The following is a 144,179-nucleotide window of genomic DNA, read 5'->3' as shown; positions in this document are numbered from 1 at the left end:
AACCAGGAGCCTCTTTGTTTAAAATGAGGCCGAGGCCATGCAGAAATAAGAATTTTTGTTCAGCTTGGGACAGATGCAATTTTCTCATTTTTGAGCAGAAACTGCATGAGGGCATTTTCCATTGTGCATTGTCCCAGTACAGTTTTAATGCAAGACCAGCATTTATTCCCCAAAAGAAGCTGATGAGTTGCTGTAGTCCTTCTGATGAATAAGCTCCCACAGTGCTATTAGATAGGGAATGTCAAGATTTGGATGTAACAATGGGTTACATTGGGATACGACTCAATTTGTTTTTCTTCTTGATGCTCATTAACATCTGTTAATGAGCATTGTAGTTCAGTTAGGTTCTCGAATGGATAAAAGATTTGCGATCTGGAGTTGAACAGGCCTGGTGAAACCCAACAAAGACACAGTGAGCAGATTGTAAGCACTATTGGCAACAGCTTCCATGACTTTGATTTAGAATAAACTAATAGAAATTAATTAGATTGATTGAATATGTTGCCTTTTTGTGATCAAGACATGTCATGCTAATTTACCAGATTATTGAGTAGATGATTGTATAGTAACTACTGGAACAACTCATTTAATCACACAAGAAATTCTAGGGCAGTTCAGTACTACATTCATGGTGTAATTTGGTTTTGTGTTCACTCTATTTCTTGAAATGTGGATTGAGTAAAATTGCCTTATAATTTGTGTTGAAGAGCTTGTGAAGTAGCCAAGGATTATCCCCCTCAGAATTTATAGCTAAAATAGTTTTGTTTAATCCTGGTCTTTGTCATTTTTGAAGATGAAGTTGTTCTTGGGACCACCACTCCTGTTAGCATTTTAATTGTCCACCATCGCAGCTAGTTAAATAAGGCAAGACTACGGGACTTTTATTTGATAGTTATGTAGGTGATTGGATACGTGTAACACGAAAATTTGCAGATGCTGTGATTGTAGTGCAATGTACAAAACTGCTGGAGAAACGAGGCAGGTCGTGCAGCATCTGTAGCAAGGGTGGGCAACCTACGGCCCAAATTTAGGCAGCCTGCAACACAAGGCAAACATACCAAGTGCACACTGCCTGTCAGCTAGATTGTAAGGTTAGAGTGGAAAATGTGCTTGGGCATGAGGCTTGACTCTGGTGGTGAACACTGCTGCTGCACAGATTGTACCTCTTTAATCCATTGACATTGGGACCTGACCATTGCCTGACCACAGAAAATGCCATAAAACAGAAATTGACTCCCAAGAGAACCCTCAATGTTAACAAAAGCAAAGGTAGAACAAAGCTTAAAACAGGAAATAATATTTTACGACGGCACAGTTAGTGTAGCTGTTAGCACGATGCCATTACAACGCCAGTGATTGGGACTGGGGGTTGAGTCCCGTGCTGTCTGAAAGTATGTGCTGTTTAAAGTCCATGATACGCTCTGTGAAATTGGGCGTTATGATGTGGACATTGTGCAAACACCATATTATATACTTAGCAAAGCTATGTAGGATACTGTGGTATACCTGTAAACTTGTTATTTATAAGTAGGGATCAGTGTGTGGACTGACACAGACTGTAAGCAGAGAGCGGGGCAGTGGGATCAGTGTGGGGATTGATACGGGGCTATGGGGAGAGAGCATGGCAGTCAGATCTGTTTGGGTATACAGACAGACCTTACAGTGGAGTTCAATTCCGTGAATTGCATCGCAAGCTGAAATTATTTTAAGTCAGGGTCTCTCTGTACAGGCTGTTTTCTTAGATGTTCCTGCTGGGAGCCTTTAGCCTCCCAGTGAAAGTGGGAGGCTGACATCCTAGCTCCTGCTGGGAGCCCAAGAATGGCACCTGGCAATTAGGGGCAGCAGCGTCACTTTGCAACCTACGTTATGATTTGGATCATGTGCAGATTGCCATCTTCAATCTCCCTGCCCAGCGCACAAGTTTGAATCCCCTTTTGCTAAATAAAACTGCAATGGGTCCAACAAAGTACGATTGGGAAGCGACTGGACACGAGCATTTCCTTCAGAAAAGGAAAAGCAACCACATTGATACAGGTTGACTTTGATGTACCTTTATTCAAAAAGGATTCTGATCATCTTAACTTTGAAATATCATAAGTTGGACTGTTGTAAGTCAGGATTTATCTGTACAGAATGCAACTTTCTATAGTTAATGATCGGTTTTTCTAAATTGCTGCAGACTTGTGGTATTTGAATAATGTAATTATGGGGCCACGGATATATAAGCAGTTGAATGTTGCCCAAACAGATGTTAAGTGGCCACACCTAAACATGCCATATCATGAGAATTGCCAGACCACGCAGTGCTGGATAAGAAAAGTACAACCTTTTAATGGGCTACTTGGCTCTCAAACCCACAAAAAAATTCAAGATGATTGTGGATGACCTTTTTTCCCTCATATGTCAGCTGTATACGATATCAATCGAATGTATTGATACTTTTTGTCTGGAAATCGATCTCCTTTAAATATATTCAACAGCTTGCCTCCATTGTCATTTTTGTACAGATTTCTATAGGTTCACCACCCTTTTTTTAAAAAAAAATATCTTGTATTGATCCTAAATCCTTTGTTTTGGTATCTTGAGACTAACCCATTGAGCTTCCAGGCAGGAGAAGCATCCTCCCCATATCCAGTCTGTCTAGACCTGCCATTTCACTATCCACGTAGTTTTGCTCTTACAAACGTTATAGAATTATTGGGATCAAATCTGCCCTGTGACTTGCATCGCTATTTTCCCTTCTCTATCAATGAATCAATGTTTTACCTTTTGGATGGCCATACTGTATATTAAAATATTCTATATTAAAGTCAAATGTTGCTGCTTTTATATCAGATTTGTAGCATTTCTTATTAGTTATTTAGAGTCAATGCATGTAAAATAATCCCATTTGCCTTTGAGCACTTTGTCTTTTTTCCCTACAGAACTTCAAAATTCGTTTGTGTATTTTCACCCTTTTCATTTCCCGTTCTATAACTGTAGGAATAATGTGTAGAAGAACTAGGGTCCATTTGAATTGGGTGGATTTGATAGTTGAAACCACTTTCAAATGAGAATTAGTCGAATAATACTCCCTTCCATACATATTTTATTCAAGAGGCTTTATGTGCATTCTTCTACATTAGGTGAGATGAGTGTTTCAATTTTACAGTAAAAGTCCAGAAATCTGGACCATGCGAGAATCTGAACTTCTCAAACTTGTTAAATTTAGTGAGCTTTTGTGTGCGTCATGCGTCATTGGGGAGGAAGAAAATCTCACTTGTTATTATTTGAGTACAGCTGGCTTGCTTTTCCAAAGTAGCCTATGCTGTGCCGGCTGAAGACAAATTATTCGGCTGATTCTTTTTAAATAAAATTTAATTTGGAGATTCAGATTGGCAACAGACCCTTCTAGCCCATGAGCCCATGCCACCCAAATGCACCAATATGAACAAACCCCGTCCATTTTTGGAGGGTGCGAAGAAACTGGAGCACTGGAGGAAACCCTCGTAGACACTGGGGAAGTATACAAACTCCTTATAGATAGCACTGGATTTGAATCCATATCGTTGGTGCTGTAATAACATCTGTGTTAACTGCTGCACTAAATGTTAGGATCTGATCTCTCAGCAGAAGGTTGGTGCAAGTGCCCAAAATGCTTTTGTGTTTGGGTTGAGGGAGGGAATAGATGAAGATCTTCCCCAGATGTTGAAAATCAGAAATAAAACAATGCGAGAAATGCTCATTGATTCAGTCAGCATCTGTGAAAAGAGGTAGTTTTGGCCAATGAAATGTGACCGTAAAAGTTTTTTTTTTAATTTAAAAAAAAGCAATGTTTTCTTTTTCCAATCTTTTTATTGGTTTCTGAGAAAATAATATCAAATATAGATACATATGATGTAAAGTTCAGATAAAAGTAAATTAAAATTACAATAGTAAACAAGATGCACACGATCCTTGTCGATATTTTTTTTTAAATGAAAAATCCTATAACTAATGTAATTTCTAAACCCAACCTATTGTATGAGCAATTACAATCAAAGCCAGGTGTCAACTACTATTTTTAATACTAATAAATGTAGTTCAAAAAAATGAAGAAAATGAAAAGATTTTTAATAAAGTGCAAAGAAAATTTCTAGATCAATTATGAAAATGCAGTACAACTCTGATTATCTGAAGTGGTTGGGACTGGGCCTACGTCGGATAAACGGTTTTCTTTTTTTGAGAACTGGTCATTTTTTAAAAACAGGCCAGTATCAACAACAAATCACTTGTAACAATGTTTAAGCAAAAATAAACAACAAGGGAAGGCTTTTTAATGTTTAAAATAATATTTAATTCTCACCAAAAAAATGCTGGTCACTGCCTATCATCAACACCTCCCTGTAAAGGTTAAAACCTTGTGATTTTGATTCTTAGTTAATTTTGTGCCTGTCTCTTTAAGAGAACTATGGTTTGTAGTGATACCATAGTGATTATGATGTCATATTATCCACTGCTTACCCCTCTTCTACAAGATGTGAAAGAAGCATGAGCAAGAGAAATTATTCTATATCAATCATTGCTTTTTTAGCAATATTTAGTTATTGCTTTTGTTATGACAACTTTTAAGTAATTAGAGTCTAAAGGACTCTCTTTATACGATAAATGCTTTGTTACTCACCATTATGAAAGTTGTGGCGAAGCTATGCAAAATGTTTATCTTTCTATCAACGAATTAAAAGCTACATAAAGTAACAGCAGTAGAGTGTGATTTATTGGATTAAAGATATCTAAATTTGAAATATTGCAGGTTTTGTATTAGAATAAGGAAAGTGTTGTCTATACTCCCTACTTAGGCCCTGATTCCTCATTTATCTGGATTAAAAAAAAATTAGTAGGTGAGCACTTAATTTTCTCTAGAGAGGGATGCATTCCATTAAATCCAATAACCATTGCGTATGTGTGGGAGGAACGTCTTTCCACTGCAGCAAAATAAGCCTTCTAACAATCAGGGAAGCAAATGCAACTACATGGAATTGAGATGGAGTCAAAATTAAGTCCATTGGCCCACTCATTCCAAAAATAGCAATAAAATGGTTCAGAGAGATTTGTATCAAGAATTAAAGATTGTGTGGTAAATACCTCTTTTTCCAGTAGTTACAAAGGGAGGGACGGAAGCAGAACATATGATATAAAGTACCTTCCCGAGTTGTACAGTTATCACATCACAATGCATGTTTTAAACTGTTGCAAAAGTTGAATGATTGGGAATGCCTCTGATTGGCTGCAGATGAGAAAAATGGCATAAATGGGTGTTGAAGATGATGCAAGCAGGAGATGTAGGCAGCGTACAAAGGAGGAAAATACTGAAATTAAAAAGATGCAAACCACTGCATTTTTAATGGATGTTGGTATATTCAGATAAAACTTTTATATTAAAGTGGCAGAGTAGCAGACCAACATTGTGACTATATTTAATCTTGTACGCCCATTAATGTTACCTTTGGAGATTAAATGTTTAAGCAGCAGTTAGCATGTGATGATTTGGTAATTACTAACACATGTATAGTAATTTCTTTGTGGAATTAATTTGGATTTAACATCAATTAATCTGATAGTTCCACTCAAATATGGGTATACTTACAGAGGTTTGTATATGACGGTAAAGTGTATTTTCTTGGGATGGCATAGTACGTCCAAGTAAAATAGTTTCCCACTTATTCTCTATACAGTCGGCCCCTCGATCGTGACAGGCCATTACGTGGACGTGGAGGAGGAAGAGGACGTGGACGTGGACGTGGTCTGGGACGGAGTGATGGTTTTGACTCTCGTGGAAAACGTGAATTTGACAGGCATAGTGGAAGTGACCGATCGTAAGTTAATATTGACTTGTTAGATTCTAACACTTTTTACTGAACTAAGACATACTGCTGAAAATGTTAGCCAACTTGTATCAACTGTTATTGTTTTGAAATCACTGGTAGTGTAATTGATACCTTGGTTATGCAATTGTTCTGATCTGAGAATTGTTCATTGGCCAATTTCTCCACAAGTCTTAATTGTCTTTCTTCTATCACTATTCATGTTATATTGATCTACATACACTTGCTATAATTCTTCCTTTTCATTCACATATCCTCCTAAGAATGATCATAATTAAACCAATGGAATATTATATTGTATCCAGTCTTTAATGAATACCACGAAAGATTGTTACTAGCTCTAAAGATGCTTTAAAAGTGAATGGAAGAAATTTCCATGAAGTTGTATTTCTGTAGGTCAGGGCATTTGTAACCAGGGGAGTCTCTGTATTTAGAGAAGCTATTATTATTTTTAAAAGATTGATTATGTATATACAGCAGATATATAGAGAGAATAGTTTCTCTTCCAGTAGCCTGAAACCAGAGGACAAACGGGGTGGCAGTGGATCGCACAATTGGGGAACCGTGAAAGATGAACTTGGGTTAGTATAAAAGCTTGATATCCTTTTTATTCTGCTTTACCTGTAATTTCACTTTTAGTGCTGAAGACTTCCTAACTATTTGGCTTCCTTATATCATCATTATAGAGAACTTGATCAATCTGCTGTTACTGAAGAGGCACACGAGGGAGATGAGCAACAAGTAGCTGATTCTGAGAACAAGTAAGTTTTTAAAAAAAAAAAAGTTCTGAATTTAATTTATTTTTCACAAATCTATTTGATATGAGCCTCATTTCTACGAGGTGCTTGACAAAGTGATGACTTTCTGTCTTCCCTATGATAGACAAAGTTAAAGAATTTTATGTATGTTACATTCTAAATGTAGTATTATGTGACAATAATGGAGCCTTTACAGTATAGTGAAATGAAATTTACGCATAATTATTGAAGACCAGAGGCTTGCTCTGAAGTGTCAATCACACAATCTGCTGCCTTATCTTTTGACAGTGCTCTGGACTGATCTGTTCAATGATGTGTTACTATTGTACTTTGAAATTAGTTTTGACCACATCATTAAAAGCTACCCTTTTCCACTGCCATAATGTGGCTGGACCATGCTTACACCACAACTTGGTTGTCTCCAAGTTTGATGATCCCAATGCATTTTTGGTTGGCATCCTGTGTTCTATTCCATACATTTGTGATTATGCAAAATTCTATCATCCAAATTTGATTAGTTCTTTGTGCTTGCTAATCTACATAGGCTTCCCTGATGTTTAAAATCTTCCAAGTTATTTTCACGTCAATCCCTCTTGCATTCCTCTTTCTATGATCCTTGCAAGATTGGTCCTACTCCTTGAGTTCTAAACATTTGATCATCTCTAAATTTAACTGCTTTCCCTATTTATGCTATTACATTCGGCTCCTCCTATTACAAGCTTGAACCCTTATCTTCCCATCCCACATATATCATTTTACTTTATTCTTTGCCTGTTTCCTCTCATCTGCTTTGTTAAACAACCTCTGATACTTTGTGCATTTTAGCATCAGTTGAAGTATCTGCTGTAATACTACAACATCATAAGTTGCACAGCATTGTCAGGAACAAGTGAAAATTTCAGTTGTCAAAAATCTGTTCACAAATAAAAACTGGAATCTTGAGTGCAGGCCCATTTAGTCCTTGCACGTGAATTCTAAATATCATCAGTGTATGTGTTATATAGCCATCATTGTCTTATAAAATTATTTTTATTGAATTTTAACAAAAAAAGCAGTCAGTCAATTGCAATGGAACCTTTGGAGATTTACAAAGAATAACATATGAATCATTAGCGATACGACTTAATTCTAAATCCAATAATACATACAATATTGTAAGAGATAAGTAAGAACAAAAATGAAAAGAAAAACAATTCAAACCCACAACAATCAAGGTTAAAATTCATATTGTGTGTCGTGTTAAATCCAAACAAGCAGCCTCAGGGGATCCAAACAAGCACACCCAGGGACGTTCATCATCACACCTCATTAATCAAATTATGGAAGTGAGCTATAAATGAGTCCCAAGTCTTACCTAAAGAAATCTTGATTTTTCAGGACAAATTTTCTTAATTTTCTCCAGATTTAAAAAGGACATAATATCTAATAACCATTGATTATGTGTAGGTGGGAGCTCATCTTTCCATTTTAACAGAATTGCTTTTCTTGCTAATAAAGGGGAGATTGTTATAACTTGTCTTTGATTAGAAGATAATAATATTTAATCTTTAGAAAATAAAATATTTAATCTTTAGAAAATAAAATAATATTTAATCTTTAGAAAAACCAAATAGTGCAATTGCTGGACATGGATCTAAAGTGATCCTAAATATGGTTAAGAGTTGTAAAAAATGTCGTTCCAATATTTTTGCAAACTAGGGCAAGCCCAAAATATGTGTAACAAATCAAATATTTTACATTTGTCACAAAATGAACTAATATCAGAATAAATTTGAGCAAGTTTGACTTTGGAGAAATGTACATGATGTAGCACTTTGAATTGATTAGGACTATGCCTAGAGCCCAATGATGAATTGTAAATCAGGCCCAAAATTGAAGTCCATTCTTCCTCTGAGAAAGAGAGATTCAGATCATTTTTCCATTCATTGTTAATTCACTTAAATAAATTGTTTTCATATTCAATAGTTTAAAATATAAAGCAGATATCATGCCTTTATGAGTAAATTGTAACTCGAATAGCTCTGATAGAATTTGGGTCAGGAAGAATAGGAAATGTTAAAAGCTTAGAGTGAACAAAATGTTGAATTTGATATTATCTGAAATAATGTATGTTAGATAGGTTAAATATGGTCCCCAATTATTGAAGAGGTATAAAATGTTGTTGTATAAAAAGACCTTTAAAATTATTAATAACCCCCAAAAAATTCCATTCTTAAAAATTGGCATTAAAATTGGTTGAAATTAGATTATTATATGACTTGTAACTATAAATCCTAAAAATCCAAAAAATTTTCTGAATTGTTTTCAAATCTTCAATTTCATTGTCATGCATGTTGGTTATGATGGTTCAATCCATGAACTTGGTAAGAAAAGTTTGTGATAATTCAGATTTGATTATTGTCAGAGAAGCAAATTTTCCTGATTACTCTCTTGATACACAAAGGTGTTTTATTTCACTTGAAAATTTGTTACACTTTAATATATTCTTGTGAATCCATTGGGTTTAAAGAGAGTGGGAAATTTTAAAGCAACTAGGATCCTAGCTCTGACTGCAGATCTGGCCCACAATTCAAGGCACTCTGTTATACTCTGGACCCTTCTGCTCTGGCCAGACTCACTCCCTGTTTGCACTCTGGATTGTGTTCTGGGGTAATGAGTGGGCAAGATATTTAACTGTTTCTTAACAATTGGATGTCAGATTATTGAAGGTTTAGTTTTTAATGTCTCATCTTGACACATTTTGTACACATCTAAATAAGTAAAATCCAGGGCCACTGTGAAGGAGAATCATGTATGCTGAAAGTAATGGCAGTGGTTTGAATAGCCAAATTGAAGTTTGAAGAATTACCAGCAGGTAACTGAATTGGAAATGGGCAAAGATTTTTTGGAGTTAATATACTCCAAGTTAAAAAATAGTTAATTAAAGATGAAGTAAGAACTCCTAAGTGAATGCAGGATTTATAAAGACATAATATGTGAACTTGCATTTTGCTTCAGAATGCAATATTTAAAAAAAAAAATTGAAAGGATATTAAACTGGAACAATACAAAAAAAAAGAAAATTATTGTAAGGATGTTTCTTTGTATATACGTACTTTGTTGCAGTGAGATGCATTTTGGAGTGCTGGTGGAACAGTGATTTAGAAAATTGACCATCTTTGCAGGATCTTTGCACTTGGAAACTTTGAACAGAGAACTTTGGGCCAAACAATGATCTCCTAGAAAGATAATTTAAAAAAAAGTAATATGAATGTATAATGAAAAAATTACTGAGGTGAATCTGGAGTTCTGTGACAAAAATGTGTAAATACATTTTAAGAACACTTGTGTCTGAAATTAGGCACACCATGATGGAGAGAAGTCAACAATATAATAGGAAGTTGGTCAAGTGAAGGAAAACAATGATTAGAGAATTTTCAGAAATGAACTGTCGTGGTACATGATTTTGGGGTAGTACGTTTGGCGAATGTTTAGTGCCACGCCTTTATACAACGAAAGCGATAGGGACTGTGGTTCAAATCCCGCACTGTCTGTAAGGAATTTGTGCGTTCTCCCCATGGGCTTTTCCCTGGGGCTCCGATTTCCTCCCACCCTTTAAAAACATACTGGTGGTGTAGGGTGATTGGGTGTAAATTGGGTGGCATGGACTCATGGGCTGAAATGGCCTGTTACTGTGCTGTATACCTTTTTAAAAAAAAACAAACAAAAACGAATTGTCTTCCCTACGGGATGGAGAGTGGAGGCTGGCTGGGATGACATAAGTCCTTTAATATTGTGGTTGCTTTTGACACTGTAGCATGTTTACAATCTGGTCATTGAGAAAATATATAGCTCAGAATTGAACTTGTCTTGTTTGTACTGGTGCACCACATGGCTGCATTCTTAGCCCCCTGCTCTACTCACTTTACACCTTTGACAGTATGGCTCTGTATAACAATAAAGCCATCTTCAAAAAGGGGAATGAATGCAATTAAAAACTTTGCTGAATGGTATACTAACAACAACCTTGCCATCAATGTCACCAAAACTAAGGAGCTAAATATGGACTTTAAGAAGGGAAAACCAAAGGTGTACGATCCAGTGATCACTGGGGGATCTGAGATGGGTAGGGTAAGCAAATTTAAGTTCATGGGGGGGGTGCTATCTGAGAGGACCATTCCTGGACCTATCACATGAATGTTGTTGTGAAGAAGGCACACCAGCACCTCCAGGAGTTTAAGGACATTTGACATCAAAATCCATGGCAAACTTTGGATGTGTAGTGGAAAGTGTGCTGACTAACTGCATTGTGGTCTGGTATGGCAGCACCAATACCTCTGAAACGAAAACCCTGCAAAAAAAGTAATGAACACAGCCCAGAACATTAAGGCTAAATTCCCCATTGAGAAAATCTACAGAAAAAGGAGAGCACCAGCAATCATCAAGGATCCACACTACCCAGGATATGCTTTGTTCTCGCTATTGCCATCAGGAAAGAGGTATACAAGACTCGTACCAGTAGGTACTGGAACAGTTGCCACCCCATCAGATTCTTAAAGACTCATTTAAGGACTCTTAATTTGCGTATTATTAAATATTTATTTTCTGTATTGCAGTAAGCGGGTTAATGTTTCTTTCTTTGTTTACATTTCTCTTGTATACATATCTTTGTTCTTGAGTACAGTTTACAGCTACAGAAGTAGAAATTCTGCCTGGTGCATAGGAACAAGAATCTCAGGGTTGTGTGATGTCATGTATGTACTTTTGACAATAAATCTGAACTTTGAACTTTAAATCCTGATCTACACTTCTCTGCCCGCAGGGAAAATGAAGTAGAAGAAGTCAAAGAAGAAGGCCCAAAGGAAATGACTCTCGATGAGTGGAAAGCCATGCAAGATAAAGAACGAGCAAAAGCTGAGTTTAACATTCGCAAACCCAATGAGGGTTGTGACAGCAGCCAATGGAAAAAGGGGTTTGTTTTGCGCAAGCCTAAAACTGAGGAGGTAGGTATAGACAATTTAGATTGCAGAACTCGATTGTTATTATAATCTTCATTGTTCTTTTTGCAGTAAACTACTTTTGGCAGTTTTAATATGTTGGTCAGCAAGAAGGGATTTTTTATGGCAGTTGTGAAAATGTTTTACGAAAGTCACTGAACTGTTTTTTATCTGTTTAATTTGTATAATAATAGTAGAACATACTGGAATTTTTGGTGGTTTGTAAGCTTATACGCCTGTTTCTCATTGTCATTTCCAACAATGTATATTCAGATTTTTTTTTTTCATTTTTATTTGCTAGAAACGTTTTGAGAATGAAGATGTCCATACCTTGGACTATACGGTAATCTATTTTAATTTTTGATTTTGTTTTAGCATATTTACATGCTTGAGCTCATGCATGGTCATGAACTTATTAATTTGTATCTCAACATTGGCTATGATTTTTCAAATGTCTCATTGCATAGTTGTATTTGTTACAAAGACAAATTGAGACCTAATGGAAATTGTCTGCTCTAAAATTTGCAATCAGAAGCTTTTAATTTCTTCAGTGATCGAACTGTGCTAGAGGAAGTTTTAGATCAGTGATGATATTCTTTTGGGATCAATGTCAAGAATATGATGAAAGACTGGACTCTAAACAAAGTGAAAAGGCTAGATCTGGGCTGGGTTTATGTTTGAATGTATTTATAATCTGGTAAATCTTGCTGTTGCTTTAATAGTAGAAATGCGTATTCAAAGAAATTTGAGAGATCAGCATCATATTTTCAAAGGGTCATCACTTTGAATGTTATTGCACAATAGAGTAAATTCTGGGCAACCTGTTTAATCATTTGTGGTATTTAGGAGAAAGACTTTTAATTGTTTATGGAACAAAAACTTGCAGTAGATGCAATTTGACCACTTTGTATATATGCTTTGTTTAAATAGCACCTTCTGCAATAGATAATTTAATACCATTCCTAGATTCCCATATTTGGGGAAATTTTAAACATTGCTTTACTGTTCATCTTTTTGTTTAAGCTGTTTCGGTAGTTATAAAATCAATTTGATCTGATTTTTACTGTAATATATTTTCTGGAGTAACCCGAAGAGTAAGATCATAGTTCCTAACCATCTAATATCCTATCGGCTTCTGGCTAATCTGGAGGATATTTTTGTGGCTTTATCAAAGCAGAATGTCAAACTGTAGGTCATCTTATTCCTAATATCATGCAATTCTTATTTACAAAAAGAAACCTGATGTCAGGACTTCTTGAATTGCAACCTTTAATCTTTTCACTTTTCTCAACCTGGAAAGTATTTTCTTAAAATTAAAGCATTGTTTTGGAGCTTTATGGCATTTAGCAATCTATTTTAGCTGTTGCTATTATTGCTGCCTTTATCATAATGTAATGGAACCCCAAACTGTGCGTCATTGTACAGCAGCAATAAAACTTACACAAAGTGTATGTAACTTTATTGAAATTGAGACGAACATTTCTTTATATTTGAAGTTTATTCAATTTTTTGTTTTCTCGGGGTTCGACATGATTGTGCACAACTATTCAATTTTAAAGGTGCAAGCTGCCTCTTAATTATTCAGTTCAAATTCTGGTTTGCATTTTTCTATTAATGTGTATATTTATCTCCTTAGTTGTTCCTTTCAGCACATGAATTTCTTCATCTGAAGGCAATAATCTGGATTGTTTCTTTCCAGTTCATTGAGATCTTATAAATGACATTATTCCCATTCAAGCAGTTTTCCCATAACGTATTTTAAAATTTCAGATAGATTATAGTTTTATCGCTTTCGTGGGTCTTCAGGCTTTCATAACTGTTGAGTTGACGTACATCTTCATGAAGTATGTCTTTCCATTAAATGTTGAATCTAAATAACTGGAGTTGCAATTCAAATTGAGGTTCACATTTTGAGAAGCAACTTTATGTATCATTAGCTCTTGATGTATCGTTAGCTCTTGATTCACATTGTTCTTGTTGAAATATCATTTAATGTTCATCTTTTTGAATGATAACATTTGACCCAATTAAATATACCAAAATACAATGCAAGCATTTTTTTTTGGGAAACTTGTATTTCTATATTCTCAATTATTTTAATGGCCTTTAAATTCAAAATGTTGGTGATTATTTTTAAAAGCAAACTAAATTTTCATGTTTTGGTTGTGTTCTGTTTTTTTTTGAGCATATGATAATCGTGTATCGCTTATGCATTTTGCAAAGAACACAACAGGTTTAAAAAAATAAATAAATTATGATTTGTAGAATGACTGAATTGAAAGATTAAACTTAAATTTTTTAAAATTTAAAATTAGGTCTCTGATGAATCTGGTCTGGACCATCATTTCCGCAAACCAGCAAATGATATAACCTCTCAGCTGGAGATCAATTTTGGTGATCTGGGTCGCCCTGGTCGTAGTGGCAGAGGCCGAGGTGGCCGTGGTCGTGGTGGTGGTAGCGGAAGGAGCATTCGTGGAATGAGACCAGACAAGGTATCTATCCACTGCTGTTCTGTAGTTTTGTTAAAGAACACCCAATTCCCCATAGCACCTAATAGCATTATACAGCGGTATAAAAATAGTTTTTTTTGTTGCTGTGTTTAGTTTAGCTCAGAGACAATTCAATCTGGGAAATTTTTACTTGTTCCTCCATTGCGCATAGTAGGGCATGAGATAAACCCTATAATTACACAGATTAGTTTTACCTTTAGAGGGGAAGATTTTAGAAAGGATAGGGATATTATTGATAAATATTTGAAGTATATGAGGGCCAGTAGAACTTGGTAGAGAAATATCTTGTTTGACAAAACTGTTGAATGTAACAAATGGGGGTAAAAGTTGGCCAACTTGATCTGCCTCTGCCACTCAATAATGGCTCATCTTAACTGCATGTTCTGTCAGTTTCCCTTGATTCTGGAATCAAAAGTCTTGATCTCTGGTCTGTCAATTATTCAGTTTCCACAGCTCTGAGATAGAGAATTCCAGGGATTTAATATTAACTGTGAGAACAAAAATTCTGCCTTATTCTCCTGATCTCGAACCTCTTATTCTGTGATGATATTGCCTGGTTTTGGATTTCCCCTCAAAGGTGGCATCCTCTCAGATTATTTTCTTGCAAATAGGATCATCTTGCATTCTTCAAAAGTTACAGTAGCACAGACCTTGCTGCTCAACATAACTGGATAACTTGGACAACTTCTTTATCAGAAATCAGCCAAGTGCATTTCCTCCATAACAAGTATTTACCTTTAGAATTAACCAAAATCATCCTGTTCAATAGTACTTGGATATCCAAATACAGTACAACTCCCAATTATCAGAAATAGGATTTTCTGAAATCCTCATTTATTTGAAGTTTTTTTTGGAGCCGAACTGACTTCACAGGTTGAAAAACAAGTTTGCCAGTCTTGAAATTAGAAAGCCGGTTATCCTTCTTTCAGGTAACTCCCTTCCCTCTTTATTTCTATTTCTTATTTACCTTCCCTTATTTTCTCTCCAACTTTCCTTCTCAAACTATATGCCACTGTCTCAGCTGCAAACGGCCAGAAGAATCCCTTGTCCCAGTGTCAACAAAGAGAGCGGCCTCGCATCCAAGAGTGGTCTTCTCTCCCCTCCCCTTCCTCTCTCCCTTCTCAGCACAGCTGATCTCCTCAATTCCGACTCTGAACCCTCCCCTCGGCCTACTACCACGCACGCACATTGGACTCTCCAAATAAAAGTTTATCCGATATTGGCCTGGTCCTGGCCATTTTGGATTATCAGAGTAGTACTGTACAGAAATTCCACTGGCTCCCTTTTATCCATTATGCTTGTTTAAACCCTCCATTTGTAGAGAGATAGTTAATTTAAAAACTAGTGTAAAAGGCTGGTTAGCAAATTAAAGCTCAAAAATATAGGGATCAGTAGTAACAGGTAACCTAGAGTCTTAGGGACAGAAAACAGAGTTGTGACAAATGGTTCTTTTTCACACTGAAGGGAATTGGGTAGTGGCACTCCCTAGAGGTTAGTTATAGGAAATCTGTCTTGGACATGAGATTACAAAGTAAAAATATCAAATTTGTATATGACAAAAAGCTTGCAACAAGAATAAGTGTGAAGGCTAAGAAGATCTAAGCTGCTGAAACAAAAACACATGGTTTGTGATAATTGTGCCACGAAATTTGGGTGATGCATTTTGGTAAGCAGAAAAGGGAGAGACATTGTGGTACAGGTGACGAGTTTTGTTCTTGGTGTACTGTATATACCCTTGTAATTGCGAATACCGTGTAAAGGTCAGACCCCCCCCCCCCCTTATTTTTGGCCTCAGAAGCCCACCCATCCGAGCTCCCAGCCATTTAGACTCCTGACCGCGGATTGTCATCCCGGCCACCCATCGGAGCTACCGATGCCTTGAACGACACAGCTACTCATAAAGTCAAAAATTTGACCCATGTAAAAGTCAACTCCCACCCCTTGTCCCAAAAAGTGGTCCAAAAAAATAGACGATTACACTAGTACATATGGTATGCACAAGTCAATGCAGCTGGAGTAGTTTGGAAAATGTAATTAAGTATTACCCCAACAATTGATTCTGGGACCCTTAACACTTGCGATAAACATGAATGAATTGTGTGTGAATGTAGGAAGTATGGGACGCAAGTTTGCAGATGACATTACAACTTGTCATGTTGTAGATGGCAAAAAGGATTATATTGGGCAATGGGATGATATTTATTAGCTGATAATTTAGGCAGAGCATTGAAGTGTTGTGTTTGTAAGGTCAAACAAAACAAAGTAACTGATAGGGTTTTGGGAAGTGTTCAAGAACATAGGAATCTTTGGGTAGAAATGCATAAATTCCCAAAAGTGTCAGAACAAGTAAATAGCATAGTGAAAAAGATGTATGGAATGTATATCAACCACCATCTGTGATTTTTTTTTAAAAAACATGGAACAATGTAGCACAGAAACAGGCCCTGCTTGTCTGTGCTGAACTATTGTCTCTAAACCCACTGACCTGCACCCAATTCTTAGCCCTCCATACCCTTCGAATCCAAGTACCTCTCCAAATTATTCTTAAAAATCAAATAGAGTCTGCTTTCACAACTTTAGCAGGCAGCTTGCTCTATGTTCCCACCACTGTCTGCAAAGAAACTCCCCTTAATGTTCCCTCTAAACCTTTCCCTTTTCACCATTAACCCATGCCTTCTGGTTTGTATCTCGCCTATCTACATTTACCCTGCTTATCCCCCTCATAATTTTAAATACCTCAATCAAATCTCCCCTCATTCATCTATACTCCATGAAATAAGCCTTAACCTTTCCCTGTAACTCAGTGCCTGAAGTCCAGGAAACATCCTAGTAAATCTTCTCTACACTCTATTTTATTGATATTTTCTGCAGATAGGTGACCAAAACTGCACAAAATGCTCCAAATTTGGCCTCCCCAATATCTTGTACAATTTTACCATAACATCCCTATTCTTATAGTCTGATTATAAAAGCTAATATCCCAAAAGCTCTCTTTACCTATCTACCCCTTCTCCTCCCTTTCCTTCTTAGCCACAGGGCCAGGCTCCATGCCAGAGATCTGATCGCCATGGTTTGTGCCTGGTAGCTCATCACCCCTGCCCCAACAGTATGCAAAATAGTATACTTGTTAAAGAGGGGAACGGCCACAGGGATGTCCTGCACGGAATGTCGATTCCCTATCCTGACTGTCACCCATCTAACTTCCTCCCACCTCCTCGGTGTGATAGTGTCCCTTAACTATCATCTCCTCTGCCTCCCGAATGATCCAACTCTAGCTCCAGTTCCCTAACTCGGTTTATAGTCATAAAGCATCCTAACAAGCTACTCAATGTTGCCTATGTCAAGCTGATTTTATTTCATTGATTTATTGCTATCCATATTCTCAACATCAATTCTTTTGCTGATTTAAAAATTACTTTCTTTGGTCTATGAAATCCAGTATATTGCAATGATATTAAATTATTATACTGTTTTCCATTCCTCAAGTATTTCTATACTAGATTTGTTACACACCTAATATTCAAATTGATTGAAGTTCTTTTTAATTTTACAGTCTAGCATCTCTGTTCCAAATGTTGATGATCCAGAAGCTTTCCCAGCTCTGGCCTAAGTGGAAGTCGCAGCCTGGCCTGAAGTCCTCGGGGGGGCCCCCCACTCTGTGAGGCTTGCATGCTTAAGGAACCCTTCTCAACCATAATTACAGAAAAAAAAGGAAGAATAAAAGACTATCATCCATGCCATTCACACCTATGAACTGTTCACAAGGAATTGTTGAAATGGACTTCTCTTGCTACACAGAAGCAACAAATATTGATAGTTGATTTTATATCCACAAAAAATGGTAGCAGAGGGAAAAAAGCTGTTTTCATAATAAATTTTGAGAAATTATGCATTCTTCATGGATTGATACTTTTTTGTATTGCTGCTTGAAAATGTGCATTTCCTATCAAAATATAGGTGTGAAGAGTGTGCATCAACGAGTCCAATGAAGTGCTTTATTTCAGTACTTTTAGAATCCTTTTGCCTTCAACAGATGCTCCTCGTGCAGTTTCGTATGGGTGCTGATCCATGACTCAACTGGTGCAGTTGGTTTGAAGGAAAATGAATAATTGTCCAAGAATGGAAAACATACTAGTCTTAAGAAAACTTTCTGGGAAGCTTTTTAAGTAGAGGGCTAAGATTCCGTAGCCCCACCTTTTGATTATGGTACATTCTAAAAGATTTTAAAATTTGAGCTCATGGAGCAGATAATGATAAAATACTTAACACCAAATTGTTATGCAGATTATAAGTTTATCTCATGTAAAGTCTTAACCGTGGTAAGTGCTGATAAATGTCAACAATTTACATTAAATATTGGAAATCTGGAGAATAGAAGGTGGGTACTTAACCCATCAAATCTGCATCTGCTCTTTCAAAAGGGAATTTGTTTAATCCCACTACCCTACATTTTCCATAGAAGCCCACAAGATACAGGAGCAAAAGTAGGCTGTTTGACCCGTAGAGTCTGCTCAGCCATGAGCTGATCCATTCTCCCTCTCAGCCCCGCTCTCCTTCCTTCCCCCTATAACCCTGACAATTCAGATACCTATCAGTCTGCCTTAATGCACCCAATGGCTTGGCCTCCACAGCTACCTGTGGTAGCAAATTCCAGAGGTTCACCTCTCTGTCTAAAGAAATGACTGCATGCATCAAATGAAGTTGTGGACTCCCCTACCATAGGAAATAACGTTGTTATGTCTACTCTGTCCAGGATTTTCAATATTTGAAATGTTTCTGAGGCCCCCTTTAATTGTTCTTAAATAATTTCTCCAGATATACAGTTCTCTGAGGGATAGTATCGTATCATATTCTCTGCCATTTTTTTTGAGCATATTCTAAATATTTGTTCCCTACTACCTACTAATCCCAGCTTGTTTAGTTAACCTCACTGGACCACACACTTCTAAGAATGGTGGGATTTGTGTTCTAAGCCCTCTGCCAAGTAATACTGTTTAGCTGCTGCTAGACCAGTATGTCCAAGCCATTTTGTTTTGATTCTATCTAATATCTCTTCAACCATTGGTTACTGTAAGGAGACTAGGTGCTCTCCTCAGCAACTGATTGTATTTGTAATCTCAATTTGCTGAGCCACCTTCATGCTATTAGATTATTTTAGTATTCATGGGGAGACTGAAATACCGGTGGTAGCGAGGTCTTCAAATAAAATGCTGTATTGTGGAAATACAGATTATTTCTGTTGCTGAAGTGCTATTTTTGAAATACTGCTGAAAGAGAGATTCCGTTAGTTGGTCAAATAGTTTTTTTCATTTGCATTTACACATCTTGTTCATATTTTTATCTAGTTTAAAAATGGCACCAACAAACTCAAATGGATGTTGATAGAAAATTGCTCGTGTATTTTGATTGCTCAGTCTATTTTGTTTTGATTTCATGGAGTTATTAATTATGTTATAGGGTTGGCAACAGCAGAAAATCATTTTGTATTGCTTAATGGCTCTTAATGCATGCCACTTCATTCGGTTGAGTGGTATAATTATTCAGACCCTTGGTCCATTCAAGTAATGGGATGGGTATCATGTTGTTGGGCAACCTTTATTTTGCTGGAATGAACAGAAATACAGATTTTCCTGAATTTATTGCTGGAACACATTTGAAATCTTAGTACAGAGAAGACTAATGTGGATCAGTATTATAATGAGTCATATCTGTTTTATGGGTTGATTCAATTGGAAAAGCTTTATTCTGAATAATTAATATTTTTAAAAATCAGCTAATTTTGCCTTTTTCTATGCACCTAACGGGAGTACAATAGTTAATTTTTGGAAAATTCCTATTTCCACTGTTGAAATGCACTTTGTTTTAGAATACAGGGATACCTTGGATAACAGTTAATCATTCCAAAAAGTTCAGCGTTACGGAAAACAGCACTGTTCAAACCATTATTACAATGTACTTTAATGTAATACATTCGAATCCTATATTATTTATTATTTTACCAAAACTCTTATGCAAGCATGCATAAAATATTTAAAAGGGATATTTAAAACTGAAAAATGACAGATCTTTATTGGCAATAAGTGAACAATCCGGTTTCATCAAAGTTGAAAATGTGCTCACCTTTGTAGCCTCCTTGTTCAGTCACTTCTTTTGGTTCAGTCGGAAAGCCTGCAGCTACATCATTATTTAGCACTTGCAGATTCACCAGTAATTCGAACATTGTGAAACACCATGCATTTTTTTTTTAAGTTGTAAAACAGCCACGACGTGATGAAAAAACTTCCCCTTCATTTGTGTTTTCTTTTAATGTCCAATAGAGGCTTGTTGCTTTAGCTTGAATTGTTATTTGACTTAATGGAATTCTTTTCTGGGGGAAATCTTCAATCCAGATCATTAAAAGGCATTCCTTATTTTCCATTGCAGAACTAACAATCACTTTAGACATAAAAGATGCTGTTGCCATTCCATGTTCTATAATTTAATCTTTATTTTTGTTTAGAGTTTGAACAGATGATTCATTCATGCCTTTGTCTCGGCTATTTTGGCAAATAATACGTCATCTTCATTTTAATAATTTCCAGTTTCTTTTCCAATGTTAACCATTTATGTTTATTATGTGTATCACCTTCACAGCATTTCCTTTTTCTGCTCATATTGTTTGTAAGGATGAACTTGAATGAATGCAGCCGGGTGGTGAGCATTGTTGACACGTTAAATTATTGCTCCACTGTTGGTAATGCATTATTAATAAAATTTAACAACTATTAAAATTATAAACTTATCAAAACCCGTGCTGTTTAAAACAGTGTTATACAAGGTATCTCTGTACAGTAAAATTTCCATTATCCAACTTTCATTCATTTGGCAAGAAAAGAGGAAATAAATTCAACTAAATAAGACTGGGCACATGGACCCCATAGGGGAACATGGAGACCATGGGACATGCACAGGTTTTCCCCGCTGAATGCTCAATGCACGCACATTTTTTTTGCTGTCGCCATTTGCGTGGAGGTGTGTTGGGTTGTCATTGTGAGGTGGGTCCGCTGAGGGCCTGACTGGAACATTTGTGTGGAAGTGAGTTGGGTTATCAGCACGCAGAGTGTGTGCCAAGGGCCTGACCAGGAAAATTGCATGGAGATGAGTCGGCTTACTCCATAGGCCTAACCAGGACACTTGCGTGGAGGTGAGTTTGGTTGCGCCAAAAGCCTGACCAGGATGAAGAGCCGGTCAATGCCACTGGGGTGACTCTCCCAAAGTATATCCCTATTCTTGCCCAGTAGGAGTTTATTAGTAAGGCTTTTATCTGTAAATTTGGGGGAGGGTTTTAATTATGACTGGCAAGGTTGGCTCAATGCTGTTGTAGCACCAGTAACCAGGGTTTAAATTTAAATTTTGTATGTTACAGCCTGATTTAAAGTGAACTTTACATAATTAAAGACTACAATACTGATTTTTTTTTTCAAATTACATTTTGCACTGTGTTGTATTTTAAATGGTGTATTCTTAATGCAGGTGTATCAGGCATTTCAGTCAACTGGAAAATTTTCATACAAGTTAGAATTTTTACTGTACTTCCTCTTTAATGTGCTCTGATACATATCAAAGCATTTTTTTTGGAGATTATCAATCATCTCTAATTTCAAAGATTATCAGTTACTATTGTCATTTACTGAATTGCTTAAAGATGTTTTAAACTTGGATTTTTCTAATGCTTACACCAAGATAGCAGTTATATGCATTTTGGAATTGCAATTTTGCAAAACTGCATGGATGCTCATGTGGAGTTAATCGTGATAAATGAGGAATCTTTTAACAATATTTCCATTCCTATCATAGGAAGTTCATAATTAAATGAAAGTTTCTGGGATGACTATCTTAGCATTGAATGTGTTGCAACAAGTGCACAGGCATCATTGCAGGTAGTGACTTTGACTTGTAGTCTTGCTCTAATGTGTTAGTTCTCTGTGTTCCCAGGCTTGGAGACCATTGTGATCCTGTCTTGCATTAATTTGGGTACAGGTTAAGGATGCCATAGAACTTGTAAATCTGTTATGGAAAACAAAAAAAAAATTACATACGCTGGGAATCAAAAAGAAAATGAAAACTAGCAATTTAGTGGTTGAAGGAGAAATGTTTCATCACACCGTCCTCCCTTAACCACCAGTTTGTTATGTGCAATGGGCTGCTAGGTTTACATGTTGCTACAGTGTAATTCCATGTACATTGAAGCATGGTTAGTGCTGCACAATATCAAATGCGCTATTTTATCCTATCTGCCTCTTCATAAGGATGTTTAATGGAATTGACCATTCTCATTGGCACCCAATCTCCTACCTCATTCTTTTGATGTGCATTATGTAATTATTTAACTGTGACAAAAATATGCTCCCTTCAGAGCACTGACATAACCATAAGGGTGCATAATTTCACTATGCTATTTTCCCCTCTTTCCCTCTTGAATTCCCCACCACTGCCTCTCCTTTGTATAGAATGATACATATCTGATTACTGGGGTACTGACTGTCAATGGTTTTTTTCTATCTCTGCACTGTCATTTTAGGAAAGTTCCCCCCCCCCAGACAGACACACACACACACACACACACACACACACACACACACACACACACACACACACACACACACACACACACACATAATCAGTGCTTGGCTACTTTCCCTTTCTGCTATAAAGCAGCAACCTCATCTGTAGGCAACATTTCCACATTTGTTAATACAAGATGCATTTCTCAAAACTTAAGTTTTGAATGCACAGAATTTCCTGTTTCTGAATGTGGGTGGAGCTCTTATCAATGGTAAAGTCTCATCACTGTTTCTCAAGCTGGGTGTTGTCTCTGGGTGAACTAAATTTCCCAACATTGTTGATGAACCATGTGCTGTTTCCACCTCCATATATTTTTTAATTGAAAAGATTGCCCGTTTTATGCAAACTACCTCATCCTATCAACTGGTGAACCCCAAGATCATTTCCTGATTTCAAATCTAGTTACCCTGATTCTTTTTCACTCTCTGCCGGTGGTATTTTGTTTTGCGTGACCTTTTTCCACATTGATTCTGTTGCAGGCCTGTTGTGTCTCAAACTTAAAAAGCCCACCTTAGTGTTTAAATTTGGATATGGTCGTACGAGAGAGATGGGCATTACACATTGTATTAAACTCCAATCCTTGTGTTAGTTCTCTGATGCCCCTCTGCCCCATTTAAATTGTCCTCGCCCTATTTCTATTTGCATAGAATGTGACTAAAAGTACATTGTTTTTGGAGTACAGAAGGATGAGGGGGAACCTCATTGAGGCCTGTTGAAAGGCCTGGACAGAGTAGATGTGGCAGGGATGCATCCCATGATAGAGGACTCTTGAACAAGAAGAGGCATAACTTCAGGATAAAAGGATGTCAATTTAAAACGGCAGTGAATCTGTGGAACTTGTTTTCACAGGTGATTGTGGAAGTGAGGTTATTGGGTGTATTTAAGGCATCAAGGGTAACTGGGAGAAAGCCGGGGAGTGGAGCTGAGTGTGAGGATGGATCAACTCATGATTAGAATGGCAGAGCAGATTCAACGGGCCTACTTCTGCTCCTATATCTTGTGAATGTATTCAATCTGCAATATCTGAAATGCACTAGAGCTGGAGAAACTCAGCAGGTAATGCAGCATCTTCAGAAAGTAAAGAGCAACCAATGTTTCAGGCCTGAGCCCTTCAAGGTATGAGCAAAAAGTGGGTAGGCATCTGAATAAAAAGATTGGAGAGGAGGGAGGAATTGGAAGGGGGTTGGAGCACAGGCTATCAGGTAGGAGGTTATGGGTCAATGTGGGAGGGTAGAAGCCTCCAGATTCCCACCCTCTTCCCTTTCATTCAAAACTACCCTCTCCCCTATCACTTCACAGTTTTTTTTTCTACCCACCTGCAGTATTTGAGTTGTTGGAACCTGAAGTAGTTGCATCAGTGACCAAGATAAAATCTGGCTATTACAATGAAAATAGCCATCAAGTTCTCATTCATCATGCGTTTTAGGCATTGCTTTTGCTCTACAATTATTGTAAAGCGGCAGACCTATTTCTGAGATTTTAACTGCTAGTTTTATTTCCTGTCTTCTATTCCTCATTGTTGAATAGGGGAATGCTTTTCAGCTCTCTTCTTGGCTGATGGACATTTTTTGTTGGCTTATTTGACTTGATTTTTTTTTTTGGTTGTCTTGACTTTCACTGGCTTGTGTTCTGTAATGTGAATCCATGAAGTATGCCAAGAAGAGTGTAATGGAACCCTTTGTATAATGCAACCTACTTTTTTTCCACAAACCTTTTTTAAAGGTCAAATTCATTGGTATGGTAAATGGTAGTACTGACCCGCTCAAAGTTAATTATTACTGAATAGGTGAAGCTCAATAACTGCATTAAGATAATGTGCATCTTGGGTCTAAAGCGCATGGTTTTGCACTTCCCCCATATTAAGCCCCCCCCCCTTACTGGTTTTGCTTTTTTAATCTCTTCACTTGCATTGGTAAGTAGTTGTAAAACAATGCAAAAATCAATTTGAGATATGTTGAATTAAGTTGGTGCATGTTATGATTTTGTGAGCATTGTTCTTTTAATCTTTAGTTATCTATATTTTAAAGCTGTTTTTAGAGCAAGTTTTGTTATTTATACTGAAGTTGTGTATATTCTCCATAGCACAAGGAAAATGTCCTCATTAGGATTATTGGAAAGCAGCCCTTGCTAAGAAAAACTGATTTTTAAAAAAAATCATTCAGTGGGGTTTGAGTTACCAATTTAGTTACTTGATCCAACAAATGATCATTTATTTGATGTTCATACAAGTTGTGCATAAATTAGGAAGATTGTTTCATTACAAACTTTTTTAATGCCTTCATTGAAGAATGACGTAACATTGTTGGTCTTTTGGATATTATCAACTTTGAAAGTGGAATTGGGATTTTGTGTAGCCATGTGGGGAAGACGAGTTCCTTTTCTCTGGAATAATAGAATCTTGGCACAAATACAACCATTATACTTGATTAGTCCCAGAAGGAAATTATTACCAAATTGAGCCTTTGCAACAAACTGGTTGGTATGGGCTCTTTCCATTGCTGGTTCACAAATTGTCAAATTAATTTTCATGAGTAATGGTGGAATTTAAATTAGAACTTGCAAATTAAGGACCAGAATAACTAGATAGGGAATCCTACATAATTTACTAAGATTCTATGTATAATTATTAAACATGCACCAGTTCCTGGTGATGCATACAAATGGAGGAAATCAACAAGATGAGGTAGGTGAAGAAAAAGAATGAAAACCTTTTAAACTTGACCAACAAATACATTCTGCATCAATTAAAACTGATGTGGGGTTAATCTGTCTTGTGGCTTAAAGAAACTGAAATTCAAGAGCTGTAGAAAGCACAGAGCCTGTGATATTTATTTTCATTGGAGTGGGATGTTCTCTGACATTTTGATCAGCAGTAAAATAAATGGTACACTAACAGATCACAAGTCGATCATTAGTTTTAAACTTGTTTTTCTGAATCTTTAGTTGTGTTCAATGAAAGTTGTATATTGCTTTCTTAGTGTGGAAATTCTTTGCATTATTGGTCAATCACTTTCATTAAAGTTAATGAAAAGTAAAATGCCCATTGAGAACAAGAGATACAAATGGAGCGTGTTTGTAATTTCATTGAACTGTATCATTGACATTTCCAATGAAATAAAGTTTGACTTTTTCTGGAACATTTCCTTTTAAGGCACCAATTGTCCTTTTGGTCACCAGACTAAAAAAAAAGTTTATTTGAGGGAGTAAAGCAAACGATCAAGAGGTGGAAATCTGAGAAGATGTACAGGGAAAATTTAATAAACATTAGATGTAGAAGTGCAGGACATTGGGAATGGTATTGTGGTTCAATAAAGAAAAAGTCTAATCTTGTATTAATGTGGTGTTTTATTGAAAATAAGTTTTTAGTTACTCCCAAAACATACCAGGTCTGTAGGTCAATTGGGTATAATTGGGCAGCCTGAGCTCGTGGGCCGATAGAGGCTGTTACTGTGTTTTATGTCAAAATTTAAGATGCATTTGCAGAATTGGTGTTTAATTGGAGGGTTTAACCTAATTTTTGGGTGGTGCATAGAGGGAGGGACAGAAAAGAGAAGATGGTGTTTTTTTTTAAAAAAGTAAAATTAATTTGAACCCAAGTTTTGTGCTTTTTGTTGGGGTTTGGCTTGGAGTTTCAGAAATGCATGCATATGGTTTCAAGAGCACGTGACTGGTTTAGTAATCAAAAGGTCTTGGCTGATGATCATGTAGACTCAAACAAGCATATTAGAATATGGAAGAATTGTGGATAAAATTGAATTTAAAGACTGGTATCTATTAGATGGCCACATTTGCATTGTGATTTGAGACTTAAGCAACTCAGCATCTAGATCCAGTTTACTTTGATCAACACTTCTGTCTTCCCAATAACTCCATCTGTTTGGCTCAAGATGCACATTTTTTTTTAAACCGATTAGCCTTTAACATTCTTCACTACAGCTTTCAGCATTCAGTTGCTTCTGGTATCCTATCTTTTGTTCTTTCAGTTCTTTGCAACTTGTTTCATCAACTTGTGACATTTGGCCCAATGGGTCTATCGTATATTCCAGCAAGAATCCCATAGGTCTCCAACCCCCCCCCCCCCCCCCCCCCCGATGTGCATTAATCGATTTTTTTTTTTTCCCCTCAATTTAGAACTTTACTCCAAATAACTAGCAATGTACCTTTGGGGATGTGGACGGAAACAGAACCTGTCATAAGCCTTCAGGTCTTGAAAGAATATTCAAACTGTATAGGATCAAACTTGGTCCCTAACCTGCTTTGCCATGTTACCCTCCCTTTTCCCAGTTACAATGGAAGGCATTTTACCTGAAAGATTGTTTTTGGCTTTCCACAGATTCTGCCTGAACCAAGTATTGCAGTCTTATTACATCAAAGTGATTGACATTTAATTACTCTCTAATGTTCAGAAAGATTTACCTTGTGGAGTCAGTGTACTTGCATTTAAAGTTAGGGTATTGAGATAAAGTTTTGCCCCCCAAAATTAGGGTTTCACTACTTTGAAGAGTGAGAGCAGGTGCACTTGTCACAATTTAAAATTTTTAACTTTTTGGGAGTGTAATGCAGTCGCTAGGCTGCTGACTGTCTGTAATTTTACATGATTCTAGAATTGCACTGTGTTTAATGTATGATGGAAAAAAAATGATGTAATTGAGAAAAAAATTTTAAGTCCATGCAATAGCAGTATCTATACTGTGGTTTGCATTTGTTATTCTAACTTGCCCAATAATTGTTGGAAGTATTTTTTACTACATAGCAACATCATTCCAAATTTGCCGAGCAGATGTTTTAACCGAAATTGCAGAACATATCTAATGTAACTTGAAATTACCAGTAAGCAAAATATGCAATTCCACATTCATTATGGAAAATAAGAATAATATGTTGCTTTATAACTTGTTTTACTTTTGTATGGCCTTAGTAATAACAAAGGTACCTATACAAGCCAATTTGTTAATTTAACTCCTTTAGTGAGTATGCAAGCTGGAATACCAAACTATTCCTGTTTTCCTGTGCGTGGGTTTCCTACCAGTTCTAATGGTGATTGCTTTTCAATTATTAGTCTCTGGATAAAGTTATTGTTGGATCATGTGATGATGGCAAGTTGGAATAGGAAGTGAAAGCTGATGATAATGTATCTAGCATAATATATTAAAAAGCCCAAATTTAAATGAATTATATAGTTGAACCCTAATAGCTGTTTTGTGGAAATTGTTTTGATGCAAATCAAAGTTCAAATTAAAATCATGTAACAATGCAGTTCGAAAGCTAACATTTGAAATTGTGCAGTTACTTGGTTTTACATTTTGTTTCCAGACCTCGTACAGATTGAAAGGCATTGCCAGTACTTTATTCTGAGGGTACAAATAAGACCTGCTGGCAGCAGTGGCCCTTCTTCATATTCAAGTTTTAAACAATGCCTTCTGGATTTTTGATGCCAGTGAGTTTGATTCCTGCTGTTGAGGTTTCACTTGTTGAAGAAGCATAGAATGCTAACTAGCATAAGCAAAGTCCATTCTTGTAATCCATCCAAATGTTTAATTCCTCATTGTTCACGCTAGTTACAGGTTGTAAATGAGGGGCTGTTTTTCCTTGACTCATTTACAATATATTCCTCAAATCCTTGAATGTGTTAATTAAAAGGTGTACATTGTTCTATTTTGCTACCATTTGTTTGAAAGATTCTTAACAGAATAAAATTCTTCCTTTGTTGCTTTAGTTCTTGTGACATTGTTTCTAAAGCAGAAGATTGTCAGTTCAAGACCTTTTTCAGGAATGTGAGCATACAGATCTAGGGTTCGGTTGAACTGCTGCCTTTCAAAGAAAACAAAGCTTGTATCGACAGTTAGGACTTGAAATAAGATGGTAAATGTTTCCAGAAATGCAAGTCAGCAGCTTTGAGTTGGTCATGATTTATTTTAAGCAAGATAAATATTCACTTAATACTAGATGTTATACAAAAAGTTAGCATTATTACACATTTCTGTCCTGTATTATTTTGCTTTCTTTACTCCCACTTTTCTAGATAATACTTTCAGGATTTTGCATGAATGATTTTTATAAATTTCAGCCTGGCCATTGAATGTCGATTATGCCATTTGATCATGGGAGCATCAGAACTAAATCTGAACTTGCTTTTCACCAATGATAAACACATGCTCAACAGGGTTGTGATCCTATTATTGAAAATTCTTCTTCAGATCATCTGCATGTCAAATATCGCATATTTTCAGTCTGAATAATTTTGTATTGCTGGTGCATATGATTATATAATTTTTCAGACAAGGGGCTGGACCAGGAACAGAGGACTAGCACATCGCACCTTCAGCAAACATTACAAACAGCTTTTCTAACATAGTGCAGAGGCTCTCCCCTCGAATGCTCCTGTCAGAAAGAATGGGCATGGAGTTCTGATTTCAGTGAAGAATGCAAGTGATTTGTATTTTAAATATACATGTGGCACTGACAAAAGACAAAGGAGGAAAAACCCAACCCCAACCAACCAATTTTCCCTTGCAACTGCTGCAACCATGTCTGCCTGTCCCGCATTGGACTTGTCAGCCACAAACGAGCCTGCAGCTGACGTGGACATTACCCCTCCATAAATCTTTGTCCGCGAAGCCATGCCGAAGAGAAGATTACAATGCCAGCAACCCAGGTTCAAATCCAGTGCTAACAGTAAGGCGTCTACATTCTTTCCATGTCTCCTCCCACCCATCATAACGTACACGGGTTGGAGGTTAATAGGGTAGTACAGGCTCATGGGCCAGTTACCATGCTCCATGAATTGAAGACATTTAAAAATGATAAGTTTTAAATATTGAGAAACAAATGAAAGCAAAATAATTAAATTTACAATGTAATTGCCTCTTTATTAATTTGTATGCTAATAACCAATTAAAAATAATAGGGTGAGCTGCAGTGTTTTACATGATTAATCATTGTTGGAGAGTGGAATTGTGCTAATGTTCTTAGCATTATCAGGAAACTACCATTATGGCATTAGCACCTTTTTATTTACACACGTGCACACTAAGATGGGGGACAATTGTTATGGTTGTCACAAGAAAATAGCTTCACCTGTTTATTGGATGGATTAAGAAAAATAACAATTTATTCTATAAGTGAACTACAGTCAATTCTCACTACATCCAATGTCAATTTCCCTTCGTATGTGATTGCCAATCTTGATAGGGAAGGAAGAGGTATGATTGAAAAGCTGTCAATAAAACCTTGATTGTTGGCCTCTGTAGTGTTATCTGTGATGTGTATAAAGTTGGAAGGGATGTAGCCAATGCTTTGGTCTACTGCAGAGTTTTGTGAATCTTTGAGTTGATGATCAATTTCTCCAGAAGACAGCTTTTCAACATATAAACAAGGAAGTTGGCATTTGTAATCAAGCATGTCCTCTTTGTTGTTCCCCGATGAAAGGCCTTGGCTCAATGCCTCACTCTGTTGTAGCTGACTAGCTGTGTGCTGAATTTGGAAAATGGACAGTTGGCTATTCTGATCTTGATCAGCCTCCAAACTGCTGCAGAGTTCATGGTCCGATAATATTTCCTCTATTTGTAGAGAGTGTGGATCTTCATAGGCTGAAGTCGAGTCTACTTGAAAGTAAGGATATGTAAAGTCCAAGTTGCCCTGTAGCAAATTTTAAAAAAAGTGCAGCCATAAATGAAACTTATAAATGCAAATCTTTGTCCAAACAGTGGCGGGGGTGTGAATTTCCCCTTGAGGCAGGAGCAGCAGAGAACCATTAGGTTCTTGAGCTGGTTACACCATAGTATAAGATAATGGCTGAGACATTTTTTCCCCCTTCTGAGACAGAACTCTAGGGACACTATCCTCAGAAGTAATTTTCCCAGTTTGAATAGTGCCTCTTTTCTGTGCTCTCTCCCATGAGAGAAAACAATCTATTAGTATTTTCTCTCTAAAGCTATTGAAATAGGAGCTGCTTAATGGGAAATTCTGATGCTCCAAAGAAAAAAGTCCTAACCAAATGTTTAGTAGTGTGTGCAAAAATCTTGTTGTGGAAATTTTCTTTCCCACGACAAAAGTATGTGTGCACTGAATGCTTGTCCAAATGTAAACTTGAAATTTTTTCAAGATAACTTTGGCACAGCCTATCTCAATGCTAATAAAACTGTATTGGCAGGTTTTAATATAATACAAGTATGATTGCACCTTACAAAGTTATTACTACATTATTTGAATGCAGAGCTGGAGGAAAGAAGACAGGGAAAGACAATGAGAGGAAAGGGGAATCTAAATGGGGGGAGGGGGGTGGGAAGCTAACAGAACCCTGAAAAGTCTGTTGATGCCATCTGGTTGAAGAGTCTCCAGACAAAATGTAAGGTGTTCCTCCAATTTGCAGGTAGCCAGTCTGGCAGTGCACAAGATGAAGCAAAGATGTTGCTGTGGGAATTGAAAAGGTGGCCCCTGGGAGATCCCCACTATCCTAGGCTTGTTACGTAGCCAACAAAAATGCAGACATAGCTTTGGGCATCTGCAGGTACCCATGACTACCCTTTTGATAGATAAAGGAGGTTACTGAGGGCAAGGACAAGTTCTGCCAGTTGGAAGAGGGGGATTGGGTCTGTTGTCAGCTTTGAGGCCTTTACTATGGGGGATGGAGGTGTATAGTGATTAAATGTCTATAGTAAAGCTGAGGGTTGATTTCAGGGAACTGGAAGTTGATGAAATGTTGGAGGGAATGTGAAGTATCACAGATGTAGGTGGGGAGGTTTGAGGTAAGTGAATGCCAGTTTGCTGTTTCAGAACCACCAGGAAATGATGGGTCTACCCAGTCAATTGGGTTTGTGGATCTTGGGTAAGAGGTAGGACCAGGCACTGTGAGCTTGGGAAATAATAAGGTTGGAGGCCATGAAAAATTGACAATTTCAGAGATGGTGGTTTTATGAGTTTTGGTGGGATCCTGTTGAAGGGGGAAGTCAGAGAAAGTGTCTGAGAGTTTTCATCTGGCTTTGGCCAGATAGAGGTCAGTGCGCCACACTACAACAGTACCACCCTCATTGTGCAGGTTTGGTGGTGAGGTTGGGGCAGAGATAGTGAAGGACAGACTCTTCTGAGGGGGATAAGAATAAGTGAGGGGAGAGAAAGATGATTGATGTTTCAGCAGCAGTTACAAATATTTTTTAAAAATGTCCAGAGTGGACACAAGGTGACCAGTAGGAGGAAGGTTTAAGGCAGGAGAAGGGGTCTGTAGTGGGGGATGGAGAATCCTGGCAGTAGAAGATGGCACAGCATCACAGATCTCATTGAGATGTGGGCATAGGGGACACGTTGAGCCCTCTACAGTGGACAGAAGGTTGTGTCTTCGAAGGGGAAGTTGAAAGTGTTTAAAATTAAATCCAATAAATGTGAAATTTAACCTCTCTTGAATCTAGCCAATCAACTCCCTTGAAATGGATGGCATAGCTGGATGCATGTTAGTTGAAGTGGTCTATTTCCTAGCAGTACCTGTGGGAAATTGAAATAAATTTGCATTATGCCTTTGGAAGTGGACACCAAGGATGGAGTGCAGTTGAAATAATACTGGCACTCAGTCAGGAGGAAGCTCAGGTTACTGAGGGCGAGGGTAGTGGAAGTTATGTGAACATTTAGGGTCTACTACAGTAAAAAAAAACCTTTATCTGGCACTCATGGGAATTGGTGGATGCTGGATAAGTGTATTTTCCGTTTGCTTGAGACTTGCTCTTACAATGCCTAACTAGAACACCTGCATTAAGAATAAACAGTTTAAAAGACAAAAGGCAAAAATACTACATTACACTGAACAAACTTCACTTACATGAATATATAAACCTTAAAGCATTTTACTTTATTTTCAGTCACATTCTTTGAATACATTTAACTGTCGCTACATCTGCAGGTACCTCCCCTCCAATGAGCTGACGGAAAGACAAACAATAGCATTGTAGATAATTAACCCTCCCTCTTTCCAGTAAAGCTTTACTAATATAAATAATAATAATTTACTTCAGAGAACATTTACAATTTTAAATTTGTGTATTTTTACCTATTTTCTTATTTAATTAAAAAAAAATTTTTTTAAGCTGAGACAGAGTGACTGTATAGCCAGGCTCAATTCCAATGCTGTCTACAAGTTTGCTGATGACACCTCAGTTGTCAGCAGAATCACAAACAGCAATGAGGAAGTGTTACAGGAGGGAGATCAATCGTTTAATGGTGTAACAAAAACAACCCTGTGTTCAACGTCAGCAAAACCAAGGAGACGATTATGGACATCAGGAGGAAGTCAGAGGAACATGTCCCAGTCCTCATCAAGGGCTCAGTAGTGGAGAGGGTCAAGAAATTCAAATTCTGTCCTGGAGCCTTCATGTTGATGCTATCACAAAGAAGGCTCGCCAGTGGTTATACTTTGTGAGGTGTCTGAGCAGGTTTGGTATGTCAGTGAAGACTCTCATAAACTTGGAGTTTAACATGTCTAGCACTTTGGTTGGTTACATAACTGCCTGGTATGGAGGTACAACTCTCCGGATAAGAATAAACTCCAGAGAATTGTTAACTCTGCCTTCGACATCACAGGTACCAGACTTCACTCTATCAAGGATAACTACATGAGGTGGTGTTTTAAAAAAAGCAGCCTCTATCCTCAAAGACCCCCACCACCTAGACTGTCCTCTTCACTCTGCTACCATCAAGAAAAAGGTACAGGAGCCTAAAGACGAGCCCTTAGTGGCACAAGGCCAGCTTCTTCCCCGGTGCCATCAGATTCCTGAATAATCAATGAACCAAAGACACTGCCTTACTTTTTGTGCACTGATTTAAATTTTTTTAATATATAGTAATGATGTAAGAGGTTATAACATAAACGTTTGCACGATGACGCTGCCACAAAACACCAAATTTCATGATAATAAATTTTGATTCTGAATGGTGCTCCATCTAGTGGCAATACTGGAACTGTCAAAGACTGAGCCCAGTGCACCCTGAATTTGATTGGCAGACAAATGGAAGATTCTCCAAATAAAGATACAAATATTAGCATTTTCCTAACCCATGCAGAATATATTTTATAATTAAAAACTTGTTTTACCTTAATTGCAGTATATTCTTTTGCCCATGTACAATTAGCTGGATCAGGAATGTTTTTAACGTAGAGTTGAGATGTGAGTTTCGATAGAATGGAAAACATACTGCATCAAACGAAAATACAAATGCATGAGTATGGAGTTTGTGCGATCCACTAAGAGAGCTATCTAGATCAGCCATTCTCAATGAGGACCACAACACAATTAAGTCAAAGCCTTTTTTCTTTGCTCCTCATGTAATGTAAATATATTTTGTTTTTTAAGTAGTTGGGAGAAGTACAGAAGAAACCAAAACATGACCGCTTCACAGGGAAAGGGGCTCATTAACTTTGAGCAGGTTCCTTGGGGGGGGGGGGGGAGGCAGGTGAGATGTACTTGTTGGTGACAAAGATAGTCTTCTACCTTTCTTGGAAACTACCTGCACCTTGAGAATCACCTCGCTGAACTCTATCTATAATACTGTCTGCTTCCTGTATCAGTGAGTCCAGCTGCTACTCAATGCAGTGTGAGAGAAGTATACCTGCAAATGCTTCCTGCAGACAGAGTTGTCAGGGACATAAGCATCTATTTTATATTGAGAAACAGTTTGGTTAATGCAGATAAAGAAAAAAAAAATGGACCAAAGAATTTGGAACATGCTACCCTGTCTATTGTTTTAATTCTGTAAAAATTTTCCAAGCAAGGTGAACATTCAGCAAGAACAATTGAAGAACAAGTTCTGATTTCACCGGGAGGGTATGAGCACCAAATGGCGATCAACCATCATGCTTTTTTAAAAGTTAGGACTATACACTGAATAAAAATAATTCATGCTGATTTTAATTTGAAGCTCTAACATTAGAAACATTTAGCTTTTTTAAAAACAATATCTAATTTCATTAATTATACCCGCCATTCTGATGTATTACCTGTTTCTTATAGACTGCCATAAACAAAACCCAGAAACAGTTACGGCAATAGTGAACGTTACTGCTACCACGATCATGATCTTGGACTTGCTGTCAGAATGCAGGAGTGTATCTGGAGAGTAAGAACATTTTAGTGGTTTTGAAACTGAAATAGAAACAGAAAATGATGGAAGTGTTCAGTCCAGGCAATGGCGATACAGAGATAATTGGTGTTGATCTTTCCAGTTTATGGCCTTTCACCGTGTCCTCCTCCACTTTTAGTCTCATTCTGTCAATCTGACACATGCCTAAAGGGAGCTTGGCAATCTGGAATTTGGAATTGAAGTAACTAAATGTTATTGTCCACAGTAGTGCCTTGAAGGGAGTGTAATAAAGTAAGAGAATAGTTTACTGTCATTGTATCAGGTTAACAGCTGGCAGCTTTGAACCCTACTGCAATGTAACCACAGCAGCGTGTTCAGACTCAAGTATTCGGCATTTTAGTGCACTTACTTTTGTGACTTAAGTAAAATCTGTGGGGTTTTCCATTCTTCCCTTCTCCAGCTTTAGTTACAGCTGTCATCCATACAATATACATTGCTCCTGGTTTCAGATTCGTAATTGTGTAAGTTCTGCTCGATGGATCAATGTCTTCTTCACAAATAAAAAAAAATACAGATTTAGGATTCTTAAGTCAGTTTGTTGTCTTTTAGCTTTCTTCATTACTTTTTCCTTTAATCTCTCTTTCTCCTCCCCTATCACTTTTTCAGGGGCTGATGTTTCACAGTGGGACCAGAATCTTCTATGTTTGTTCCACTCCTAGCTCTAATTGATTTAACTTTTAACTTTCCGATTCCAGCTGTGGGTAACCACTTTCAACAGGAGAGCATCGTTGCCATGCAAATTGAGTCAGTGTGTGTGAAATTGCTTTCATTGGAATGAGAAGATCCTTGAGTGCATTTTCTTTTGCTGTATGTTTGAAGTTACTAGAAGATGTCTCAGGTGAGTAGAGGAAAGTTTTGTTTTACATACAGAGAGTGGTGAGTGCCTAGAATGCATTACTGGGGACTAATACAATAGGGACATTTCGATTTGTGAATGTGATTTGTTCTGCTCCCATCCCTCCCTCGTTTCACCATCTCTAGTCTCTTTCAGCATGAGTGACTTGCTACTTAATGAGCCAAAGACCATGGCAAAAATTGACAGTGATAATTGCACAGAACCTCAGTCCATTCAGCCAGCCACATAGGCATTGCTGATCTCATGGAATCCTCCCACCCAGTTATCAACCAACCTCCATTCAACAAATTATGTCTTGGGATCATTTCCTTTAATGCTCTATCTTATTAATAGGATGCAGCTTGTTCAACCAGTCCTCTTTCAAATGAAAGAGGCCAAATAAGGGTGAACCATGCAGAAATTCATTAAGATCTCTGCCATCAGTAAGTATGTATATTTAATGTTGTTGGAAAACAAGCCTTAGCAGGTTCCCTGAATTTTCTTCAACTCCTTTCTGCTTAATTTTTCATCAATTATAAAGATCATAAATATGCAAATTAGGGGAAGGAGACCATTTGACCCTTAAACCTACTTTGCTATCCAATAAGATCACTGGTGCCAACTAACCTCAATGGGAGGGAGAGGTTTCTTCAGAAGGTTGTTCAGACAAGGAAAACTTTGCTGGGAAGTGGGTGAAACAAAATTGGAACATCTGTTTTTTTTTAAATGCATAAATACTTGAAGCAATATAGATTAATCTATAATGAGACAATGGGCAAATTAGATTATTTTGGATTGCTGCAACAAAAACACAAACAATGTGCTAAATTGGTTTCTATTTGTACTGTCATGTTTAAGGGTTTGATATTTGCCCAGACCTTACATTTACTGTCGGATATTTCTCCATAATTAGAGGGGTAGGTAATAAATGTTAAGCTGATATAGGAATTTGGGCAAGGACTTGATGAATAGCCTCATCTATTTTAAGTGAATTGCTATCAAGAGTCAGAAACCCAATGGAAAAAGGCCCTTCAGCCCACTGAGTCTGTGCCATCTGTCACTACATCCACTTTATTCTTGCTACAGTCCTATCATGCCCTCATCTTATCACAAGGTAGGTCATTTAATCTGTCAACCCATAAACCTTTGGGTTGTGGGAGGAAAGAGAACCTGGGGGAAACTCATACAGAGAATGTACAAAGTCCAGCCAAATAGCCAGGTCTGTGGTGCTGTAAGGCACCAAGTTTATATCTATGCCATTGTGTCACACCATTGACCTTCCCTTACTATAATTTCTTGTGGTTTGAAATGATTATTTTTCCATCAAACTTACTATAAATTGCAGGGGGCCACTTTGACTCTTCCTTCTGTATGTAGATGCGATAACTAGTAAGGCAGCCCCCTTTCTGGTCCTGAGGAATGTTATTCCAGAAGAGTTCTGCAGTATTGCGTTTGGTGAAGACAGAAGGTCCTGACAGTGGAGCTACTAAACAAAAACAGACAGTAGTGGTTAGATTTTAATAAAGAACTTATTGAATTGTACCATTTTTTATTTGTACAAGTTACACAAACTAAATAAGACATTGTTTAACATGAACATACAAATTGTAAATCATATCCATAATTCATATTCTAATATATACCTTTTAAGAAAAACACTATGCAAAAAAAAATAAGTAAAGGAGAATACTCAAACCCATTATCTAACCATGTTCCCAGATTCTATATACAATTCGTATTAAAAGAAAATGAAGGTTTAAAAAAAAAATAATGTGGAAAAGATACAAGTCAGACAATTTATTTACATTGGAATAAAATTATAAAGTAAGATAGAGAGTCATAAATGACCCCCACAACTTCTGGAATCTTGTATCTGAATTATTAATTGAATAATGAATTTTTTCCATGTTCAAACAAGACATGTCACACACCATTGATCATCAGTAGGAAGGCAGCATCCTTCTATTTAAAAATCACACGCCTCACTAAAAGAGAGATAAAAGAGATAGCACAACTCTGAACCAGAGATAAAGAAGAATCATTCTCTCCCGATCTAATTTTTATTAACCTAAGGTTTGAAATGTTGCCATGAACCTGGTTACCTTCTTGTGCTGTATACTTCTGAGTTGAAACTGGTCTCCCAACTCCACTTTTGTAAACTGCATAGACAAAGATCTGAAAGCATGTCTTGGGTTTTATGTTTTCTGTAATGCAGTAAAAGATAGGCTTATTAGGCTGTGGCTCATGTGTTTGGAGGAGAAACATGAAGCATTTGGGAGAGAAGAAAACACGAGAACACATGAATTTGGGATTGAATGAATACAAATAAGAAACTATGTGTGCATAATGTCTCAGAAACCCAAACAAATGATAGGAGAACTCTTTCCCCCAGTACAAGTTGGCGTAAAACATTTGAACACTGAGATTTAGTAGCAAAATTAGCTACTAAATATTATGGGACCTTTGTTGCTCATAATCTCAAACTGAGTAGCAGAATGGATTCCAGGAGCTGAATAGTTTTCTGTTCCCATACTCAGCAAACCTGGATTTCAGTGACATTTCACACAACCAACTTTCCCCTCTGGTTTCCATCCAGTCCCCAATTCCCACCACTTATGTTTAAATATTATTGTAATCTGTTATACAGGCCACATACTTGGTCAGGTTCTGAAAGACTACACAGACCAACTGATGGAGGTCCTTACGGACATCTTCAACACCTCACTGCAGCAGTTCATCATCCCCATGGGTTTCAAGACAGCCACTATCAACCCGATACCAAAGGGGTGACAGTAAAAGGCTTCAATGACTACTGCCCCACAGCGCTGACCTCCACCATTATGAAATGCTTCAAGCGTCTGGTAATTGAATGCATCAACATGCACCTCTCAGAGACACTAGACCAGTGGTTTTGAAACTGCCCCCTAAACTCTCATCCCACCTTCAGCAATGTGCTCTGTGATTGGTAAGGGATTGCTGAAGGTGGGATATGAGTGGGAAGGGAAGGTTGAGAATCACTGCTTTAGGCCTAATTGTTACCGATATATTTTGCTTGAGGAAAATTGTATTGGCCCATTTCCTTTGGGGTTATGAAACTGTGCACATAACAGTGGTTTACAAACCTTTTCCTTTCCACTCCCATACCACCTTCAGCAATCCCTTACTAATCACAGAGCACTTATGGCATAGTAATTGCTTAAGGTGGAATGTGAGTTTAAGAGGGCAGTTTGAAAATCATTGCACAAGACCCATTTGAATTTGCCTACAGACAGAACTGTTCCACAGATGATGCTATAGCCTTGTCCCTCCACTCTGTCCTGACCCACCTGGAGAATGACACCTCAAACACCAGGCTGCTGTTTCAGCTCTGTCCGGTTGGAAGGGCGTAGTGGTTAGCGCAATACCTTAACTGTGCCAGAGATCGGGGTTCAAATTCCGTGCTGTCTGTAATGTGTTTGTATGTTCTCCCCATGTCTGCATGGGTTTTCTCCAGGGTCTCCGGTTTTCTCCCCCCGTTCAAAATAGGGTGTAGATTAATGGGGTGCAAATTGGGTAGCATGGGCCAAAATGCATGTCTAAAAAAAAAAATCTGCGTTTAATATCACCATTCCCCAGAGACTGATAGTGAAGCTGTCCTCGATGGGACTCGACGGATCTCTCTGTAACTGGATCCTAGACTTCCCAACAAAAAGACCACAGTCTGTTAGGTTGATAGCAGAACGTCTATCACACTGAGTAATGGCGCACCGCTGTGTGCTCAGCCTGCTCCTGTTTGTGCTACTGACCCATCACTGCAGTGTTAGATTCAGCTACAACAATCATAAAATTTGCAGATGACACTACAGTCGCTGACCTCATCAGCAGCAATGATGAGCTGCACGTCAGAGAAGAGGTGGAAAATCTCGTGTTATGCTGCGAGAGTAATGACCTGAGTCTCAAAGTGGATGAGAGGAAGATGATGATTATGGACTTCAGGAGGATGGATTAGGAATGACCACCCTCCAGTACACATCAACAATTCTGTGGTGGAGAGAATAGAGAGCACCAACTCCTTTGGAGTCCACTTCAGTAGTGACCTATCCTGGACACACAATATCTCCTCACTTGTCAGGAAGGTGCAACAGCGACTGCACCTCTGGAGAAAACAGAGAAGGGCAAGGCTACCGACCACCATCCTATCAACTTTCTACAGGGGTTCTATTGAGAATCCCCTGACTGCATCACAGTTGGTACGGTTGCTGTAAAGCATTGGATTGGACGGCAATCCACTGGAATATGAGTGATAGAGAGGATCTATCAGAATCATGGTATCGAAAATTCATCAAGGACCTCTACCACACAGCATCTTCCAGCTAATCCCATCAGGAAAGATACTGGAGTATCAGACTCAGAACGACCAGGCTGAGAAATTGTTTCTTCCCACAGGCAGTGAGACTGATGAACTGCTCATACAATCCCTCGGAGACTACTACTTATTTAACAATATATATAATGAACATTGTTAAAAATATATACTGCTTGAAAATATGTGTGCTATGTCTACATGTGTTAACTTTTTACACTGAGGACTGACGAACACTGTTTTGTCCAGTTGCACTTATACAATTGAATGATAATAAACTTGAACTTATAAAAATGATTTAAGGCTGAATACCAATCAAATGTGACCCATCAGTACATTACCATGATAACCTAACATGTGCTTTGTTTTCCTAAAAAACTTCCTCTGTTAAGCATTCTCTAATTTATATTTGATTTTCAAATCATGCAATTTTTAACCTTTTTTCAAAAATATGGATAATTAAGCCTGGGTTAAATGGAATTTTTAAATATACAAATTGTACCAATAGGTCAACAACAGACCATGCACTTGCCCCAATAACTGAAACAATAGTTTCTCTAAGGGTCTCACTGAGCTTCCAATTACCGTATATTTAAGTATACAAGACAACCCCCTTTTTTATCCTAATTTTACGGGTTTTATAGTATATCCGGCATACAAGTTGACCTCAATTTTCTGGCTGCCTGAGGTGCCTCATTGATCAGTGTACAAGTCGACGTCAATGCTCGCGATGCCTGAGGTGGGCAATTGACCGGCATATACATTGACCCCAATAGATTGCGCAGATTGATCTGTTGGGCATTGGCTGGAGGTGATTTGCTATCATGGAGGATCCATCGGAGCAACACAACACATGACGAAAATATGAAGCGAGCTTCAATTTGAAAGTGATAGAAATAGCCAAGAAAACCAACAACTGCACGCACTGCTGCAAGAAAATTTGATGTACATGAGATGTTGGTAAGAGCTTGGAGGAAGAAAGAAAAGACTAAGAAACATAACAAAAAGGCAATGTTCTTTGAGAAAAAGAATCACTCATTAGCCAAAGTTGGAAAATCATGTTGCAGAATGGGTATGTGAACAGAGGCAAGATTGTTACACAGTCACTTGAAATAAGAACATTTAGACTGCAGTGGGCCAAGTCGCACCAAGACCTCAGGGAAGATTTTGAGGCTACAGTATGCAACCATTTTATGAACAGGAAAAATCTGGTATGACTCCATAAAAACAAAAATTGCACAGAAATTACCAAAAGATCTTGATCATAAAATTGCAAGTTTTTACCAGTTTATTATACAGAAATGCCATGCTGAATTTATTGCTAGCCCAAATAACTATAATCATGTGGCAATGCAAAGACTTAAAGGATAATAGCCTGGCTGGTTACATGATGCAACTTGTTGAAAGGTGGTCATCCACTTTACCTGTTAATCTTGATGAACAGTTCTGAGGAGGGACTTTAAACCAATTTATGTTTTGATTTAGTTTGCCATTTACTTCCATCCACTCTACCACATATTCTTGTACAGCCTCTGGTGGTTTTATTGGTTCCATCCACTCAATTAAGAGCGAATTATTCTCAGTATATATCATGGAGATGGATCTTGCTGATGGTAGGTCTATCCATTAAAAATAAGAGTGAAGTGTTTCAATATTTTACAAGTAAGAAGTCATCCTTTGGCATGGAACATTTATCAGGTAGACACCTGGTCCAACATTTGATTGTGGGAAGTTTGTGCAGGGATTGGGTCACTCAACATTTCAATGCCATGGACAGAAAATCCCTGCTTCCACAGACGATATTTCATGCTCAACTGTAATGTTCCCCATGGCAGAACCTGTTGGTCATAAACATTGTCCAGGCACAGAAACCAAAAATAATTTCTTACAGTCTCAACATTGTAATAGATCATTAAAGAACCACAGCTTAATAGAAGGAAAAGAAAGTTGCATCTCCCACAGGTTGAGTGCTTTGCATACTTGATATGATATTACACTTACTCTTTTAAGTCTGAGAATTATGCAAGATGTAAATGTTCCTGTGGGAGATTGAATAAGGACTGAAGTTTCCTTGGGCATCCCTCCAGCTTGCCTTCACTCATCCTCGAATATAATTCAAAGGATGCTGACTAAGGGTAGTTGTAAATCTTGTAGATTAGCAAGGTTCTGGGTTTAACTCCAAACTGCACCAAAGTAGCTGATTTGGGTGTAGCTATCTTGATGAGAAAATGTGACACTATATATTTATAATATTTGTTGCTTAAAATATATTTAACCCTATAATGGATTGAACAGTAAAATAGTCTTACCTTTCTAATTATGGCTAAATATATAGTAGCTGGTGCAGTTACTATACTGATAAATTTCTAGCCGGCCTATTGTCTGAATAACACCATTATAAAATACACAAACACTTCAAGATTCTGGACCGGCCCTCATGAGAAATCCTAATCTCATAATATCTTTTTTTAAAAACCACAATTAAAAATTCAAACCCACAGGCCCAAACTGCTCGTGTGTCAGTAACTGTTAAATCTCTGTATTCTCACTCCACTGGCTACGTGCTCATGATTACCAGAGAATCTGTTTCAGTAAACTAGCAAAATGAAGTGTATTCTGCCACTGCATGTTACAGTGATCTATTAAGAGGATGGGATGAGATGGTTTCTGGAGGTTCATCTGGACTGTAACCACAAGCATGGCTCTCTTGCTCTACAATTAAGCACCAGGAGATTCAGCCTGTTGGATAATGGAATGCAACTCCTAGTGCTTAGGCTCCCATGTGAAAAATGGCCATGGGGAACAAGGTGCCAGAGGACAAACACAAGCTATTGGATGACATCAGCTGATCAAACCGCATCAGTGGGAGAAAAAGAATGGTTGGCATTTTGAGCCAAAACTCTTCATCGGGTCCTGACAAGAGTTTCTGCTTAAAACGTCAATCATCCTTTCTCTCTTTATATGCTGTCTGACCTGCTGACTTCCTGCAGAACATTGTGTTTGGCTGTAGATTCCAGCATCTGCAGTCTCTTGTGTATCTCCAAAGAAGAAACTGATGTTTGTAAAGGACAAGACAGCCTGTTCATATGGAGAAAAAGGATGTGATTAAGGGTTGAGTGTAATAGGCAAATGAAGAAAGCTGATTTCCCCTGCTCTTCAATCTTAAAGTGATAAAGCAGATCTTCCAGTTATGTGTAAATAGACCTTTTGTTTTACCTCTGAGAAATGATAAGTGGAGTTCAGTTGGTGGAGAGCTGCCCTTGGAGTTGTAAGCAGACACAGTGATGACACAGTCTATCCTAGGAAAACCCACAGTGTACCAGGTGTTCTTCGTCTTCTGAGTCCAAACAGCGGTGTTATTCTTTGAGCTTTCTTGTAGGGTTACATTGTAACCCAAGATTATTCCTCGGCTTTCAAATGTTTTGAGAGGCTACAATAATAAAAAAGATAGTAATTTTCCCCAAGGAGTCAAATTAAAACAGATACTGTACCAATAAATGATTACCATAAACACTGCCTTCCTCTCCATAACCAACACATTTCTGATGGTCACATCTTAAAGAGACCCAGTGCAGTTCCCACCAGCTTCAAAAGGTCATCAATCATCCTGGTACCCAAGAAGAGCTGCCTCAACTTCTACCACCCATTAGCACTAACTACTATTGTGATAAAAAGATTTGAGGCTGGTCATGGCCAGAATTAACACGTATCTAAGCAAATAGACACTGGAGAACGGAACACTGTTTCTGCTTCTAGACTGAGCCTATTCTCAGTCACCTGTGCCCTTTCATCCAAGATCTTGTAAATTCAAAATTGAAACCTTTGGCAGCAAATATCCAGAATTTACACGATTGTGTAATCATATCCATAATAAGATTTATTTTTATCTTCAAAGAACAATACCAAAACTATCAGACATAGAGAGCTACTAAAATTACTGAAGGAAACTTAATGAATTATAGAGTTGAGAGGATTCCGAAGAATTACATGGATGAAGATCGCATGACTCAAGCAGAAATGTTTTGCAGAGGATTGCAGACTTCCAACTAAAGAAATTAGTCAATTGATTATCATTAAAAAAAAAACTAAATGATAGCTGATTAAGAACAGGACTGTAGTTTACAGCTACTAATGCTCCCAAGATAATGTATGCATAGGTTGAACAGTGAATCTGCTCACAGGAAATGATGGAGACCCAGATAAAAATGATGGGAGTAGATTTTGATCTTGCTGCTCAGGTACTAGAATATTTTGGCAATCAATTGCCTGCTACAGAAATCATATAATTTATCACTGCTGAACAGGCTTATCTTCAGATGAGAAGTTGAAAATCTATTGAATTAACTTGAGTTCCTTAAACTCGGTCGTGGTGTGGAGGTATGGGAGAAAAGTGGAGTAAAACTTTTACAGATCTTCAACTTCATGCCACTTGACTCTGGTTGATGATGAGTGCTCCAAGTACCAGAAATTTATACATGAAGTGCAAGAAATGGTTCGACAAAGCCAGCTTGACTTATTATATTCTCTTTCTTGTTGCCAAATGTAGCTATTTGCAGTCAATGATGCACTGAAAAGCTACTGTGTGTATTTTCACAGCAATAGGATTGATGTTGAAAGCCACAGAATCCATGTTGAAATTAACCTCTGGTCTTTTAAAATCTGAAATTAGATGATAAAACCATGCTGAATTAGCTAATCTGATGTATCAAATGTTCTTTTTGGTGAGGGATGATTTTCCTCTACATTCCCTGTGAGAAGTACTCTGCTCCAATCTCATTTCATTATTATTCTCCAGGTTTCTGCACAGATAATATTCTGTGGATGTCAGATTAAGACATTTTGCTCTATAAACATCAAATCAATAGGATTTTTAGGATTTACTATGGAATTCACGCAACCACTATGGCTGTAGGAACATTCATCATTTTCCTGTTAGTAGATGTATCAAGACTTTCATGTGAACTCCAACCCAAATAGCCAGTTTTCTAACTTAGAACATAGAGAAGATGAAAATCCAAAGCAAATTTACATTTGCTTCAGCAGTCATTTATACTTCTGCAATTCATTAGAAACAGTGATGGATTTACAGTGGAAATTCACCAGAAAATAGAGCTTTCCTGTCTATTGACACCTTTCAATTTGACGATGCTACAGGAAGTGAAAATAGGAAGGATTCTTCACAAGACAAAATCCCTAGCGAAAACCTGGCTGAGCATCTTTAACAGAAAGAGAATGACAGCTCCTCAGAGGGTGCACAACTAAAAAGAGATGCATTCATGGATGGGTGCAGAGAGAGCTTCCAAAAGGAATAATGAGGCTTGTTCTTAAATGACAATCATTTTTACAAAACTTAATTGTCTCAAAATATTTTTCAGTGATTAAATACTTTTGATCAACCTTGAGGGTTGTTAACTCGGCCTGCAACATCACAGGCACCAGATTTCACTCCCTCAAGGACATCTACATGAGGCAGTGTCTTAAAAAAGCAGCCTCTTTCCGCCAAGTCCCCCGCCACCCAGGCCATGCCCTCTCCGCTCTACCATCAGGGAAAAAGGAACAGGAGCCTAAAGAAGAGCACTCAACAGCACAAGGACAGCTTCTTCCTCACTGCCACCATCGGATTCCTGAATAATCAATGAACCACAGACACTACCTTATTTTTTGTGCACTATTTTTTAACATATAGTGATATGGTTATAATATGAATGTTTGATCTACGATGCTGCTCTAAAACACTGAATTTCATGGCTTGTTCACGACAAAAAATTCTGATTCTGGGTTCTAATTCTGAATTGTAGTCAGTGTTGAATTATATGTTGCTTCAGATCAAATTCACACACAGAGTAGATATTAAAGATTAAGGGTCAATTTCAATCAGGATTCTGTAAACTTTCATTTACAACCCTTTCCAGCAATCTTACCCTTCTTGGATAAAAACTTGTGAAGATGCAGCTTTTCTTTGCATCAGTGACTGCAAATAGCTTTATTTCATTCAACTTCTCATGTCAAACAGTGTCTCCAAGTGGGCAATGAACAAATTACTTCTTGATAACTTCCTGCTGCCTTCATGCAATCAGTGTACAGTAAAAACCTGAGATACAAGCAATATTAAAGAAGCTTCACACAGCATTCTAGCTGCAGACTACACATTCACTTAGGATGGTCTGTCTGTAGTTTCTTTTTTAAAATTGTGATTCTTAAACTATCACAAGAATGATAATTTTTTTTTAATCTAAAAATTTAGACCTGAAAATATCAACCATATGCTTGCAGCATTTTCTGTTAATATCTCAGAAATGCTTCAGTGATATTTAACAAAAGGGAGCAGAGTGGAACGAAAGCAGACTTTATGATCTGGCTTCTTTGGATGTGGTATCTGGCAATGGAGGACATAAAGGGGTATAAGAATTATTGTGAGGTCAATTAGCTAATCACCTTACTCTTACTGCTTCCTCTTACTTAGCTAGGCCATTGATTTAGTAGTTAAAGTATCTTACCTTCCATAGGAGAGTAACTCTGGAGTTTTGTAGATCTGATGGATCCATAGTGTACCAGACATCTAATTGTCCAATGGGTGCTGTGCAAGGAAAGCAAAGAAGCTGCAATTAAAATGTTCATTCAGTGGAGTCTGCACAATCATGATTTAGTTTTCAACTATAACATCAAAAGGTTGTAGAAAAATAAAGTTAGGATTGGAAAAAGAATTGACAAGCATTAGGTGCATCAGATTATGAAAATATCAAAATATCCAATGTATGAGCTGCATTACAAAGTGATGCATTTGCTTTATTTTGTAAATAATAGTAATTCTGCATTTTGTTAACATCGTGAGAAGCAGAGAACATGGAGTGTTCATCTTATAGCTCCATCTATGGCAACTTAAAGATATGTTCCTGATTGAAGGTCGACAAAATCCAAATAGTCCTTGGCTGATGAAAGATAAAGAAAGGACACCAAAAGAAAGATTGCACATGTCAGGTTGATGATGGAAGCAAATACCAGGCAGAAGATAGATGGATTGGAGGGATGTGAGATAGGAAATGAGACAAAGTGAATGACATTTGACACAAGCACGAATCAAAAAGTTTTCTACACCAGATAAATAGATAGTAATGACAGCAGTGGAGATGATTCAGAACCAAGAGGGGATTTAACTATGAAATGAAGAGGTTAGTAGGGGTGTAGGTACAAAACTGGTTCATGGTGGATAATATTGCACTGTATTCTCCATGACCAATACAACAATCACTGCCTTTGTTTACAACTCCAGTCATGAATGTATATTAACAAGACAACATTTCAAGTTTTGTAGACAGAGGGTAGGATGGCACAGACTTCTACAAATTCAGTGTGGTGGAAGAGAGAGACAAAGCCAGATGAAATTTTCTGTGTAGAAATTCAAAGTGATATTTTAATAGGAATAACATGCTACAATATTATCTGAAGGCTATAGTACGAAAGCAGGTGCAGGGACAGAGAAATGTGCACATTATGTCAGAACTTAACATCAAATGCAACAATTTCAAATAATCAGCCTTTCCAGATTGTATTACCATTGGCCAGCTCTGTGACATTGATCCTGTGAAGCGATTGTCAATCAATACTCATCTATTAATCTAATTTCTGAAGATAACCTGTGATATCTTTCCATTTTTTTCAAAATCCAAATACATCCAATCTATTATAACAAGAGCTTTAAAAATCTTCAGATGAATAAATATAATTTCAGCCTGATAAAAAATGTTGACCCTACTTAAAGCAAAAATAATTAATTTTCCAAGAAATGCATCACCGTTACCATGTTTTTACAATATATCCCAACATTTACTCTACTATCTGGATAACTGACCTATAATTCCCTAATTTCTATTCCTTCCTCCTTTTGTCAACAATTGCTGCTGCCCAATCTACAGTATCTCAGGAGCTCTGTATGAATATTGCCAATCCAACCAAACCTGTAGTCGACCCTTTTAATAAAAACACACCAAAATGCTGGAGGAACTCTTCCAACATCCATGAAAAGAAAAGGTATATTGGCGATGATTCTGGCCTGAGCCCTTCTTCAAGGAATAGGTAGAATAAGCCAGAGGCAAGAAATCTCAGGATTCAGACAGTGCCGGCTGGGGGAGGAATCCAGGCCAATGAAAGGTGTTACTTGGATATAATAAGAGAATTTATTGTGTCTGTGCAAAAAGAGACAGGGAAAGGGAGGGACAGAGCAGGGGGAAGGGGATGGAGGAAGTGCAGGTTGGCACTCTATCTTATTGATATCTTTCCTGTAGTTAGGTGACCAAAACTGCACTCAATACTCCAAGTCTCTCTGTGACAGTATCCTGGATTTCAGTTCAGCAAACCAAGCTGCAGTTCCTCAAATTGCTGATATTCTCTGCAGATATTGCAGCCTGGGTTCAAGCTATTCTTCACAAACTTCCGGATGCTGAAGATAAGGCATACCCATTATTATAGAACCCTGTTTGATATATGCAATTAATTCATTTCATTTATCTAAAAAAATTTAAACTAACTGGTTTAAATGAATTTTTAAGCAATGGTTATGATATCTCAGTTTACATCTATCCCTTAACATAGAGGCTAATAAACTGATCCCCACTGAAAGGACACTACTAAAAAATACTTATTTATCAACAATTACTTTGTTTATTTAAGAATTTGTTTTAAAAACTAACCTTGATTGCGTGATGGTTTGGAAAAGTAGTGACACTCACTTTCTCAAGTCTACACAAAAGTTCTACAAGTATTAAAACAAAACAAAAAAAAAATCCAGACCCTTCTACTCCTCTCTGTACTAATTCCATTCTGCTGAAAGCAAAAATAACACATCAATAACTAAAAGTCACAATGAGGTTGAATGCAGTTTTAACATTATGATTGCCCGTTACTTATGTGTGCTAGAGTTGACTAATTAGTTTGCACCACCAGAACTACAAGGCATCTTCTGCCCACAGTGCAACTTTAGTTCTCTGGCACCAAGTCAAATGCACTTAATAATGAAAGAAATATTTTAGATGCATTTCACACCTTTGGTCAGACCATTCCGTCATACTTCAAAAAGTAATGAGGTTAGCATTCTGCTTTGTCACTGTACAGGAGTTTTTTGAGTCAAGAAGCAGGATGTGAGAAGTACAGTACAAGTTAGCTGCACTGAGGCAATGCTGATTAAAAACCCGCCACTCTTTCTAAATTCAACAGGGCTGTGTTTCCGTCACTCCCAGGATCCCCATTTATCATAATAGGAGTAGAATGTCTAATGGTCTGGAAAGTCTGCACCAAAATGTAGCTCTGTGTGTGTGTGTGTGTGTGTGTGTGTGTGTGTGTGTGTGTGTGTGTGTGTGTGTGTGTGTGTGTGTGTGTGTGTGTGTGTGTGTGTGTGTGTGTGTGTGTGAGAACTGTGAATGTTGGAAACATCAGCGAGCCAGGTAGATTATGTCTGATAAGGGGTTTTCAACGAATTGTTAACTGTTTTGTCAAAGATGTCTGATATTTTCTCCTGGCAGCAGCTAATATGACTATAAAGAGTTTAACTTGGACCTACTTCTGCTCCTAGATTTTGTGACTCCCTCCTATTCTGGCATCCCTACATACACAGAGTGGTAATACTGGTGGGTTTAAGAGGTATCGATTCAATGGAAATCAAGAATCAAAACTCATGTTTTTGTTACTCTGTGTGGATCAATGTCATTTCAGTCAAGTGAAGCCTCACCAGTGTTTTATAGAGTCTCTACATTACATCCCTGCTCTTGTACGCTATCCCTCTAGAAATGAATGACAACAATGCCTTCGCCTTCCTCACTACCAACTCAACCAAGTCCCTTTCACGTCAGAATTTTGAATTTTCTTCCCATCTAAATAATAGTCTGCCTGTCTATTTCTTCTACAAAAGTACATGAGAGGACACTTTTCAACATTGCATTGCGACATATTATGTTGTGTTTGTATTGTACATAGATATGTTTTTGGGAGATAAATGGGGGCAGGTTTTTTTTAAAGTGTAAGTTACATACAAACATTTCAAAACAGATCTCATTTAAAATACTGGAGCTCTGCTCAAGCCAGACAGGGCAGCTCCTGGGGGTCTTTGCAAAAACTTTGGGAGTGGCCAAGAGACTTCACTAATGGATTGTTGTTTTGAAAAGCAACAGATGAAAGAGATTGGAGGAGTAGTTTGGAGCCACAAGCTGTCTGGGAGAGCAGCTTGCTGTTCTAAGAGGGTCATATGGTATTTGCAAGTCGAGAGAGTTGAACAGTTTTTTTTCTTGAAGAGAGAGAGGAAGATCAGTTCTGCAGTTATACAGTCAGCAGCAGCAGCTGGATCTGGAACAGGACAAGCTGGCAAACTTGTGGAAAACCCCACTTGGAAGACGGGTTGTGAGTGCTTAGTTCAGCCTGGTCAAAGCCCTTGTGGTTCAGGCAAGAGGAGAGGACTGGCTGACTAATGTTTCACTTGGAATAAGAGAAACAAAAAGGAACTCTGTGGTGACCTGAAAGAAAAGGTTATCATCTGCAAAATCCTGATGTGGCAAGTTTCTTCGGCAAGACACTGAAGTGGCTGATTTTAAAAAAAAGAATCAGTTGTAGATGTCCAGCGAACAACAAACCTCTCTCTGAAAACTAACAAGGTAACCATTTACCTTTCAAGCACCAAAACCTGGTGAACTTTATACATGTTAAATTCTGTGCACAGTCTAAGAATTGCCTGCAACCAGTGAACTTGGAGGAATGAGAAGTGAGATTGGGCTGTGAATCAAAGAACTTTTCTGAACTTACACATGCACATTACACACAAGTGCGCTTAGAATTAGAAAGGAGCTAAGTTAGGTTAGTTAATAGTGATAAGTTAAAGTGTAAACCATGTTTTCATGTTTAAAAATAATTAAAAGCAACTTTTGTTGAAATAACCATTTGTCTTGGTGAATCTCTATTGTGCTGGGTTTTGGGGTCCTATGAGCTTGTAATATGGCCTTCATCTGCCACCTTTTTGCTCCATCTCCTAATCTATCCAAGTCTCTATGCAGTATTTCAGAATCCTTAGTACCACCTCCACTGCCACCTATTTTGGTATCATCTGCAAATTTAGACAAAGCTATCTATTCCATAATCCAAATTATTTATATACAACACAAAAAGAAGAAGCCCCAACACCGACCCCTGCAGAATACCACTGATAACTGGTATCCAACCAGGATAAGATCCCTTTATTCATAATCTTGGTTTCCTGTTGATCAACCAATGTTCTACCCATGCTAATATCCTTCCTGTAATTCCATGGACTCTCATCTTGATTTGGAGCCTTATGCGTGGCACACTGTCGAAGGCATTTTGAAAATCCAAATACTCAACATCCACTGCATCTCCCCTGACTACCTTACTTGCGATCTCTTCAAAAAAATTGCCATAGGTTTGTCAGGCATGATTTTCCTTTAAGGAAACTATACTGACTTAGACCTACCTTTTTATGGACATCCAGGTATTCCATAACCTCATCCTTGACTATTGACTCCAACAGCTTCCCAACAACTAACGTCAGGCGAAAAGGTCTATAATTTACTTTCTGCTACCTCACTCCCTTCTTAAACAGCAGAGTGGCATTTGCAATCCTCTAGTCCACCGGAACCATGCCAGACTTCATTGATTCCTGAAAGATCATTACCAATGCTTCCACAATCTCTATAGCTGCCTCCTTCAGAACCCAAGGGTATATTCCATCTGGTCTGGGAGACTTATCTACCCTTAGACCATTTAACTTCCCAAGCACTTTCTCTCTTGTGATTTTGACTGCACTTACTTTCCTTTTGAGCGAGCCATACGAGTATGGTATGTTCTGCTTTCTTTTATATGAGCAAGTTATTATGAACTTAAAAGAGAAAAAAATAACAGCTACAATATAGAGAAAAAATCCAAACAGAGCAACAACACGAGACACACTGTACCTGCCTCTGGCGTCCTGGTTACAAATGAAGAGCTCCAGTCACTCCAAAGGCCTCGGGTGTGATGAAACCTTGCACGAATTAGGAACACGTATTCCACAAAATGCTCCAAAGCAGACACCATGCAATTTGTTGAATTGAGTATGAACCTCTGAAATCAAACCAGAGTACATTGAAGCGTATGTGAAAAGGTTAAAGTCACTATGAACCTTGATCTCTCGGGTCTTGCCTATCTGCTGTGAGGTTACGTGCCCCATATTTTGGAACAAAACTTCACAGTCCATTTGCACATTGTGGTTGGAGGTGGTGGTAATTCTGCAGTGTCTGCTGAGTGGAAGGGGAACATTGGCATTCCAAAAATGGTAGGCATGTTTTCCTGGCACTGCTCCCATCAATAATTTGTCAGTGAGAAACTGGAGAGATTCATGGTCAGGCAGCTTCCATGGATAGAAAAATTCCATCAACATTTTGGGTTGGGAACCTTTCTAGACTCGACCCGAAACACTGATTAACCAATTCTCCCCAGGGATGCTGCCTGATCCATCAACTCCCTCTAGTTACTCTTTGCTCAAGATTCCAGTGTTTGTTTAAATCTGATTATTTATCAGGCGTTACTTCCATGAAGCTCATTAGTGGGTAACCCAAGCATCAGCCTTTGCTTGGTAATAGGCACTTCCAACATACAAACTGAGGTCCCATTTTATGCATGTTCAAATACTTAGCAGTTCTGATGTCACAGTAAGTTTTACACTGTACTCCAATGAATATCAAGGCTGAAAACCAGTCAAACTGATCAATTGCGCTGCTTTCAGCTACCTCTAGCACAACAATGTTTGCCTAAGATGAGATTATCTCATGCCTTCTCAGCCACGTGAAATAGTAACTCATTACAGACTTTGGTGGAAATGTGGGGTTTGGAGCACAGGCTCTCAGGATTTCACTTATCTCATTAGAACTGTCTCACTACAAGTCCAGAAAGTTCTTGATAAACTTAATAAGAATATTAGAAAAGATTTACACCCATCGAGCCTGCTCTGCCATTCATTAAGATCATGGATGATCTGGCTGTGGACTCAGCTGCACTTATCAACCTGTTTCCAAAATCCCTTAATTCCCCTACTATTCAAATATCTATCTACATCTTAAATACACTTAATGATACATCATATACTACTTCCTTGAGGAGAGAATTCCACAGACTTGCTACTCTCTGGGAGCAGAGCTCATCATCTATCTTAAATATACTCCAAGAGTTCTAATCTGGTTGAAACAACTCCCTGCTTCTATCGATTTATTTCTTTCATAATCCTATAAGATCCCCATCCAATGACGACATCTGTGCTTGATGCTCCCTCAAGCATCACCCTGGTCACAACCTCTTCTCGCTGCTACCTTCAGGAAGAAGGAAGAGGCCTGAAGTGCAGCATCTCAAGATTAAAGGACAGTTTATCCTTCAAGTATAGAGACCAGAACTGCACACAGTACTCCGGTGCGGCCTCACCAGTACCTTGTACAATTGCAGTTTGACCTCCCTGCTCTTGAATTCAATTCCTCTAGTGATGAAGGCCAACATTCCATTTGCCTTCTTAATAACTTGTTGTACCCGCAACCCAACTTTTTGTGATTCATGAGCAAGCATTCCCAAGTCCTCTGCACAACAGCATGCTGCAGTTTTTCACCATTTCAATAATAATCTGCTCTTCTATTTTTCCTTCACCTGGACTGTAATTATTTCTATTGTTTGGAAGGTCAAAGAGGGAGCATAAAAATAGATCTAAAACGGCCGATGCACACAAAGACACCAATTAAAACTTTAGCAGCAATGGACACTGTCCTATGTAACAATAAATTATAGTAATCAAAGGTGCAGTCGATTACATGGAAATCTACAGCACAGTACAGGCCCATTGGCTCACAGCGTTGTGCCAACATCATAACAAACTCCACCAACCACTTTGAATTTCCCAACTCTATAGCCCTCCATTTTTCTCTCTTCCACATACCTACCTAATAGTTCTCTTAAAAGATCCTTTTTTTACCTGCTTCTACCACTGTTGCCAGTATCGCATTCTATATGGCCACTACTCTGTGTGAAGAGCTCATCTCATATCCTCCTGTATATATTCCCAAGCACCCTAAAACTATGTCCCCTGGTGTTAGCCATTTCAACCCTGGAAAAAAGCCTCTGACCATTCACATGATCAATGCCCCTCATCATCTTGTCAGGTCACCCTTCGACCTCCGTCACTCCAGTGAGAAAAGACCAAGTTCAATCAACTTATCCTCACAAGGCATGCTCTCCAATCCAAGCAACATCCTTGTAAATCTCCACACTGTCTCTATAGCATTCATACCTTTCCTGTAGTGAAGTGACCAGAACTGAACACAGTATTTGGGGTCTAACCAAGGTCTTATACAGCTATAACATTACCTCTTTAGCTGAATTAAATTCCCAATGTCATCTAATAGTTTCTTGACTCAAGTCCGCATAAAAGAATACTCTATTATTTTGAATCATCATTGAAGTTTGACTTTGTCGGGCCTTCTGCACTGCCAGTCGTAATATCATTTCTCTATCTTGGTATTTCAAACAACGGATTAAAACCGCCCATGGTAACTGTCCTGGAAACGGCTTCTTCCTTAATGCTCTATGTGCTCGATCCAACTCCAGACCTTCCGGAAAAAAACTCCTTGCCCAACACCTCAGGGATCCATTTCTTAAAATTTTTTATCAGGTCTTCTGGAAGACCCACTATTTTTACATTATTCCTCCGACTTTGATTTTCCAATGAATCAATCTTCTTCAATAATTCCTTTTTCTGAATCCCTCCAGTCTGCAAAAGAATCCTCCACTTTTTCCATTTTTTCCCTATTATATTCCACTTGATTTTTACATTTAAAAAAAACTGCTTCCATTTTTTTGAAATGATCTTGCACAGTGTCTACTAATTTTATACATCTATTAACATCACGTTTAACTACAGTCATATCTTGCTTCATATTTGTTATTTCTTCACACATAGTACTTATTTTAGTTTTCACTTCCAAAAATCCTTGAGTCATCTGCTTCGACATATTCTCCATTTGGTAAGCAATCCCTTCCAAAATAGTAAACACAGAATCCAGTCCAGGTTTCATCATCTCCCTTTGAGGCCTACCTTCTCTAGTCTCAGCCCCTATTTCTTCCTGTGTACATTCCAGTAAAGTTAAATCCTCTTCTTCTTCAACCACAACTGGTCCTTTTCCGGTGCGGCTGCAGGTCTGGATACTCGACGACGGCGCACCGACCTCATCAGGCCGCTGCCGCTCAGGTTCCCCCACAGCCCACACCTTTTCCAGTAATTCACGCATCCTCAAAGCACCGCGCATGCCCGGCAGAACCATCGATTGTGCAGGTGCGTCCTCCGATGCTACACTGCGCGCCCCCGGACCACTAGGCAACATCACGGGCTCGAAGGCTCCTCTCTCGGCCAGACCGCCCGCACGCCCAGCTTCACGAGCACACAAGTCAGTGCCAGTATTACTGGTGTAATACTTAGTCGTGCAGGAGTCCTCTGAGGCCTGAGGGCTCCCATCGACGACTCCGTAGTTTCAACTTGACAGGTAGACCTCAATTCTTCAACACTTTTATAAGGTCATTTCTTCTGTAATTGTGCTTTTTACTTTTTCACATTAGTAGCCATTGTAATCCTCCACTATTCCAAAAACTGTAAATACTACTTTTAACCACTTTTATAAATTTTAAAATCAGGTATTTAAAAATCTAGCTGGGGGAAGGTGGAATAGAAGGTGGATGTCTTCTACGCCATCTTGCCATCTTTTCTTGTGCAAGCTTGGAAGTGGTACGTTCGTTTTACAGATGGAGGTTTAATACAATGTTATTGAAAAAACCAGAGTTTGTTACTTTTGTTAAAGACAGATTACTTTGTTTTTGGCTGAGAATGTTAATTCTGTAGATAGTCGTTTTGTACTATGGGATGCTTTGAAAGCTTATTTGAGAGGGCAGATTATTAGTTATAATACAAAAGTTAAGAAACAATATATGGCAAAAAGTTTAGCGTTGGAGAAACAAATTGCTGAGTTAGAGAAAGATTTTCAGAAAGATGTGACAGAAGATAAAAAAGCTGCTTTAGCGAATTTGAAACTATATTATAATACATTACAAACTTATCAATTTGAGCTTTTAATTAATCGATCTAAACAGCGTTATTATGAATTGGGTGAGAGGGCACATAAGGTACTTGCATGGCAATTAAAAACGGAACAGGTATCGCGGACTATTAATGCTATTAAAAAGAATTCAATAGTTACCTATAAACCTCAGGAAATTAATTACCAGTTTTATTCATTCTATCAAAAATTATATACTTCTGAGGGGAAGCAGGACAATTGAATATTATTTATCCAAATTAACATTACCGGTATTAGGGGAGGATGATGTTATGGAATTGGAATCGCCATTTACAGATTTTGAGATTAAGAAAGCTATACAGGAGATGCCAAATAGAAAGTCACCAGGGGATGATGGATTCTCTGTGGAATTTTATAAAATCTTTTATGAAGATTTATCTTCTGTACTTGAGGATGTATTACAACAAATAACTGAAGAACAGGTGTTACCAGAATCTTGTTCGAGTACCTTAATTACTGTAATTCCAAAAAAAGATAGAGACCTGTTGAAAGTGTCTTCGTATAGACTTATTTCTTTATTGAATAAAAAAAAGCTATAACATTACCTCACTGGGCTTGTGAATTTGATCCTAATGTTAATGAAGGCCTACACACCATATGCCTTCTTACAACACTATCAACCTGTGCAGCAGCTTTGAGTGCCCTATTGACATGGACCCAAGATCTCTCAGTTTGTCCACACTCCTCAGAGTCCTCTCAGTATCATTGTCTTTAGCCTTCAAATTTGATCTACCTCGCACTTTTCTGGGTTAAACTCCTGCCACTTCTCAGTCCAGCTCTGCATCCTGTCAATGACCCTTTGTACCCTATGGGAATCCTCCAGACTATCCACAACACCATCCACTTGGTGTAATCTACAAATTTACTAACCCATCCCTCCATTTGCACATCAAGTTTATTTATAAAATTCGCAAAGAGGAGGGGGTCTCAAAACAGATACCTGAGGAACACCACTGGTCACAGACCTCCATGCAGAATATGAACCATCTACAACCTTTTCGGGGCAAGCAAATTCTGTATCCACAAAACAAGGCCTTCTTGGATTCCATGCCTCCTTACTTTCTGTAGACAATGAGAGTCCTCATGTCAGGAAGAGCAATGGCGGCTCAGAGGAGCAGTCAGATGTGTCAAGAGAATCTCTCTTGGTGAACATGTGTATGCCAGACTCAGTAATGTCAGGAAGGCAAGCGAGGGTTAATGGTTACACTGCTGTGCCTGGAGTAAAGAGAGGAGGAAATGGCAGGCCATAGAACATTTTTGAAAGGCAAGTAAAACATTTAAATTAGACCATGTAAAAACAATGCAAAATACTTCCAAACTGCAGGAGAAACAAAAATTACAGAAATTCTCAAAATATTGGTACTTGGTTGTTCAAGTTTTCCTCAGCCTCAACATGAGAATGGTCACAATGGAAGTGGTAGAAGAGAAGGAAAAAATGTACATTCTCATCCAAGTAAGTAGAAAAGCCAGCGGAGGATTGAAAACCAAGTTCCAAGTCCAAGATATACTGATGAAAAGGAATAAATTGGTAAACAAGATTTTTACAAGTTGTCAGAAGAAAATATTATAGATGGAACTAACATAGTCAACATAGTTACCTTTTCCCATTTGCTGCTGTTTGTAGTTTGATACCATATTTCAAATAACTCTGCATTCTGTCCATCTTTCCAGTATATTGTGGAAATGAAGGATGTACTGCCATTAAATTCTATCCCACTGAAAGTGGGAGCATTGGGTTTCACTGAAAAAATAATAGATTGAAGCTATAGTTGCTGCATGGATACAAATATATTGATTTATAAGATCAGGTACTGAATTTTGTTTCAGAAGTAGAAACATTAAATAAAGGTCGAGAAGACAAAATATAGAATAATTGAATATAAATGCAGACTGAGTTTTCAGTAGGAATACATTTCAGATACTTTACCAATGATACTTTATCAAGCTTTTAAGCTTGATACCAGATACTTTATCAAGCTTTTAAGCTTGATTATTGTCCTTCGTCAGAAGGTGCCATATTCTAGAGAGGTCTGTGTGCCATTTTCCCATTGCTTCAGGGGAAGGATATCTAGATATACAGGCATACAGAGGCTACACAGCAAGATGCAAAAACAATGGCAAAGGTGGTATGCTTTGGATCTTGGGCAGCTCCTTTACGTCTCCACACTTTGATCTTGCCGTTACACTGATGCAGGTTAATCTCGATCTCATCTGTCCACAATTTTTTCCCAGAATTCTGCAGTTTATTTTAAATACTTCTTGGCAAACTAATCTGGCCATCCTTTCTGGGGATAACTAGTGGTTTGCATCTTACGGTGTTTCTGTTCATAAATTCTTCAGTGGACAGTAGTCATTGACATGTCCACACCTGCCTCCTGAAGAATTTTTCTGATCTATCAGATATACGTTTGAGACTTTTTCTTCATTATGATTAGAAATCTTCGGTCATCAGCAGTGGTCTTACTTGGAATTCTTTGCGATTATTGAGCTCATCAGTACGCTCTTCTTAATGCTGTTCCAAACTATTGATTTTGGGTATCCTAAGGTTTGGACAATGTCTCTTACTGTTTTATTCTTGTTTTTCAGCCTCATAATGGGTTCTTTGACTTTCACTGGCACAACTCTGGTCCCATGTTGAAAATGCAACTACAGACTCCAAGGACTTCAAAAGCTTAGAAGCAAGCCTAACTCTCTTATATCTGCTCCAATGAAGCAATACCCGAGTACTGACAAATGCCAGTGAAGCCAAATATCCAAAATATTATGGTGCCCTGAAATGAAGGGACTATGTATAAAAGTGCTATAATTGCTACATGAATAAACCAAAATGTTTAAATACCTTGAATAAATTTCCAAACGTGCACTTTAATTGCTTGATTACAAATTGGTAACTGTGGAGCATAGGGGCAAATAAAGGAAAGAAGTGTCTGTCCCAAACATTATGGAGGGCACTGTATATCTTTTCTCTTCAGCATCATGCAGCAATGGTCCTTCCATTTTGTCCCCTTTTTCATATAACCCACAGCTACCCCATCCCCATCCACCTACTACCCACACCGCATCCCCTCTCCCATTTGATTCCATCTTCACTTCCCCATGAAATGTTTCCTCTACTGGCCATCTTCTCTCTCCATACTCAGTCATGATGCACGGTTACGACCTGAAACACTGATAGTTCCATTCCTGCTCAGATGCCGAGTCTCTCCAGCAGCTTGCTTTTTAAAATTAAGGTCTGCAGTGATGTTATATTTACATGAAACTATTTCAAACATGTAGGTTTCCTGAACGAGACAGTGCACATTAAATCAACTGATTAAAACAATCATTGCTAATGAACCATGGACTGACCATTCAACCAGACCCAAAATTAACCACAATATCCTATTGCTTTTAAATTCAAGCAAGACGCCTATTTCTTGTCGGAAGCCTCAGTATAGTGACTGGTCAATTTGTTATATGATGAACTTTTATTTAAACTTGCATTTTACTAAATTGAATTTATGACAAATATCCTATTTGTCACACAAATCTTACATGCAGTTTTGCAATTATCAATATATTTTTATACTGCTTTCTGTTTCATATTCCTTTCTGTCACTTACTGCATTCTCCATGATTCTGCCCCTACACGATAAAACACTCAGGCACATAGGACTGCACGGATTGGTCTCATTTTCCATAATCATGGTAATCTAAAGATCTACTGGCTGTCTTTTAACTTGCTTAATTTCTTCACATCTTCATCTCCCTCCCCACCTCATTTCCTAGCCTCCTATCTCCTGACATCTAACTTCCTCTCATCCTCGAACCCAGAGAAATCAGCTTTGACCAGCAGCAGGATCTATGCCTTTTGCCCCATCACTGGGTCTTCACCTTCTAAGAACAGATGCTGAAAATCTAAGGTAGAAAAAGCCAAAAATACTCTGCAGCTCATGCAAAACCTGTGGACAAACAAACTGAGTTAACACGTCAATTCCTTTCAGCAAAACTAAGACAGTTTTAAAATCAAGCACATTTTAAACTGCAGAGAAGGGTTGGTGAGAAAGGGAATGTTGTTATCAATCTCTAATGTTTAAGAGACATTTAGACAGGCACGAATGGGCAAGGCATGCAAGGGTAGTGACTTAATGAGAGCAAATGGGATTAGTGCACTGAAAAAAGAACATTGGTATGGACATGGCTGGCTGAGCCACCTGCTCTATGGTGTATGGCTCCAGGACTCTGTACAAAAGGAGACAGAATGATGCAGGAGGACGGAGTGCTGGCTGAGTGGGTAGTTAATGCTTGTCAATCACAGTTGAACTGAGTTGGCAGATGTAATTACAAAGGAGATGACAAGTCTGAAGGAGAGAGGGAGAATAAAAATCAATGCATTGCTTTGCTTTGTTTAATTCTCTGTTCTTTAATGCCCAATTTTGATAAAGAAACTGGGAAGCCAGCTTCCTACAAAAATCCAACTCTCCTTCCTTACTTGAACAAACATCTTTCAGAATGAAAAGTCTCACCCAATCAAGTTAAATTTTCCTCTGGCCTCTCAGCTTCATTGGCATCAAGAATTGAGACCAAGGATCTTACTGATGATTGTTGGAAGGGAAGGCCAAGGGACTACACACCTGTCCGCATTGATGGGATGGAGGTGGAGATGATTAGTACTTTCAAGTTCCTGCCAGTCCATTTCTCAGAAGCTCACTCCTGAAGTCACTTTCTAAAATGTCTAAGGAGACTTGGCATGTTGGTTACTCAACTTTCTTCAGGTGCACTGGGAAAAGCATTCTGGCTGACTACATCACAATCTGGTTTGATAATTCATGTACCCAGGTACACAAGAGGCAACACACATAGCCAGATCCATCACTGGCTCCAACCTCCCATTCATTGAAGACATCTATGTGAGGGCTGACTTAAAAGGACAGCAAAATGATAAAGAAGGCCCTCATCACAATCTCTTCCCACTGCTACCTTCAGTTAGAAGGCCTGAAGACCAGCACCTCTGGGTCCAAGAACAATTTATTTCCAAAGGCCATCAGGCTCTTGAACCACCCCTTTGTGCACCAATCCTGGACTGCTCTGTTACCACCAAAGGATTGTCCGCACTAATGTAATGCCTTACTTTCTTGCACTATGGAAACCGCGAATACTTTCTATCTTTTGAATTAAACAAAATATCTGTTCAGCTGCAGCAAGAGTTTCAGTGCATATTTATGTAGTACAATGTATATGACAATAAACATTATCATTATTTTGTATCTTGACACCAACTCTTAGGATTTGATTTTTCCCGCAATATTCATTGAAGCTCTCAATTGATGAGACTTGTTGAATATCACCCTAAAGCATAGATCTCCATTAACTTTACTTGAACACATCTCATATTGCAATTTATGACACTCATATATTCATCTTATACAAGTTTCAAATGACCACTTTTTCTATCTCTGCATATTCTCTAATGGTTGAATGTGGCCAGATCAAATAAACCAAACTGTTGGTGTAATATTGCACACATTCATTCCCTCCAATTAGAAAGCATAATGATTACATTCGTGATTTAGTTATCTGCAATATTTATTCACGGGAACGTTAGTGTACAGCTGGTTGCTAAACAATATGGATAAATGTTGGCAGAATTCTTAGATGTTAAGTAGTAGTAAAATCATTCAGTCTCTTGGCCCAACACAAATTATGATGATTCTGCGCATTTAAATGATTGAAACCTATTACATACCAATCTCATCCAAGGTGAAGTTCATGACTGCTGAAGACTGATATCCCAACTGGTTTGATGCAGTTACCCAAACTGAGTAAGTAGAGAATGGATCAAAACTATGGCCAGATTCACAAGCAAAGCCCAGTCTTTGATGTTCTGGCATCTTTCTGGGTTTTGTGCATTTTGCAGTTGATCGTTCTGCAGTGGTAGCTGAAGCAGCAAAACTGTGAGATTCATTTCTGAACCTGAAACATAATAGTCACAATTGATAAAACATTTGTAGGTAAAAGATGCAGAACCTCATTTTCTGCCCTGAAAAAGAGAACAGGCTTTGCAATAACCGAAGTGTTCATTCAATTTCAAAGTTTCACAAGTTGTAAGAACGATTTTCACCAAACCATTCTTCACCCACACCTATTATCTGCTGGAGTGCAGGATTTAAAATATAGCTGCAAGTTTTGTCGCAATTCTAAATGGTAATCGAGACAATCAGTCAATGTTTCTGCACACTGAACAATACAAAACAGTATAGTCAGAGTCTGATCTAATAACTACCATCACACACCAATGCTTGATGGAAACAAAAGCTCCTCTTAGTGACAAAGTTTCATCGATTTAAATGGAGAAGTTTGAGTGAGTTTTTTTATAATGCAAATTTTTGCTGGAGAACAGAATGTTTTTCCAAAGGAAGTGGTATGCTATAAGTGGAGAAACACAGAACAGTTTCATTTTCTGTCCTAATGACCCATAGTCCTGTAGGATACAATGTTCCATCAATGTGACACCACAATGTGACATCAGGAGGCAAGTTGCAGCAGGGAGAAATGAAGAAGGTGAAACATGAAAGAATTTGTGAAAATCCCAAATCAGGGTTGAATGATGGAGATCTCATAATGGAAAGCTGGAAAACTTATGGAATTGTGGTGGAACACTCTATTGCAGTCATTGTACTGGGTTGGTCCACTCCCGATACTGTAACTCCTCTCCCTCCAGGATCCTTACTAAAGGCAGTATCGCCCAATCCCTTCTGTCAGTCCTGTCTTGGAATCGGGCCAACAGCATTAAGATATGACTGTATGTTTATAGCAATTAAAGCCTATTAATCTCGACTTCTGGTCTGTCAGGTCTAATTGATAGAGCTACAGGAATATATTCCCCAGCAGTTTCACACGATGGGTTACTTTTGTATATTTTATGGAGGAGCAGATTTTAAAGCAACATGACCCTTCCTCATTCATTGCTTTCTTTAGCACATATTTACCTCTTAACATTTATTTAAAAGTTTAAGGGAAACATGTTAAATCTACAGAAGCATCTTACCACAATACTGTTTTTGTCCTGATGTGTGTGGCCTGTCCTGCATCCCAGGTACATATGACATCACCAACCCTGCCCTTCTGAATGCATTCTAGGTTTCGGGGTTGATCTGGAGGATCTGAAGTTGTAAATTCTTAGTATATTTATCATAACATTGAAAGTACTTTTATACAATGACTTTTATACAAAGGCAGCGATTGGCAAACATGAAAAGCATTGAAAAGATGCACAGATGCATCTTAAAGATGGAAAATACATGTCTGCTTAATTAATATTTGCAAATAAAAATGACACATCAACAGGTTTGGATGGAAGAATAAAAGCAAGACCCACTAATTCAAAAGATCTTTTAACATTGCATCTGGGAGTCAGGATGGGAGAAAAGGAAGGTAAAAGAGAATAAGAATAAGCAAGGCAGAGAGGCCACAGAAAGAGTCCACCAATCTTGTCCTGAGATTTGTGCCGACAATCTCTGCCACAGAGGCAGATGCTCAAGATCTAGATTCTTCAGAAATTCAGTATATTCAGCACAGTAAAGTAACTGAACTTCTTTGCCAAATGTTATATTAATCAATAAAAGGAGAATTTTAATCATTAGACAATATTTTAAAATTAGTATCACTTACTGCCAGCTTTAATATCAATCCCACAGATCAAATATTCAGTGTGGCAAAGCAGTTTGCATGCAAAACTGGACTTCGGAGTTTCAAACTTTGGAATGTGTGCAGTAATTGCGTTGGCAGAGACTTGGACTGTAAAAAGCTGCCTGGTATTGCTTTCAATAATATAAAGCTGTTGGGCTGCACATTCATTGTAGAATGATCCCTTTAAGATACATGATATGTTAATGCTGGATCCAAGCCTGATTATTGAAGCAGGGCTGACTTGCATTTCCCCAGTAGCACAGAAATCTGCAGAAAGAGAGTTATTTTTGAAATTGTGTATTAAACTTGATTCATTTGAAGAAAGCAGCAAATTATATTTCCATGATGATGGGTCTGGACCTCTATTCATCGATTCAAAATTTAACCTGTGTTGCTCTAGACAAAGGCAAATTAATCTTGCTCCTTCCAGCTCACCATCTGGAAATATGTCATTTTATACATCTTAATTTAGTCTTCTCAGTTTTCTTTGTTTCAAAGAAATAAATTTTTATATTAAAAACAATTAACTTGTGTTTTAGAAATCAGTGAATATATTTCAGCTTACATTGACAATTATAATTTCCACTTTGGCATCCTTATAATTTATTCCTCCTTTAGGAGAATGGCCACAATTCAGAAATACATAAATAAATCAACATTTTGAAAAAATACAAGATTGAACAATGCGTAATACAGTGGGACTTATTCTTTGCGTCACATGGAATAAAAGTTGTCTCTCTCTACATTTAGAAAACTATTTTCTGAGGCCACACAAAGGAATTATATTCTCTGATCAAATATGTTTCGAATCCAAGCAAATTATTACTAATCATTTGTGGTCAGTTCAATGGGAACTCGTTCCTGGGCATTCCATTTCAGGAATTATTTCAGTGCTTCTAGGGAAAATTTAAAATACAATTTATTCTTGTTGGCTTCATGGTAAATGCAGGATGATTTGGCACACACATTGCAGGCTTTTGTGTAGATTACACGTGACCCCTTGTGGAGGCACAAGAAGCCTTTCTGACAACACGTCATTCATAACACAATAACTAAATATAGTGGGTGCCAGAAATCAGAAGTGAAAACAGAAAATCGGGAAATATTAAATTGCTCAGCAGAAGCTGTGGAGAAAGAAAGCATGATATTTTACGTTAGTAAATTGTCCTGATGGGAGGTCAGTGAATAGAATACTTCCTGCATTTTCTGTTTTATTTCCGGTCACAGTGGTCCACTGAAAACAAGAGCTTTGGGAACAACAGGATTTCCTAATGCATTCATACTGCTGAAAGTTCACTCCTCATCTGGCCTATTACTTATTTTTCCATCAGGTTATACTTGATTATCTTAGGCCAGCATTTGATGTTAACATATATTTGCAGGGCACTACTGGTAACCACAGAGACAAGCCAAGGAAACGATAGGATTTAATACACAGAAGAACCTTGCTGGCCCGGATCCCAGGATAGGAATGGCATCAAGGGAGAGGTGGCTCGACCTTTATGGCCCAGGGCCAAGGGGGAGCAGTCATAGGGTATGAGCCATCCGTGGACAGGCCAGCTCCCTATATACAACCGATAATGATAACTATATACAATGGAGGAAAAATATTAACATTCTTCAATAGGCTAGGAGCTTGAAGATTTACTCCTAGTCATCAATATACATAATTAAAACAGTTTAGAGTATGCTTACCAGCTCCTTTGGACTTGCACAACAAAATGATGCTTAGATTAGTTATCCAAAGTATTCCAACAAACTCCATCAATTAACACAATTTGAGGATGTAGGTTATTTCTGAAAAATTATACAATATTGTCAGCTCCAAATGTTAAATTTGATTATTGGTTCCTACCTCCCTACCCTAATGTGTTTTTTTCATTAGTCTGTCAGATAGAAATTAAATGAGTCTGAAGCAGGCTGCACCCTGCTCCCACCAATTTAACCCTTAGTTGACTGGTAGAGGCTTTAAGTATGGAAACAGAAATATCTGCCATGTCTACTGGAAAAAGGGAGAGGAAAGAGTTGAAAAATCTTTCTCTCTCCCCTTGTAAATAGTCAGCAGATGAATCAACTCACAAAGGAATCATGCACAGTTCGGGGAGAAGAGTTTAAAAATAGTGTTCACGGGGCTTGGCACTTTTGCGGACCAATCAAATTGCAAATCGTCAACAGGAACAAATAAAAGTAAAAGCACCCAAAAATGCTATTGTGTGAGTGGGCCACTATAGGAGTGGGAGCTCTGGGCATTGGCTCGAGGGGCTTTGACAAGCAGAGGCCGAGGACATACTAAAGGCAAGGTCAGGTAATAACCCAGAGTAGGTAGTGGAGATGGCAGCTTAGGCAATGGAATGCCCCAGTTGTAGGACGTGGGAAATCTGGGTCAAAACAAGTGTCCCTGATGAGTATACCTGCAAGAGTGCATTCATATATAGATCCTTACAGTTCCACGGGAGGCTGGATGAACTCAGAATCACTCGTGAAGCAGAGGGGGTAATAGACAGGAGCTACAAGGTCATGTTTGGCTTGCAACATTTTCGGTTGCATTGACTGACATACTTTGCATTCTCTGTTGTTTCGATGACTCTGTCTATGGAGGGCCACCAGACATGCATCTGAGCCAGTGCCCTCATTCGTACCATTCTCGTATGGTTGTGGTGTAGTTCTGATAACATGATAGTTTGCCATTTGACTGGAATAATTGTATGGGTACCCCATAGTAAACATCCTTCTTTGACTGATAGTTCATAGCAGCATGTGTGGTAAGGTTTTAGATCTTCTGGAATGACTTCAGATTCGGGCCATTAAGAATAAAGTATAGGATCTTGCTTAAAGCCTCTTTTTGGGTTTCCTTTGTGATTATCTAGACTGTTATGGGCACGTTAAATTTGTTCTTGGTTGATGCCTGCTGCCTCTGCTATCCATTTAATCATTTCTTCTCGTTCTGTCTCGGGTAATAAGGCATCTGCATGGCTGTTGAGTGTGCTTGGTTTATGTTTTATGTCATAGTTATACACCGCTAGTAGCATGGCCCATCTTTGAATTCTGGCCGCAGCTAATACTGGTATACCTTTGTGTGGCCCCAAGATTAAACAAAGAGGCTTGTAGTTTGTGATCAGAGTGAATTTTTTTCCATAAAGATATTGGTGGAATTTTTTTTTTTTTTTTTAAAGACCAAAAATAATTGCCAATCCTTCTTTTTCTAGTTTGGCGTAAATGCGGGGGTTTGCTTGTGGTTAATGTCCGCGAAGCATATACTACTGGTTGCTCACCTTTTTCCTGTGATTTGGAATAGTACCTCTCCTAGTCCCACTGGTGAAGCAACCACGACTGGTGTAATTTCTTTACTAGGGTCGTAGTGGATCAGCACCTTATTTGTTGATGTTAGTATTTCCTTTAGTTGATCGACTGTGTTTTTAGTTTCTGTGTTCCAATACCATGTTTGATCTTTCTTGAATAATTGGTTCAGTGGGCTGCATAGTGTAGACACATTAGGGATATGTTTTCAGTAATGATTAACAAGTCCTAGGAAGGACTGTAATTCCGATTTGTTGGTTGGGTATGGGGCCTTGCAAATGGCTTCTGTTCCTGCTGGATTCATTTGCATCCCCTCGTTGTCGATTGTAAAGCCAAGGTATGTTACTGAGGGGAGCATGAAGACACATTTGTCCTTTTGTAATCGTATATCCTGTTGTAGTCTCGTTAAAACCTTTTCAGGGTTTTGTAAGTGTTCACTGTCATTTCAGCCCGTGATGATGACATCATCTAGGTAACACCCAACTGAGAGTCCATGTAGTAATTTGTCCGTTGTTGTTTGAAAAATCGCAGGTGCTGCTAAAATTCCGTATTCCCAGATGGATATTGATTATCACATATTCCCATGAATTTTTTTGTCCAATTCTATTTGTTGACATGCTTGTGACAAATCTAGTTTTGTGAACTTTTGCCCTCCATTTAGTGCTTGGAACAATTCTTCTCCCTTGGGCATGGGTGTTTGGGTATTTTGTGTGATGGATTGATGATGACTTTGTGAATGCGAATTTCACTGTTTGCTTTCATAAGGGTAGATGGGCGCTGCCAAATCGCTGTATTGTATTGGTTCTAATATGCCTTCATTTTTTAGTCTGTTTAATTCAGCTTCAGTTTTTCCTTCCATAGCTTTGAAGAATTTTGGTTCTGCATTATCTTTTAATTTCAGTTTGGCTTGAACACCTTTGATTTTTCCCCAATACACACCAAAGGACATACATTAAGAGTGAAAAGGGGAAAAGTTTAGGGGGAAACTTCTTCACACAGAGAGTCAGAGAGTAGTGGGAGCAAGGAATGAGCTGCCAGCTGAAGTGGTGAATATGGGCTCATTTTTAACCTGTAAGAATTTGGACAGGTACATGTCCAATAAACTGCAACAGACTTCTCTTGCATTTCTTCCTGTTCACTGAGTAATAATTCTTCTTCTGAGCTAGTTTCTTGAAATTCCTCCACTATTCCTGCTGCTTCTGCTCCCATTTCTCATTCCTCCACTACAGTTACTTTTACTCCCCCCCCCCCCTCGGGTTTTGGGCTTATCCTCTGCTGATCCAGACTCACTGGACCAACGAGCACCAGCCCCCCCCTCCCCCAGGAAGAAAAATACTCGGAATAGTGCGTATGTGTGAAGACTCTTCTGCTTCCACAGAGGAACATCGCTTCCTATCGGCGCCATCTTGACCAGGGCTCTGCGGCCCAGGCGCCGGTGTCACTCTGGGAGTTGCTGGCTGTTATCATTGGGAGAGAGGAGGAATACCACCTGAGTTACCTGGTTCCAGTTCCAATGTAGGCCGAACTTCTTCCAAGCTCACCGATTGTGTTTTTTTCATACTTATGTTCAATTACTCCAAAAAAAAGCTAATAAAATTCATATATTTAAAAGGGCATTTAAAAACAATTTTTTTATACGAATCTGGCGGGAGAGATGACCACCCACGTTTCTTTCCTACGCCATCACGCCATGCCCCCTTCAAAGATTATAGACTTCATAGAAAGCAAACTACATCCTCAATTATAGTATGTATTGTGAGAGAGGAGGCAGTTCTTGCTCTATATTGCATCTAGCAGTGCCTCTGTGTGTCTTTACAGGCCAACCAAAGGAAAACAATTTTATGCATATGATAAAATAATTGTCTTGGATAACAAAAACATTAGTAAATAAGCTGAACAAAGAATGCTTGCAAACTTTAATCACCCTTCAATTAGTATTAGGTTGAAAAGTGACACTTGAGGACTTAAGAAATGATTTTAGTTAGATAGAAGGAATTCTTCCCCCAACACACTGATTGTAAAAGAAAAAGTGATCAGCGGACAAGCAGTAGCAGGGAAGATCAGGTTTAACACTGCTTATCCTATGTGAGCTACAAACTCAGAAAAGCACAAGACTACAGCCACTGTTTTAGATGCTCACACATACTTGACCTATTCGATATCATTGATGAATGGTGCTGCATGCTTTTTAAAAAAATTCAGTCATGGGATATAGATATTGAAGATAACATTACACAAGATGCATTATACATGAATATTGTTGTCCTTTGTAACATGCAAAATAAATTCTGAAGGCTTTTGAGAATTAACCACACTCTCCAACATTAAACCCCAGATTCAGCTGGTGTTTTCATAACATTTTGGAAATTTCACAATAGTGAAATAGTGTTTTAACACCTGAATTTTAGTTTTACATCCAGACTCCAATCATTAAAATCCCTCAATTCTAATGCCATCTCATGTGCCTTTACTTCAACCCTATCACTGCTGAACCTGTATAGACCCATGTCTTTTCCAGACTTAATTACATAGTATTTGATTTCCCTTAATTTAAAAAAAAATCTACCAATCTGAGCCTTGAATGTGCTCAGTGGCCGAGCCTCCACAGCATTCATAGGTTCAGTAATTAGTTGCAAAAGTTCCTAAAGGTGCTCACCAAAGACAGGGCTTACTGTCCCTAGAACCAGTTGAGGAGGAGGTATTTCCCAAAAAGGCTAAGTCCTTAAATGTCGCAAGGTCTTCCTAAAGGTCCTGCCTTGCCAAGAAGATCAAAAAGGGAAAGATGACCTCCAGATTGTCTGAGGGACTATGTACCATAACATGCCACTTGGCGTGTTATGTTACTGTGTGATTTAGTAATTAACCCAATTAGTATATGTGTATTCCTTACTTACAGTAGTTTAATATGGTTACTGCTATGTGCCAGTTAAACAGCATTTATTTTGTGGCGGGGGGGGGGGGGGGGTGGGGGAGAAAGAGTGTTGTAGATATATGACGTCAATACACATATATATTGTGTGCTGCGGGAAACCAGTAGAATATACAAATTATCACAGGAAAGACCAACTATAAATGCATTGAAGGAAATTATAATTGACATTTATAAAATGGAGAAGATAACAGTATCTATTAATTATAAAAGGGAACAATTTGATTCATACTGGTGTTATGAGCCCAAAACTCAGAAGCAATAGAAATTCACCAATAGAAAGGTTACTTAAACAAATGTTGATTTCAATGATCTTTAAACATGAAAACATGATCATACTTTAACTTATTACTATTAACTTAACTAACCTAACTTAACCCCCCTTTAATTTTAAGTGCACATGTATGTAATGTGTGTATGTAAGTTCAGAAAAGTTATTTGGCTCACAGTCCAATCTCACTTCTCACTCCTACAAGTTCACTGGTTGCAGGCAATTCTTATATTGTGTGCAGAATTTAACATTTATGAATTTCACTAGGCTTGAAAGGTAAATGGTTACCCCTCAGGAAGGTTCTTGTTGGATTTCAGAGAAATTTGTTGCTCATTGGACACCCACAACTGATTCCTTCCGAACAGCCACTTCAGTGTCTTGCTGAAGAAACTTGCCCCCTCAGGGTTTTCCAGATGATGACCTCTTTCTTTCAGGTCACCACAGAGTTCCTTTATGTATCCTTTATTTCAAGTGAAACATTATGTAGCCAGTCCTCTCCTCTTGCATGAACCACAAGGGCTTTGACCAGGCTGAACTAAGCACTCACAACCCGTCTTCCAAATGGATTTTTTCACAAGCTTGCCAGCTTGTCCTGTTCCAGTCTCAGCTGCTGCTGACTCTCTCTCTCTCTCTGATTAAAAGCTGTTCAACTCTCTCTGCTTGCAAAAACCACATGACCCTCTTAGAACAGCAAATTCCAGTCCAGACAGCCTGCGGCTCTGACGAGTTCTTTCATCTGTTGTCTTTTTGTAATCAACAAGACATTAGTGATGTCTCTTGAGCACTCTCCAAAGCTTTTGCAAAGGCTCTTGGAGCCAGCCTCTCTAGCACGAACAGAGCTCCAGTATTTTAAATAAGATCAATTTTAAAGAGTTTGTTTGTGACCTACTCTAAAAAACCTGCCCCAATTTATCTCCCAAAAACATATCTATAATCTGACACAGTAGGAACATTTTAAAAGCCTCGGATACAAATAGTGGTCCCATTATCAGAGACAAGTTCCATGAGTAATTCATGGGATGTGAACATATTTTGACGACTCTCAATTGTCTGGTCTATTGTTGTTGTCCGCACGTGTGATACTACTGGCCATTTGGAGTGTGTAATCGACAACAATAAGGAAATTTTCACCCATAAATGGGCCAGTGAATCTATGTGAATGCTGTGCCACGGTTGTCATGGTCATTTCCATAGATTAGCTTCAGCCTGAGGTGGTTTGGGCTGCTTCTCCTGACGAATGTAACATCTTCACACTTTCTGTTCAATATCGATCTCAATTGATGGCAACCAGACATGCATTTGTGCCAGGGCTTTCATCCAGACCATCCCTGGGTGATTATTGTGTAGCTCTGATGACATGGCAGCTTGCCATTTCTTTGGAATGATAGTCCTCATTCCCCACAATAAACTGCCTTCTTTGATCGATATTTCATTGCGTCGTGTATTTCATTGCGTCGTGTATTTCATTGCGTCGTGTATTTCATTGCGTCGTGTATTTCATTGCGTCGTGTATTTCATTGCTCAGTTCAGGAGAAATAATGTCAAGAGGCCACCCAGTCAACATAAAATATAGGACTTTTGACAGCGTAACTTCTTTCTGTTCTTCTTTGCTGATAGTCTTTGCTGTAATTGGTACGTGATGAAGTTGTTTCTGATTAATAGCTGCAGCTTCTGCCATCCAATTAGTTATCTCTTTATCCCATTCAGTTTAAGGCAAATGTAAGCGCGATAAGGCATCAGCATGGCCGTTTTGTTTTGCTGGTTTATGTTTTAAGTCATAATCGTATGTAGCGAACTCCGTGGCCCACCTCTGAATTCTTGAACAGCTAGTACCAGAATGCTTTTTTTGGGTCTAAAATTAAACTCAGTGGCTTGTTGTTTGTTACTAAGATAAACTTCCTACCATACAAGTATTGGTGAAATCGCTTCAGACCAAATATTATGGCAAGTCCTTCTTTTTCCAGTTGTGCATAATTACGTTCACAAGCAATCAAAGAGCAGGAGACATAAGCCACAGGTTATTCTCCTTTTTCTGTGACCTGCAACAATACCACACGTAAACCTACTGGTGAAGCATCAACTGCGAGAGTCACGTCTTTCTCTGGATCATAGTGGACAAGAACATCATCAGTTGAGGTTAGCAGTTCTTTCAAACGATTGAAACCATTACTTGTTCTTTATTTCAGCACCATTTCTTATCTTTTTTTAACAATTGGTTAACAGCAGGTTGCCCAGCGTTGACATGTTTGGAAGGTGCTTCCGATAACAGTTATCCAAATCCAAGAATGAGTGAATTCTGCTCTATTTAATAGGTAGGGTGCTCTGCAGATGGCTTTGGTACCAGTCGTATCCATTTAGATTCCTTCACTATTAATTGTAAAACCCAAATATGCTACTAAAGGTATCATAAATACATATTTGTCTTGGCATAAATGGGCACTTGCTTGTTGTAGTCGGGCTAGGACCTTTCCAAATTTGAGGGATGCTCTGCGTCATCCCGGCCTGTAATAATGATGTAATCGAGGTAGCATCCCACATTTATTCTGTGAAATAATTTGTCCACAACCGCTTGAAATATTGCAGGAGAAAGCATCGATACTTTTTTAATAGACTTAAAATTGAAAGCAAGAACAAGCAATTTTGGAATCACTGCAAGGTTCAAAGATCCCTGATCAAATTATGTTCAGAATTAATGATAAGAAAGTGAGAGGTTGCTGCAAGAGACAGAGCTTGGCCTTGGCTGGAGCAATGAAGATATGCCATGGCAGTAAAATAATTCTGCAGCAAGCGAAAAAAATCAGTGATAGTGTAAAAACCAGTGAAAATGAAAGCATAGTTGTAGCAACAACATCTGGACGCGCGCGCGCACGCACGCACGCACGGAGAGACATTCAATCGTAAATGATATGGTGTGGCGGCCCGCAATGCTGGAGATCGGGCTAGCACATTGCGCGTCAGCAGACGCAGATAGAGATCGCTAAAGCGACTCCTAGGACAACGAACCAGTGGGGGTAGAAGCTGGGGCAGCATCAGACCAACAGCCCTAAAATGGCATTGGTCAAGCTGCCCAACTAACTCAGCAGAAACAGGCTGAGGAAGAAGGGCATTTATATGAATGGATGTTCCTGCCCGCTATTGTTATTCATATGGATGACTCAGTCAATCAGCAAAAATGGTGGGTACTTGAACAGTATAAAAGCAGCCTTTCCAGTCCTAATAAAGGAATGAGCTTAACCTGCCACACTGTGTGTGTGTGTGTGTGTGTGTTTCTTTGTATCGGTTGGCTACAAGTCCAAACCCTCCCAATCGAGCAGCACCATGTCCACCCCCAGGAGCGGGCCATCAACACTGACATCAATACAGGTCCTGAATGGCTTGACCGCAGGCGTAACCCAGGAGTCGCCATCTTACCGGATGTCATGTCTGACCTCATGGAAGGCTTCATGTCCACATTCTTCCTCCTCCTCGCCCACATGGTCAACATGGGGGCCACCATCTTACCAGTCAGGCCCCCGCCTCTGACAGCGATGATGATCCAGTTCTGACATCCATCATACTGAACCAAGGCAGCCCTCACCCGATTGTCCACTCGACGATGGAAATGATGGTTGATGGTATTGTATTGTGTCATTATTGGTGGTAAACTTGTCCGTGAACTACTCTTTGCAGACGATGCCGCTTTAGTTGCCCATTCAGAGCCAGCTCTTCAGCGCTTGACGTCCTGTTTTGCGGAAACTGCCAAAATGTTTGGCCTGGAAGTCAGCCTGAAGAAAACTGAGGTCCTCCATCAGCCAGCTCCCCACCATGACTACCAGCCCCCCCACATCTCCATCGGGCACACAAAACTCAAAACGGTCAACCAGTTTACCTATCTCGGCTGCACCATTTCATCAGATGCAAGGATCGACAATGAGATAGACAACAGACTCGCCAAGGCAAATAGCGCCTTTGGAAGACTACACAAGAGTCTGGAAAAACAACCAACTGAAAAACCTCACAAAGATAAGCGTATACAGAGCCGTTGTCATACCCACACTCCTGTTCGGCTCCGAATCATGGGTCCTCTACCGGCATCACCTACGGCTCCTAGAACGCTTCCACCAGCGTTGTCTCTGCTCTATCCTCAACATCCATTGGAGCGCTTTCATCCCTAACGTCGAAGTACTCGAGATGGCAGAGGTCGACAGCATCGAGTCCACGCTGCTGAAGATCCAGCTGCGCTGGATGGGTCACGTCTCCAGAATGGAGGACCATCGCCTTCCCAAGATCGTGTTATATGGCGAGCTCTCCACTGGCCACCGTGACAGAGGTGCACCAAAGAAAAGGTACAAGGACTGCCTAAAGAAATCTCTTGGTGCCTGCCACATTGACCACCGCCAGTGGGCTGATAACGCCTCAAACCGTGCATCTTGGCGCCTCACAGTTTGGCGGGCAGCAACCTCCTTTGAAGAAGACCGCAGAGCCTACCTCACTGACAAAAGGCAAAGGAGGAAAAACCCAACACCCAACCCCAACCAACCAATTTTGCCCTGCAGCCGCTGCAACCGTGTCTGCCTGTCCCGCATCGGACTTGTCAGCCACAAACGAGCCTGCAGCTGACGTGGACTTTTACCCCCTCCATAAATCTTCGTCCGCGAAGCCAAGCCAAAGAAAGAAGGCAGCTGTTGTTAGTGCTGTTCTACACCTGCTGTAATCGCACTACAGCTTCTGTATTTATAGTGGTGTACTGTGCAAGGTTGGTTAGTAGGGAGTATACGGAAAGCTGCAAGTTCTCCCCCCTTCCCAGTAATGTAAATACATTTATCTTGTTCAGTAAAGCATTGGTTGTGGTTCACTGCATCTACCGACTCTACTCATTACTTTAAGCACAATAATGAACATGGTGTCAGAAGTGATGCCTCACAAGAGACTAGCAAAAAGAACAAAGTAGCCAAATTTATGGTTAAATCAATGCAGGAAATGCAACTTTTGGATATATGGAGGAGGCAACACCCAAAGGAGAAGGAATACTCATATTATTCGAGTAGACATAAAACATACTCAAAGATTGACTTGTTCCTGTTGTCAGCCAATGTCCAAGGGAGTTAGGAAAACGGAATATAAAGCTAGATTGTTATCTGATCATTCACCCCTGTTATTAGCAATAGAACTGGAGGACATCCCACCAAGAACATATCGATGGAGGTTAAACTCCATGCTACTTAAAAGGCAGGAATTTAGAGAGTTTATTCAACACCAACTTAAAACATATTTTGAAATAAATACAGAATCTGTGAAAGACAAATTTATATTATGGGATGCAATGAAAGCCTTCATTAGAGGGCAGATAATAAGTTATGTAACTAAGATGAAAAAGGACTACAATCGGGAAATATAGCAGTTGGAAAGGGAGATAGTAAGTACAGAAAATGAACTAGTAAAAAGGGATGATATAACGAAAAGGAGAGAATTGGCCGACAAAAAAATAAAACACGAAACATTACAAACGTACAAGGTGGAGAAGAACATAATGAAAATAAAGCAAAAGTATTATGAACTGGGAGAAAAAACACATAAAATATAAGCCTGGCAACTTAAAACAGAACAAGCTAAAAGAACCGTATAGGCATCAAGGATAAAGGACAAACAAATGAAAAGATCAATGAAAACTTTAAGGAATTCTATGAACAATTATACCGAACTGAGAACAAAGGGAAGAAGACAAAATAGATGAGATTTTAGCTAAAATTTAACTACCGAAATTGCAAGAGGAGCAAAACAAATTGATAAAACCATTTGAAATAGAGGAAATACAGGATATATTAAAAAAAGCTGCCGAACAATAAAATGCCTGGAGAGGATGGACTCCCAATAGAATTCTATAAAACATTTAAAGAATTATTAATTCCTCCTCTCCTGGAAGTAATGAACCAGATAGAAGAAACACAAAACTTGCCAGATTCATGTAAAACAGCAATAATTTCAGTAATATCAAAGATGGGAAAAAGATCCACTAACATCAGCATTGTATAGACCAATATCTCTTCTTAATTCAGATTATAAGATAATAGCAAAACTATTAGCAAACAGATTGGCCAACTGTGTACCAAAAATAGTAAAACAAAATCAAACTGGATTTATTAAGAAAAGACGAACAATGGACAACGTCTGTAAGTTCTTTAATTTAATCCATGCAGTACAAGGAAATAAGACACCAACAGTGGCTGTTGCTTTAGACGCCGAGAAAGCCTTTGACAAGGTAGAATGGAATTATTTATTCAAAGTATTACAGAAGTTCAACCTACCAGAAAATATATTAATTGGATTAAAGCATTATATAAGGGACCATTGGCGAAGGTGACAGTAAATGGATATATATCGAACTAATTTAAATTAAGTAGGTCAATTAGGCAGGGATGTCCACTATCTCCCTCACTGTTCGCTTTAGCAAGAGAACCATTGGCAGAACTGATAAGAACAGAAAATAAAATAAAAGGGATAAAAATAAAGGAGAAAGAATATAAAATCAGTTCATTTGCAGATGACATCATAGTATACTTAACAGAACCACAAATATCAATAAAAGAACTACATAAGAAATTGAAGGTATATGAAGAAATATCAGGGTACAAGATCAACGCAAATAAAAGTGAAGCGATGTCAATGAATAATGCGGATTACACAGAGTTTAAAAAAGAATCACCATTTACATGACAAACACAAGCAATCCGATACCGAGGTATTAGATTAGATTTAGGCCACCTATACAAATTAAATTATCAGCCATTAATGAAGAAATTACAGGATGACTAGAACATTGGAAAGAATTGCCACTAACATTGATAGAGAGGGTAAATTGCATTAAAATGAATGTCTTCCCAAGGATACAATACTTATTTCAATCGTTACCAATTCCCTTAACAGAGAAATTCTTCAATGAACTAAAGAGAATATGGAACGGGGGGAAACTGAGGATAGCACTAGATAAATTAACAGAATGGTACAAACAAGGTGGTTTGCAGCTACCAAACTTTAAAAATGGTTATAAAGCAGCACAATTAAGGTATTTATCAGATTTTTATCAAACAAGGAAAAAACCAGATTGGACCAAGATAGAGCTAGATAAAATAGGGGAGAAGGTACCAGAACATATACTTTATAAGTGAGATGAAAAACTGATGCAATATAGAAGTTCACCAGTTCTGCACCATTTACTCAATATATGGAAGAAGATTCACGTTGGGTCTGCATGGAATGTAAGCCGCAATTCTTCCGGCCCAAAAAGTTGCACCTCATCAAAGCTACGCACCCCTTTGATCGGCTCAGTATCGATTTCAAGAGGGCCCTGCCCTCATCCTCATTGTCATCAATGAGTACTCCAGATTCCCTTTTGCCAACCCCTGTCCTGACATGACCACAGCCACTGTCATCAAGGCACTCCGCAGCATATTCACCCTCTTCAGGTACTTGAACTATATCCACAGTGATCGGGGGCCCTCTTTCATGAGCGATGAGCTGTGGCAGTACCCATTGGCTAAAGGCATAGCCACTAGTAGGATCACAAGCTACAACCCCAACGGGAACAGCCAGGTCGAGAGAGAAAACATCACCTTTTGGAAGGCAGTCCTTCCTGGCCCTCAAGTCAAAAGGCCTGGCAGTCCTGCCGGAGGCACTCCATGCCATCCAATCCCTCCTATGCACTGCTACCAATATGACTCCACATGAATGCATGTTTTCCTTCCCCAGGAAGTCCACGACCAGAACCACACTACCTCCCTGGCTCTCACCTCCACGACCAGTCTTGCTGCGGAAACACTCAAGAGGTCACAAGACTGATCCGTTGGTTGCAGCTCCTGCACGCCAACTTCAGTATGCCTACGTGGTGTACCATGACGGTCATGAGGACACAGTCCCAGTCCGGGACCTGGTGTGTTCTGGAGAACCCCAACCCCATTCAACCCAGATCTTACCTGCACCTCCATCACCCCCCTCAGGGACTTGGTGCAGGTTAGCAACACACCTCAGGACCCCATGCCACATGCCTTGGAGCTGCTCTGAACACCATGACTACCCCCACATGAAACCAAGTCCCATCCCCTGCAGAGACTTCCCTCCTTCCCCAGCCTCAGGAAACATGACAGGCAATGGAACCACCCAGTACACCACCAGCAGAACTGCACAGATCACAGAGACAGAGGAGACCACTCGACCGGCTTTGCCTCTAGAATTTTAGCCTACCCGGGTTTTTGTTTTAAAAAGGGGGTGAATGTTATGATGTGTATGGGTAGCTGGCCCGCCCACTGATGACTTGCTCCCTAATAACTCCTCCCCTTGTGACCTGGCCATAAAGATCGATCTCCCTACCCCTGTCTTTCATTCGAGCACATTGAATCAGGCCATCTACAATTTAAAGTGTATTAAAGCCTATCATTTCTCACTCACTGTCTTTGGAGTTATTGATAGAGCGTATCAATGATAGCACAAAATACTGTACATTTAATAGACCATTTGACCAATACTCCTGTTTAAGGATGCCTTTTGGAATTTCCTCAGCTCCAGAAGTGTTCCACAGGACAATGAAGCCCATCATAGAAGGCATAAATGGGTATGTGTGTACATGGTTGACATGATCCTATGGGGATCCACACAGGAACAACACAATGAGAAGCTCATCAAAGTGCCACATCACATCCAGATGTACGGATTAAAGTTAAACTGAGAAAAATCTCAATTTGGTGTGAAAGAAATCACCTTTCTGGGAGATAAACTGTCAGAGGCAGAGGTAGAGCCAGACAAGAGCAAGGTGAAAGCAGTCTAGAGATGCCCAGACCCACTGACAAAAAAAGTGCTGGGAATTATCAATTTCATTGGTAAATTTATACCAAACCTGTCTTCCAAAACAATATACCTAAGGAAGTTGTTACAGAACAAATGTGAATTCAAGTGGACAGACATTGGGGTGAAACTTTAAATTGAAAGAATACTGTATTAATATGTCATGTGAGTTTAAACATCTTAAGGAAAGGGGATTTAGTGATAGAGTGTACCACCAGGAGGAGTCAGAGACTGAATGTTGCATCTTGGGAATGCTGTGGCATCTTGGGTAGATTTAAGATGGAAGCCTTCAGATGTACATTTGGTTCTTAGTGCTGTTTGCTTAGTTAATAAATCTAGTTCTTTAAAAAGAACCCACTTCTTTATTGTAATAAAAGAAACATTGCACAATGTTCAGAGTGAAAAAGTTCATTTTTATCCCTGTCGCCAATCAGTTATGTCTTCTAGGCTTAGAAATACACTTGCATATGAAGACATTGTACCTTATTTATTCTTTATTACAAATCTAAAATGGTTTCCCACAGCATATAATATGTGTATTGACGTCATACACAGGCGCCTGCGTATATCCACAACAATAACCATTTCCTGATAAAAGTCTTTTTTTACCAGCCACCAGCAATATAGTCATTAAATATTTATCTCTATTTAACTATTTTTGAGGTTGTTACAAACTAACAACTCTCAATTTTGTTAGGGACTAAAAAGACTTCATTAGCACTAACAAAAGAACAGCAAAGGCAAAACTTCACCAGCTTATGGAAAATTCAAATTAATAGTTTTTATTGGCACTTTTTACTTATCTCTATCTTAAATCCCCACTATGCACAAATATAAGTGTGTGTGTCTGTATGAGAGAAAGTCCCAAACTCTGAAAAGTCAATTTTAAAAACTTCAGCAGGATTTTGGTTTTACTTGAAGGTCTAAAATTTTCAGTTCAAAAATAATTATGAAGCACTTTTAACTCACAATTATTTTGATAATTTGTCTTTCAGAGAGATTTTTCTTCACACAAGCATTTTCTTCTCTCAAATGAAGACTTTGGAATTTGTGTTCCAAATGATGAAACTACCCTCTTTATCTTAAAGAGACAGTCTTACTTATTTAAAGCCACATTGGACCTACAGCTGTGCCACAGTGGAACCTGCGACGGTCACAGTGACAGACAAGACCACCGGACAGGCTGAATCTGTAAGGGACTTTGAAGCTGCAACAAACACTAAACCACACCACCCCGCAGGACTAGAGCTGGTCATGACAGAAATAGGGAAAAGATTAGAAAATGTGGAAGAACGAGGAACGGCTGTAAAAATGGAAGTAAACGACTTAAGAGGAAAATTGGAAGAAAAGTGATAAAAATAATTAAAGAGACACAAGAGTTGTTAGCTCAGAAAATTGATATGTTGGAAAATTATAGTAGGCGAAACAACATAAAAATTGTGGGCCTGAAGGAAGATGAAGAAGGCACAAATATGAAGGAATTTATAAAAGAATTGATCCCGAAGGTCCTGGGAATGACGGAAATGCAGGAAGAAATGGAAATAGAAAGGGCACACAGAACACTAGGTCCGAAACCACAGATACATCGAAAACCAAAATCCGTTTTAGTAAAATTTTTGAGATATACGACGAGAAAATATACTGGAGTGGGCAAGGAATAAAATTAGAGAAGATAATAAACCATTGGAATACAAGGGTCAAAAAATATTTTTTTTTAACCCAGACGTAAGTTTTGAACTCTTAAAGAAGAGGAAGGAGTTTAATACAGCAAAATCGATCCTATGGAAAAAAGGTTATAAATTCATGTGCTTACAATATTTATCCCCAGGGAGCAAAACAGACTGTTCTCGGATCCAGAAGAAACACAAGAATTTGCAGAACACTTGCAGGGCAGAAGGAGGGATAAAAAGATGTAATAAGAATGAAGAATGGCGATAAAATATATATATATAAAGATGTAAAAATAATGTATATGTAAAGAACTAAAGAAGGAAAGGAAGGAAGGGGGAAAAAAGGGAGAACTTTGTTATATATGTAAAAAAAAGTTTTTCTGGAAGGGGGTTGGGGGGCAGAGAAAATCAGTCACTGCGAAATCAGTTGACGTTTGCGAACAGGATCGCAATCCAAATGGAAAGGGGAGTTATGGTTGCCTGGCAAGGGATAAGGGGCAACTCAGAGAGTTGGGGCATTTGGGGTTAAGGGAATATTGTATGTGGGAGCTTTTGGAGTATTTTATGTTTTAAATGGGTTGTCATACATTGAGTTTAACAAGGGAAAACTGAGAGATGAAAATGGGGAAAAGGTGGTGGTGAGGAAGCAGAAATGAGGTGTAAACAGGATACAAGATGGCCACGTTGAACTCTAGGATTATAAACATTAATGGAATACATAACCAAATTAAAAGGAAGAGGCTATTAAATTTACTGAAAAGAAAAAATAGATATAGCATTTGTACAGGAAACGCATCTAACTGAAGTGGAACATAACAAATTAAAGAGAGTCTGGGTAGGACACGTAGCGGCAGCATCATATAATTAAAAAGCTAGAGGTGTAGCTATATTAATTAATAAAATTACCAATCAAAATAGAGGAGGAAATAATAGATCCAGCAGGGAGGTATGTAATGATAAAGTGTCAGATATATTCAGAATTTTGGAATTTGCTCAATATATATGCACCTAATGAGGAGGATCAAAGGTTTATGCAGGATATTATTTTGAAGATTGTAGATACACAGGAAAATATATTGATAGGAGGGGATGCTATCCTTAATTTGGATCCAATGTTGGATAAAACTGGACAAAAGACAAGCAAAAAGAATAAAGTGGCCAAATTTATGGTTAAATCAATGCAGAAAATGAAATTGATGGATATATGGAGGAGGCAGCACCCAAGAGAGAAGGAGTACTCATATTATTCAAGTAGGCATAAAACATACTCAGGGATTGATATGTTTTTGTTGTTGGCCCATATTCAAGGGAAAGTTAGGAAAACGGAATATAAAGCTAGATTTCTATCTGATCATTCACCCCTGTTATTAGCAATAGAACTGGAGGACATCCCACCAAGAACATAGACATGGAGGTTAAACTCCATGCTACTTAAAAGGCAGGAATTTAAAGAGTTTATTTAAAGCCTAATTAAAACATATTTTGAAATAAATTCTGAATCAGTGAAAGACAAATTTATATTATGGAATGCAATGAAAGCCTTCATCAGAGGGCAGATAATAAGTTATGTAACTAAGATGAAAAAGGACTACAATCGGGAAATAGAACAGTTGGAAAGGGAGATAGTAAGTACAGAAAAAGAACTAGCAACAAGGGACGATATAACAAAGAGAAGAGAATTGGCAGACAAAAAAATAAAATACAAAACACTACAAACGTATAAGGCGGAGAAGAACATAATGAAAATAAAGCAGAAGTATTATGAGCTAGGAAAAAAAATGCACAAAATACTGGCTTGGCAACTTAAAACAGAACAAGCTAAAAAAAAAAAACGGTATTGGCATCAAGGAAAAAGGACAAACAAATTACATACAACCCAATGGAGATCCATGAAAACTTTAAGGAATTCTACGAGCAATTATACCAAACTGAGAACGAAGGGAAAGAAGACAAAATGGATGAGTTTCTAGCTAAAATTGAACTACCAAAATTGCAAGAGGAGCAAAACAAACTGATAAAACCATTTGAAACAGAGGAAGTACAGGATATATTAAAAAGGCTACCAAACAATAAAACACTAGGAGAGGATGGATTCCCAATGGAATTCTATAAAACATTTAAAGAGTTATTAATTCCTCCTCTCCTGGATCTAATGAACCAGATAGAAGAAACACAAAACTTGCCAGATTCATGTCTTTCTTTGGCTTGGCTTCGCGGACGAAGATTTATGGAGGGGTAATGTCCACGTCAGCTGCAGGCTCGTTTGTGGCTGACAAGACCAATGCGGGACAGGCAGACAAGATTGCAGCAGTTGCAAGGGAAAATTGGTTGGTTGGGGTTGGATGTTGGGTTTTTCCTCCTTTGTCTTTTGTCAGTGAGGTGGGCTCTGCGGTCTTCTTCAAAGGAGGTTGCTGCCCGCCAAACTGTGAGGTGCCAAGATGCACGGTTTGAGGCGATATCAACCCACTGGCGGTGGTCAATGTGGCAGGTACCAAGAGATTTCTTTAGGCAGTCCTTGTACCTCTTCTTTGGTGCACTTCTATCTCGGTGGCCATAGAACACGATCTTGGGAAGGCGATGGTCCTCCATTCTGGAGACGTGACCCACCCAGCACAGTTGATCTTCAGCAGCGTGGATTCGATGCTGTCGGCCTCTGCCATCTCGAGTACTTCGATGTTGGTGATGAAGTCGCTCCAATGAATGTTGAGGATGGAGCGGAGACAACGCTGGTGGAAGCGTTCTAGGAGCCCCAGATTCATGTAAGACAGCAATAATTACAGTAATACCAAAGATGGGGAAGGATCCATTAACACCAGCATCTCTACTTAATTCAGATTATAAGATAATAGCAAAATTATTAGCATACAGATTGGCCAATTGTGTACCAAAAATAGTAAAACAAGATCAAACTAGACTTATTAAGAAAAGACGAACAGCGGATAATGTCTGTAAACTTATTAATCTAATTCATGCAGTTCAAGGAAATAAGAAGCCAACAGTGGCTGTTGCTTTAGACACAGAAAAAGCCTTTGACAGAGTAGAATGGAACTATTTATTTAAAGCATTACAGAGGTTCAATCTACCAGAAAAATATATTAATTGAATTAAAGCATTATATAATGGACCGTTGGCGAAGGTAACAGTAAATGGATATGTATCGAACCAATTTAAATTAAGAAGGTCAACTAGGTAGGGATGTCCATTATCCCCTTCATTGTTCGCTTTAGCAATAGAACCTTTGGCAGAACTGATAAGAACAGAAAATAAAAGGGATAAAAATAAAGGAGAAGGAGTATAAAATGAGCTTATTTGCAGATGACATCATAGTATTCTTAACAAAACCAGAAATATCAATAAAAGAATTACATAAGAAATTGGAGTATGGAGAAATATCGGGGTACAAGATCAACGCAAATAAAAGTGAAGTGATGCCAATGAATAACGCAGATTATACAGATTTTAAAAAAGAATCACCATTTAAATGGCAAACACAAGCAATCCTATACCTAGGTATTAGGTTAGATAATACTTAAGCCACCTGTACAAACTAAATTATCAGCCACTAATAAAGAAATTGCAGGAAGACTTAGAACATTGGAAAGAATTACCGTTAACGTTGATAGGGAGGGTAAATTGCATTAAAATGAATGGCTTCCCAAGGATACAATACTTATTTCAATCATTGCCAGTTCCCTTAACAGAGAAATTCTTTAATGAACTAAAGTGAATAATAAGGAAATTCTTGTGGAAAGGGGGGGGGGGGGGGGGGGGAGAAACCGAGGATAGCATTAGATAAATTAACAGAGAGGTACAACCAAGGTGGTTTGCAGTTACCAAACTTTAAAAATTATTTATAGAGTAGCACAATTAAGGTATTTATCGGATTTTTACCAGACAAGGGAAAAGCCAGACTGGACTAAGATAGAACTAGATAAAATAGGGGAGAAGGTACCGGAACATATACTTTATAAGTGGGATGAAAAACTGGTGCAATATAAAAGCTCACCAGTATTGCATCATTTACTTAATATATGGAAGAAGATCCACTTAGAAAGGTAAAAAAATGAATTACCAAATACCAAAATTGTTATTGACACAAAACCCACTAATCCCTTTTATAACAGATAACCTTTCCTTTAGAGAATGGGAGAGAAAAGGAATCAAAAGAATAGAAAATTGTTTTTTGGGAAATAATTTATTAACATTTGAACAGTTGAAGTACAAATATGGAATAACTCATGGCACAATGTTTGCATATCATCAAGTGAAAGCTTATTTAAAGGATAAATTGGGAAACAGACTGAAATTACCAGAAGGAAGCAGCTTTGAATATGTGATTACAGACACAATGATAATTGACAGATTTATAACAAACAAGGAAAATGATGAAATAAGCTATAAACCTAAACAAAAGTGGGAAAAGGATTTAAACATAAAGATAAAAAATGAAACAAGGGAAAAGTTATGTTCTGGAACTATGAAGAATACAATAAACACAAGGTTACGCATGATACAGTATAATTGGTCACACAGGTTATATATCACGCCTCAAAAATTAAATAAATGGGATCCAACATTATCAGATAGATGTTTTCGCTGCAAGAAAGAAATGGGAACAATAGTACATGCAATTTGGGCATGTAAGAAAGTGAAAATGTTTTGAGAAAATCTAAATCAGATATTAAATAAAATCACAAAAAATAACATACCAAAAAATCCAGAGATATTTCTTCTAAGTAATCTAAGAAGTAAAGAATTAGGCCTCAAATTGGATAAAGCGCAAAAAAGATTTCTTATAATAGCCTTGCAGTAGCAAAAAAATGTACAATGTCAACTTGGAAAATGGAAGAGAACCTGAGAATAAAGCAATGGTACATGGAAATGAAAAAATGTATGTATTCCATTGGAAAAAATAACATATAATTTAAAAAATAAAGCCACATTATTTGAACAAATTTGGGAACCATACATGGAACATAAGAGAGAGGGCTTGCCTCAGACCTCCACCACCTAAAATGATAAGACAAAACAACTTGATCCAGTATGTAAAAGTAGATGACACATTTTTCTTGATTATTTTTCATTGTGTGATGACATTGTTTAATGGTTTTATTGTATTGGATATGTTGAATATTTATTGGTTTTGGAGGGAGGTGGGGAGGGAGGGTAGGGGAGGAAAAAAAGGGAGAAAATGCCACTGTGTATATTTAATGAGAAACATTTGTATATATTTTGGTTGATATGGTTCACAGTGTGAAAAATAAAAAAATATTTTTAAAAACGAGAAAGTAGGTCCCATCCTCCATTTTTCTTGGCTAATTGCAATGTTTTGAGACAAACTCTAGGCCTTTTACCTTACCATATATGTCTTGATTAGACCTTATCCCATTCGTTGAATCAATTTTGGTTAATCACTATTTGGTAGGGTCTAAAAAAGATATAATCGTCTGGGAAATAAATTCATTTTAATGGATTCAATCCTTGAACTAAGATTAAAAAAAGAATTAGATTCCATCTTCTAATATCTTTCCTTAATTTTTTTTAATATATAGGCAAATAATTGCATTCCAATAATTTTGCCAAATTAATTTCAAATGTTCACTCCAATCTGTGGGGAAAAAATGTCTTATCTCAATCCATGCGCCCAACCCCTTTTTCTGAAACCATGTCTGCCTATTGACACCCCAGGCAAGGAAACATCAATAACCTGCAACTATTCTGCTAAACCCAGCGAAAACATTATATATTTCAGTAAGATCATCTCTCAGTCTTTCAAATTCAAGAGAATACTGACCTTAGAGAAACACTGAAACAGCTAGAACTTTGAACAAGCATCGAGCTGTGGAAGAACTCTGCATCAATGGATGGAAATGGCAAGTCAGTATTTTGAGCCAGGACTGAAATTAGAAGGCATGAACATTGATCTTCCTGATCTGATGTGACCCTCATCTCAATCTTGTTCCATTTCTTTTTTCCCGACTCAGTTTTCTTTTCAACCTTCCCCCAATCACCCAGTGGTCTCTCCTCCTCTACCACTAATACCCTATTGCATCTTATTCCTTTCCTAGCTTCTTCCCCACCCACCTTCATTCTCCTTGCTATCATCCCTTCTTACTTCACTTTCAATGAAGGTTCCAGAACATTGAATGATAATTTCTACCAATGGATGCTGAAGGGCCTACCAAGTTCCTCCAACTTCTCAAGAGTTATATATCTTGTCTGCTTAGATGAACTGGCTATCCCAGTAATCATTCTGTGAATCCTCACTGCACCCCAACAATCAGAAATAAATCCTTTCTTGGGCAGTGAGATAAGAGAGGTACACAATATTTCAAATGCAGTCTCAGCCAGGTCTTATATCATTGGAGTGGAATATTTGTAGTTCTCTACCATCCTTTTTGGTCTTTATTGCAAAAGGATGCAAATACTAGCAGGTCATGCAGTTGATTTAACTTCCATTGCAAAATGCATACATCTAGAAATCAGCTTACAAGTTTACATTCAAGACACATTCACAATCTCAAGGCTTCTGACCACCACAGTTGGAATTATATAATGAAGACAAATGTGGAACACAAAATCCTGCAGGATATTAAAATGTTACAGTGCTCCATTACCAGAATGAGGGGGCAAAAAAATATAATATTCTGAGGTTTTTTAAAAAACATTCTTAGGGTTTGATCAGGTCACCACCCTACAGGAAGGACATGTAAACACTGGAGGAAGTTCACCAGTGTTTTGACTGGATCAGAGAATTGCAGTTATGGAGAGAGATTGGATAGGCTGGGTTTCTGCTCCCTAGAAGAAAGGAGGCCAGGGGGTTAATGGAAACAATGAGAGATATAGACAGGGTAGATAGTCAAAATATCTTCCCTGTGCTAGTGGCATTAAAATCAAGGCACAGGTTCAAGGTGAGAGACATTCTCCCTCACCCCATCACCACAGATGGTGGATATGGAACTACAACATAGTACAGGTGTAATACCTGCACCCACACCTCCTCCCTCACCACGGTTCGAAGTCCCAAACAGACATTTCAGGTGAAGCAACACTTCACCGGTATATCCAAATAACTCATTTACTGCATCCGGCGCACCCTCTGTGGCCTTCCCTACATTGGAGAGACTGGTCGCAGATTAGATCGCTTCACCCAGCACCTCCTCTCTGTCTGTAACAAAAGTGACCTCCCCGTAGCCAACCATTTCAATTCTGAGTCACACTCTCAAGTTCACATGTCTGTCCATGGCCTTTCACACTATTCCACCCTGACCACCCGCAGATTGGAGGAGCAACACCTCATTTTTCATCTGGGCACTCTCAACCCCAGGGCATGAACATGGAGTTCACTGCATTTCACTAATCAGCATGCCCTTCCCCCCCCTCTTTACTAGTCCTTCCAGTTCCTCCTACTTCCTTTCTCTCTTCACCTAGCCTAGACCTCTCCCCCCTCCACCTATCATCTCCCACCCTCACCACCCCTCCCATCTATCATGTCCCCCCACACCTTGATGAAGGGTTCAAGCCCGAAACGTTGATACATCTTTACCTTTGCTACATAAAGGCACTGTTTGACCTGCTGAGTTTGTGTTTTTTTTCCACAACACAGTACAGGCCATTTGGCCCATCGGGTTGTGCTGACCTAATAACCTCCTCTAACAATTGCCTAGCTCGACACTCCTTCCTATGCAAGTCTCCGTTTTTCTCAGTTCCATGTGCCTATGTAGTATCTAGTAATATCTACCTGAAGTCTGAAACTCCCTGCCAGAGGAGATGGAGACATCAGATACAATCACTATATGAGTCATTTGGCCAGCCACTTAAACAGGCAAGCCATATGCGAGCCAGCAGGATTAATGTAGATCAGTAAAAGCGTCGGCTAGTCGTCGTGAGCCGCATCTGTTGGACGTCTCCAATACTCTTCATTGGACGCTTGTTTGGTTCAATTAACGCCGGGGCCAGTTATTTAATATTTAACCAACTCTTTTCAGATTGCAATCCCGCCGACCAGATACGGGGGGGGGAGGCCGGCGTTGCCAAGTGTAATCACCTTTCACCGCCGGCCACGACTCTCCGCCGACCCCACCGACTCATTCGGCAGCTAACGGGACCCTGCCCCAAGCCCCCGACCCCCGTCCCGTGGGACACATTGTGAAGAGAACGATCCGCCTGGAACGTGTCGTCCCCGATGTTGCATTTCTGACCGGTCCCGTTCGCTCACCCGACAAACACCGACGGTGTTTCCAGCATCTCCTATTTCTCCCGCGAATTAATGACCCACAAGCGGGAAGAAGCAACAAGGTTGGAGCCAATGTCTTCAAACATCTCTCCCCTCTCGCTGTCTGATTCACCCATGGTGGAAATATCATTGGGGTTAAAAACTGACAATGACGATTAAACACATTTTCCGCATAAGAGGAAAAATAACGGAATAGAGAAAAAAAAGAATCAAAACGCAGAGAAAAAGCGACTCCGGCTTTTTTTTTGTTTGGAGAGTCATTGCCCGCTGCCCCACCGACCCGCCGGGGTTCCCCGCCACCACGCTGTTCCGAGAGCCGGCGGCTTCCCTTCACTGGACAACCCTGACACCAACCTCCCCCCCTGGAGAAACAATCCAGCCCACTGACCGTTCACATCGCTCCGGGACTGCCGCTCTTCCTTCCACGTGGCGCGGCTGAACTTCCCTCGATTTCCCGTAGATGAAACGAATCAGCCGGACACTGGTCTGAAAGGGGCGCCCACACACGAGTCCGTCAGAACGATCCTTTCGCTTGAGCCGGGACTGCTGGGGTGACTCTTTGGGGCACGTTGAAAGCAGGCAGAGTGGCTGCCGTTCAAAACTTCGCTGCTGTCCTCCAGTTTCAGAGCAGAGCCTAAACCACACGACTTCGCACCTCTAAAACGTGCGATTCTTCTCACACGCAGTCATCAAAAAAAAAAGACAGGCTGCTGAGATCTAACTTTCTAATACAACGCGTGTGAAATTGAAACCTGCTTTCCGAGCAGGGAAGAAGTGTTTTGGTTCCTAAGTAATGCGGAGCGTGGGATATTTCAAGCCCCCCCCCCCCATTAGAAAGTGTACATTAGCAGCCGATTAGCCCTATGGTTCTGCCTTGCTATGCTAGCCCACCCTTGGTGTTGCACCTGGAGTCAAGCTCCACTAAGATATTTCTCCCTCTGGCGTACTGGTATTCACCGTCCCCCTACCTCTTTTGTACCTATCCACTCTAAAAGTTACACGTTTGAAAGATATAAAAGTGGAGATTTTAAAAAAAGCTGAAACAAAGAAAAACATGCCAGCTTTAGAAATTACTCCCGTGAGACCCCTTAACATCATTTTGTTGCAGCAAATTGCGATCAATGGTTACACTTTGGTTGTCCAAGGTGACTTCAGTAGAACTGAAGACCCTCCTCCCAGGAATGATTTTGGCAAATCTCTTCATCCTCTTCAATGAATCTCTCATGCAGTGCAGTGTCTCGAATGGGTCAGGGTATCCGAGATGTGATTGGACCCGTGTTTTCCTTACATTCATCGTGCCTTCCTTGCTCTGGCAAGATACCACCTCCTTTTTCCAGAATTAATTCCTAATGCATTTTTCACAAACAAAACAGAAAAATTGCAGTTCTTGGTTTAAAGTATTTGGCTTTGATTAATAATAATACTTGTAGAATACCATCAAGGTTGTGGAAATTAACTATCCCACAAAGTTTTAACTTGGCTTTTAGAATTTAGTAGGTCATGGAAGGGAGTTCAAGAGAGAAAAAGGCACTTCTTAGTTTGAAATTCCATGATATTACAGAATCCCGAATCTGGATGAATACTGTGTTTAGAAAAATCTTAGTTGATTGCATTAAAATTAACACCCACTGCTCAATGAAAAATTAAAATTGTACACAAATTTTGTTTTTCAGACGTGACTGAAGTTTTCAAAGAATTATGTCTGGCAGTTTAAAACAATTATCCTTGTGAAAGGAAACAAAATTAACTTCACTCATAATAAACATAGTGAAACTTGTATTCAGATTGAAATATTTTCTCTGCAACTTGAAGACAAACACATGAAATAACAAGTGAATTTCTCTTCAAGGCATTTATAGTGTGATTTACGTGTGTGCTCAAAATGACTTTTGGAATGACCATTTTCAGCAGATGGACAAGTGGAAAGAAATGCAGAAAGGTTTGTGGATGGAATTCCAAATCTTTTCCATGTGGCACCTTCAAGCACAGCAGCTGATAAGGAGTGATGATGATGGATTTGGCCAAGAGGTATGAATCCGGAGAGGGGAGATATCCTAGACAGTTATATGATTGGAGATAATTGAGATATGGAGGTGAGAGACTATGGAAGGAGTTGAAAGCAGGTTCAGAATTCTAAAAAGGAGGCAATTTCTTGACCATGAGCACAAAGGAGGTCGTTTGGTCAGAGTCTGAAGTTTTGGATTACCTCATGTTTCTAGAGTATAGAAAGGGGAAGCCAGTTACAGCAATTGAAATCATCTAACATTTAAAGGGTTTGCATAAAAGTTTCAGAAGCAGTTGAGGAAAACATGAGCAGTGCTGTGAAGGTGTCTGAGTGATGATGTTGAATTATGTTTCATCACTCAGCTTATTATCAAATATGATTTCATGAGTAGCTTTGTTCACATTCAGGTATATGAGGCAAAAAAGAGAAAGAAAGATGATGGTTTTGCTAAGGAAAGCTGGAGGAATTTTGTTCTCATCTGGGACTGAATTTTGGACAAGTACTCTGTCAGCACATTGGTGACAAATAGAAGGGGATCAAAGATAGTTCTTTGGGTTACTGAAGGTATATTAGAATGGAAGGTACACAAACTGGAACTGTTCAGCTGTTTGGGCAAAATGGAGTTAACATTTCAGATTGCTGAACTATCACTGGAACAGGTCATCGAGTCTGCTTTCCTCTCACAAATCTTGCCAAACTTGTTGTGTATTACCAGCATTTTCTTTTTATTTCACATTTTGCTTTTGAAGCTATCATTGGGATTTATTTAGTCTAACTGGAAAGGTCAAAAATGGTACATGCTCCCATGCACGTAGATGATAGTGGAAAGCATTGGAGGAGGGTGGTGTAGTCAACTTGAGAAAGCTTGTGGCAGGTAAAGCAAGACCATTCCCAAGAATGAAGCCAGCAAGGTATAGTCCTATCAGATAGATAAATAAAGGAGTAGTAATAATTTCAATTCCATGATGTGTCATTAAAGGAGAATACAGTGAAGTTCCAGTAATGCACTACTCAACGATACAGAAATCCCAATGGATAAGCATCAGGCTCACAAGGATTCTGTTCTCATGGTCCATTAAAACTCACTAGGTTTTGTTTCCTGCACTCTCTGCAAAAATTATTACACTACTATGTAACATCTTTAAAAAGCCTCCGTGAAGTAGAGAGTAAGATTATTGTCCTGGCACCTCCCAACCACATTATCAATCTCCATCCTGTATTTTGACTCATCATTTCCAGATATTTGGCCAACAAATATTTGGCTACAATATTATAATATTAATATTATAATTACAATATTTGGCTACGCAGTCATGGGTATACAATTAATCGAGTAGAGAACTAAGCACAAAGTCTTGGGGTGCCTCTGTGTTGATGATCAGTGAGGAGATGGTGATGTTGCCAAGCTGCACTGATTGGGGACTGTCAGTGAGAACCATAGAATGCTACAGCATAGAAAATAGGCCATTCAGTCCTCTAGTCTGTGCCAACCACCATCTCTCTAGTCCCATTGACCTGCTTCCATACCATAACTCTCCAGTCCTCTCCCATCCACTTATCTATCCAATTCATTGTTAAAACACAAGATTGAGCCTGCATTCACCACATCAGATGGCAACTCATTCCACACTCCCACCACTCTCTGAGTGAACTTCCCCCTAAACCTTTCCCCTTTCACCTTAAAATTATGACCTCTTGTATTTATCTTCCCCAAATCTGTTGAAAAATTTTATTTGCATCCACTCTTGTAGATCTTTATCAAATCTATCAAATCTCCCCTCATTCTTCTTTGCTCCAAGGAATAGTCCTTTTATCTTTTTAAAAATATTTTTATTGATTTTAGCATATTAGCTTATATACAAAGTTTTAGAAAAGAAAGCAGATAACAAATCATTTGTATACATGTAAGTGCACAAAAAAAAATAGATTGAGCTAGGTTGAGAATTCCTTAATAAACATAAGAAACAATCATTTGAATTGATCTATAAAACCATGTTAAACCCATTTACTGAATTAAGGAATAAAGTCCTAACCTGTTTAATCCTTTCCTGAAGACTCCTGAAGACCCTGCAACATTGTAGTAAACCTTCTCTGCAATCTTTCAGTCTTATTGATATCCTTCCTGTAGTTAGGCACCCAAAACTGTGCACAATATTCCAAATTTGGCCTCACCAATGTTTTAAACAACTTCAACATCACATTCCAACTCCTAGATTCAATACTAAGATGCCAAAGGCTTTCTTTACAACCCTCTCCACATGAGACGCCACCTTCAGGGAATAATGTATCAGTATCTCTCTGCTCCTCTGCACTCCTCAGTGCCCTGTCATTACTGTGTATGTCCTACCTTGGTTTGCCCTTCCAAAATGCACCACTTACATTAAACTCCCTCTGCCATTTTTTGGCCCATTCTCCTAGATGGTCAAGGATCCAGAAGAACGGACAAAGTCCCAGGTCTTTTAGTTTGGACGTGGGTTTTGCAGGTATGATGGTGTTGAACGCCAAGCTGTAGTTAATGAACCACAGCCTGACATAGATGTTCCTGTGGTCTTAGTGATCTAACACAGTGGAGGGCCTGCGTGATGGCATCTGCTTCTGTTCTTTTTGATGGTAGATGAAAAGAAATTGGCCCAGCTCCATCTTGAGAAACGATTTGTTACCAACCTCTCAAAACACTTCATCATGGTAGAGTTCCATGCCACTCACTAACTGATCGTCATTGAGGCAGCTCACCTTTCTCTTCATAGGCACTGGAATGATGGATCCTCTTTGGAGGCAGGTGGGCCTGATTGATGCCCTTTGGAGCGATGGAGCAGGAGGTTGAAAATGTCTGCAAAAATTCCAGCTTGTTGGTTCACATTGGTATTAAGGAAATGGCTAAGTACACCATCTGGGCTAGATGCTTTGCATTCTATTGCAGATAGCTATGTGAGGCACTGTCTCAGGAAGGCAGCCAACATCAAAAGGTTTTCTATCACACTGGTCACAACCTTTTCTCACTGCTACATTTGGGCAGAAGGTGCAGAAGGCTGAAATCCATCACCTCTAGGTTAACATAGAATATTACAGCACAACACAGACTCTTCGTACATATAAATCTACTCAAAAATTAAATCATCCCTACATCACACACATCACCCTTTATTTTTCTAGCATTCACGTGCCCATCTAAGAATCCTTTAAATGTCCCTATTGTATCAGCCTCCATCACCATCCCTGCCTATGCATTCCTGGCATCCACTATTGTCTGTGTAAAAACCTTACCCCCTGATATCTCCCCTTAACAGATGTCCTCTGGTGTTTGTTAGTCTTGCCCTGAGAAAAAGGTGCTGGCTATCCATCATATCTATGCCTCTCATAATCTTGTAAACCTCTATTAAGTCAACTCTCATCCTTCTTTGTTCCAAAGAGAAAAGCTCTACCTCTGGTAATCTTGACTCATAAGGCAATTCTTCAATCCAGGTTCAAGAACAGTTTCTTTCCAACGGCTATCAGACTCCTGAACCTCCCCTTGTTACATTAATCGTTCACTGCTCCGACAGCATGAAAAGACAGTGCACTATTGCAAGTCATTTAAAAAATATTTATTATCTATCTTATATATTTATTGTCTCTTTTAATTCAATTGATTTGCTAATATAGTTTTTTTTCTGACAAGTATCTGGCTGTTCAATATGTATAACAATAAACTCATTATCAATTAAAAGCCATTGGATATTAATATGAATCGCAATAATTGTTTGGAAAATTCCAGTGATGCCAGATTATCAGTAGAGGAGAAAGGAGAGTGCAGCAAGCTCCTCGGAGACCAGTTAAGTAGTGACCTATCCTGGACACAAATTATCCCTCACTTGTCAAGAAGGTGCAACAATGACTGCACTTCCTGAGAAGTTGGAGGTGGGCAAGACTACTAGTCACCATCTTGTCAACTTTCTACAGGAGCTCTATTGAGAGGGTCCTAGCCGGTTGCATCATAGTATGGTATGGTTGCTGTAGGGCATCAGATTGGAGGTGAATCCACAAGACACAGAGCAGCAGAGAGGATCTCTGGGGACTCCTTTCTCCCCCCTTCCATCCCACTCCATCAATGGGATTTGCCAGGATCGATGTCTAAAGAGGGATCTCAAAATTAGTGAGGACCCCCTACCACCCCACACCCAGCATCTGTCAGCTACTTCCGTTGGGGGAAGAGATACAGAAATATCAGAGCTAGAACCACCAGGCTAAGAAAAAGCTTCTTCCCACAGGCAGTGGGACTACTGAACAACTCATGTACTGCTCAGACAAACCTTCTGAGACTCTATCATTTATTTAGCAATAATATTTATTTGTTTTAATATTTGTATATTAAAAAACTGTGCATATGCATCATTTGTCTATATGTGTGTTATGTCTGTATGTGTGTTTGCAGTGTATTGCACAGAGGACTGGAGAACACTGTTTTGTTGAGTTATACTTGTACATTCAGATGATAAATAAACTTGAACTTTATTATCAAGACCATTTGGAAAAATATGTTCACCAAATCAGAGAGTAAAATATCAGGTGTGACCAAAATGAAAGTAATAAGGAGGTTCTTAAAGGAAGCATTAGTATTTCCAACAAATTCCACATTTGTTTTTATAAATTAAAAAAAAAATGGCAGCCACTAAAATGTTGAATGGATGTCTGGTCCATGAGGCAAATCATTGAAATATGATTAGAATTTTACCCCTCGATTTTGGGGTATCAGTAATTTTGTGGCTGAGTTCTGTGGCCACAAAATCAAAAGGGCTGGAAATCAATGGAAATTTGAGAAAAATGCATTGGGGACTTTCCTAGCTGCATATGAGAAACTGAGAACTGTCTTAAAGATCTGTTTTTATTGAAAGATATAGTCATCAGGTGTGACAAATATTTCTGATTTATTCATCAGCTGAAGTTGAAATAGGTTGAGTTTGAAATTGGAAAAGATCCCCAGAGCTACTTTTAATAGAGTCAGACATTGAGAACCTCCCCTCCAATTCTATACAGGACCTATTCCAAAGTTGCTGTGCTCCTTGAGTTTCTTCCTGCAATGTTGAATCCAAGTACTTCCTGATTCTATTTCTCCACTCACTGGATCCCATCCAATATCATCAGATCCTGCAAAGTTTTTTTTCCCCATTGAAGTACCCTCAATGCAGCTCACCCTATTTAAGATCTCACCAACACATTCCTCCAGCAAGAATTTTGAATCTTCCAGCTAACTCACACTTCATTAAAACTTAATGATCAGGTCCACTGACTGAAGGTAACATTGATTTTGTTGTGGGGGGAGGGTAACTGAGGGAGAGGGACACGGGCATCATCACCTTTATTGGGGAATTCCAGGTGGAGGCGTCGGGCCAGCCATACACAGAGATACAGTACAAATGGCATAACAGTATCACAGTGGTATCACCACTTTCACACCCTCTTTTAAAAAATGTCCAGTGGGGTGGAGTGGGTTTAGTGTCCATTACAAAGCAAATGAAGGGTGGAGTTGAGGAGAGTACCTTGATCTGTCTTATGTTTGCCTCAAGAGGTCTTGTGGTGCATAAATGCAGCTCTCCAGCTACTGAAACAGATGCAAGAAGTATATAACAAACAAGCAAGGCAGAATAACATCACTATAGCTTCCATTTAATTTTCCTGGGTCTCTGCAGAACAGCATCCAAAGCAAGTGTACAGCATCTGCAAACTAGCAGGTGGTAAGTGTACATAGATGCAATCAATCATCAGTTTCAACATGTTGAACTCAGCATTTTTGCAAAAAGTGCTTCAGGTTGCTGTATTTGAACAGTTGTACTTGGAGGTTCAAGAGCTATTGATAGCAAACATTGCAAATCTGCAGACAGGATAAATCCCTTGGATCATTCCTTTGCCAGACGATTGTTTGTTCAAATGTGAATGATCTTATCCTGGCTAGCTTCAGATCAGATTACACAGAAGGCACTGAGCATTGTGGACCTCATATCCGTTGGGTTTGTAAAAGGTGGAGAAGTTACATCAAAATTCAGTTATTGATCAAAAATACAACTTAGCAGATCAGGTAGAATCTATGGGGAAAAAATGGAGTTAACATTACATAACCTTTCAATAATGCCAAAAAACTGGAGCTACTTTACTACAGGGTTTTATTACCACAAAACTGACACATTCTCCTGTTGCTGGCTCGATTCCAGGATGGTACTGAGGGAGTGACACGAGCATCATCGCCTTTATTGGGGAATTCCAGGTGGAGGAGACACAGGGAGGAGGCAGGCCAGCCATACACAGAGATACAGTATGAATGGCATAACAGCATCACATTCACCCCCTCATTTAAAAAAAAACATCCGGTGGGTTTAGTGTCCATTACAAGTTCAGCTGGTCTGGTGGTCTTCTGTGGTCTTCTTTCTTCTGTGGTGGTCTTCTGATGGTCTTCTGTGTCTCAGGGACTGCTGTGGTGCAGCTTCAGGATCCTGATCGATTTGGGACAGATCGTTAGTGGGCATACTGGATGACTGGGGAGGGTCAGGTGGGGCAGGGGACAGGGCAGGGCAGGATGCTGGGGTTCAGCTATGGTGGTTGGACCAGCTAGTGTAGGGGTCAGGGTAGAGTGCCCAGGCATGTAGTGGTTAAAGGTGGTAGGTGGTCTCACTGGATTGGTGGCGGTCTTGCGTAATCATCTTTCTGATGGGGAACGAGCCAACTGAATGTTTACTGACACAACAACAGAGGTAGGGTTCTCTTGATCTTTGTCGTTCACCCTCCTAGCCTGTACATCTGGAAAATCATTGTTTGACATTTCCACCAGCTACAACATGATCCACCATCTTTCCCTTCACACACTTTTCTGCTTCCTCTGTGATTCACTGGTTCACTAATCCTTCCCTGTTTATTTCTTGTCAATCCCAGGCAATTTCCACCACAACTATAAGAGGTGAACTACCTACACCTTCTCCTGACCTCTATCCAGAGACTAAAACAGCCCTTCCAAGTGAGTTAGAGATTCACATTCAGTGCTCTTAATGTGGTCTCCTCTACATCAATGAGACCAAACATAGTCTAGCCAATTGCATTGCCAAGCACCAAAGCTCTGACTGCAAGGGCATCTGTTGCTTCCAGTTGCAAGCCATTCCAACTCCCTTCCCTGTTTCCATGTCCACAGTCTTCAACATTGCCAGGGTGAAGCCAAATGCAGACTTGAGGGAGGACACCTCAACCCAATGACAAGAATCTCCAATTTCATGCAACCCTTTCTCTCATTTAGGTCCTCACACATACACCCTTCTTTCCAACCCAGTTATTCAGTTTCTTGCCCATCTCCCACGTGATTCCATCTGCCTATCATCCAAGACTCAACCAATGAGTTCTCTATCCCCAGTCCTCTAATGTTCCCATTTACTCACCGTTCCCTTATCTGGTTTCACTCATCAGCTTCCTGTCTTTGTATAGAATCTGCAGCTCTTTCTTGTCTCTACATAACACCTCCCTTCCAGACAGACTGAACACCTTCTATGGGAAGAACAGGATGACACCAAAGAAAGGTCCACGTCTCCTTGAATAATGGGCCCCCTGCATAGCCATGGCCAAAGTGAGGAGAACCCTATCTAAGGTGAGCCCACACAAAGCAATGTGACCAGACAATATACCTTGTTGGTTACTGAAGGACTGCGCAGTCCAAATGACGAAGGTCTTCATGGACATCCTCAACAACTCATTGGAACAGTCCATTGCTCCCACAGGGTTCACAACAGCTACCATCATCCTGGTACTCAAGAAGGTGACAATAACAGGCCTCAATGGCTACCACTTTGAGGCACTGACCTCCACCATTATGAAATGCTTCAATCGTCTGGTGATAGAACACATCAAAGCAGACCTTCTAGAGATGCTGGATCCATTTAAATTCCCCTACAGATGATGTTATAGCCTTGGTGTTTCATTCCATCCTGACCCACATGGAGAATGAAGCCTCATATGCAAGGCTGCTGTTTAGCTTGGCATTTAATATAATCATTCCCTAGAGGCTGGTGGAGAAGCTATCCTCGCTAGGACTCAACACCTTTCCCTGTAATTGGATCCTGAACTTTCTAATGGAAAGACCAGAGTCTGACCAGGTCGGTAGCAGGCACACCTCAGAGTTGTGGACTCAGCCCGCTCCTGTCCACACTACTGACCCACGACTGCATTACCAGATCCAGCTCCAACAGTGTCATCAAGTTTGCAGATGACACAACAGTAGTTGCCTCATCATCAACAAGGATGATGCTACAGAGAAGAGGTGGAAAATCTCACAAAGTGGTGGGAGAGTAACAACCTGAATCTCAACATAGACAAGATGAAAGAGATGATCATGGACTTCAGGAGGACCAGGAATGACCACCTTCCACATCAACATCTCTGTAGTAGAGAGAATGGAGAGCACCAAGTTCCTCTGTCATGGACACTCAACATCTCCTCACTTGTTAGGAAGGCACAACAGTGAATGCACATCCTGCACACCCTCTTCAGACAATTATCCTGGTAAATGCACTTCCTGAGAAATCTGAAGCGGGCAAGGCTACCGGCCACCATTATGTCAACCTTCTATAGCTCTATCGAGCTTGTCCTGGCCGGCTGCATCACAGTTTGGTATGGTTGCTGCAGAGAAATAGATCAGAGGTCAATCCTCAGGACCATAGGAGAAGCAGAGAGGATCATTGGAGTCTCTCGCACACCCAACCCCTCCCCCCCCCCCCCACAAATTGGCATGATTTACCAGGATAATTGTCTGAAGAGGGTGTGCAAAATTATCCTGCACACATAATCTTTTGGCTGCTCCCGTCAGGAAAGAGATACAGGAGTATCAGAACCAGCACCACCAGTCTGAGGAACAGCTTCTTCCCACAGGCAGTGAGAATGCAGAATGACCAAAGGAACTGCTTACATTGACCATCTGAGACTGTCATTCATACAAAACACTATTTATTTATTTATATAGATAAAATACTTGCCCTGCATATGTATTATTTGTCTGTATGTGCGCTATGTCTGGTTGTGTGTCTGCATGTTTTTGAACCGAGGATCAGAAAACACTGTTTCGTTGTGTTGTACTTGTATTTCTTTTCTTTCTTTCTTTGGCTTGGCTTCACGAACGAAGATTTATGGAGGGGTAATGTCCACGGCAGCTGCAGGCTCGTTTGTGGCTGACAAGTCCGATGCGGGACAGGCAGACACGGTTGCAGCGGTTGCAAGGGAAAATTGGTTGGTTGGGGTTGGGTGTTGGGTTTTTCCTCCTTTGAGGTGGACAATGAACTTGACTTGATATCATCTCCCAGCTTCTATCATCATCTCCATTGTTCCCTCCTCCACCTGACTCTATCTGCTCATCAACCCATCTGTATTTACTATCATCTATTACATTTCCCCCCCCCCACCTCTTTATACTGGTTATCACCCTTTTTTACTTTGAATCCTGATACAGGGTCTTGACCCAAACATTGACTGCCTCTTTCCCTCCAAGCTAAGTTCCTCCAGCAATTTAATTTTGCTCCCCTATCACTTGATCATTCCACCTTACCACATACATTTATTTGATTGACCCATCTTCTCCCAAATCCCTTTCAAGATTTATTTTACTTTTTCCCATTTCTGTGGAAAGGTGATTGGTTTATAACTTAAACAGTGTTATTCTCATCACAGATGCTACCATACCTCTTGAGTACTTCCAGCATTTTTTCTTCCATTTTAGGATTGTCTGTCAGTTGAGACTACAACGTGTGGTAATACTAAAAGTATAATTGACAGCAAAATTATTCCAACTACAGAACATTAACTACTCAGTAATTTTTGATTTACTCTGGAATGTGGAGGTATTAGTGGAGCAGCCGTCACTACCCATCCCTCCTGGTCGCAAGGTATTGAAAGTTAACTCAATAAATATGAAATCTTGTGATAAGTTCAGTTTCTTGAGAGTAATTAATTAATCAGATCTTTCCCTCAGTACAGCAGCTTTTGTTATTATTATGTTTTCATATTTAACTGACATATTTCCAAATTTATTGAATTTAATGCTACAATTTGCAATTAACAAGCTTAACTAGTTCAAGCTTATAACTGCTTGGGTGCCATAACCATCAGCGTTATCACCCTTTGAATTAATAAGACAGGAGTGTAGTGGAGCTTCTAGTTTGATATTATTCTTTAAATAAGAAAAGTACAACAAAGCAAACTTAACCACATTACCATTATTGTCAGGACAGTACATTGAAGGCATAGTTGTATAGAGTTGGAAAAATGTTGAATTCTGGAAGTCAGTATTTAATGTTACAGCAGAAGAAAACAAATAATCATATCATAATCTTCAAATCAATCACTGCTTCCATTGCTTTATTTGATTGGGAGATGTTAATGTTAAATTCAAAGGATTCTTGTCCAATCTTGTGTCCGATACAGTTTTAACAAGGTACATCCACATTTAACATATTCCTGAACCATAAATTACAGTATCATCATGTTTTTTTTGTAAAGCCTGGCCACGTATTTGTGCCCTTAACCTTTGAACTGTCAGTTCTCAAATATTTCCATGTAGAAATGTTTTCTAGCAGCTCATTCCACATTATTCTGTGGAAAATAAAAGATAAATTCTTCCTTTTATTTGAGGTTTGATACTTACTTACTCAAAACCCATATATTCTACAAGTTAAATGGATCACATATATTTCACTAGTTTACAAAAATAATCTGGCTTTTAGCGTCCAGAGCAGAATTGGGTGACTGTTGAAGCAGGTGTCACTGAATAGCCACAATCTGGGGAAAATAATTCTTTATATCGGTGGAGTTTTCTTCCAGCTGCAGCAAACAATCAACAAGTTCATCTGGTAGCAGAGTTTGCTCTTCAAATACACGATCATTCACATACATTCTGTGATGTTCATTAAACACAAAGTGAACCTCTTCTTTCCTAAGCAAGTACTTTAAGTTGTCCTGCACCCTTAAATGGCCTGAGCTCAAATCAATGTTCATATTCCCATTGGTGGAAATATCGTGTATCTTGTGAAATGCTGGATTGTTGAAGCCTTTGTATTCCTTTACTTGACTATCCTCATTGTTTTGAATTGATTGGTCTCCATGATGTGACAAAGTTGGCACTCGACATATGGAGCTTTGAGGCTTGTAGCCAATGTTCTCAGCTTCCTCATTTATTTGACACTGATTAGAATTTTGAACTACTGGAGTGTCTAGTATTTGACCCTCAAAATCTCCACAGTCTATTTGTTGATTTGTTAATTTGTTGATTTCATGCAGGTCTTGTATTGAGTTTTTGTTGTTGTTTAGTAGTGAAACCTCTTGCACTTCTGTTATTGGTGGATCATTGTACATTGGATGTATTGGAGAATACAAGAAGGGAAATTCATCTTTCTTCTACAATGGAAAAAAATGTAAAGCTGTAAATATCAAGAAAATTTCAATGCCTATTCAAAGATTTGCAAACTAAAATTATTAACCCTTTGGTGTAGCCTGCTATGTGGATTAGCTCTAATTATTGGATAACTATCTGCAAATATTTTCTATTCAATGAACATAAATTCAATGTTTTCGTATAAATCATAGCTTTACACAAAATGAAGGTCTTTGCAACAAAAAAGGCTGATAATATTTGTTGATGCTGGGATCAACATACACCATGCAATATGGTGTATTATTTCCAAATACATTATTATCTCTAGGTTGTAGGTTTAAATCAATTTCAAATGGGCGTAAGACATTTCCCTATATTTTTGCTACTTACACCAGCAGCTACACCACAATGAAGCATCATACGGTGATCAGAGAGGTTCTGAGCAACTTGGTAGAAGGTGAATCTGGAAATCATTCATATGAAGTTCATTTTCAAGCAGTTCTCAGGGGTAAAGCATTGCCTAAGCATATTTAAATATATTAATGAATATTCAGTTCAGATTTCAAAAGGGCAAATCTTCTATGAAGGACCTTAATAAATTATTTGCTTATGCAATAAATATAGCAGTTAGCAGGCAATGTAATTGATACAATATATCAGGATTTCCAAACAATTTTCAATAGAATGCCACATAATAAGATAATAATTGTTTGTGAAAACAATGCCCTGAGGATAAGTGCAAGAACAGATAGGTGGCTAATTCACTGCTCATACCAGAGTAGAAAGTTGGTGTAAAATGTAACTTTCCTGATTATTTGAATGTGGGAAGTGAGATCCTAGAAGGATGAGCGGTGAATAGGGTTATTCATAATTTGAATTTATGATTTAGATTTGGAGTTAAAAACCTTTTAAATTTGGGGAGAACACCCCAGAGGCAGAAAATAGAGGAGGAATCAATACTAAAGAGGACACCAGCAAATTAAAAGAAGAGATTAATAACACAGCATATTGGGCACATTTAGTTGCCCATTCAGAGCCAGCTCTTCAGTGCTTGACGTCCTGCTTTGCGGAAACTGCCAAAATGTTTGGCCTGGAAGTCAGCCTGAAGAAAACTGAGGTCCTCCATCAGCCAGCTCCCCACCATGACTACCAGCCCCCCCACATCTCCATCGGGCACACAAAACTCAAAACGGTCAACCAGTTTACCTATCTCGGCTGCACCATTTCATCAGATGCAAGGATCGACAATGAGATAGACAACAGACTCGCCAAGGCAAATAGCGCCTTTGGAAGACTACACAAAAGAGTCTGGAAAAACAACCAACTGAAAAACCTCACAAAGATAAGTGTATACAGAGCCGTTGTCATACCCACACTCCTGTTCGGCTCCGAATCATGGGTCCTCTACCGGCACTACCTACGGCTCCTAGAACGCTTCCACCAGCGTTGTCTCCGCTCCATCCTCAACATCCATTGGAGCGCTTACACCCCTAACGTCGAAGTACTCGAGATGGCAGAGGTCGACAGCATCGAGTCCACGCTGCTGAAGATCCAGCTGCGCTGGATGGGTCACGTCTCCAGAATGGAGGACCATCGCCTTCCCAAGATCGTGTTATATGGCGAGCTCTCCACTGGCCACCGTGACAGAGGTGCACCAAAGAAAAGGTACAAGGACTGCCTAAAGAAATCTCTTGGTGCCTGCCACATTGACCACCGCCAGTGGGCTGATATCGCCTCAAACCGTGCATCTTGGCGCCTCACAGTTTGGCGGGCAGCAACCTCCTTTGAAGAAGACCGCAGAGCCCACCTCACTGACAAAAGGCAAAGGAGGAAAAACCCAACACCCAACCCCAACCAACCAATTTTCCCTTGCAACCGCTGCAATCGTGTCTGCCTGTCCCGCATCGGACTTGTCAGCCACAAACGAGCCTGCAGCTGACGTGGACTTTTTACCCCCTCCATAAATCTTCGTCCGTGAAGCCAAGCCAAAGAAGATATTGGGCACATGACCAGCAAGAGAATTGTATTGCAGGTAAGTGTGAGGGAATGATTCACAAAAGTGTAAATCAGTTTCTTGGTTCATTAAATGTATAAATGACTATTCAGCACAGATTTTTAAAAGTGAAAGTCTTTGAAAGACATGTGTCTAAGGGTTATGTTATATTATATTTATATTAATTGGAAAATAGAAAACTAATGGGGTACAAGAAGTTAGGGTTTGTGGAGCATTAGGCACATTAGGTTAATTAAGCCATAAAGTGCACACCATGAACAAAGTTTATTTGACTTTAAAATAATTAAAATGAAAGAAATTACGCAAAATATATCAAATAGTAGTTGCAGACTTGCAAAGAACTTGACTCAGATTTGATTCCATTATTATTAAAACATTTTGATGGCAAGGGAACAAAAACAATTAGAAGAATAAACCAGAATAACAAGATTGCATTAAAAAAGAATGAACAAACTGCATTTCTTTTTCCTTAAGGCTGAGAAGAGCACGGTTTGACTTTGACAGTCAGAGAGAATATCTTCACATGGGAAGACCAAAACCAATGGTGGTTACTTAGATGTAAATTAAGATATTAGTAAGAAAAAAGAATTTTACCAAAGAATGGTGAAAATGTAAAATGTATTAAACATAGAAACATAGAAGGCAGGAGCAGGAGTACGTCATTTGGCCCTTCAAGCCTGCTCCGCCATTCAGTGAGATCATGGGTGATCTTAAAATTCAGTACCCCATCCCCGCCTTCTCTCTGTAACCCCTAATTCCCTTATACTGAAGAAATATATCTAATTCCTTCTTAAATATATTCAATGAACCTGCCTCTACTTCTGTCTGTGGCAATGAATTCCACAGATTCATCACCCTCTGGGTAAAGAAATTCCTCCTCATCTCAGTTCTATTATCCTTGAACCATGGCCACGGGTTCTGGACTCCCCCACCATTGGAAACATCCCTTCTGCATCCATTCTGTCCAGTCCTGCCAGAATTTTATATGTCTCTATGAGATCCCCTCTCAATCTTCTAAATTCCAGCGAGTAATTCAAATTGCGCAATCTTTCCTCATAAGTTATTCCTGCCATTCCAGGTATCAGCCTGGTGAATCGCCTCTGCACTCCCTTCATTGCAAGAACATCCTTCCTTAGATAAGGTGACCAAAACTGCACACAATACTCCAGGTGTGGTCTCACCAAGGCTCTGTACAGCTGCAGTAAGGTATCCTTATTCCTATACTCAAATCCTCTTGATATGAAGGCCAACATACCATTTGCCTTTTTAACCGCCTGCTGTACCTGCATGCTCGGCTTCAGTGACTGGTGCACAAGAACCCCTAGGTCTCTCTGCACTTCCCCATCTCCTAATCTATTGTCATTCAAATAGTAATCTGCCCTCCGGTTTGTATTACCAAAGTGGATAACCTCACATTTATCCACATTGTAGTGCATTTGCCATGTATCTGCCCAGTCCCCCAATTTATCCAAATCACACTGGAGCTTCCTGACCCCCTCTTCTGTGCACACAACCCCTCCTAGCTTAGTGTCATCTGCAAATTTGGAGATATTATATCCAATCCCCTCATCTAGATCATTAATGTAAATTGTGAACAGCTGGGGTCCCAGTACAGATCCCTGTGGCACCCCACTAGTCACCGCCTGCCACTCAGAAAATGAGCCGTTTATCCCAACTCTCTGTCTTCTATCTGCCAGCCAGTTCTCAATCCACATCAATACCTTGCCCCCAATTCCATGAGCCTCGATTTTGCATGCCAGTCGTTTATGTGGGACTTTATCGAAGGCCTTTTGGAAATCCAGGTACACCACATCCACTGGCTCTCCCCCATCTATTTTACCTGTCACCATCTCAAAGAATTCCAATAGATTTGTCAAGCACGATTTACCTTTTGTAAATCTATGTTGACTCTGTCCGATCCCTTCTCTGCTAGTCATATGTCCGCTATTACATTCTTAATAATGGATTCCATCATTTTGCCCACCACTGATGTAAGGCTCACCGGCCTATAATTCCCCGCTTTTTCTCTACCCCCCTTTTTAAATAGTGGGGTAACATTAGCTACCCTCCAATCCATGGGTAGTGATCCTGAGTCTATCGAGTTCTGGAAAATAATTCTTAAAACATCTGGTATCTGAATGTCCACTTCCTTGAGTACCCTGGGATGTAGATTATCAGGCCCTTGGGATTTATCGGCCTTCAATTTCCCCAAGACCATGTCCTTAGAGATACTGATTTCTTTCAGCTCCTCCCTTGCATTAGTCTCTGTTTCCCAACATCCTTGGGAGGTTATTTGTATCTTCTCTTGTGAAAACAGAACTAAAGTAAGAATTTAATTGGCTTGCCATTTCCTTTTTCCCCATTATATATTCCCTTGATTCTGACTGCAAGGGACCTTCTCTGGATTTCACCAGCTGGAGTTGCTGAAGTATGTCATCAAGATGCATTTAAGGAGAAGATGACGGTGAACTGGGAAACACAGGACAAGGCTCACAGATATGGATGGGGAGAATGGGAGGAGATTCATGGTGCAGAAATACAGCCAGCCATCCTGTTATATATTGGAATGCCGAAGCTTTTGTTTTAATTTCTGCGACCCTTCACACTGTTCCTAATGCCAATTTGTCTGTTATTACTTAGAATGTTACTATAAATTCTGGAGTTCTGGATTGAGATTGTAATGTTGCTTGGCAGCAAATTGTTTTTTAGCTTATGCTTTTGGTGGATCATGCTTTCAATTTGAATTGATTGGACAAATGGCTAGTTTTTCTGCTGTAGACTTGAAGAGATTTCATGGAAGTATATTGAAGAAAATAAACTGTGAATATTTTCTGTCCATTAGTTTAAATACAGTATTTTGCACCAGAAGTTAGTAATATCTAATTTATTATCCAACTCAATTCCATCTAAGACATGCTAAGTTCAATAAATACTAGCACACATATCACTGTAAACACATTTCATCTTGTAGACAAAGTATCAATTACATCCATGTTACAGAATAATTTAGAAAATAGGTAATTTATGTTCAGTTTCTTTTCTCAACTTATTTAGCGTACTCTTTGATGTAATGGGAAGATAAACTTAACTTGTAACTCGTGTTTGCAAAACATGAGGTTTCATTTTCCCCTAAGAGAACATTATCAGTCATCCTGCCAAAAGTGTGAATAAATAATGTGAAACTTATGAGGAGGGCCAGGTGCTTACATTAAACTGCCATCTTAAGAGTTTTATGACCAACATTTCAATGCAATGCAAAAATAGTAATTGGGGGAGTTTTTTTTTATTCAGAGGAGCAAAGCAAAATATATTTGTGTCATTTTTCATCTAATGTAATAAGCATTATTGCTGTTAAATCGTGTAAGGATTGGAATTACCTGGATTCCTTGAGGCAAAAAAAGTTGGTGTAGATGCAAGAAAGTTGTTGAAATTAGATTAATAAATAATGAGATTTTAAAAATTAGGCAGGAAAAATTATACTCTTATTCCAATTCATGTTCAACAAATCCATGCATTTATCTTTGGCTTGGCTTCACGGACGAAGATTTATGGAGGGGTAATGTCCACGTCAGCTGCAGGCTCGTTTGTGGCTGACAAGTCCGATGCAGGACAGGCATTTATAAAGCATCTTTAACATCATAAAGAGGGTTGTAAATCTATGGAATTTGGTGCCACTGGTGGGTGTGTAGGCCAAGTCATTAGGTGTATTTAAAGCAGAGATTGATAGGTTCTTGATTAGCCAGGGCATCAAAGGGTATGAGGAGAGGGCTGGGCAGTTGGGCTGAGTGTGAAAATGGATCAGCTCATGATTAAATGGCAGGGCAGCCTAGATAGGCTGAATAGCTTCTTTCTACTCATGTCTTATGGTCCAAGTACTTGTTAACCTTCATTGATTCAAGTGTTTCTCAGGGCAAAGGATTGCCTGGTTACATCACAGGTAGAGCAAGTTTTGCTATTTAGTTGGCTATAAGATTAAATTTTATTGAACTAGTTATGTTGCACATTTTTCATAGCTGCTTATTGAAATGGAAGAAGTAATAATGACAATCAAGTCAAACTCTGTAAAATAAGAAAAAGAATAGATCAAATCTAGTACTGTATGTATTTGATTTTCTGATTCCTTACCCATGATGAAATATTGGCCCACTGTGAGCACGTATGCTATCTGTGATTTTTCATGCTGCTCTTGTGGCTACAATACTCCAATTAATATTAGAAATTAAATTTGATAATAAAGTTCAGATAATGGACTGTCTAAATGAGGAGACTGAATGAATTGAATGATCTTATTTTGTCAAAAAATTCTGATTGCATGATTTGTTACCAAATTAAAACATAAACTAATTTTAACTGATTCGGATTAATATGACAACTTCTTTACCATTGCATTGATCACAGAATCTAGATTTAGTCAAAATTTTAAACAAATTGAAAAAATATGGTCAGTTAGCTTATGCAAATAAGGTATGTCAATTGCTACAGAATAAGTTAATACATTTATGGAATAAAATACATCTTAAGAAGTAAGGTTAGATTGTGGGGGTTTAGGTATTAGTTTACAGTCTACAAGGGACATCACCTACGGCTCCTAGAACGCTTCCACCAGCATTGTCTCCGCTCCATCCTTAACATTCATTGGAGCGCTTTCATCCCTAACGTCGAAGTACTCGAGATGGCAGAGGTCGACAGCATCGAGTCCACGCTGCTGAAGATCCAGCTGCGCTGGGTGGGTCACGTCTCCAGAATGGAGGACCATCGCCTTCCCAAGATCGTGTTATATGGCGAGCTCTCCACTGGCCACCGTGACAGAGGTGCACCAAAGAAAAGGTACAAGGACTGCCTAAAGAAATCTCTTGGTGCCTGCCACATTGACCACCACCAGTGGGCTGATATCACCTCAAACCGTGCATCTTGGCGCCTCACAGTTCAGCGGGCAGCAACCTCCTTTGAAGAAGACCGCAGAGCCCACCTCACTGATAAAAGGCAAAGGAGGAAAAACCCAACACCCAACCCCAACCCACCAATTTTCCCCTGCAACCGCTGCAACCGTGTCTGCCTGTCCCGCATCGGACTTGTCTGCCACCAACGAGCCTGCAGCTGACGTGGACATTTTACCCCCTCCATAAATCTTTGTCCGCGAAGCCAAGCCAAAGGAGACAAGGGACATTAACATTTCACAAACAAACATCTCATTTGGAATGCAAATATCTGCATTGACTTTATAGAAACCATGAAGAGTGCTCAGGAAGACTTCACAAGTAGGTGTTAATTGGATTGATGTTGTAGAATTGAAATGGACTATTGTCTTTAAAGAAATAGCATGCTTGAACAGATGTCCAGGCTCATAAACTGATTAATCTTTTATTACTAAACTGGTGCAAGCAATTCAAATTTCTGGTTAAAGTCTACAATGTGGTTTTGCAAACAGAGAAAAAAGCCATGCCATTCTTTGGGGGGTGGGGGGAGATAGAGAGAGAGAGAGAGAGAGAGAGAGAGAGAGAGAGAGAGAGAGAGAGAGAGAGAGAGAGTCAGTCAGTTTTACTGCAGAACTTGATGTTGAAGACTGCAAGTTTTGCAGACCTTCCTCAAGACCCCACTTGAAGATAGGTTTTGAGTTCTGAGTTCAGCCTATTCTAAACCCTTGTAGTCAATTACAAGAGGCTGTGGCTGGTTTCTCCTGAAATAGGGGAGATTTTTTTTTGTGGTAATCTGGAAGAGGTTAACTTTTAGAAAGACCCACGAGGGGCAAGTATCTTCGGCAAGACACTGAAGTGTCTGATTGAAGGAGATCAGTTTGTGTGTGTCCAACGAACAACAAATATCTCTCTCTGAAACCAACAAAGACCTTCTTGAGTGGTAACAATTTAAGTTAAAACACGAGAGCCTGATGAAGATCATAAATATTAAATTCTGTGTGCAGTATGAACATTGCCTGACAACAATGAACTTGGAGAAGTGAAAATTGAATGATTGGACTGTGAATCAAAGAACTTCCCTGAACACATACACAATACATACACGAGCATTTAGAATTAGAAGGGGATTATGTTAAGTTAATAGTAACAAGTTAAATATTGATATTATTACATATAAAGAAAATTAAATAAGTAACAATTGTCTTTGTGAATTTTCTGTTGCTTGGTTTTGGACTTGTCCTGTAACACATTGTATATATTTTTAAAATCAGATTGAAAACTAAGAGCTAAGGAAGTGTTTGAATAAAGTCAGAAAAATAAATAGAAAGACGACGAAGGAAGTGGGCAACTAAAATCTCACCAATCATACACAGGGTCCTTGGGTCTTCGTGTTGATTTTCGAAAATGCTATTTAAGGGATCACATTTTATCTTGCAGACAGATCTAACTCAGAATGGAAATCCTCCGCAGATGCTCATTATTCACAGGGAATCCACTGACAGTATTTTCTTCCCTGAAAATGTATTTTTGGAGGAATGTATGGAGTGGGATCATTTCTCACATCAGTATGTTGCATCAGTGCATTACAGGAGAAGAAATTGAGGAGATTGCTGTATAAATTTCACCAAGCAATAGAGGTGCTATTTATGATTCTTGTGTGGGTACTGCATTTTGTTACCATCTTCTGAGATGTCAAACATGACAAATTTCCTGTCATGTACCTCATAGGGAACATATGGCCATACTGTACCTTGGCTGACATTATTAGATCCCCATTGGCTAACCAAGATTTGTTCCCCCCCCCCCCATCCCCGCAACTGATCCTGGTAACAACTACACCTCATAGTTGTCGCACTTCAGGAGGAAGTCAGGAAAACATGATCTAGTCCTCATCAAGGGCTCTGTAGTGGAGAGGGTAAAGAACTTGAAATTCAATATCTCCGAGGATCTGTCCTGGAGCCTGCATGTCATGCGATCATGAAAAAGACTTGCCAGCAGCTATACTTTATGAGGTGTTTGAGGAGATTCAGTATGTCACTGAAGACACTAGAAAACGTCAATAGGTGTACTGTGGAAAGGATTCTGGCTGGTTGAATCACTGTCTAGTACAGAAGTGGTAGTGCTCAGGACAAGAAAAAACTCCAGAGGATTGCTAACACGGCCTGCAATGTCACAGACACCAGACTTCACTCCATTGCAGACATCTACAAGAGGTAGTGTCTTAATAAAGCAATCTCTATCCTCAAGGACCCCCACCATTGGGAAAAAGTTACAGGAGCCTAAAGACGAGCACTCAGCTTCTTCCCCACTGCCATCAGATTCCTGAATGATCAATGAACCAAAGACATTGCCTTACTTTTGACTTTTCTTGCACGATTTTAATTTATTTTTTGTAAGGTAGTTTATATGAACGTTTGGCCTGCGATGAAAAACAATGGATTGCATGACTTGTTCTTTGACAATAAATTCTGATTTTGATTATGATTAGTTCTCCGTTTAACTTACCATTGGCGTTCTCACTTTGCGAGAACAGGATCTACGGACCCTCAATATAATTTATTACTACAGTAAAATCCTCGTTATCTAGAATTCAAGCAACAGGCAGCCTCAAGCAACCAGCAAAAAAATTACAGAAAATAGAAAGATAAAAAATACAAAATTGGCACCCCTAGCAGTCAGTTCACCAATCCACACAACACACAATCTCAAGCAACTGGAAAATTCACTTATCTGCCATCTATCAATCTTCATAGGGGCCAGATACCAGGGGTTTGACTCTATTAGGTTGTGGAAGTATAGTTTATATCTCAATGCTAAAGCTTTTGCTTTTAAAATTTAGAGACAGACAAGATGGCTGAAAACAGTTAGAATGCTGCAAATATAACCTTGCAAACATGCTGTAAAAATGGCACCCAATATTCTTTACAAGGACAAAAAAGAAGATGGCTTGCATAAGCCCAATCAAAGGTTGAGTTAAAGCAAGCATAAACATAATTAATTTTGTATTTTTCGAGATAATGCTAGACCATAACACATTCTATTTTGCTTGGGAAAGATAAATACCAAAAAGCCAGGCGTCGTGGCAGGGAAAATAATTTTTTTTAATATAGAATGATGTAATATTAAGAGTGAGGGTCATTTTTCCCCTTTCTCATTTGGAATTGTATAAATATAGAAGCACATCTCTGTATTTTTGAAGTGAGAGCTGAGACCAGAAAGGTGCCTGATTCTGACATCTCCTGATTAGTCATCTTCACTTCCTGTGTACGAATAAAGATCTGTATGCTTTAAAAAGGTGTTTTGTTGTGTGTTATATCTGCTGTTTGATTTCATTTCAGAAGCACGGGCTGACTTCCACAAGGTTACTTGTAACTACTTGTTCAGTTGCTTGTGAAGAAATTCAAGAGGACAAGTTTTAGAATTGGCTTTTTCTGACAACAGTAAAATATATCTGGATTATTTGCTGAAATTATTGCAGGAATAGCATTGAAATTCTATGCCATATATTAATTTCCTTGGCATATCAAATGCCATTTGCAGTATATAAACTCCCCTTGAGCTCCTTAGTTTCTGTATTCATGTAACAGTTGTGGAATGTTATTCCTTTAACATAAAGTACTAAGAAAATTTGTCCGCTAATACTTCACCTCCAGTCCTTTAGCCACTGTGCTGTTTTCCACGTTTGGAAATTCTTCATGAACCCATCCAGGCAACAACATATTGCATGTTGTTTTAATTCTAAAAGATAAACATAATTTGCTTAGAAATAGGAATATTAATAAAAGAATACTGTGTATTAGTGTCATATTCTGTTTTTGTCTCAGCTTTTAAGCATCAGTGAGGATTTTGAGGAGATTTGGTGTTTCACAGGAGACTCTCGAAAACCTTTACAGGTGTACCGTGGAGACCATCCTTACAGACAGCGATGGATTTGAACCGCAGTCTGGACTCAATCACTGGTGCTGTAAAGGTGTTGCGCTAACTACTCTGCTTTTCATCCAGACTAGTGAATCTTCAGAATTCTTAATCCTATGAAGGCTCTGTCTTTGGGGACCATGGAGGACTACATCTTTCCTGAAATTGTGTAATTGGTAACAATTGAGCAAAATCCATGGCTTCCTTAGGATCATCAAAAAATTTTGGTTGGTAACCATCTTGAAAAATCTTCAATACTGCAGGATATCTAAATGTTGCTTTATAACCTTTTTTCCACAACACTTCTTTCACAAAATTAAATTCACATCACTGAGACATAACTTCTTGACTCAAATCCGGATTAAAAAAAACACAATTATTCTGAACCATCAAAGGAGATCTTCTTTGTTGTGCACTTCTTATGGCCACACGCAAAATTGTCTCTCTATCATAATAATTTAAACAACGAACCAAAACAGGTCGTGGCTTTTGTCCAAAAGGAGGCTTTCTTCTCAAAGCTCTATGAGCACGTTCCAGTATTAAGCCTTCCGGGAACTTATCTTGTCCTAATACTTGTGGAATCCACTCAGTAAAAAATTTTCTTGGATCTGATCCTTCCATATCTTCTGGTAAACCAACAATTTTTATATTATTTCGTCTGGATTGATTCTCCAAATAATCAACCTTTTTCACTAAATTTTTATTCTGAATATGTAAAGTTTCAATTGTTTTATTGACATCTTGTAATTGATCTTGTACCTCAACTAAATCTTGGTCACAAAAATCAAGTCTTTAACTTGTTTTAAGCTTAAAAGCTCCATAATCAGCCATCTGTTGAGTATTAATATCCACCAAGGTATTAAGTTTAGTATCAAGTTGATCTAATGTTTTAGCGAATTCTTTCAATGTAACAGCTAACTTAGATTCAAGACTCTTAAGAAACTTATCCACTGAAGTAGATTCAGACACAATAGGGTCCTGTTGTTTCTGAATAGCCAAAGGATCTTGTATTCCCTCCCTTAATTTAACTGCTTTTCTTGCAGTGTGACTTCGTGTAGAAACCCCTGCCTTAACCTCCCCAGTAATTTCTGGAGGTTGATGGCGAGGGTTATCCCCAAGCCATATTCTGTCAAGCATCTCCAACACATTAAAGTCTGTAGAAATCTTCATTTCAGGTAGTGCACTTCGCAGCGCCACCGCTACATCAGTCAGTGGATGTCCCTTTAACTGCAAGCCTTCAGCTGGCGGCTTCCCAGTTGTTTCAGCTGTCAAAGGCTCTGTAACAGCGCTCATAGCAGGCGTTGATTGAAATACACACGCCCGGCTAGCCCTTTGTTCTAAGGGCTGCCGGGAGCCATTTTTAAAGAGCCCTACCGGCAAAGAACGGAGCTCCGCTGCTGATTCCTGTGATTCTCCTCCTGGATCCATTCCACTCTGAGTCCTGGCTTCTTGTAAACAGGTAGGCTCTGATATCTTCGGAAAATATAATGATCTGTTGCCGTTTTTTCTTGCTTTTTTTCAACAATTGTACCATTGGAAACTAGTTTAACAGCTCTAACTATATCTAACCTTGAAAAGGTTTTAATGGGCATTTAAAGACAAAACAATATCAAAGAGTTGGGAGAGGGCTGGAAGGCACGTCTATTCCTTACGCCATCTTGCCACGCCCCCTGTAACTGGTGATCATTGATATTATTTGCCAGCAGGCAAGAGAGGTGTGGGCTGTGGCTTCTTCATTTTATTTTCATGAACTAGTTGAGCACAATAGCCAGACAAAAGATTACCATTTAACAAACTTGATTTTGTTCCCTTTATTTGCAAATTTTAACTTTAAAATTTAGACATATAGCACATTGTCAGGCCCTTTTGACCGATGAGTGCATGCTGCCCAATTCCACCCAATTAACCTAAAACCCCTGGTACATATTTTTTGAATGGTGGGAAGAAACTAGAACACCCAGAGAAAACTCATGCAGCCGTGGGGAGTACATACAAACCCCTTACAGACATCTCTGGATTCGAATTCTGGTTGTTGGTGCTGTTACAGTGTTGCACTAACTGCTACACGAACTGCGCTGTTTTCTTTTTTGCTTTTGTCAGTGATAACGTTTTGACTTCTCATTCATGGAGACACAAACTTTGCTTATTAAATCAGAAAGTAAAGTGTAACTGTAGAAGGTTTTACTTTGAGTGGATATTATTATTACTGACCTATTCTTGTCCCTGCTCTTCTGATTTTCAGGCATACATGGATATGCTCCGAAGAGGTACAGCAGACCTCTATTACTTTGCAAAACTTTTCATACCTTTTTACTGAAGTTGAACATCCACTCGTTAAATGGGACTCTCTGATTCAAAACCTGATACAATAGAGTGAGCTACTAAGCCCAGACAATTGACAGCCGTGTTGAAGCCATTTTGGCTGGTAGCTGGCTTCCCAGCTTTCGGCTTGCATAGAACAATTTACCTCTGAGTGAGGAAGAGAAGAGACAAAATGACAGCTGATGAGAGTCTCTTGGAAAATCATTATTGTTGCACAAAGGAGTTGTAAATGATTGTCCTGTGACCGATTACAGTTCCTTAGAGAATTAAACTTTAAATCATCTACTACTCTCGTCAGGAACCCAAAATACAAGAAACATGCTTATTTAAGAGTATCAAAGAAATGTGGACCAAATATTCAAATTGTGTTTCTGTTATAGGAAGATGTTAAAAGCTGTTATTAAAGACACAAAACTCAAAACGGTCAACCAGTTTACCTATCTCGGCTGCACCATTTCATCAGATGCAAGGATCGACAATGAGATAGACAACAGACTCGCCAAGGCAAATAGTGCCTTTGGAAGACTACACAAAAGAGTCTGGAAAAACAACCAACTGAAAAACCTCACAAAGATAAGCGTATACAGAGCCGTTGTCATACCCACACTCCTGTTCGGCTCCGAATCATGGGTCCTCTACCGGCACCACCTACGGCTCCTAGAACGCTTCCACCAGCGTTGTCTCCGCTCCATCCTCAACATCCATTGGAGCGCTTACACCCCTAACGTCGAAGTACTCGAGATGGCAGAGGTCGACAGCATCGAGTCCACGCTGCTGAAGATCCAGCTGCGCTGGATGGGTCACGTCTCCAGAATGGAGGACCATCGCCTTCCCAAGATCGTGTTATATGGCGAGCTCTCCACCGGCCACCGTGACAGAGGTGCACCAAAGAAAAGGTACAAGGACTGCCTAAAGAAATCTCTTGGTGCCTGCCACATTGACCACCGCCAGTGGGCTGATAACGCCTCAAACCGTGCATCTTGGCGCCTCACAGTTTGGCGGGCAGCAACCTCCTTTGAAGAAGACCGCAGAGCCCACCTCACTGACAAAAGGCAAAGGAGGAAAAACCCAACACCCAACCCCAACCAACCAATTTTCCCTTGCAACCGCTGCAATCGTGTCTGCCTGTCCCGCATTGGACTTGTCAGCCACAAACGAGCCTGCAGCTGACGTGGACTTTTTTACCCCCCTCCATAAATCTTCGTCCGCGAAGCCAAGCCAAAGAGCATAGTAGGACCAAAAAAAAAAGCAAGGAAATTGGACAAAGTCTGCATGGTTTTGGGAAAGGAAAATCATACTTGACTAATTTGTTGGACTTTTCAAGAAATAAAAGGGGCTGCAAAATAAAGAGCAAGTGGTGAATGTACTTCCAAAAGATATTTGGTAAGGTGGGGCACAAATCAATATGATATTGAAGAAAGCAATAGCTTTATGGTACAGGAGTTAAAATATTATTATAAAATTGACCGGCCAACGGATGACAGATTTAGCATAAGTACTGTACCACAAGAATTAATGTTGGGAATTCAACGCATAACTTGAATTATAATACACACAGAAAAATCATTGTTGAGTTTGATAATTACACATAGTTAGGTGGGAGAGTAAGATGTGATCAGGATAGAAGGAGGCTACAAAGGGATACAAATAAATAAAAAGGCAAATATTGGGAAATGGAGCATGATGTGGGTAAAGTGGGATTAAAAAGCCTTGAAATATAGATGGATTTGAATGTTCGAGTGTAGGATGTGCAGAAGGCCAATGAGCAGATATTATAAATCATCAGTAAAGCTAACAATGAAATTGTTTATTGCTGGGGAAATTAAATATAAAAGCAGACTATGCTTAAGTTATCTGGAGTTTTGATCAAACCCCATATGGAGTGGGTATTTAAGGGGCATTGAAGCACTAGATAAATGGCTGGAATGAGCAAGTTGATTCCTGAGGAAAGTTGGACCAGCTGGGATCGTGTCAATTGGAGTGTAGAAGAGTAAGAGGAGACTTGATGGAAACACAAGATCCCGAGGAGAGGATCTGGAGATGTTTCCTCTTCAGAAGTTAGAACTAGGGGCTTGCTGTTTAGAAACAAGAAGTCACTCATTCAAGACAGATCAAACAAGTTCTTTCTCTTTGAGGGATTTTGGTCAATGGAACTCCCTTCCTCAAAGGTCAGTAGAATCAGAGTCCTTGACTAATTTGGAGGCAGAGGTAGAAGTGGAATGTAGATAGATAGGTACGATAAACAATCAAGGGAAAGATTGCCACAGATAGATGGGAATGCAGAGCGAGCATTGAAGTTGAGTAGCCATGCTCTTATTGAATAGGGGACTAGGCTTGAGGCACAAGTGGCAGGCAAGAAGGACAGGAGCTTTTGCACATGGTAATGCAGCCACCTGCATCTTCTTTTCTAAGTTGCAGGTCATTTTGATGGCTAGGTCCAAATCCTGCATTTTTCTCCCCACAGCTCTGAGTGCTTTCACCAGAAGGACTGTAAGGGTCAAGGCTGGTTTACCATCTGTGATAGTACAGATTCTATCACCAATGTGTATATGTATAGATGGTAGTGTAGGATGACTGTGATTGGCTGAGAGTGTAGCCACACCTACTGGCAGGTCTTAAAGGATTGCTCCTAGCCAGACCAGGTCATTCTGGACTGGTGGACCTACTTGTGATATGCTCCAGTCTTTTAGTTAATAAAAGCCTTGGTTTGGATCAACAAGTCTTTAGTTCTTTCGACGCGCATTACACCACCAACTTTTCAAGAGCAATTAGAGACGAGTAATAAATACTGACTCAGCAAGCAATGTCTGGATCAAAAAAAATTCAATAAATAAAAAGGCCACGCATCATCTTGACTTGGAAATACAGTAAGGTCCCTGGAATCCAAGCAACAGCCAAAAAAAATTGAGGAAGAAAATAAATGTAAAAACATTGAAATAAATAAGAATAAATAAAAATGTAAATAAAAGTTTAAAATTGTTAAAATAATGTTCTCCAAAGCAACACACAACACCTTGGTGAAGATAGGAGCAAAATTCAGTCAGTCGAGTACCAGCTGTTTGAACAAAGTTTCAATAAAGTTGCGTTTGAATAAAATGGTGGCAGTTCCTGATTCTTTACTTCAAGCTGAGTCTCTAAAGGTCTCAAACATTCTTCTATGCTGCCAGGCCACTCTTCAGCCTTTTTCAGAGCAGTAATTCGCTGGGCAAGTTCAGCTTCTACTTCTGGTAATGATTCTGCAGTTTGTTGCAGTTTCTGTTCAGCAGGTTCCAGACATTCCTGTAACTGTCTATTTTTGTCTTCTAGCTGGCGTAAGAAGGCATCCTTATTTGCCAACTAGGCAAATTTCTAGTTTGTCATTCACGTCATGTAATGTGGTTGATTTTCTCTGAACATGAAGGTATCACTCCTCTAATGTAGTTATCTTTTCTTCCGTGAGTGTTGTGTGCTTATCTTTGGTCTGTGAAGACAATATGAAAACTCTTTTCACCAGGTTGAGCTTTTCACATGCACGCATGTTCTTTCCTTTCGACAATCAGTAGTTGTGACCTTAGATGTCATCCTTTGTGTTTGAAGGTCACCATGCAGCCCCCTTTTACTGATACATCCTCTCCAGTGTAGCCTGTCAGTTTTAATTTCACAGGATAAATCATGCTCATTACGGTGAAGGTCTTGTAATCGTTCATAGATTCACCTGGGCTCTGGTGTCAATCTTAAATGGAATTACTGTCTCATTCACAGTCACTGGAATAATCCATTACATTCTGCCAGGAGCAGTCTGAAGTGAATCCACGAAGAATTCTTCCATTTCTTCATCCTCTGAGTATACCTTTCTTTTGACATCCCCACATTTATAGCAAGACTTCCCATAGGCAGGACACATCTTTGGAATATGTCTGCCTCTGCACCTGCTGCATTTGATGTTTGAGCATACCACTTTGCTTTGTGGTTGCTTTGGGAAACTCCTGGTGCTCTGTTTATTTGTTTTCATTGCATGTACTCTTGTGTCTATCCTGTGCAGCTCCTTAACTGTGGTGTCTATCTTGTACAGCTCCTTAGCTTGTGCTCATGTAGTCTCTGCTGCCTTACACATATTCACAGTCTTTTTCACAGTAAAATCTTTTTCACACAACAGTCGTCCTGTAAGCCTATTATCTGGAATTCGACAAACTCGTCTTTAATGAGTGAATTTTTCAAATCATCAAATTCACAGCACTTACTCAGTGTGTGAAGCTCAGCTAAGTATTGGTTAAAGCTCATACCTTGTTTCTGGTCACAGGAGAAAAACTTGAATCTCTCAAACGTGACATTTTTAGTTGGAACAAAATACTCCTCAAATCTTGCCATCAGAGTGTCCAACGTGAAAAGTGTCTCATCAATTTGAAAACTGTTATAGACGTCTTCACCCATCATGTGCAGAAACACAGACACTTTCCATTTTCCATGGGTCTCTCCCATTCCACCAGCTTCTTAATAAATGTTGAATCGCTGTTTGTAGCATTTCTAGTTATCAGCCAGTATGTCGGTAAACTGCATTAGTGTGGGAGGACTTAATTTACCTTACTCACTCAGACATTTTTGAGACAATGTTATGCTTGTTCTTCCAAGAAGAATGACTTTACGTGGGTTTAACACTTAACCAACTTTATTTTCCTTTAGCTGCTTCATCCGACTTCCAATGACAACTCCCATCATTAGACTCTATAACAATCTGTCCACTGTATCTGACAGTCACTTATTGTGTTCTTCATTCCTTTTCTCTCTCTATCTGAATCAAGTTTCAATAAAGCTGCGTTTGAATAAGATGGTGATGCTCAGGATATGCTCACTGCTGGGGTAACCCTCCTAAAGTGTCTCCCTGTCACTATCTAGCAAGAGTCTTTAACTTTGTTCATGTAATATTAAGAATATTAGTAAGTCTTTATCTGAAAGATTGGAGAGGGGGGTTAATTATGATGGTTGCATGGTCAGCCCAGATTTGTTACAATGCCAGTGACTGGGGTTCGAATTTAAATTTTAAGTTTTTAAGTTATGTGAATTACTTGATTAAAGTGACCTTTACATAATTAAGGACTACAATATTGAATTTTTTTTCAAATTACTTTACATCTTTTGTTTTTTAAACTGATTATTCTTAAAGCAGGTGTAATAGTTTGGAATTGTAAGAGCATGTCTCAGGCAATCATAAAATTTCCATATCTGGCTCCCGCAATCCCGGTAGGTACCAGATATCAAGGATTTTATGTTATACAGTTGATCCAAAGGGTGGAAATCCATAGCCAGCAATACAGTGGGAGTAGCTTCACCAGACGCTCGAGGTTAAAGAAAGCAGTTCAGCTTCATCTTTTCAGTGGCAGTTAGGAATAAGTACTAAATACTGGCCTTAAAAGTGTCACCATATCCATCAAAGAATGTTTAGTGCAGAGGTGGAATAAATGAATGAATGAAAGTTTAAAATTTTTACTAACAACTTTTGCATTACTGAGAAAACATTTACCAAGAATTATGTTAAGAATTGTAAATTCTTGCTGCTTTTGTCTCATCTTATATTTCCTGTTTCCTGTTGAACTTCCTGTTCCCAGAAGGAGTCTCTTTGCATTCAAGCAGACAAACCCACAATAAACAAATAGAAATGATTAAGGCATTTCATTTTTCTGGATTTAAATGAAATATTTCTGGTTCAGTAAAATCTGGTGTAATAGATAAATAGGTATTCTGAATAATCAATTATGACGATAATTATATGTAGCCAAAAACACCAGCAATATACTTTCATGTATAAACTTATTCTAACTCAAAAGCAGACAAATGTTTTAAAAAAAAATTTCTTTAGCACAATGGCTCCAATTACTGTTGATTGATGGGAGTTATCTTTAAACTTATCCAAGCAAAATGTTACTGAACCCCCTTGTGAATTTTAATTGTGTTTTAACAATGTCATTAATTTTTATTTGTGAACTAAAGAAGATTCTATGGACATTTTTTGCTTTATTAACTTAATCATATTTAACCTGAAATTTTGTTTCTCTGCCAACATGCTCTTTCTCCTCTTGATTGCTTGCTATCAATTAATTCACTGCATTATGGCTATTCTCAATGGGTGAAACTGGATTATAAATGTTGAATATTTTACTTGCTACTACGTTCACTTTTTTGGAGCATGAGAATGTGCAAGGAAAGAACAGAGTTTTACAGAGTGGAGGTGGGAAATGGAAAGAAAGGGTTGAATTTAAATCAGCTGACCGATCTAAAAACTAAAATCCAGCAGGATGTAAACTGTAGACTTGGCAGTTAATAAGATCCTCACATCCCAGGCTAAATTGTGTTAAAACTACCTCTTCAATCCAATGTCAGTTGGGCTGGAAGTGGGCAGTGATAAATTTCCTGGGTTACGGTTTGGACAATGGATTTGAAGCTGAGCCGAACAGATGTAGTATCATCTCAACACAACAGAGTCTCTAAGACTCATTTTCACATTTGGGAATATTTATTGGAAGCAAGCCTTTTATTTAACTATAATAATTTCAACTTTAATAATTTGTTTAAAGATGCTGTGATCAAACCAAAGAACTCACCTGTGCCTGACCGATTTTGTAAGTGTCAGAGCTAAAAGGAAGGCGGATGGGATGCTAATTCCCAAGCTTAGCTGTAGTGGAAGGGCAATGCCATGAAAGTCTAAAAATCCCAACAAAAACAAGAAGATACAGTCATGTTCATGTTCCATTGATTGCAATTGGATTGCTTTAAAAATGTTAGGAAGAAACATGCAAATTTCACAGTTAATTTCATACTATTAGTGATTTGGACATTAACAAAAAATATTGGAATGCACAACACCACTGTAAGAGAAAGAGAAATTAACATGATTCAGAAACTATGGGTTCAAGACCCCATTAAGGGATTTCAGCACAAGAATTTTGACTGACTTTTCAATACTGTATTTTGATGATATATTAAACTAATGCCCTGCTAGAGATCTTAGGTAGATGTATAAGGTATCATGGCAGCACTCTAATGAACTGCAAGGACTTTATCCTGGCCATTATTTGGATCTCATTACCACTGAAATAGATTAACTGGCCATAGAACATGGAAAATTACAACACAGGTCAGACCCTTCAGTCCATGATGCACTGGCAACCTATGTAAACTTATTCCACCATCAATCTAACCTATCCCATCCTCACAGGACCGTCTATTTTTCTTACATCCATGTGCCTATCTAAGAATCTTTTAAATGATCCTATTGTACCAACCTCCAACCTCTACCAAGATGGCATTCCAGACACTCACTACTCTCTGTGTAAAAACCATACATCTGACATCTCTCCTTAACTTGCCTCCACCCACCTTAAACAGGTATCCTCTGGTATTGGCCATTGTTACCTCGGGAAAAAGATGCTGGCTATCCATCTGATCTATGTGTCTCATATGGTATGCTATTAGGGACTAGATGTTAATATCCCTTATTGTACTCCTGACACTTGCTGCCTAGACTCTGTGGGGTAACCAAGTGAGTGATGGCATCTTCTGGGTTATCAAGTGGGCACCCTCCTTCCTCAGTGTTTTGCTGATAGACCCATGAAACCTCTGGAAGGTTCAGCAGGGAATCCCAGCATTCACTTACTTGGGGGCCTAGATGGAATTTCTTTCTTCTCATCCAGAGCCACTGACTTCCCTTTTCAGCAGCTCTGAAGAGATCTCCGGCTGCTTGTCGGTGTATCTTTTCTCATGCTCCCAACTCCTGGAGTAGCCTTGATGTTGGCTACATATCCTCTGCAGTCTACTTCAATCAGTCGGACTCTTGCCTTCTAGCCATGTTGCTGTACATCAGCTCCAAACTCAGCGTATCTCAGTTTCTAGGGCTCATAGGCATCCACTGCATCCTCCCAGGGTACTGTAAGCTTGATGATGTAAACGAGATGGAGTGAGGCCAACCACAGCACAAGGTCTGGTCTGAGGTTGGTTTCCACAATTTAATTTGGGAAGCACAGCCTCTGGCCTAAGTTTGCCGCCACCTTCCAAAAACATGCCCCACCTAACTGCCCGGAGTCTGATCTTGATTCTGGCATGAACCTTATCTTTCTGGACAAAAACAGCCAGCGGGATGAAGGGGGAGGTAGAGCATTGACACTCGTCTGCCGATTTTGCAGTACTGCTGCAAGTCACCGGAGCACCCAGTTGTGACACCAGGTGTATCGGCCTTGAATAAGGCTGGCCTTGCAGCCCACTAAAATATGTTTTAGTGTTGCTGAAGTCGGGCAGAGGGAGCACGTAGGGTCCTCTTCAAACTACTGAGAATCGTGGCAGACGGCAAGACATATATTATTATCACAATGTTGTTTTGGGAGCATGCTGTGCATAAATTGGGCATTGCATTCCTTACATTAAAGCAATGACTATACTTTTTCTGATTGTACAGTACTTGGGCAGATTAAGTTTTTATGGGCTGAATAAAAATATAAATTGAACTCGGCAGGGCTGCCCTTTTAGTCCTTTGCTATTTCATTTGACTCTGGAGCATCGGGAGACTCCAATGACATTCATGGTATCAAGAGGGGTGATATGATACTTAAGGCAGGGGTGTCAAACTCAAATTCACGGAGGGCCAAAATTAAAAACTTGGACTAAGTCGAGGGCCGAACTAAATATTCATTGAAAATTTTCAACAACATCCGCATGTTTTCTCTTCTTTCAACATATGTAATGTTAAACTTTTTCTTATTAAAATAAATGTTTAATAATAGTTTTGGATAAACTCTTTCTAGAAGAAGCATTAACAAATGAGAAATAAAATATTCAATAAATAATATTTCTCTATAGAGGATTTGTCAAATGTTGCTAGTGTGCTGTCGAATAGTAAAATCTGAGGGCTTATTCAGAATGTGGGAGAATAACATGATTCCTGAAACAATCAAATGGGTGACTGATTGTGGGCATGAACTCTAGCAGGGTTATTTGCCATGCCCTTTTTCCATTGGTACAGATATCCTTTGATTTACACACTTTTCAAGTTTTATGCCTAATGAGCTTGTATCCAGGTGCAGGACCATTTTTAACCAGGAATATATTTATCACTGTGACATGAAACGATTGGAAGATCGTTTTATCCTGAGATTAAAGTTCATAATCCTTACTCAGGCCTGTGTGCGGGAGGGCGGGGTTTGCGGGCGATCGGGTTGGACAACGACAGTGCGGGGGCATCGGCTCTCGCTGCAGGGCGGCATCTCGGCGGATCAGCAGCCCCGTCACCGTGAGTCGCGGGTCGGCCTGCGGCAGGGCCCCCCCTGAGTTTCTGCCGGACCCCCCTTGACCTGCTGAGTTTCTCCCGGACCCCCCTTGACCTGCTGAGTTTCTGCCGGACCCCCCTTGACCTGCTGAGTTTCTCCCGGACCCCCCTTGATCTGCTGAGTTTCTCCCGGACCCCCTCCCCTTGACCTTCTGAGTTTCTCCCGGACCCCCTTTGACCTGCTGAGTTTCTCCCTTCTGGTGTTTTTACGAGAACCACAGACATTCGCTCATACATTGATGAGGGGGATCAAGGGCCAAACATTGTCAGGTACCTCTCTGCTGGATAAAGGATACGGTTTAACCCGCTGAGTTTCTCCAGTGTTGGGTTTTCACTAGGTAGAGTTAAAGGGCCGAAGGGCCTGTTTCTGATCTGTAATGTTCTACGGACCCTGCTCTTCTTTCCGTGCCGGTGTCCCAGGACCTTTCCAGGGCAGTCTCCGCGCTCAGGACCGCGCTGGGATCCCGGTCAGCGGTGGAGGAGCAGGTGAGCGTGGTTAATCCCGATCCAGCCCACGCCACTCCCGAGATTGGCGGGGGGTTCCACCCTACCTGCCCGACCAGACTCGCTCTCCACGTGTACTCCGGGCACTCGCCGCTGGTCCGGTGGGAAGGCGCAGGGCGGCCAGCGGCCGGCTCCCCCATCGCCTGGCGGGGAGCCCCAATCTTCCCTCCAGCGTCCCGACTCCATCTGCAGCTCCAAGAAACACTGTGCCACTGGGGTTCCGGGCGCTGGGAAGCGGCCTTGGCTTCCCCTGACACTGGCCAGGCCACGCTGCGGTGGGGGGGTTGGTGGGGGGACACGACAGCGTGTTTATAAAACCACCCACCACTACTTTTCAAGGACCAGGATTTTTCTCTCTCTCTCTCACCCTGGGACACAGCGGTTACTGTGCATGCGCTATACTGGCGCGGCGGCCAGCGGGCCACCTCTAATACATTTTTGATATGATCTTGCGGGCCAAATATAATTATATCGCGGGCCAAATTTGGCCCGCGGGCCAGAGTTTGACATGTGTGACTTAAGGTTTCATTATATGCATATGATTTATTAATTTATATTTCTGACCCTAGGAAATCTATTCCCTTTATGCTGTCCCTACTTTCTGAATTTGGTAGTTTTTCAGGATACAAATTAAATCTTTATAAGAGTGAACTTTTTCCATATCAAAAGTAATTACACGATCAAATACCCTTTAAAGTTGTTAAGAACCAATTTACTTATTTGGGTATTAAAATTATGAGAAATTGTAAGGATCTGTATAAATATAATTATCTCCCTTGAAAGAATACACAAAACAAACGCTTTGCTGATTGTCTCCAATGGCGCTATCATTAGTTAGGAAGTTGAGGCACTGATAGTCTGATTCATAAGCCAGAATTTGGAGCTGAATCCGTACTCATGTCCATCTGGATGAACATGACTCAGATTCAAAAACAGAGAGAAGTTTGGAGAAAATTAGGAGTTGGACATTTGATACATCTTTTAAATTTGAAGAAGTTTGGTGACCATTTATTCAATATTTCCATATAGTTTAAGAATTATAATTTTATCCTGGATTCTCTCCTCATTTCTTTTGGCAAATTTGGTTTTAACCAGGAAACCCTTTGTTTACTCTCAGAATGGACTGCCCAGTCCCTCTTTCTTTTTTTAAAAAGATTAGTTAGAGGGTATTTTGTAATAAAAATGAATTTCTTTTCTCTCTTTTTTCTTTTAACTTTACAAGAGGAGAAGAAATATATGGTTAATATATATTTGTTAAATACTAATATGTTCTTTTTCTTATACATGTAAATAGAAGAAAGAAAAATATAAATCTTGTATTTTCATAATTTGTCTTCTCAAGTGTAGTGCTTTGAATGTATGTCCTCTGTATCCTATCAATTGTGCTGGATTTCAAATTTCTAAAATATTCCCCAGAGTTTTTTTTTCTCATCTTTGATTGTTGCAATGTATAAATATTTTTATTGTAACTAAAAGTTCTCCAGGTTTTTCCACCATCTACTGATGGCAAATTATCCCTAACACCTATACATACAGATTTTTCTCATAGACCCATAATCTTTAAATCTGTGAATAGGAAGGCTAGATTCACGAAAGTTGCAGAACATAACTTTCACTGGGCAGAAAACACCACACTTAACTTAGCAGAGGTGTCTACTTACTTGAAGAAGTAGAAACACTCACATCAGCTTTGCTTTCTGACAGAGTAATCTCAGTTACATTGCATGCTATAGAGGAAGGAAGAGGGCAATGCTCTTAAGAATGATAAAGACATAATTTACCCTATATTTCTCACATTGGCAATAGGCAAAACTAATCCTAATTTTGAACCCATTACTCTCTTTGGATCAAAAAGATGGAAGAAGCAATTGGTAATGTGAAGAACTAATATTTTCATTACTGTCAAACAGCTTGTTAAAACTTATTCTGCAGTTCAACAACTCAATTAAGTTTGGTCAGGACAAGGTGAAACCTAACTTAATGACTGAGACAAAAATGCTGAAAGGCAGAAGAAAGGTAAAGGATGACAGCTCTCTAATGACAAGATTATTTGGGATCATTTGGGACCAGTTACAATAACATTCAAGAATAAATTTCAACATTGAACTAAATAAGCCCACCCTTCATAACTACAGGAAGTAATTTTTTGGTGAGATATGACATCATTTTGTCAGGCTGAGAACATAGAATGGTACAGCAGACCATGCCAATTTAAACTAAATCTCTTCTATCCGCAATTTAAACTAAATCTGCTCCATATCCTCTAACCATGCTCATTCATGTGTCTATCTAGAAACCTTTTCAACACTACTGTTGTATCTGCTTGCCTCACCACTCCTGGCAGTCAATTCCAAGCACCTACTGTTCTTTGTGTACAAAAATCTTGCCCGCATATCTCCTTTAAACCTTCTCCACGTCACCTCAAATGCAGGTCCTGTAGTGTTTGGCAGGATTTCCCTGGGGAAAAGATTCTGTCTACCCTACTGATGCTGCTCATAATTTTATAAACTTCCCTTCAGCCTCCAATGGTCCAGAGAAAACAACCCAAATCTGTCCACCTTTTCCTTTTAACTCATAAACTCTAACCCAAGCAGTATTCTAGTAAGTCTCTCCTGTACACTTTAAAAAGCCTCCACATCCTTCCTATAATGGGATAACCAGAACTGAAAGCAGTATTACAAGTGTGGCCTCACCAATATGGCTTCCTGACTCCTATGCTCAATGCCCCACCCAATGAAGACAAGCATGTTGTATGCCTTCTTTACCACCCTATATACTTGCATGGCTACTTTCCAGGGAGCTAGGGTCTTGGACTTCCAGATTCCTCCGTACATCCATGCTGTTAAAAATTCTGCCACTAACTGTGCATTTTCATCTTGTATTTGACCTCCCACAGTGCAACACCTTATTGAAGAAGGATGCTGCGAGGCCTGCTGAGTTCTTCCAGCATTTTCATGCTTGCTCAGATTAAACTCCATCTCCATTTCTCTGCCTATATCCACAATATATCATGATCTGCCGTATCTTTTGTTGATCCTCCACACTGTCCACAACTCCATCAATCTTTGTATCATATGCAAACTTACTGACTGACTTTTGTTAATCCGGTGATGGCAATTTATGCTTATAGATTTAAATTACCAGCACTAGATGGACATCAATTCAACATATCATAGAAGTACCAATGCTCCCAGTTTCTATTTAAATGATAATCAAGAATTGTTCATAAAGGATAAAATCTCAAAAACACACGAGAAATAGTTTATCACCTCCTCTCCACTGCCCATCAAAATCTTTGCTATTTTTCTTTCACCTCTGACCTTGCACCTTAAAGTCGTTAATGTAAACAGTAACTATTGCATTTGTTGATTAATACCCTGCACTGACATTATAACGTAGATTACTCACAGGTGGATTGAAGCTGGTTTGTTGCAATTAATGAATATTTATTCAAAAATGATCTTCTCTCCCAAACTCTGGTGGGTTTAATTCTTGAGGATTAAAAGCCTCTGAATTATTTACTCACCAAGTTTGATGGGTATTTCTGCTCCCTTCTCTCCTTCTCCAGCAGCTGTCGTGGCAGTCATATGAATAGTGTAAATGGTGTCCAATTCAAGTGTCAGCCAATAGGTCCTCACGGCAACATCGGTGACATTATCTATCAAGATAAGTTAAGTCCTTCAATGTTCAATGAATGCAACTGATTTATTTTTTTTTACAAATAAAATTTATAGCATAAAACATGCCAAATTTTAAAGAATATTTTTGCAATAAGGGTTGATTAACTAAATTTTGGAAGCCGGAATCCAAAAGTGGTTAATCAGATCCTGCTGTAAAATTGAACAAGAGCTAATTAAAACCTCATCTCTATTAATCACACTTTATTGTGCTTTACCAAAGCCAGGCACACAATTCTTTTTGAAACTTTTATCTAATTCCCCTTTGTAAATCATTACTGAATGTGGCAAAGGATCAAGACCATAACAGATCGCAAATCAAAGACAAAGACTCCTCCCTTCCGGACAGACTGAACATCTCTATGCATGGTTCGACAAGAAGAATGGGCTGACGCCGAAGAAAGCTCCATTTCCCCCTGTTGGCTCCCTGCATAGCCCCAGCTCAGATAAGGTGAACCCTATCCAAGGTGAACCCACACGAAGCAGTGGGACCAGGCCTCAGTGACTATCACCCTGTGGCAATGTCCCCCACCACTATGAAATGTTTCGAGCATCTGGTGATAGAATGCATTAAAGGGCACCTCCCAGAGACAATGGACCAATTTCAATTCACTCCACTGATGATGTGATAGTCTTATCCCCCCCACCCTGCCCTGGCAAACCTCATGAATGATGTTCGGTATTTAATATGATAATTTCTCAGAGGCTGGTGGAGAAACTGTCCTCCCTGTGACTCAACACCCCTCTCTGTAACTGGATTCTGGACTTCTTAGTGGAAAGAGCACAGAATGCCCGGGTCAGTAGCAGAACGATGAGCATCATCGCACTGAGCACTGTTCTCAGCCCACTCCTGTTCATGCCACTGACCCACGACTGCATCACCAGATCCAACTCCAACAGAGTCATCAAGTTTGCAGATGACATCAAGTTTACAGATGACATAAAAGTAGTTGCCTCATCAGCAACAAGGATGAGTTGTACTACAGAGAAGAGGTGGAAAATCTCATGATATGATGCGAGAGCCACAACTGTATCTCAATATGGACAAGATGAAGGAGATGATTATGGACTTCAGGAGAACCAGGAACAACCACGTTCCACTACACTTGACAGCACAGGGGTCTGAGACCTCCTCTACTATTTGTATTATTGGCCAATATCCAGTCACTGGAGAATAAAATTGATGACCTGAGGGCAAATCTCAGTTGTTTGTTGCACCAAGACTTGGTGAACAGAGAATACACCGGACATAGCTAACTGACCAGGTGGTTTTACCATTCATAGACTGGATCGGAATTTGGATTCTGGAAAAGGGAGAGGAATGGTGTGTCCTTTTTGGTTAATACTTGGTGGTGCATGGATGTTGGGGTTATGCTGACCTTCTGCTCTTGATTAAGCAAATCGATGAAATACATACCCTTCTATCTACCCCGAGAGTTCTCATCACTGGAGTTTATATCCTTCCTGATGTCGATTACAAACAGGCACTTGCAGAGCTGAATGATGTGATCAGTAAACAAGAGATGGTCCACCTCAACACCCTACAAATCTTAGTCAGAAACTTTAATCAGGTCTGTCTCAAGAAAACCCTGCCCGACTACCACTAGCATATAAACTGCTGTGCCAGATGTCCCAGCAGACTCGATCACAACTATTTCTAGATAAGGAAGGCCTACTGTTTTTTTCTGAGACCATATTTTGGCAATTTGCATCACCTGGTTGTGCTCCTTCTGCCTTAATTCAAACAGAGCCTAAAAAGAGAGGCATTGGAGATCAGGAGAGCTAGAAGGTGGTCACGGGAGGCTGAAGAATGGTTGCAGGACTTCCTTGATTCAACAGATTGGGCGGTGTTCAAGGACTCAGCTTAAGGATCTGAATAATTACACTGGGGCAGTCACAGACATTATCCAAACAGATGTGGATAAGTGTATCCGCACCAACGGTTCAGGGTTATCCCCATCCAGAAACCGTGGATGAACAATAAAATTCAGAAACTTCTGAGAGCCAGATCACAGCCATTTAAATCCAGAGATCCAGATCACTACAGAAGGAGCAGGAATGACCTGCGGAAAGCTATCTCCCGGGCGAAGCAGCGTTTCCAGATGAAAATGGGAACCATAAAGGGATTCCATACAGCTGTGGCAGGGCCTAAATGACATAACCTGCTACAAAACAAAATCTGGTGCAATAGGGAATGAACTCAATGCCTCTACACCCAATTCCACCACAAGAACAATAAAGAACCACCACTGCACATCCCCATGTCCCATGATGATACCCGCCTGTCTGTATCTATGGATGGCGCATGGGCTGCCTTCAGGAGAGAGAATCCAAGGAAAGCATTGGTCCGGATGGAGTACCCGGCTGAGTATTAAAACTCTGTGCTGACCGACTTAATGTATTCATGGATATCTTCAACTTCTCATTCTGGCAGAGCGTGGTATCCACCACACTGTTTCAAACTGGCATCAATCATACCGTGCCCAAGAAGAGTGTGGTAAGAGTGTGTCTGCCTAAATCACTATCAACCAATGGCACTCACATCAACAGTAATGAAGTGTTTTGAAAGGCTGGTGTTGAAGAGGTTGGTGTTGAAGCATATCAGCTCCTGTCTGAGTGGTGCCATGGATCCATTCCAATTCGCCTATCGTAGCAACAGGTCTACGGCGATGCCATCTCAAAGCCCTGGAACACCTGGACAGCAAAGATGCATACATCAGGATGCTCTTTAATGACTAGAGTTTAGCATTTAATACCATCATCCCCTCAAAAATTGATCTGCAATTGACCTCGTGATATGGTGCAAGAATTTGGGGGTTAATGTCCCACTGTGTAATTGGATCCTAGATTTCCTCACCTACAGACCACAATCAGTGAGAATTAGTAAGAACTTCTCATCCATCATCTCCATCAGCACCAGAGCACCACCGGGCTATGTTCTTAGCCCCCGCTCTACTCTCCTTACACCTTTGACTGTGCGGCTCGGTACGACAACAACACCATCTACAAATTTGATAACAATACCACAGTAGTGGGTTGTATAAAAAGAGAGGCTGAGTCAGCATGCCGGAGGGAGATTGAAAACTTGGCTGAATGGTGCACCCACATTAACCGCACACCCAATGTCACCAAAACCAAGGAGCTGATTGTTGACCTCACATAGGGGAAACCAGATATGTGCGATCCATTGATCATTGGGGGATCAGAAGTGGAGAGGGTTAGAAAATTTATGTTCTTCAAAGTCACTATCTCAGAGGATCTTTCCCGGAGCCAACACACTAATAGCATCATGAAGAAAGCTTTGAGGCGAAAAATGACATTGAGGCGAGGAGGTACATACCTCCTCCGTATGAGCAGGCACTGTGTCTCCCAAAGGCTGAAGTGAGAAGGATGCTGCTCATGGTCAAATCTCATAAGCCTGCGAGACCAGATAACATCACTGGCAGGGTGCTCAGAGGATGTGTGGACCAACTAGCTGACATCCTCACAGACATCTTCAATATCTTCCTGAACAGGGCCATTGTACCAAGGTGCCTCAAGGTGGCCATAATCATCCCTATGCCAAAGAAGCCTTCAGTGTGCTGTGTCAATGACTACCATTCTGTTGTACTCATGAAGTGCTTCGAGAGGCTAGTTATGGAGCACAAAAAGGCTCAGCTGCCCCCCTCACTGGACCCCCAGCAGTTTGCATACCGTCCCAACCAATCTACAGAATGCACCATTGCCACCACACTCCACCTAGCCCTCACTAAATAGAGACTTGTATGTTCAAATGCTTTTCATGGACTTCAGCTCAGCATTCAACATGATCATTCCACAGCACCTGATTAGGAAGTTGAATCTGTTGGGACTAAACACCTTTCTCTGTAACTGGATCCTTGACTTCCTGATTGGAAGACCTCCATCAGTCCGGATTGGAATCAGCATGTCCAACACCATCACACTGTGCACGTGGGCCCACTGCTGTTTACCTGACCCACATCTGTGCAGCGAGATACAATTCTACTCGCATCAGCAAATTCGCTGACGGAATGATCGTGGTAGGGCTCATCTGCAAGAACGATGAGTCAGGTTATAAAAAGGAGGTGAAATCACTAATGGACTGGTGCAGAGATAACAACCTTCACCAGCAAGATAAAGGAGATGGTGGTCGACTTCAGAACCACTCTCTGCTGACCATCGATCGGCTCGCTGTCGAGGTAGGCAAGAGCACTAAGCTCCTTGGTGTGCACCTGAAAGAGGATCTCTCCTGGTCCCCCAACACCAGATCCATTGCCAAGAAGGCCCACAACATCTTTACTTCCTGCAGAGGTTGAGGAAAGTTCAGTTTCCACCCTCCACCCTCACCACATTTAACAGAGGATGCATTGAGAGCATCCCGTATAACTGCATCACTGCCTGGTTTGGGATCTGCACCATCTCAGAATGCAAATCCCTGCAGCAGATAGAAAAGACTGCTGAGGGAATTATTGAGGCCTCTCTTCCTGCCATGATGGACATTTAGAATGGCTGTTGCTTGCAGAAAGCCATAAACATAGTGAAGGATTCCTCACACCCCTCCCGCAATCTGTTCTCCCTCTTGCCATCCGAATAGTGGTACTGAAGCATTCGGGCCCTCACGACCAGATTACGAGACAGCTTTTTCCACCAAGATATTATTTAATGAGTGATATGTAATTTATGATATGTTATTTATAAAAATTGTTTCTGAGGTAATTTATCCATGTAAACAACCAGCTCCACAGTCTGGAGAAATGCTATCTCATTTTCACTGTACACTGTAAGGTTTATGGTATGAATGACAAATAAATGTGACTTGACTTGACTATTTCTCAAGAGTTTGTGGAAGTTTGGTACAGCATTGGAAACCATGACAAATTTCTACAGATGTGTGGTGGAAAGTGTACTGACTGGATGCATCATGGTCCAGTATGGGGACAACAATACCCCTAAGTGTAAAGCCCTGCAAAAAGTAGTGCACACAGCTCAGGCCACCAAGGCAAACTACTTTCCACCATCAGAACATCTATCGGGATCTCTGCCATTGGAGAGCAGCAGCAATCATCAAGGATCCACACCACCCAGAACATGCTCTGTTCTCACTGCTACAATCAGGAAAGAGGTATCGGTGCCACAAGACTTGCACCACCAGGTTCAGGAACAGTTGCTACCCCACCACCACTAGACTCCTCATCAATAAACTCCATCAGAGACTCATTTAAGAACTCTTCCTTTTGCACTTTATTGTTTGTTTATTTTTTTCTCCTCTCTGTATTGCACAGTCAGCTGTTTACACTTGTTTATTTGTTTGCATGTGTACAGTTTATTTTTGCTCTACCAATAAGTTGTAATTCTGCCTGGCTCACGGGAAAAAGAATCTCAGGGTTTAATGTGATGTAATGTATGTACTCTGACAATAAATCTAAAATCTGAATCTGAATCTGACGTTAATAACTCAGTAGTGGAGCGAGTAGAGAACACCAAGTCTACTTAACAAATGACCTATCTGGGACACACAACATCTCCTCACTTGTCAGGAAGGCGCAACATCAACCACACTTCCTGAGAAGACTGAACCAGGTAAGACTACTGACCACTATCCTGTCAACTTTCTACAGAAGCTCTGTTGAGAGCAACCTGGTTGACTGCATCACCACTTGATATGGTTGCTGTAATGCATTGGATCGGAGGCCAATCCGTAGGACCATAGGAGCAGCAGAAAGAATCACTGGGGTCTCCCTCCCTCCCTTTCTCCTATCAATGTGATCTTCTAGGATTGTTGTCTGAAAAGGGCATGAAAAACTGTTGAGGACACCTATCACCCCACTCGCAACATCTTCCAACTACTCCCGTTGGGGAAGAGATAGATGAGCATTGGAGCCAGCAGCACCAGGCTGAGAAACAGCTTCTTCCCATGGACAGAGAGAATGCCGAATAACCAAAGGAACTGCTCACACTAACCATCCAAGCCTATATCTGCATATCAAGACTTGTCTGCATGTGTGTGATGTCTGGCTGTGCATATGCATACTTTGCACCAAGGACCGGAGAACTCTCTTTTGTCAGATTATACTTGTACAATCGGATGATAATCAAACTTGAACATGAATTCCAATCTGCTTCCACATCATTGCAGCCAATGCATTCCAGATGAAACTTGCTGTTTAAAATACCCCTCTTTATGTCACCCAGGTTTCTTGTACCAAGCACTAATCATAATTCTCTGCTTGCCAGCAATTTTGCCACGAGAAATATTTTTTTTATATATCAACGACCATCAAAGATTCTGACCTCCACAGTAAAGTTTAAACCACAGGGAATAACCCCAGTTTATTCAGCATCCACATCACAAAGTCCCACATCCCTGGTTCGATTTCAGCACCTTGGTGATAACAAGAGTAGGCCAATTCATGCTTATAAAGCACAACTTCCTTGTTCTGTGCTGCATGCTTGTATTTGTAGACTTTTTTTTAAACAGCATATCCTGGAGTTCTTAGAAGTGGCATTCTATTACTTTCTGTTGCCTCTCCTTTATTCTCCAACCAAAACACTTCACTTCCAACTCTCTATCTTTTATCTGGAATGTGTCGACTTATTTCATTCAGTCTTCCTGAAATGTACAGTTTAGCTCTTCTTCCCACAATGCACCATTTTTAAACCTTGAAACTGTGTCCTGTCTATTGTGATCCATATCAAAAAAGCAAACATCCCATTGCATTAATGCATACGTCTCCAAAGTCTGAAAATTTACAAAGGCCATTAAACATCTGCTAAAATCCAATGGTCTAGAAAAATGACAATTCACATGAGGCCCATTCCAGATTGTTCCTTTACAGTCACCACATGATTTGCATGAGGACATTTTGTGCAAGGACTTGAACAGATAGAAAATGCAAGTGACAAAGAAAGCTGTCTTCAGTCACACTGAGGTGTCTTCATTCATGCTGATTGAGTATGTCAGAGTTCTCTACTTCAACTAAAGTGAATATTAGTGAATTGATATCATCCTTTCACCTAATGAGGATGTGAGCAACAATTCAGGGAAGCACAGTTAATATAGGGGTTAGTGTGACTCTATTACAGAGCCAGCGACCAGAGTTCGGATCCTGTGCTCCCTGAGTCTGTGTGGGTTTTTCACGGGAGCTCTGATTATCTCCCACCTTCCAAAACATAAAAGGTTTTAGATTAACTTGGGTGTAATTGGGCAACGTGGGTTTACATTGGCTGTAATCACCTTCTACTGTGCTGTAAAAAAATTATACTCCAATCATTACTGGAAGTTGGTCTGCAACTTGAAGATCAGTGGCAAAGACGATTCCTAGCACTCACTTCAGAGTGAGCACTATATTTCATTGACAGTCTGGTCAAAGAGAGAAGCCCTGGATGATCAGGGATCCAGGAAGTCTTTAAGAGCCGACATTAAGCAAAGAGAGATAAAGCCCCAGACTGATACCATGTTGCAAAACATTTGTTTTAGACATACAGCATGGTAACAGGCCATTTCGGCCCATGAGCCCATGCCACCCCTGGTATGTTTCGAACAGTGGGAGGAAATTGGACCCCCTAGGGAAAACCAATGAAGACATGGGGAGAACATGCCAACTCCTTATGGAAGTACGGGATTCAAACCCACGTGCCGATCACTGGTGCTGTGATGGCGATACACTAACTAAGACTCCAATTTTGCTGCCCATTTAATGTCTGATAGAAATGATGCTGAAGTCCTGCTACATATGGACATTCATGACCTTCTCCATGGTGAAATGGAATCCTCCTGGTATCATGGAGTGCTGATGACACCCCTGACATGCTCATGTAGGCAAATTCTATGCAGTTGAGACCTGTAATTGTGCATTTAGGATTTATTAGCTTTCATTGCATTTAGTAATTTATTTTACACTACAACTTAATCATGTAGCACTTAAAAATTATGTACCACATGACTGAATTTCAAACACAATATTCTCCGATTTCATAGCCAACATAATATCTCTGCAACCATTGTTATGAGTTCTAGACCAAGGACAGGATTGAACCTATAGGGGAAACAAAGGATCATACGCTGGTGTAAAGTGCTGAAGCAATGTTGGGAAAGCTGACAGCTGTCAAAAGCACGAGACCCACATGCTGGAACCCGGTAGGCTCATGGAGAGCATGCCCGCTGCTGTCAACCTCTCTCCACCAATAGGGGGAGCTGAAGGCATGCGCTGGGGCGTTGAAGAGCCGAGCACGCTGAATTTTTGAATGGGTCTGTTCGTTGGTTGGTTGGTTGGTTGGAGGGCAGTCAGTCGGACTGTCAGTGTGCTCACACAGTAGTTTCAGTGGGAGAAAGAATACTGAGCTACTTTGTCTATGGGTGCTAGCACTGTGTGTGTGTGTGTGTGTGTGTGTGTGTGTGTGTGTGTGTGTGTGTGTGTGTGTGTGCGTGCGTGCGTGCGTGCGTGCGTGCGTGCGTGCGTGCGTGCGTGCGTGCGTGCGTGCGTGCGTGCGTGCGTGTGTGTGTGTGTGTCCAACCTGGCCTTCCCCAGACCCTTTCCAAGAGGAAGACTTCGTGTGACGGGAGTTACTTGACAACCCAAGACAGGGTGTTTAGAAGGGAAGACTTTTGTAACAGATCACTTGTAAACCCTAAAGTGGGCTTCAGAGACGTGAACCTCGTGTAGTGACTAGGAGATCACTAGAAAATTCCCATGTGAAGAAATCAAAGATGGTTGTTGCCACATTCAAAACTCAAGAAAGTCAGTCTATGGTGATTGTAAGTCTCCAGTGATCATGGCCATTTGTCTTTACGTCAAACTAGAAGACCAGTGTGCAACCAAACTAAGAATCCCAAGCCTGGAGACCAGACTCTGTGAGCTGTTCCTTTCTGACTGATGGACTTGATGTGACCGATTTGAAGTTTTGTTTTAGGAGTTTTCTTTTGGGGCATTTTGAGCTTGGACTGTGTTTTTTCCCACATACACCTTGTAAGTATCTGTTATTAATGTAGAGTTGCCATAAAGGCTTATGTTCAAGGGTTAAGTTTATTGAGGTAATTCTATTATTGTTAATTTGTTAATAAAATTTGTTTTCAGCTTAACCCATCTGTTTATGCATCTCTCAATTGCTGTTGGTGAAGTGTAACACCATCCCTCAATTAAACTGAAGGCAATCAAATTTTCTAATATCTATTGTCTGGTACTTCATTTCAATAATTTGAAAGTACATATAACACCACATCAATAACATGACATTCATTTGATCTCTACATTCCTTAAGTAAATTGTACTTTGGTAGTTTGATTTTAATAATTTCTTGCTGGCTGCCTTTTACTATCCCATTATTTTTAAAGTGCCAAAATCTGAATTCAAGTTTCTAAAAGTTTCCCAAACCAACTGATAGGCCTATCAATGCAGGATAACTCTTCTGGCTGTGAACAGATGCTACTGGTGAGAGCTGGGCAGATTTATTTACTGATTAGTGGCTTGTTCTAATTTGAGCACTGATAACTTTTTAATCCTCTTCTGTTTTGATCCCACTTTTCTGCAATCTTCACCTTTAAACTGGCATTAAACATCCCCTTTAGTGAAGGGAAGTTCAAAGTACACATTTACTCTCTCAGCCATGTCGGTAAGTGCAAGGCCATCCAGTTTGGAGGGAAAAAAAGTAGATCCAATCATTATTGAAATGGTGAAAGATTGCAGCATCCTGCTGTCAGAGGGACTTGGGAGTGCTTGTGTATTGATCAAAAAAGGTTGGTTTGCAGGTTCAACAGGTGACCAAGAAGACAAATAGAATGTTTGGGTCCTTCACAGAGGAGGAGGAACTGCATCTCCCAGAGACTAATGAATCTGTCTCTGCCAAAGGAGGAATGCAAACACTGCCTCATTGAATATATTTAAGACATATTGAACAATAGGGGAATTAAAGGTTATGGGGAAAAGATTGATAAGTGAAGCTGAGTCCACAGCCAGATCATCCATGATCTTATTAAATGTTCGAAGCAGGATCAACAGGCCAAATCACTGACCCTTGCTTCTATTGCTTATGTTCTAATGTAAAATGTAAACTGCATTAGGATGATCACCACCTTTTCAAAAAACAAACCAAGGCACGTGTCATTTATATTCTAGTAAGTTTTTTCCTCAAATTCTACTAGCAACGATATTTAAAACTGGTGGCCAGATTCCTGTTGCTGTAGAGGTTCCTGGAGCTCAGGCAGCAGGAAAGTTTCTCCCAGCACTGGTTACACCAGGAGCCAAAGCTGGTTTTGCAACATAAAGAAGTTGTGACCTAAGTAACATAAAAAACAAAGAATTTGGAATTGATTTGGAGGATGCACAAAAAAGATTTGTTAAGATAGCCCTAGCCGTAGCAAAAAAATGTATTATGTCAACCTGGAAATTGGAAGATAATTTGAAAATACAACAATGGTATATAGAAATGAATAAATGTATTCCATTAGAAAAAATAACATATAGTTTAAGAAATAATATTGAAATATTCGAACAAGTATGGGAGCCTTACATTAAATACAATAGCGAAAACCTACCGGGGACAAACATTACCTAAGTTGATGGAAGGAGAAGGAAAGAAAAGAATGGACTCTGTAGAATTTCTGGTGTATTTTTGTTGAATGACAACATTGTCTGACTGAATTAATGCAACCTAGATTGTATACCTAAAATGGATGAGGGGGGGGGGTGGCTTGGGAGGAGGGAGGGGGGGGGGAGAAAAAGTCACTGTAAATGTGTGAAAAAGAAAAAGTGTATATCATGGCTATTGTGATTTATGGTGTGAAAAATAAAAAATTAAATTAAAAAAAAAGAAGTTGTGACATTCAGTCAATAGAGGGAAGTGAGCTTGGGCTGAGACTGGTTGGATGTTGGATCCTCTGTCCTCTTTCCTCAATGCTCAAATAACAACACGCTGCTCACTGGTTCCATTAGTGACATTTAATTACAATTTTTAAATTATTTTTTTCTACAGACAATGAAAAGCTGAGTCATAAATGTATATGGCATTGCAACAGCAAGCTAGAGCACAATCTAACTTTGCACAGATTAAAATATTTTTTCACTGGGAGATATATCTTGGCTTACTTTGCAGATCCAGGTCATGACATTTTACTTGCATTGTATGGGCCCCATAATCCAAAGACTTTTTTTATACTGTTTCCACCCCTGCCTCTGGGTTTCCATACTTCACTCAAGCTGCTACCTTCTCCACTGCCATCCTCACCCCTCACCGCTCTGGGCCTCGAGACCTGTAATCATCTAGAGCAGTACAGGACTAGATCATCGTGGGTGTAGGCAGTCCTTAATAACATTGGAAGGTGAACGTAGATGGTATAACTGTCACTTGCAACATGCAACCAGCTGCATTTTAGTGCTTTTAATTATTTATGGTTTTGGTGACCGTTGACATATATGGTACAAATTGAAACTAACACCTGACCTTTTACAACGTTGATAGCACTCCCTGGTAAATGTTACTCAGGAAATTACAAATGGTTATGATGCAGAGGAGTTGCTCTTTCCAACCCTGACGTAACCCCCACAAAGGTTTTGACCAGCTGGCAGAAATCCAAAATGCCTTTGCATTGCTTTTTCTTTAGCTCTACGGTTAACACCTCAAAGAAGATATTGCAGAATGCAGCAGCTACAAATAAATAGTGTGAAAATGGAAGGCCTCTGTTGTATTGACAAAAACATCAGGAAATATTTAGATCAACATAAGGCAGAAGTAGAAAATCTGAAATGCGCAGTAGTGCTTTGTGCGCTTTCATGCTTATTTTGTTCTCTCATATTGTACACAGTTCTCAGAATAAGTAACATTTTGCTGGTCGCTAGAGGAACTCAGATGAAATAGTAATCAAGCTTTACTTCCTGTTTTATGCATTTAGAAAACATTAAATTGTAGCTCTGCTCACTCTCTCCTATGTTCTCATGAACAAATCAGGAAAATGTTTCTTGCTTTTCAGCTTTTTTTTCCCTTAGACATTTTGGGTTTTAAATGTAGAAATGGATCTGGGTCCTTGTTGGAAAAGGTTAACTTATTCAATAGGTCAGGTCCCATAGGCCATGTCAATAGGGATTTGGATGGAGTAAATGTGTAACTCGAAGTGAGTTTATCAAGTGGGGAAAAAACCCCACACACAACAAAACCATGTAACAAAGGAATGGGATGGGTCATTTCTTGAAGTCCTTGAAGAAGGGCTCAGGGCCAAAAATATCAGTTGTGCTTCTTTACCTCCCATGGATTCTGTGTGACCTGCTGAGTTCTTTCAGCATTTCTGTGTTTTTACCATTCACTCATTGACCCTGTCACACCTGATAGATCATAGCTGATATATCACAATTCATCATATCCAGAATTGCCCACATCATTTGATACTCTTGCTACAAAAATTCTTATGCTTCACTCCAGAGAATTATATATCCTGCATGTCCCTACAGAAGATAGCAGAGGCAGCTTAAACAACTTGTTTAAAGACATTTATACAATGATTATAGAATATTAAAAATGTGCATCAAACTAATCCCATCCTAACACAATTTACTAGGAGTTACCATGTTCTACTACTGATTGAAAATTGTATGTTCATAATAATAATGGAGTGGTCTGCATTGATTTTTGCACATACAAGTTTTATTTGGCAACAACAATGCAGTTTTACTTTAGTTAGAACATGATCAAATAGTAGCAGGAGTAACCTCACATCTACCCCACCATTCAATATGATCATCTCTTCTGTGCCAGTTCCTTATAGCCCTCCGCTCCATCAGCTTTCAAATATTTATCTGCTTCCACTTCAAATATGCCCAAATATCTCAACTCCACAACCTCCGGAAGTAGAATATTTCAGAGATTCACTACCTTCCGTGAGAAAAAAATTCCTATGGAAATATATATTTAAAAAAAAACTGCCCTTTAATCATGTAATTATGTCCATTCTTTCAAGAATGTTGCATACAGAATGTTTATTTCACTGGGGAATTAATGGCAAGGGTCATTCTTTTAATGGTAGTTTGCACAAACAAATATTGGGCTTGTAATACTGCTTTTCTGCCTCATACAATAAAACCCTGTTATCTGGAATTCAAGCAACCAGCAGCTTCAAACATCCATCAAAAAAAATGAGGAAAATAAATAAGTATAAAATATGCAAGTTTAAAAATTGTCATGCCTTGCCATTAGTTCACCAATCAGGCAGCACACAATCTCAAGCAACCAGAAAATACACATATCCGCCATCCACCAATCTCCATAGAGGCTGGATTTCAGGGGTTTTACTGTATAATGTACTTACCAATAATCAAAATCATGGGTAATATTATATAACATTGGTATCAAACAGTTACTGGGATAAAGTTAAAGGTTCAAATAGTTTTTGACACAGAAGTACTTGGACCACAGGGCTATAGAGGATGGGGTTATTCCCCAATGTGAATCCCCAGCTCACTCAGGGAAGAGAGGTACAGTATATTGTTTACCATGGAGAATTGAATTGATATGAACCCACTTCTGTTGTGGAACTTCCAGTAAATAACTTCTTTTTTTTATCAGTGTAGGAAGAAGAGAAAAATAAAAATTACTCTTTATGAAAAAAGTTTTAAAGAAATTCACTTACACAGAACAAGGCTGGATCCATCTGTACCCCGTTCAACATATATAGTATAACTGGTGATAAAGCCTTGCTGTCTTTCGAGTGGAATCTCCTTCCATTTTATTTGAACTTGGTTCCCATCAACTTTCATCAGCGAAATATTTGGTCCAGTTGTAGGTTCTGAAAGATTAAAGTCATAACATTGAAAAGGAGCAAAGGTGAGGTGCGCCCATCTTGGTCAAAATTTAAATAAATACTTTATTGTAAAAAATCATGTTAAAATTGTCATTAATGGTCAGATGTCTCAAGTTTTCCAACTCAGTAGGTCAAGTAGACAAGGCTGTCCTTTATCTCCAGCTCCATTTATTTTAGCAATAGAAATACTAGCAGAATTTGAAAAAAAGACATACAAATGCTGGAGAAACTCAGCAGGTCAAACAGTGCCTTTATGTAGCAAAGATACATCACCAGTGTTTGGGGCTTGAGCCCTTCATCAAGGTATGGGGGAACACGAAAGACGTCCAAATAAAAGCAGAATTTGTTCGATGAGATCCAAACAAAAGGGGGTTCAGAGTGAACAGGAAAGAACATAAGACAAATTTATTTGCTGACAATATATTAATATATTTGACAAATCCAACCGAATCTCTGGCTAAATTGCAAGATATCTTGGAAGATTATGGTAAGGTTTTGCGTATAAAATAAATTTTGATAAAGGCCAAATTATAAAAATAGATCATAGCCAGTTGTAACAAGGAAGTAAATTTGATTGGCCACAAGGGAGTATTAAATATTTAGGGATAACCTGTAGAATTTATATAAATTGAATTACCTCCCTTTGCTTGGAAAGATTGAGGAGGATTTAGGTAGATGGAGGAGCCTACCCGTTACTTTAAAGGGCACAATCAGTTATATTAAGATTAAAGTGATTTCAAGACTGCAAAATTTCTTTCAATCCTCGTCCATTCTTAAACCAAGTTTTTTAAAGCACTTAACAAGCATGTCAGACAATTTATATGGATTTCTAAATGACAAGAGTCTCCATGGAAAAAAACTTACTTGGGATTAATCATTGGGTGGACTATGATTAAATGATTTAAAAAATATTATTTGGCTGTCCAATCAAAATTTATAGCATCTTTTTTTGAGGGAGGGGATATTCCTGATTGGGCTCAAATTGGTCGACACATAGTGGATGAGAAGATAGCAGAAGATTTCATTTACAAATGGAATATCAAATTATTGTCTGGATATGGCAACAAATTAATAAATGCATAAGTCTGAAAATGAGATAATACCAATGACATTTTGAAATAAAATCCTGGACACTTGGCACCATAAAGGGATCAAGTGTATCAAGGATTGTTATGAACAAGGACAATTTATGACATTTGAATAGCTAAAAAATAGATGTGATTTATCAAATCAAACTTGCTTCTGCTATCTTCAATTAAGAGCTAAGTTTAGGATCAGCCATGACCCTGCCAATGTGTAGTTTAGGACCAGCCATAACCCTGTGAATGTGGTGTTTAGGACCAGCCATGACCCTGCCAATGTGTAGTTTAGGAC

At 39.4% G+C, this 144,179-nt stretch overlaps 4 protein-coding genes across 9 annotated transcripts in view; 1 reads left to right on the top strand and 3 right to left on the bottom strand.

Moving 5' to 3' along the window:
- Positions 1–17,975, top strand: part of LOC138763732 (SERPINE1 mRNA-binding protein 1-like) — a 54,987-nt gene extending 37,012 nt beyond the window's left edge. The window contains exons 3-9 of one of the 2 annotated variants that reach the window (XM_069938409.1): positions 5,694–5,834; positions 6,353–6,424; positions 6,530–6,604; positions 11,403–11,583; positions 11,879–11,920; positions 13,893–14,069; positions 17,641–17,975. In XM_069938409.1, coding sequence (XP_069794510.1) covers positions 5,694–5,834; positions 6,353–6,424; positions 6,530–6,604; positions 11,403–11,583; positions 11,879–11,920; positions 13,893–14,069; positions 17,641–17,697 — 745 coding nt within the window. In that variant the 3' untranslated portion in view covers positions 17,698–17,975. Of the gene's footprint in view, positions 1–5,693; positions 5,835–6,340; positions 6,425–6,529; positions 6,605–11,402; positions 11,584–11,878; positions 11,921–13,892; positions 14,070–17,640 lie in introns of both variants that reach the window. The other variant, XM_069938408.1, reaches the window with a different exon arrangement.
- Positions 17,976–28,599: 10,624 nt separating this feature from the next.
- On the bottom strand, positions 28,600–52,083 carry LOC138762748 (interleukin-12 receptor subunit beta-2-like). Its single transcript, XM_069936326.1, has 10 exons — positions 51,940–52,083; positions 46,489–46,568; positions 43,208–43,421; positions 41,416–41,610; positions 37,752–37,853; positions 36,983–37,135; positions 35,164–35,304; positions 34,672–34,783; positions 33,769–33,868; positions 28,600–30,329 (listed from the first exon to the last, which is right to left on the bottom strand). The coding sequence occupies exons 1-10, from the start codon at positions 52,058–52,060 to the stop codon at positions 29,802–29,804; spliced, it is 1,746 nt and encodes a 581-aa protein (XP_069792427.1). The 5' UTR covers positions 52,061–52,083; the 3' UTR covers positions 28,600–29,801.
- Positions 52,084–57,409: 5,326 nt separating this feature from the next.
- On the bottom strand, positions 57,410–89,593 carry LOC138765317 (interleukin-12 receptor subunit beta-2-like). Its single transcript, XM_069942361.1, has 7 exons — positions 89,401–89,593; positions 65,491–65,592; positions 63,778–64,062; positions 63,155–63,269; positions 61,853–62,079; positions 57,726–57,868; positions 57,410–57,445 (listed from the first exon to the last, which is right to left on the bottom strand). The coding sequence occupies exons 2-7, from the start codon at positions 65,558–65,560 to the stop codon at positions 57,410–57,412; spliced, it is 876 nt and encodes a 291-aa protein (XP_069798462.1). The 5' UTR covers positions 65,561–65,592; positions 89,401–89,593.
- An 11,632-nt stretch (positions 89,594–101,225) lies between these two features.
- LOC138762747 (interleukin-12 receptor subunit beta-2-like) overlaps positions 101,226–144,179 on the bottom strand; it is a 107,351-nt gene continuing 64,397 nt past the window's right edge. For 3 of the 5 annotated variants that reach the window (XM_069936321.1, XM_069936322.1, XM_069936323.1), the window contains 5 exons: positions 142,635–142,790; positions 128,872–129,003; positions 122,128–122,227; positions 112,963–113,053; positions 101,226–102,408 (listed from right to left, as the gene is read on the bottom strand). In XM_069936321.1, the coding sequence (XP_069792422.1) occupies positions 101,776–102,408; positions 112,963–113,053; positions 122,128–122,227; positions 128,872–129,003; positions 142,635–142,790 (1,112 nt within the window). In that variant the 3' untranslated portion in view covers positions 101,226–101,775. Of the gene's footprint in view, positions 102,409–102,775; positions 102,906–112,962; positions 113,054–122,127; positions 122,228–128,871; positions 129,004–142,634; positions 142,791–144,179 lie in introns of those variants that run through there. The other 2 variants (XM_069936324.1, XM_069936325.1) reach the window with 2 other exon arrangements.

The sequence above is a fragment of the Narcine bancroftii genome, chromosome 5, assembly GCF_036971445.1.
Source record: "Narcine bancroftii isolate sNarBan1 chromosome 5, sNarBan1.hap1, whole genome shotgun sequence".
NCBI lineage: Eukaryota > Metazoa > Chordata > Chondrichthyes > Torpediniformes > Narcinidae > Narcine > Narcine bancroftii.
This window is presented reverse-complemented; position numbering and strand designations above follow the sequence as displayed.

Bases quoted from the DNA above. Each gene is read 5' to 3' on its own strand.
- LOC138762748 (XM_069936326.1), bottom strand. From the start codon at position 52,060: ATGGTGTCTGCTTTGGAGCATTTTGTGGAATACGTGTTCCTAATTCGT. The intron at 33,869-34,671 runs GTAATACATCAG...CGTTTGATGCAG, and splicing joins TGGCAGTCTATAAGAAACAG to TATGTTTTCCATTCTATCGA. The intron at 30,330-33,768 runs GTAAAACAAGTT...AATTTGCTACAG, and splicing joins AAGAATATACTGCAATTAAG to GGCAACTTGGACTTTACATA.
- LOC138765317 (XM_069942361.1), bottom strand. From the start codon at position 65,560: ATGGAGTTTGTTGGAATACTTTGGATAACTAATCTAAGCATCATTTTG. The intron at 64,063-65,490 runs GTAAGCATACTC...CTCTTTCTGCAG, and splicing joins GTGCAAGTCCAAAGGAGCTG to ATTTCTGTGCTACTGGGGAA. The intron at 57,869-61,852 runs GTATGTAATAGG...TTATTTTTTCAG, and splicing joins CTTCACCTTGGATGAGATTG to TGAAACCCAATGCTCCCACT.